The sequence below is a fragment of the Rhinoderma darwinii genome, chromosome 4, assembly GCF_050947455.1.
Source record: "Rhinoderma darwinii isolate aRhiDar2 chromosome 4, aRhiDar2.hap1, whole genome shotgun sequence".
Classification (NCBI taxonomy): Eukaryota; Metazoa; Chordata; class Amphibia; order Anura; family Rhinodermatidae; genus Rhinoderma; species Rhinoderma darwinii.
Window position 1 is genome coordinate 181,394,931 of NC_134690.1, and position 144,179 is coordinate 181,539,109.

The 144,179-nt window shown below is 43.1% G+C and overlaps 1 protein-coding gene across 1 annotated transcript; it reads right to left on the minus strand.

The window, feature by feature from the left end:
- Positions 1 to 31,812: 31,812 nt before the first annotated feature.
- Positions 31,813 to 84,160, minus strand: GCLC (glutamate-cysteine ligase catalytic subunit). The gene is made up of 16 exons (XM_075861957.1): positions 83,802 to 84,160; positions 59,938 to 60,050; positions 49,804 to 49,986; positions 46,342 to 46,455; positions 45,978 to 46,036; positions 45,758 to 45,894; positions 45,204 to 45,278; positions 41,249 to 41,365; positions 40,978 to 41,116; positions 36,789 to 36,901; positions 36,387 to 36,479; positions 35,941 to 36,045; positions 34,823 to 34,904; positions 34,235 to 34,338; positions 34,035 to 34,155; positions 31,813 to 33,084 (listed from the first exon to the last, which is right to left on the minus strand). Exons 1-16 carry the CDS (start codon positions 83,949 to 83,951, stop codon positions 32,879 to 32,881), a joined length of 1,911 nt encoding a protein of 636 aa, XP_075718072.1. The 5' UTR covers positions 83,952 to 84,160; the 3' UTR covers positions 31,813 to 32,878.
- Positions 84,161 to 144,179: the final 60,019 nt, after the last annotated feature.

Sequence of the window (144,179 nt, forward strand, 5' to 3'; positions counted from 1 at the left end):
CTAGGGTAGAATATTGTGCCCTACGGAAGTACTATATGGTGGCACACAGAACTACTGGCCATAGATTGTGGCTTATCTCCAGTAAACCCTGAGAACGCTACAGTTGAGAAACATGTTGGGGGGGGGGGGGCTTCTCAATTTTAATTTCATGCCTGTCTGCTACATACATTGTAGATATACTAGGGAGTGTAGTTACAGCGTTCTGCAGCCACTGGCTTTAGTCTGGACACCAACCACGAGAGGTATTCTAAATCTATGCACTATTTACGCATTGTGCCACATTCCATTCTCTAGCAGCACCATTTTAATTTAATATATGTGGTTCCTCAGTTTGCTTATAATAGCGTAATAAAGTATTCACTTTAATTCAATTATTTCCATATGGTAGTTGGTAAATAGGGCTTTGCCTTAGGGCATTTAGTTGTTAGTTATTACGTTTGCGCCCGCCAACTACCAAGGGTCTCTCTGTATCTCCTAATTATAGTGATTAATCCCTATGTCTGGAGTTCCTGTTTTGAGCCATGATCTTCCGACCTGTAACTTCTGACCCATTTTTTTTTCACCATCTCCTGCTTAACCTTCTGGTATTGCATTTGCCGGACTGTTGCTGATCTTCTGCACAATAACCCAACGTGATTCTTTCAATAATTCCGTACTGTAATGCCTGACATTTTTGTCCTTGGCCACCATTGACTACCACACACTTGGCATTCCTTCAACAAACTTCATGAGATAGCTTTTCCATTATTCTCCAGTACAAATCAGCCCAAACCATCTGCACTTGCTTAAGGTCAGGCAACTGTGTGGACCAGGTAATTTGATGAAACCTTATTTATATCTCACGAATATACAACTCTCACAATTTAGACAACAGGACAAATTTGCACTTGTCTGTAGTTCATTGCCTGTGTTCCTTGTGCCAAGCAAGTCGCCTCTTCTATTTATTTTTCTACTGTGAAGACTGGATTCACACAGTTGATGTTGAAAGGAGCCTGCAGCATTTATTTGCTGTTTAATCTAAGGTGTTGTCAGTCGTACACTGGCCTTTGAGTTTGTTTGACAATAAGGCCTTATTCACACAAACGTGTCCGTTTTGCTCACACAAAAACGCTGCATTTTGCGCGTGCAAAAGTTCATTGTGGCATCTGTATATGGTGCGTGGCTGCGTGATTTTCGCGCAGCCGGCATCATTACACCGCATTCCAAAATTATTATGCAAATTTTATTTTTCGCTGATTTTCCTAAATAGTCGATGCAAATGACAGTCAGTATAATCTTCAAGCCATCAACCGTTGGAGTATAATGCACTGTTTCAAATTATTATGCACAACAGAGATCAAAACATTTTAAAGCTTGTAAAGAGAACTAAAATTATAATTTGTTGAATTTGCAGCATCAGGAGGTCATATTTACAGAAATCAAAAGCTCTTTCAATCAAAAAAAACTTAACAGGCCAAGTTACATGTTAACATAGGACCCCTTCTTTGATATCACCTTCACAATTCTTGCATCCATTAAATTTGTGAGTATTTGGACAGTTTCTGCTTGAATATCTTTGCAGGATGTCAGAATAGCCTCCCAGAGCTTCTGTTTTGATGTGAACTGCCTCCCACCCTCATAGATATTTTGCTTGAGGATGCTCCAAAGGTTCTCAATAGGGTTGAGGTCAGGGGAACATGGGGGCCACACCATGAGTTTCTCTCCTTTTATGCCCATAGCAGCCAATGACACAGAGGTATTCTTTGCAGAATGAGATGGTGCATTGTCATGCATGAAGATAATTTTGCTACGGAAGGCACGGTTCTTCTTTTTGTACCACGGAAGAAAGTGGTCAGTCATAAACTCTATGTACTTTGCAGAGGTCATTTTCACACCGTCAGGGACCCTAAAGGGGCCTACCAGCTCTCTCCCCATGATTCCAGCCCAAAACATGACTCCGCCACTTCCTTGCTGACGTCGCAGCCTTTTTGGGACATGGTGGCCATTCACCAACCATCCACTACTCCATCCATCTGGACCATCCAGGGTTGCACGGCACTCATCAGTAAACAACACGGTTAGAAAATTTGTCTTCATGTATTTCTGAGCCCACTGCAACCGTTTCTGATTGTGAGCATTGTTTAGGGGTGGCCGAATAATAGCTTTATGCACACTTGCAAACCTCTGGAGGATCCTACACCTTGAGGTTCGCGGGACTCCAGAGGCACCAGCGGCTTCAAATACCTGTTTGCTGCTTTTCAATGGCATTTTAGCAGCTGCTCTCCTAATCCTATTAATTTGTCTGGCAGAAACCTTCCTCATTATGCCTTTATCTGAACGAACCCGTCTATGCTCTGAATCAGCCACAAATATTTTCACAGTACGATGATCACGCTTAAGTTTTCTTGAAATATCCAATGTTTTCATACCTTGTCCAAGGTATTGCACTATTTCACGCTTTTCGGCAGCAGAGAGATCCTTTTTCTTTCCCATATTGCTTGAAACCTGTGGCCTGCTTAATAATGTGGAACGTCCTTCTTAAAGGGAATGTGTTGCTAGAAAAAAATGTATTTTTTTTTTTAGTTAAACAATTAGTGTGTAGGTGATTAAACATTGTTCTCATTTTTTTCACGAGTCAGGAAATATTATAAATTAGATTCTAATTTATAATATTTCCCAGTGCTGGCCACTAGATGGAGCAATTCCCAAAATTGCAGCATCGCATGTGGTAAAGCAACCACATTGCTTTATGCTGCAAAATTGAAAAAAAACTCACTCGCTCTAGTGAGCTCTCAGAATCCCCCCCTCCTTTATCCTGGCTAGTGCCGGGAGAAACGAGGGGATTGAACGGTCAAACCTCCTACACTGTGTGTCGCCATTTTTTGAGCTAACACACAGTGTAGTAGGTTTACATACAGTAGTAAACACACACTGAAACACGAACATACATAGAAATAACTTACCTGCTCCTGCCGCCGCCGCTCCCTCCGGTCCGTCCGCTCCGTCTGCTGCCGCTGCTCCAAGTGCACAAGTACGGAAGCCGCGACCGGAAGTAATAATCTTACTGTCCGGCCGCGACTTCCGGTCCACAGGAAAATGGCGCCAGACGGCGCACAGTTCAACTTGGACTGTGTGGGAATTTTTTTTTTGGTGACACTGTTCCTTTAAGCAGTTTTCCTTTGATTGGGCACACCTGGCAAACTAATTATCACAGGTGTCTGAGATTGATTACAATGATCCAAAGAGCCCTAAGACACAATACCATCCATAAGTTTAATTGAAAAACGAATAATTAAATGTTTATGACACTTAAATCCAATGTGCATAATAATTTTAAACAATGTGTGGTTATGTACGATGCTAGGAGTCCCTGCCTCTCTGTGGAACTACTGTCCTGTACTGAAAACATGATTACAGTACGGGACAGTAGTCCTGCAGCGAGGCAGGGACTCCTAGCGTCGTACATAACTATGATGCTAGGAGCCCGGCACCCTGCAGTGTGTTCGGTCCGGAACTTGCGGCCGAAATATGTTCCGTCCTTTACGGACGTAACATGCTCGTGTGAAACCAGCCTTACCCTTTTGCTGCCAGGGTTTTTATACAGTTTGCACCTCTGGTAGCTAGGACAATTTTAACAATTCTATGGATAGGTCATCAGTATGAAAGACCGCCACCTGCCTGGACAACCCCCATAAAACAATAAAAAAATGGTTGTTTAATATGCGGTTTCCATAGCTCTCATAGAAGTTTATAAGACTTACGGAAACAGCGTATGCTCAGTGAGCTCTCTGTTTTCAGAAACCCGTCCTCTTGTGCATAGATTCCCTACCTGGATGCTGCAACCAGCGGCTGCCTCACCATGTGGGTCGGGTTCGGGGGATCACAGTTCAGGAGATCGGTATAGGTCTTTAAAGAGGCTCTGTCACCAGATTTTGCAACCCCTATCTGCTATTGCATGTGATCGGCGCTGCAATGTAGATTACAGTAACGTTTTTATTTTTTTTAAACGAGCATTTTTGGCCAAGTTATGACCATTTTTGTAGTTATACAAATGAGGCTTGCAAAAGTCCAAGTGGGTGTGATTAAAAGTAAAAGTCCAAGTGGGCGTGTATTATGTGCGTACATCGGGGCGTTTTTAATACTTTTACTAGCTGGGCGTTCTGATGAGAAGTATCATCCACTTCTCTTCAGAACGCCCAGCTTCTGGCAGTGCAGATCTGTGACGTCACTCACAGGTCCTGCATCGTGTCGGACACATCGGCACCAGAGGCTACAGTTGATTCTGCAGCAGCATCAGCGTTTGCAGGTAAGTAGCTACATCGACTTACCTGCTAACGCCGATGCTGCTGCAGAATCAACTGAAGCCCAGTTGGACTTTACTTTTAAACACACCCACTTGGACTTTTGCAAGCCTCATTTGCATAACTACAAAAATGGTCATAACTTGGCCAAAAATGCTTGTTTTTTAAAAATAAAAACGTTACTGTAATCTACATTGCAGCGCCTATCTGCTGCAATAGCAGATAGGGGTTGCAAAATCTGGTGACAGAGCCTCTTTAAGCTGAAACCTGCATCTATCAGATATTTATGGCATATCCTGTGGAAGCCATACATTTCTGTCATGATTCAAGCCCTTTAATGCTGTGTAGAACCTCAATTCTTCCACAGAGATTGAGACCATGTCTAAGAATCTTTACCCAAGTCTTTTCAATATAGATACTAAATTACTGCTGCGACCAATCCGTAACGTAAGTATGAACGTACAATAATACATATTATTATGTTTATTATTGAGCTGTATTCATTTATGTTTTTCAATGTAAAAGTATTTGTACTATAACAAACACAAGGTGTATACTATCTAATTTATCTAGTTTTAGGCCTAGTTTACATCGTGTTTTGGCCCTGCGTTTAGCATGTGCATCGGTAAATCTTTCGACCACACGCTAAACATGTCCATAGCTCTCCATTAGCCCGACAGAGACCAAAAGAGAGTCTTAGGTCTCTGCCGGACAGATATACATCAGTATTCCTTTTTTGTTGAAGAATGGAATAGCTTCGTAGACTATACTATTCCATTCTGACGGATCCCACAAAAAAGTATACCGCGCAGTAAGCTTTTTTTTTTTTTTAACACATAGGAGCCTTTGGGTAATGGATGCCCCTGTATGGCCTCTGTCACAGGTATCACAGGTATATGTTAGAGGAATACATTGGGAAGCTCCCAACATCACTATGCATATAGAGACATGAGATATCAGGAGTTTCAAAATGCCAGAGCCCCCGGGTCTTGTGGTTTTGAAGGGAAGAATATCACCTCATGCAGAGGAGTCTCTGACAGAAGTGTGAACTTAGCCTTATAACATGATTCGCTTCTCACGCTCTTATTATACTTTTTACTAAATTGCACTGCCCTCTGGTGGTCAAGATTGGTTATGCAATTAACCAAGCCAGGGTTGTGAGACAATAAAAAAACATTGTGGGTAAAGCTGGACATCACCTTTTCGGGACCTGAACTACCGTGATAGATGCCAACCAAAGACAAATATCTGTGGACAAAATTAACTTCCGAGTTGCATTTTTTTGGTCTTTGCAGGGGGGCTGTTGTTGAAAGGTCGTTAATACTAAACAACAGATCTGGATCCCATCAATAGAGGTTCAGACTAGGCCACAGATTAAGGCATCATTTACATGACCGTGATTTTCGTCCGTGCAGCCCGCGTGCTTTTCACGCGGGTCGCACGGACCTATACAAGTCTATGGGCCAGTGCAGACAGTTCGTGAGTTTTGCGCAGCGTGAGTCCGCTGCGTAAAACTCACGACATGTTCTATATTTCCCCGTTTTTCGCGCATCACGCACCCATTGAAGTCAATGGGTGCGTGAAAACCACGCAGGTCGCACTTCCGTGCGAACTGCGTGGTTCGCGCAACAGCTGTCATTCTCTGAATGTAAACAGAAAAGCACCACGTGCTTTTCTGTTTACAAACATCCAAACGGAGTGTCAAAATGATGGCGGCTGCGAGAAAATCTGGCAGCCGCGCATCATACACTGATGACACACGCAGCTGTTAAGTGCCTTTTGCACACGCAAAACGCAGCGTTTTTTGCGTGCGCAAAACGCACACACTCGTGTAAATCAGGCCTAAGGCACAGATTGATCAGCAATTTGTTGTCTTAGGGTATGTGCACACGTCGTGTTTTCAGGCGTATTTCGGGGCAGAACGTATTTCGGGGCAGAACGCCTACAAACATCTGCCCATTGATTTCAATGGTAAATACGGCGTTCTGTTCCGACGGCACGTTTTTTACACCTCATTTTAAAAAAACGGCGCGTAAAAACACGCCCGCGAAAAAGAAGCGCATGTCACTTCTTGAGCCGTTTTTAGAGCCATTTTTCATTGTTTTATAGAAAACCGCTCCAAAAACGGCCATAAAAAACGCAGCGAAAAACGCGAGTGGCTTAAAAAAGTCTGAAAATCAGGAGCGGTTTTCCCTTGAAAACAGCTCCGTATTTTCAGACGTGTTTGATTTTATGTGTGCACATACCCTTAAATCCACGCCATAGTATATCTACCGAGCGGGCTTTAGCTGGCTGCCGGAGCGATCAGCAGCTGAAAGTCGGGTGCACAGCAACACGAGAGAAGACAGAAGTGTTTCTCACTGCTTCTGCCTTCTCTGGTTTCACATACACAGAGCTCAATGAGCACCGTATATAGAATAGAGGCAGTGGCATAGAGATCGCCAGGATGCCATTAATGAGAGCCTGTTGCTGGGTATAACTAGACCCAGCACAGCCCTATCACTGACAATAGTCACTATAACAAGGCTGGTTTCCAGTGTTAGGGTATGTGCACACGATAGCTGCCTTTTACGTCTGAAATTACAGACTGTTTTCAGGAGAAAACAGCGCCGTCGTTTCAGACGTAATTGCTCCTCCTCGCATTTTGCGAGGCGTCATTGACAGCCGTAATTTTGAGCTGTTCTTCATTGAATTCAATGAAAAACGGCTCAAATTACTTTCAAAGAAATGTCCTGCACTTCTTTGACGAGGCAGTCATTTTACGCGTCGTCGTTTGACAGCTGTCAAACGACGACGCGTAAATGACAGGTCGTCGGCACAATACGCCGGCAAACCCATTCAAATGAATGGGCAGATGTTTGCCGATGTATTGGAGCCCTATTTTCAGACGTAAAACGAGGCATAATACGCCTCGTTTACGTCTGAAAATAGGTCGTGTGAACTCAGCCTTACAGTGCAAAAAAAAATACAGTGTAAAGAACAACTAATGAAGTCCCCCAAAGGTCTTTTCTGATCTTTGAGGGACTGGCCATTATAATACAAAAAAAAAAAAAAGTAAAGAAAAGAAAGAATAAATTAAATAAAAAAATACACACAAAATGAAGTACCCCCCCAAAAAAACAGTTCCCCCCCCGCTAATCGCTATCATAATGCAGGCCCTGACCCAATTACCCTAAAATGGACATGTAATATATAAAAATGTACGGTCACTATACTATGCGGAAACGCAGGATAAATTGACAGGCTGCGTATTTTAAAATACGCACAGCAGGTCAATTTATGTGCAGAAAAATCTGCAACATGTAGATGAGATCTTTTCAAATCTCATTTACTTTGCGGGTACCTTTAGCTACTGATCTGAGGCACGTAATATGCATCGTGAGCATTTGGCCTTACAGGGGTTGCCAGTTTTGAAAACCCATTTTACAGTGGCATAGCTAGGACTTAGCACAGGCGGGGGCGAAACACATCTGAGTGGGCCCCAACCCACACAGTATAATGACCCCTTAGTGGCCCCCACACAGTATAATGCCCTTATTGCTGCCCCCACACAGGAGAATTCCCCTATAGCTGCTCCACACAGGATAATGCCCCTACGGTTTCCCCCACCACAGTATAATGCTCCCATAGCTGCCCCCACACAGTATAATAACCCCTTAGTGCCCCCCACATAGTATGACCCCCCACTGATCCCCACACAGTATGACGACTCCTTAGTGGTCCCCACACAGTTTATTAACCGTATAGAGTCTCCCCACAAAGAATAATGCCCCCATAGCTGCCTCTACATAGTATAATGACCTATTAGTGCCCCCACACAGTATAATACCCCTATAGCTGTCCCCATAGAGTATAATGCCCCTATAGTGCCTCCTACACAGTATAATGCCACTATAGTGCCTCCCACACTGTATAATGCCCCATAGCTGCCCCCATACAGAATATTGCCCCCATAACTGCCCTCCGCACAGTGTAATGCCCTCAAAACTGCCTTTTACAGTATAGAGTGTAATGCCCCCATAGCTGCTCCAATACAGTATAATGCCCCTATAGTTCCTCCCACACAGAATATTGCCCCCATAGCTGCCACCACACAGTATAATGCCCCCATAGCTGCTGCCACACAGTATAATGCCCCCCATAGCTGCCGCCACACAGTATAATGCCCTCATGGCTGCTGCCACACAGTATAATGCCCCCATAGCTGCTCCGACACAGTATAATGCCCCAATAGCTGCCCCTACAGAGTAAAATGTCCCCATAGCTGCCCCTACAGAGTATAATTTCCCCATAGCTGCCCCATACAGTATAACGCCCCATAGCTGCCTACACACCGTATAATGCCCATGGCATTTATTATTATTTTTATTAGGCACTATTGGGCATTATACTGTGTAGTGGCAACTAAGGGGCCATTATAGTAGGTTTGCGGACATTATACTGCATGGGGGCAGCTTTGGGGGCATTATACTGCATGGGGGCAGCTTTGCAGGCATTATACTGTATGGGGGCATCTATGGGGCGTTATACTATATGAGGGTATTTTACTGTATGGGGGCAACTATAAGGCGTTATACTGTATGGGGCAGCTATGGGGCGTTATACTGTATGGGGCAGCTGTGGGGGCATTATACTGTATGGCACAGCTATGGGGGGCTTTATACTGTATGAGGGCAGCTATAGGGAAGCTATCGGGATAACTGCGCCCATAGATGCCCTCATACAGTATAAAGCCCCCCATAGCTGCGCCATACAGTATAATGCCCCCACAGCTGCCCCATACAGTATAACGCCCCATAGCTGCCTACATACAATATAAAGCCCCCCATAGCTGCCCCACACAGTATAATGCCCCCATAGCTGCCCCAAACAGTATAACGCCTTATAGCTGCCCCCATACAGTAAAATACCCTCATATAGTATAATGCCCCATAGCTGCCCCCATACAGTATAATGCCCGCAAACCTACTATAATGGCCCCTTAGTTGCCACTACACAGTATAATGCCCCCAAAGCTGCCCCCATACAGTAAAATACCCTCATATAGTATAATGCCCCATAGCTGCCCCCATACAGTATAATGCCTGCAAAGCTGCTCCCATACAGTATAAAGCCCGCAAACCTACTAAAATGGCCCCATAGTTGCCACTACACAGTATAATGCCCCATAGTGCCTAATAAAAAAAAAAATTACCTATCCCCGTTCCCACGACGAGTGGAGGAGATACGTCTGCTCCTCCGCTCTGTGCAATGCTGTCACTACATCGCACCTGTCTGTCGAGCTGCTCTCCGTAGGAGATGGCATTACACAGTGAATGCTGGAACAAGGAGCTAGCTTCTTGCTCCAGCATTGGATTCAACTGTATCTGTGTCCTGAGGACAAAGATACAATTGAAACCGGAACACGCCACCGCTGGGGGACCACCCCTGGGCCTCGCCATTTCACCACCGCCCCCTCTGCCCCCCGCTAGCTATGCTACTGCAATTTTCATATACCCTATTAGGAAATTCTGATTATCTATACTGTATTATCACCTCTTGGCCAGAGCGTTTCTCGCTCCAGAAAAGGGGTCTCAAACTCGTCCGGGTAAGTGGGCTGCACATAGAAAAAATTTGAATTTGACGGCCCGCATTACTTTCAAATTTGATACAATACAAAATTATTGTTAATCAATTAGTTATTTAACCCCTTCCCGCTCCTTGACGTACTATTACGTCATGGCAGCTGTATCGTTCGCGCTCCATGCCGTAATAGTACGTCTCAGGAGTAACGGCCGTTTCGGCCGTCCTCCCGACACATACAGGAGCTGTGACGCTGCTGTCTTGTTCAGCAGCTGTCACAGCTCCTACAGCGGGGACCGATCGCTGTGTCCCCGCTGATTAACCCCTTAAAAGCCGCGTTCTATAGAGATCGCGGCTTTTTAGGGGTTAAGCTGCCATCGCCGGCCTGCTACGCGACAGCGGCCGGCGATGGTGACTATGGCAACCGGACACCAAACAATGGCGTCCGGCTATGCCATAGACGGAAGCCTAGTGGGTCCTGACAACGTCAGGACCCACTATGCTTGCTGTCAGTGAGTAGCTGACAGTTCTAATACACTGCACTACGCATGTAGTGCAGTGTATTAGAATAGCGATCAGGGCCTCCTGCCCTCATGTCCCCTAGTGGGACAAAGTAATACAGTAAAAAAAAAGTTAAAAAAAGATGTGTAAAAATAAGAAAATAAAAGTTTTAAAAGTAATAAAAGTAAAAGTCCCACTTTTTCCCTTATCAGTCATTTATTATTAATAAAAATATATAAACAAACAAATAAACTATACATAATTGGTATCGCCGCGTCCGTAACGGCCTGAACTACAAAATTATTTTGTTATTTATCCCGCACGGTGAACGCCGTAAAAAAAAATATTAATAAACCGTACCACAATCACAATTGTTTGGTCACTTCACCTCCCAAAAAATGGAATAAAAAGAGATCAAAAAGTCGCATGTACCTAAAAATGGTACTGATGGAAAATACAGTTCGTTACGCAAAAAATAAGTCCTCGCACGGCTTTATTGATTGAAAAATAAAAACGTTCTGGCTCTTAGAATAAGGTAACACAAAAAGTGAATGATTGTTTACAAAACGTATTTTATTGTGCAAACGCCATAAGACATAAAAAAAAACTATAAACATCTGGTATCGCCGTAATCGTATCGCCACGCAGAATAAAGTTAATATATCATTTATAGCGCACGGTGAACGCTGTAAAAAAAAAAGTATACAAAAACAATAGTAGAATTGCTGTTTATTAGTCACCACGCCACCTAAAAATGGAATAAAAACTGATCAAAAAGCCGCATGCACCCCATGAAAACTACAATGGATTCCTCAAGGGGTCTAGTTTCCAAATTGGGGTCACTTTTGGGGGGTTTCCAATGTTTTGGCACCACAAGACCTCTTCAAACCGGACATGGTGCCTAATAAAAAAGAGGGCTCAAAATCCGCTAGGTGCTCCTTTGCTTCGGAGGCCGGTGCTTCAGTCCATTACCGCCCGAGGGCCACATGTGGGATATTTCTCTAAACTGCAGAATCTGGGCAATAAGTATTGAGTTGCGTTTCTCTGATAAATCCTTTTGTGTTATAAAAAAAATGGTATAAAAAGAGTAAATTTCACCTCTACTTTGCTCTAAATTTCTGTGAAACACCTAAAGGGTTCATAAACTTTCTAAATGCTGTTGTGAATACTTTGAGGGGTCTAGTTTCTAAAATGGGGTGTTTGATAGGGGTTTCTAATATATGGGCCCCTCAAAGCAACTTCAGAAATGAACTGGAACCTAAAAAAATAAATAAATGAGCCAATACTTCGCTTCTTACATTATACTGATAATGAGCAGTGCCCACTCCGAGATGACCCCAGTTTTGACCGTTTGTATAAACGGAGACCCCTATTAGACCGTTCCAGTGCCCGGTTTTCCCAAGCATACACCCCCGAGAAGTGTTTTTCTATTGATGAGTCCCTGGTACATTTTAAAGGGAGGGTTCAATTCCGCCAGTACCTGCCAGGTAAGAGGGCAAGGTATGGCGTGAAGATATATAAGCTGCGAGAGTGCATCAGGTTATACCTACAGGTTTAGGATATATGAAGGAAAGGCCACCCCCAAACCAGACTGCATCCTGGACTACAATAGGTACATGGGAGGGATGGACTTGTCAAATCAAGTCCTGAAGCCCTACAGCGCCATGCGGTGTGGTATAAGAAGCTGGCCGGGCACATCATACAGATGGCTTTGTACAATTCGTATGTGCTACGTCGATGTGCAGGCCAGAGGGGAACTTTCCTGGAATTTCAAGATCTAATCTTTAGGGACCAGGAAGGGGGGGCACCCAGTACTTCTGGAAGCGAGGCCACACGCATCGTACCAGGGCAACACTTTCCAGGAGAAGTTCCCCAAACCGGTGGAAAGGGAAAGAGTCAAAAGAGGTGCAGAGTCTGCTATAAGAGGGGGATAAGGAAGAACACAATATACCAATGTGACACGTGTCCCGAAAAACCAGGGCTCTGTATAAAAGATTGTTTTAAAATGTATCATACATCCCTTGATTTTTAATTTACCCTGATGCACTCCGCACAGCTTACCCCCCTCATCTTTCCCTTCTGAGCCCTGCCGTATGCCCAGGCAGCTGATAACAGCCACATGTAGGGTATTGTCGTACCCAGGAGAACCCACATTACAATTTAAGGGGTGTATATCTCCGGTGGCGCATGCTGGGCACACTATATTGGACACTGAAATGGCATATACATATATAAAATTGCAAATCTCACACTGCACCATCTGCTGCGCATTATCTTTTACACAGTAGCTGTGGGGTCAAAATGCTCACTACACCTCTAGATGAATGTCTTAAGGGGTGTAGTTTTTAAAATGGGGTCACTTCTCGGGGGTTTCAACTGTACTGGTACCTCAGGGGCTTCTGCATACATGACTTAGCACCAGAAAAGCTCCAGTAGGCCAAATGGTGGTCCTTTTCTTCTGAGCCCTCCCATGGGCCCAAACGGCAGTTTATCACCACAAATGGGGTATTGCCGCACTAAGGACAAATTGGGCAACAAAATGGGGTATGTTGTTCCTTGTGAAAATAAGAAATTTTGATCAAAAATGACATCTTATTGGAAAAAATATCATTTTTTTCATTTCACAGCCCAATTCAAATAGGTGCTGTGAAAAAACTGTGCGGTCAAAATGATAACAAAAACCATAAATGAATTCCTTGAGGGGTGTAGTTTCCAAAATGGGGTCACTTCTGGTGGGTTTCCATTGCTTTGATACCTCTGGGGCTCTGCAAATGCGACATGGCATCCGAAAACCAATCCAGCAAAATCTGGACTCCAACAAACACATAGCGCTCTTTTCCGTCTGAGCCCTCCCATGGGCCCAAACGGCAGTTTATCACCACAAATGGGGTATTGCCGCACTAAGGACAAATTGGGCAACAAAATGGGGTATGTTGTTCCCTGTGAAAATAAGAAATTTTGATCAAAAATGACATCTTATTGGAAAAAATATAATTTTTTTCATTTCACAGCCCAATTCAAATAGGTGCTGTGAAAAACCTGTGCGGTCAAAATGATAACAAAAACCATAAATGAATTCCTTGAGGGGTGTAGTTTCCAAAATGGGGTCACTTCTGGTGGGTTTCCATTGCTTTGATACCTCTGGGGCTCTGCAAATGCGACATGGCACCCGAAAACCAATCCAGCAAAATCTGGACTCCAACAAACACATAGCGCTCCTTTCCTTCTGAGCCCTCCCATGGGCCCAAACGGCAGTTTATCACCACAAATGGGGTATTGCCGCACTAAGGACAAATTGGGCAACAAAATGGGGTATGTTGTTCCCTGTGAAAATAAGAAAATTTGATCAAAAATGACATTTTATTGGAAAAAATATCATTTTTTTCATTTCACAGCCCAATTCAAATAGGTGCTGTGAAAAAACTGTGTGGTCAAAATGATAACAAAAACCATAAATGAATTCCTTGAGGGGTGTAATTTCCAAAATGGGGTCACTTCTGGTGGGTTTCCATTGTTTTGATACCTCAACGCCTCTTCAAACCTGGCATGCTGCCTAAAATATATTCTAATAAAAAAGAGGCCTCAAAATGCACTAGGTGCTTCTTTGCTTCTAGGGCTTGTGTTTTAGTCCACGAGCGCACTAGAGCCACATGTGGGACATTTCTAAAAACTGCAGAATCTGGACAATACATATTTAGTAGTGTTTCTCTGGTAAAACCTTCTCTGTTACTAAAAAAAAAATTGAATAAAATTGAAATTCAGCAGAAAAAATGAAATTTGCAAATTTCATTTCCACATTGCTTTAATTCCTGTGAAATGCCTGAAGGGTTAAAAAAACTTTCTATATGCTGTTTTGAATACTTTGAGGGGTCTAGTTTTTAAAATGGGGTGTTTTATGGGGGTTTCTAATACATAGGCCCCTCAAATCCACTTCAGAACTGAACTGGCACCTTCAAAAAAAGGCTTTTGAAATTTTCTTAAGAATATGAGAAATTGCTGTTTATGTTCTAAACCTTGTAACGTCCAAGAAAAATAAAATAATATTCAAAAAACGATGCCAATCTAAAGTAGACATATGGGAAATGTGAACTAGTAACTATTTTGGGTGGTATAACCGTCTGTTTTACAAGCAGATGCATTTAAATTCTGAAAAATGCTATTTTTTGTAAATTTTCTCTAAATTTTGCAATTTTTCACAAATAAAGACTGAATATATCGACCAAATTTTACCACGAACATGAAGCCCAAAGTGTCACGAGAAAACAATCTCAGAATCGCTTGGATAGGTTTAAGCATTCCGACGTTATTACCACATAAAGTGAAATATGTCAGATTTGAAAAATGGGCTCTGAGCCTTAAGGCCCAAACTAGGCTGCGTCCTTAAGGGGTTAAACTACTATGACAATACTACATTACTATAATAATACTACATTACTATAATAATACTACATTACTATAACAATAATACATTACTATAATAACAATACTATATTACTATAACAATACTACATTACCAAAATAATACTACACTACTATAACAATACATTACTATAATAACAATAATATATTACTATAATAAACATTACTATAATACTACATTACTATAATAATACTACATTACTATAGCAGTACTACATTACTATAATACTACATTACTATAGCAATACTACATTACCATAATAATACTACATTACTATAATATTACACTACTATAACAATACTACATTACCATAATAATACTACACTACTATAACAGTACTACATTACTATAACAATACTACATTACTATAATAATACTACATTGCTATAACAATACATTACTATAATAAGGGCTTATTCAGACAAACGTATAATAGGTCCGTACAACGCGCATGATTTTCACGCGCGTCGCACGGACCTATGTTAGTCTATGGGGCCGTGCAGACTGTCCGTGAGTTTCACGCAGCGGACAAACTCACGACATGTCCTATATTTGTGCGTTGTTCGCGCATCACGCACCCATTGAAGTAAGTGGGTGCGTGAAAATTACGCGCAGCACACGGAAGCACTTTTGTGTGACGCGCGTGATTCGCGCAACAGCAGTAAAAAGTATGATTGAAAACAGAAAAGCACCACGTGATTTTCTGTTTACAAAACATACAGAGTGTCATAATGATGGCGGCTGCGCAAATACTGCGTTTTTTGTGCGCGCAAAACGCACACGCTCGTGGAAATCCTGCCTAACAATAATATATTACTAGAACAATACTACATTACTATAATACTACATTACTATAATAATACTACACTACTATAACAATACTACACTACTATAACAGTACTACATTACTATAACATTACTACACTACTATAACAGTACTACATTACTTTAACAATACTACATTACTATAATAATACTACATTACTATAACAATACTACATTACTATAATAATACTACATTACTATAACAATACTACAGTACTATAATAATAATACATTACTATAATAATACTACATTACTATAACAATACTACATTACTATAACAATACTACATTACTATAATAATACTACATTACTATAACAGTACTGCATTACTATAATAATACTACATTACTGTAACAATACTACATTACTATAATAATACTACATTACTATAACAGTACTACATTACTATAATAATACTACATTACTATAACAGTACTACATTACTATAATAATACTACATTACTATAACAATACTACATTACTATAATAATACTACACTACTATAACAGTACCATACCGAAGAAAATTGATATATTCTTATATACTCCTGACTATATGCTCTATTCTTTCTTCGGTATGGTTCTATATTTCGGAGCAGTCTATCCGATACATTATGGGGGGAAGTTGGCCTGTTAAACTTTACCTAGCCTGTAACCTATTAATGCTTGGAGTCTATTTATCTACTACTATAACAGTACTACATTACTATAACAATACTACATTACTGTAACAGTGCTACATTACTATAATACTACATTACTATAATAATACTACATTACTATAATAATACACTACTATAACAGTACTACATTACTATAATACTACATTACTGTAACAGAGCTACATTACTATAATACTACATTACTATAACAATACTACATTACTGTAACAGTGCTACATTACTATAATACTACATTACTATAATAATACTACATTACTATAATAATACACTACTATAACAGTACTACATTACTATAATACTACATTACTGTAACAGAGCTACATTACTATAATACTACATTACTATAACAGTACTACATTACTATAGTAATACTACATTACTGTAACAGTGCTACATTACTATAATAATACTACATTACTATAACACTACATTACTATAACAATACTACATTACTATAATAATACTACACTACTATAAGGGCATGACCACACATGGCGGAATTCCTCCGCAACTGTCCGCATCAATGCCGCACAGAATCTGCGTTGCAGATTCTGCAGCGGATCTGCACAAAATGTGCAGAAAATTGATGCGGACTGGCCGCTGCGGACTGCAGGAAAAGTGCTTCTCTTCTCCCTATTCAGTGCAGGATAGAGAGAAGGGACAGCACTTTCCCTAGTGAAAGTCAAAGAAATTCATACTTACCGCCCGTTGTCTTGGTGACGCGTCCCTCTTTCGGCATCCGGCCCGACCTCCCTGGATGACGCTCCAGTCCATGTGACCGCTGCAGCCTGTGCTTGGCCTGTGATTGGCTGCAGCCGTCACTTACACTGAAACGTCATCCTGGGAGGCCGGACTGGAGACAGACGCAGGGAGTTCTCGGTAAGTATGAACTTATATTTTTTTATCAGATACATGTATATTGAGATCGGTAGTCACTGTCCCGGGTGCAGAAACAGTTACTGCCGATCGCGTAACTCTTTCAGCACCCTGGACAGTGACTATTTACAGACGTCTCCTAGCAACGCTCCCGTCATTACGGGAGCCCCATTGACTTCCTCAGTCTGGCTGTAGACCTAGAAATACATAGGTCCAGCCAGAATGAAGAAATGTCATGGTAGTAAAAACAATACGCTCCGCAGCACACATAAGATCTGCGGACTTCATTGCGGAATTTTGACTCTCCATTGAAGTCAATGGAGAAATTCCGCCATGAGTCCGCAACCAGTCCGCCACTGCTCCGCAACAGACAGAGCATGCTGCGGACACCAAATTCCGCTCCGCAGCCTATGCTCCGCAGCGGAATTGTACGCATCGTGTAAACGAACACTGCTAAATTAAAGTGAAAGTCAATGGAGAAACGGCTCCGCTGCGGATTAACGCTGCGGAGTGTCCGCAGCGGAATTTAAGTGAAATTCCGCTATGTGTGAACCTACCCTTACAGTACTAAATTACTATAACAATACTATAACAATTACTATAACAATTACTATAATAATACTACATTACTATAACAGTACTACATTACTATAATACTACATTATTATAACAATACTACATTACTATAACAGTACTACATTACTATAATAATAGCGCTAGGTTCAAACTTTAATGGAAATTTGAGAGTCTAATCCACGTGCTTATTTTAACAATCCAGTTTTCCAGTTTAAAGGGAACCTGTCACCAGTATTTCACCTATTGAACTTTACTTATCCCTCGCTGGCCGCTGCTATCAAAAGTTCATTGCCGTTATCCCCTCTCCTAAACACCTCCTCCGACTGTAAATAACGGTCTGCAAACATTTTTCGCCTTTTATCGTAATAATCTGGTGTCCTTTTGTGTGCACACACCAGAAGAGGACATCAATGCACAAGCGCGGGATTTTGTGTGCTTGGGGAATGCGAGGAGCTGTCAATCAAAAGAAGGAGGCGGGGTTAACTCGGAAAGAACAGTCAATCAACATAAACCGGGCACAATAGAGAGAAGTTGGCACCACTAGTCAATCTTTTTTGTAGGCAGCAGGTATGTAAAGCAAAAAATAGAACAGGAGTTTATCAGCTATAGTTTTGGGCGGTGCTGAGCAAAAAAAGTTGTTAACAGTCTGAAATTGACATGTAATGAGACATATGAAATTACGGCACTCACCCATTTGGCTTGTATTCTTTCTTTTATTTGTGACATCTAGCAAAAATAAAAACGTACAAGGTAGAACATAGCAGATTGCAGGTTACAGGTTACAGCCTGTTTCACACAAAGAACAGCGCTTCTTCTGACCTGCTGATAATATTTTTCATTTTTAAAATGATACAATCAGCCAAAGAACGAGTGTTTGCCCGATAATTGGCCAGTGTAAAAGGGCCTTAATTCTTCCTTCACATTTTACTATGAAGTAACTAAGGGCTCATTCAGACGAGCGTATATGTAGTCCGTGTTACGGCCGTTAAAACAACGGCCATCACACGGACTCATGTACTTCAATAGAGTTGTATCAACGGAGCGTGTGAAGGGTCCATGAAAAAATAGGACATGCCCTATCTTTTTTTGCGCTTCACGCTTCCCACCATAGACTCTAGTCTATGGGGGAAGCGTGATCACGTGTCCCGCATGGGTGCAACTCGGACGTGAAAAACTGCAGTTTTTCACGTCCGAGGTTGGCTACGATTGTCTGAATGTAGCCTAACACAGAAGTAAGGATATCAGCATCTAGATAAAAAGTAATTACAAATCTTGTTAATTATTAACCTAAATATCTCATTTATAGTAAGGTGATAACACAGTTATGCAAAGTTACATATTAGGCTAAAATACATCTGAAAAGAAAACCATTTCGGTCATACTGGCAAGAATGAAAAATGGATTTTCTTTAGTATAGGAAACATCAATGCCACTGTTTGGCCCATTTTACATTGGAGTGACGGTTCATGTTTTTAAAGGATTCACAACAAATATGTTGGATCCATTTTGTAACAAATCTTATTGGCCCACATTTACTAAGACTGGTATTTTTTACACCATTTGCACCAAATTTCTTAAAAAAGTCACAAGACTATAAATTTAGTGCAAATTGACTTCTAAGGCCCCATGCACACGAACGTATTTTTGCGGCCGAAATTCACCTGCACATGGTTTCCACGGTCCTTGCATGGCCCTGGACGGCAAAAAGAACAGACATGTCTTATTACGGCCGTGTTTTGCGGTCCAGGCTCATAGAAATTAATGCACACGGCCATGTGAACGGGCAGCGATTTGCAAGCGGCCAGCGGGTGACACTCCGTGGCTGTCCGACCCCGAAAATCACGGCCGTGCACATGGCTACGGTCATGTGCATGAGGCCTTAGACGGAAAATTAAATCTACATCTGCTATGAACTTTAAGATGGGATTTGTGCCAGAAATTTGCACCTCTTTCAATTAATTCACTTAATAAATTTGACAAGCCTTTGTTAGGCCCCCAGGCAGCCATAGCAACAATCGCCACCCCACGATTGCATTGCGGGGGGCGCGATAAGCTGCTAACAATTTAAATGCCGCGGTCGCTATTGACCGCAGCATTTAACTACTTAAACTAGCAGGATCGCGCTCGATAAAGATCCTGCTCGTTACTGAGAAGTGTCGGCTGTAACATACAGCCGACACCCGCATCATATGGAGCGGGTTCACCCCGTGAGCCCGTTGCATACCCAGCTATGACGTAACCATACGTCAAATGTCGGGAAGGGGTTAATTACTACTGGAAAAACATCTGTGGGGGCAAAGTGCTCACTACATCCCTCAAAATGCCTTAAGGGGTGCAGTTTCCAAAATAGGGGTCACTACTTGGGGGTTTGTTTTACTATTTAACCACAGAGCCCTGCAATTGTGGGCCAATGCTGTGAAAAATCATCAAAATGGACCTCAAATGTGTATATTGCTCTTCACTTCTGAGCTCTGTCATATGTCCAGGCAAATGTTAAATGCCTTGAGGGGTGTAGTTTCCAAAATGGGGTCACGTCTTTGGGGCTTCCACTGTACTCTGGTACCTTAGTGTTTTGCAAATGCGACATGGCACCCAAAAACCAATCCAGCAAAATCTGCATGCCAAATAGCTCTCCTACCTTTCTGAGCCCGGCCATGTGTCCAAACAGCAATTTATGACCACATGTGGGGTGTTTCCGTACTCTGGAGAAATTAATTTACAAATGTTGGGCGTTTTTTTCTACTTTATCCCTTGTGAAAATGAAAAAAAAAAATGCAACATTTTAGTGGGAAAAATTGAGATTCATTTTTACAGCCGAATTCCAATAAAACCTGCAAAAGACCAGTGGGGTCTAAATGCTTACTATACCCCTAGATAGATTCCTTAAAGGGTGTAGTTTCCCCAAAATGGGTCACTTTTGCGGGGTTCTACTGTTTTGGTCCCGCAGGCACTTTGCAAATGTGACATGGCACCCGAAAACCATTCCAGCTAAATTTGAGCTCCAAATGGTGATCCTTCCCTTTTGACCCCTGCCATGTGTCCAAGCAGCAGTTTATGACCACTTATGGGGTATTGCCGTAATCAGGAGAAATTGCTTTTCAAATGTTGGGGTGCTTTTTCACTTTTATGCCTTGTAAAAATTGAACATTTTAACATTTTATTAGAAATTTTTTTTTCATTTTCACTGCCTAATTCCACTAAAGTCAGCAAAAAACCTGTGGGGTCAAAATGCTCACTATACCCCTTGATAAATTCCTTAAATTCCTTGAAGGGTGTAGTTTCACAAATGGGGTCACTTTTGGGGGGTTTCCACTGATTTGGTCCCTCAGGGGCTTTGCTAATGCGACATGGCACCCGAAAATCATTGCAGCAAAACTTGAGCTCAAAAAGCCAAATGGTTCTCCTTCCTTTCGGAGACCTGCCGTGTGACAAAACAGCAGTTTATTACCACATATGGGGTATTGCCGTAATCGGGAGGAATTACTTTGCAAATGTTTTTTCTCCTTTATGCCTTGTAAAAATGTCAAATTTCTACGTTTTATTGGAAAAATTTAATTTTAATTTTCACGCCTTCATTCCTCTAAATTCAGCAAAAAAAACGTGGGGTCAAAATGCCCACTATACACCTTGATAAATTCCTTGAAGGGTGTAGTTTGCCAAATGGTGTTTCCCACGCTTTTCGGACACGGTGCCTAAAATATATTTGAATAAAAAGAAGGCCCCAAAATCCTCTAGGTGCTCCTTTGATTTGGAGGTCTGTGTTTCAGCGAATTACCACACTAGGGCCACATGTGGGATAACCTACTGTGTTACAGGAAAAAAAAAAAAAAAGATTAAAAATGAATTTCTGCGGAAAAAAATTTAATTTGTAAACTTCATCCCTACTTGCTGTAATTCTTGTGAAACGCCTAAAGGGTTAAGAAACGTTCTAAATGCTGTTTTGAATACTTTGAGGAGGATCCGTTTTTAAAATAGGGTGATTTATGGGGGGTTTGCATTGTATGGGCCCCTTAACCGGTTAAGGACTAGGCTGTTTTACAGCTAAATGACCAGAGCAAATTTCACAATTTTGCTATGCGCTTCTTTAGATGACTATAACTCTGCAGGTGAATAAAGTTCATCTTTGAATTTTACACTCTTTTTAAAGGACAGATAGGGCTTTGTTTTAGTGGCATTTGTCAGTATATATAATTTTTATTTTTTTCTCTAAAGTGGTCAAAATTGGAAAAAAATGCAAGAATTTAGCAATTGCGTCAGTTTATGATAGCATTTTTCACACACGGTATAGACCACGGACAAAATTCATCTCCTTTCACATTCTTCCACTTCTCCCGTGCATGGGGATACCAAATATGTGAGCCTTATTCACTGTGCGGGCATGTGCCAGGGCTTGGCATAAAAGGAGGCTTTTTGGCCTTTTCGGTCCAGGAATTCTGGGGGGGCCTAATGCTGCTGAAACATTAGAAACACCCCATAAATGACTTCATTCACACAAGTAGACCCCACAAGGTTTCCTTCAAGGGGTTTATCATATTTTTAGCAAGTCCAGTTTTCTTCTGAAAGTTTCTTGAATAAGATGGAACAAAATAAAATCAGCGCTTTTTTAGCAAATGCGTCAGTTTAGGATAGTATTTTTCACACACGGTATAGACCACGGACAAAATTCATCTCCTTTCACATTCTGCCACTTCTCCTGTGCATGGGGATACCAAATATGTGTGTCTTATTTATCACATAGAGAAGTAGGCGGACGATAGAAGAAGCTTATTTCACAAATCGCTTTTTTTCAAAGCTGTTTTTACAAAACTCAACAGAGTTTCTATAACCCTTCCAAAATATCTGCTCTTGAAGCAGAAATCCCAAAATATTCATCTAGGGGTATAATGGGAATTTATTTTTTTGGGTTTTCTAAAATAAGAAATTGCAGGTTTATGCAAATGGAGCTATCCAGCAGATGAACTTGAGAATATGCAAACATGACATCCACCCCCCACCCATTCCCTCCCTCACCCTTGGAGTAAAATCAGGGGAAAAATAAAAACGTAATGTAGGGCAAATATATTTTCAACTAATTAACTAAAATCTAATAATGCAGAACAGTGTGGCATTTTTTAAAACATGGCTCAATGCACAGGCCTGGTTGTGAGGGACAGAAATATCGGGAATCTTTGCGGTGCCCGTCTTTTCTGCAGACGCGGCACTTTTTCTGGGGGTTGCTTCTGGTTGGTGTTGGGGGAATCCGACTGATGAAGTGTCTTTCAGTCAGTCGCGTGACATCCTCAGACTGGGGGCATTCTCTGGTGTCCTGAACATCAAAAATGAGGCCTTCAATAATTTTCTCCTGGAAATCCAGGTATGTGTCTCTGCCTCTGTTTTTTTTGTAGAGCACAAATGAGTTGTGGATTGCCACCTGTAACAAATAAATGGCCACTTTTTTGTACCAGGTTTTAGTTTTGCGTTTTACTAAATAGGGCTGTAAAACCTGGTCGCTTAAATCCACCCCCCCCCCATGTACTTGTTATATTCGGACACGCTCACTGGTTTGTGCTTGTCCGATGTTGCCCCTCTTTCCCTCACTGCCACTGTTCCTGCGGTATGAATCGTGCTTAGTAGATACACATCTTTGCGATCCCTGAACTTGACCGCCAGCAATTCTTCAGATGCATAAGCACAGGAGACCCCCTTTACCATGCGCTTCCCCACTAATTGCTGTGGAAAACCAATTCTGTTTTTGCGCATGGTACCACATGCCCCAGTCCTTGCAGCATGCAAATGCCTAAACAGGGGCACACTGGAATAAAAATTATCACAGTACAGGTGGTACTCCTTGTGAAGCAGAGGCTGCATTATCTCCCACACGATCTTACTGCTGGTGGAAAGATCAGGGGGGCATCCAGGAACATTTATTTTGCGGTCCCAAACTTCATAAATTCTGAAGGCGGTGGTATATCCTGACCCGCTTTCGCACAGTTTATAAAGCTTAACGCCATATCTTGCCCTTTTGGAAGGTAGATATTGGCGAAAGCTAAGTCTGCCATGAAAGTTGAGGAGGGATTCGTCCACACTTACATTCTGCTCAGGGGTGTAAAGTTGCAGAAATAAATTATTCAGGGAATTTATTAGCGGTCTTATTTTGAACAACCGATCCCGGTTTGCATCGGTACTTGGGGGGGCCTGTGTGTTGTCATTGAAGTGGAGGAACCTCATTATTGTCTCATAACGAGACCTGGGCATTACTGCAGAATACACTGGGGTGTCTTGTTGACCAGTAAGACCTAATGGAGGGCTTTTTGACAATACCCATATTTAGGGTGAGCCCCAAAAATTTTTTTAATTCCTGCAAATTGGTGGGCGTCCAATCTCTGGCATGGGTGGATGAAGGTTTCTGCCTTATATATTGAGTGGCATATAAATTTGTTTCGTGGACAATCTGATTTAGGATGTCGTCCGTTATAAATAAATGGAAGTAATCCATTTGGACAAAATTTGTATTGTCCACAGTTATGCCAGGAGTTGCAGTAAATCCGTGGATTCTAGGCCCAAAAGATGGGGCAGGTGCCCATACAAGAGCCTGGACTGGAGGAACCAGGCTGTCCCGTGCTACAGCGCTACTTGGCCCTGCAATTTCATGTTCTGCAGTTTCAACTGCATCAGGGACAACGTCCCCTGATGAACCTGAAGTGACGCTGTCATCGTCACTACCTAAAACAGGTTCCATCTCGGACGCCATCTCTGATGCGGTCTCCGACTCAGACCACAGCATGGCGTATGCCTCCTCGGCGCTAAACAACTTCCTCGCCATAACGTAACTAACACTAACACTAACTAAACAAATATTATTTTTTTTTAATACAAAACACACAAACTAACTGCTATATATATCTACACTACCGCTAACAAAAAAATAAACCGCTATTGCTATATATATTATATATATGTGGATATATATATATATATATAATTATATACTCCCTACCTGCCTATTCTAATAGAATAAAAGAAAGAAAGGTAGATAGAAAAAAAGATAGATTGTATAGATAGATAGAAATCTATCTATACAGAGTGTTTTATAGTGTAACTGTATTTTTTTTCACTGTTATCTTCTGGCAGCAATTCTCCCGAGTCTCTTCTTCTCCTCAAACTGAAACAATGTTTGAGGAGAAGAAAAGAGGCAGGAGATTTACTGCCAGAAAAGTCAAAATAAAATAAATGTGGTCGCTGTGATAGGTTTTCACAGCGACCACATGTTCAGGGACCATCAGATTGGTCCCTGATACTCTGCCCAGAGCTGTTGGTAACAGCGTGGGCACAGGGCTGTGTGCACGCGATCGCGTGCACTGTATTATACGTAGAAATGCATGTGATCGCTGTGATTGGTTGTCGCAGCGATCACATGTTCAGGGGCCAAAAGATTGGCCCCTGACATTCTGCCCAGTGCCCATGGCCGTTAGCAACAGCCAGGGCATAGAGCTGTGTGCACGCGATCGCGCGTGCACAGTCTCTGAAGTGCCGCCGTAAATAGTCTATACAGCGGACTTCAGAGACCCTGACCGCTAGCCATATAAATACGGCCAGCGGTCGGGAACCTGTTAAAAAAACATCACAACTGAACTTGTCCCTGTAAAAATAGCCTCTTGAAATTTTTGCTTAAGTTCTAAGCCTTGTAACGTCCTAGAAAAATAAAAGGATGTACAATAAACTATGCCAATCTAAAGTAGACATGTGGGAAATGTTTACTAGCATTTATTTTGTGTGGTATTACTATCGGTCTTCGGGTATGTGCACACGATAACTGCAATTACGGAGCGGTTTTCAGACGCAATTGCATGTACTCGCGTTTTGCAGGGTGTCTTTTACAGACGTAATTTGGAGCTGTTCTTCATTGGAGTCAATGAAAACCGGCTCCAATTACGTCCCTATAAGTGTCCTGCACTTCTTTTGATGAGGCTGTAATTTTACGCGCCGTCTTTTGACAGCGACACGTAAAATGACAGGTTGTCGGCACAGTACATCGTAAAGCCCATTGAAAGTAATGGGCAGATGTTTGCCGACCTATTGGAGCCGTTTTTTAAGACGTAATTCGAGGCGTAAAACGCCTCCATTACGTCCGAAAATAGGTCGTGTGAACCCAGCCTTACAAGCAGATACACGTAAATTTCAAAAAATACTAATTTTTGCAGTTTTTCGCTACATTTTGGTGTTTTTCACAATAAAATACTGAATGCATCGATAATTTTCCCACTAACTTAAAGGAACAGTGTCACCAAATTTTTTTTTTTTTATAGCAGTTTTATTAAAAACTTTTATATTTGTGTGTTGGTGTTACTTTTTTCTATTTTTACACTTTTTCTTCCCTATGGGGGCTGCCATTTTTTTTCCCATTTCTGTATGTGTCGATTAACGACACATACAGACATGGAATACGGCAACTCCAGTCCCATAGGGAATGCGAACGGGGCCCGTTCCATCCACTATGGTGTACGCCGTGTGTGTGGGAACGGCGCATGCGCCGCTCCCACACAGTCCAATTTGAAATGCGCACCGTCCGGCGCCATTTTCCTGTGGACCGGAAGTCGCGGCCAGACAGTAAGATTACTACTTCCGGTCGCGGCTTCCGGACTTGTGCACATGGAGCAGCGGCAGCAGACAGAGCCGACGGACCGGAGGGAGCGGCAGCGACTGGAGCAGGTAAGTGATTTCTATGTATGTTCGTGTTTCAGTGTGTGTTTACTAGTGTATGTAAACCTTCTACACTGTGTGTTAGCTCAAAAAATGGCGACACACAGTGTAGGAGGTTAGACCGTTCAAACCCCTCGTTTCTCCCGGCACTAGCCAGAATAAAGGAGGGGGGGATTCTGAGAGCTCACTAGAGCGAGGGATTTTTTTTTCCCCAATTTTGCAGCATAAAGCAATGTGGTTGCTTTACCACATGCAATGCTGCAATTTTGGGAATTGCTCCATCTAGTGACCAGTGCTGGGAAATATTGTAAATTGAATCCAAAAAATAAAAAAAATTAGAACAATGTTTAATCACCTACACACTAATTGTTTAACTAAAAAAAACAAAACATGTTTTGCTGGCAACACATTCCCTTTAAAGTAGAATGTGTCACGAGAACAAAATCTCAGAATCGCTTGGATAGCTAAAAGCATTCCAAAGTTATTACCACATAAAGTGAGGTCAGATTTGAAAAATGGGGCTGCGTCCTGAACGTGCAAACTAGTCCATGTCCTTAAGGGGTTAACTTATAAGTCATGGGCTTTTTAAGAGTTTATATGATATATACGTTAAACGAAAGCCATAATAGTCTATGGGTGAGGATACATTAATGTGGTGCCTAATTGTGGCATTAGTCACCCAGACTAAAAAGGTATCTGATTAGCGGATAGGTCATGAGCTCTAATGACCCTAGTTCATGACGTATTCTTTTAACAGATACCAAAACGTAGGCAAATAAACGTTAACTAGGCCAAAGAAATAAATACATATCTGGCACTGCCAGACCACCATAGAGCTTGGGTGCCTTCAAAGTAGCCAGGCTAAATCTCAGTGTCTTCCCTTGCCAGTAAAATGAACTAGTAGCCCATTAAAAGGAGTCTAAAATAGCTTTTAGGGATGACTGGGGAGACATGGAAAAGTTAGGAATTTTGTTAAGTAAACCATTTTAAATATATGGATGAGACCAGACCCATTAAGGCTATGTTCACACGGAGTATTTTGCCGAGTTTTTTTACGCGGAAACCGCGTCGCAAAACTCTGCAAAAACGGCCCGAGAACGCCTCCCATTGATTTCAAATGGTAGGCGTCTGCGTCCTTTTCCCGCGAGCAGTAAAACTGCCTCGCGGGAAAAAGAAGCGACATGCCCTATTTTCAGGCGCTTCCGCCTCTGACCTCCCATAGACTTCAATGGGAGGCAGAGAAAGCGTATTTCGCGCTGTTTTATGCCCGCGGCGCTCAATGGCCGCGGGCGAAAAATGGCGCGAAAATCGGCGTGCAGGGAGAGGAAAATCTGCCTCAAAGTTCCAAACGGAATTTTGAGGCAGATATTCCTCCCCCAAAATACTCCGTGTGAACATAGCTTTAGAATCAATTTCTCTTTCTGAGATTGAAACACTAACATCTTAGAATATGTTTACACGGACTATTTTCAGCCATTTTACGGGCCATAAACGTCCTGAAAAACAGCTGAAAAATCAGAAGCAGAACACCGACAAACATCTGCCCATTGATTTCAATGGTAAATATGGCGTTCTGTTCTGTTTTTTACGCCTTATTTTAAAAAAAAAAAAATAAATAAAAAATAAGCACGTAATAAGATGCCCCGTAAAAAGAAGAAGTGCACGTCACTTCTTGAGCCGTTTTTCATTGACAATAGAAAAACAGCTCCAAAAATGGCCGTAGAAACCGCTAGTATGATTAAAAACGGCTGAAAATCAGGAGCAGTTTTCCCATGGCTTTTACTGTCACATGCAACAAAGAAAAGGTCAGGAAAATCCTAATAGAACAGCTGAACTTTATATGGGGTTACTCAGATGGCAGCTGTGTACTGACTACTACGTGTATTTAAAATGAGTTTAAATGTGATTGGCTAATTCTGAACACAACCACTTCACCAATTCTAAGAGGGTGTTCACACTTATGCAACCACATTATTGTAGTTTTGTTATTTTTACCCTCTAAATGATTTCAGTTTGTTTTTAAATGGAATTGTACAGATTATGGGTCACATTAAAGGTGGAAAAAGTTCTGAAATTATTCATATTGTACGGATTTTTTTGACATGACAAATACCTGGCATCTTAATGGGGTTGTGTAGACTTTTTATATCCACTGTACATAGAGGCACTAGGCAGGACTGTCCTCTCTCTCCATTGCTATTTGCACTCACCTTAGAGCCTTTGGCATTGTATATTACACAACATCCAGTACATAAAGGAGTGATGCTGGACTAGAGGGAGGACAGAATATGTCTCAACGCCGATGACCTAGTTCTTTTGAAGTCCCAGCCTAGACATTGTTTCTTTGGCCATTGAAGCTTCGGATAAATTTGGGCTCTTCTTCGGCCAGTACATAAATTGTAGCAAGTCTTTCTTATTGCCACTTCAAGGGGTCGGATGTTGCATGTGGGTTGCAGGTAGCTTCGAGTTTCAAATACCAGGGTATCATTATTAATAACAACCATGTCACAGATTTTGGTCTTCCTATGTTTTACCATTACTAGAGTATATCAGAGCAAGATTCAGAGGGCCTTGCTCCGTCAAGCTTAGGCCAAATTTTATTAAAATGGTCATACTTCCTGAATGCCTGTATGTACTTTAACATACTGCGGTACCAGTGCCTATGTTCTTTTTAAACCAGTCCATGCTTTATCCCCCCCCCCCATTTACAGTGAAGGAAATAAGTATTTGATCCCTTGCCGATTTTGTAAGTTTGCCCACTGTCAAAGACATGAACAGTCTAGAATTTTTAGGCTAGGTTAATTTTACCAGTGAGAGATTAGATTGGAAAAAAAAAAAAAAAGAAAAATCACATTGTCAAAATTATATATATTTATTTGCATAGTGCACAGAGAAATAAGTATTTGATCCCTTTGGCAAACAAGACTTAATACTTGGTGGCAAAACCCTTGTTGGCAAGCACAGCAGTCAGACGTTTTTTGGAGTTGATGATGAGGTTTGCACACGTTAGATGGAATTATGGCCCACTCCTCTTTGCAGATCATCTGTAAATCATTAAGATTTCGAGGCTGTCGCTTGGCAACTCGGATCTTCAGCTCCCTCCATAAGTTTTTGATGGGATTAAGGTCTGGAGACTGGCTAGGCCACTCCATGACCTTAATGTGCTTCTTTTTGAGCGACTCCTTTGTTGCCTTGGCTGTATGTTTCAGGTCATTGTCGTGCTGGAAGACCCAGCCACGAGCCATTTTTAATGTCCTGGTGGAGGGAAGGAGGTTGTCACTCAGGATTTGACGGTACATGGCTCCATCCATTCTCCCATTGATGCGGTGAAGTAGTCCTGTGCCCTTAGCAGAGAAACACCCCCAAAACAATGTTTCCACCTCCATGCTTGACAGTGGGGACGGTGTTCTTTGGGTCATAGGCAGCATTTCTCTTCCTCCAAACACGGCGAGTAGAGTTAATGCCAAAGAGCTCAATTTTAGCCTCATCTGACCACAGCACCTTCTCCCAATCACTCTCAGAATCATCCAGATGTTCATTTGCAAACTTCAGATGGGCCTGTACATGTGCCTTCTTGAGCAGGGGGACCTTGCGGGCACTGCAGGATTTTAATCCATTACGGTGTAATGTGTTACCAATGGTTTTCTTGGTGACTGTGGTCCCAGCTGCCTTGAGATCATTAACAAGTTCCCCCCGTGTAGTTTTCAGCTGAGCTCTCACCTTCCTCAGGATCAAGGATACCCCACGAGGTGAGATTTTGCATGGAGCCCCAGATCGATGTCGATTGACAGTCATTTTGTATGTCTTCCATTTTCTTACTATTGCACCAACAGTTGTCTCCTTCTCACCCAGCGTCTTACTTATGGTTTTGTAGCCTATTCCAGCCTTGTGCAGGTCTATGATCTTGTCCCTGACATGCTTAGAAAGCTCTTTGGTCTTGCCCATGTTGTAGAGGTTAGAGTCAGACTGATTAATTGAGTCTGTGGACAGGAGTCTTTTATACAGGTGACCATTTAAGACAGCTGTCTTTAATGCAGGCACCAAGTTGATTTGGAGCGTGTAACTGGTCTGGAGGAGGCTGAACTCTTAATGGTTGGTAGGGGATCAAATACTTATTTCTCTGTGCACAATGCAAATAAATATATATAATTTTGACTATGTGATTTTCAGGTTTTTTAAAAAAATATAATCTATCTCTCACTGGTAAAATGAACCTAGCCTAAAAATTCTAGACTATTCATGTCTTTGACAGTGGGCAAACTTACAAAATCAGCAAGTGATCAAATACTTATCTCCTTCACTGTATATGGGGTTCTAACCACTCTAAACGTGGTCTTTCCACTGTGCAACCTCCTAAGTTCCCAGGTGGGGCAGTGCTACTGGATCAATATTTATATTATCTGGTTGGTCAGCTGCGATACCTGACTGCGTGGGGTAGAGTTAAACCCGCAGACTTTACAGATTTCCCATCTTTGGCCTGTACTGGAGGGCCCCCCCTAGTACCCTTATAAAACATACTGTCTTTACACAAAGTGACACTACAGGTGTGGTCGACCCTCTAAGAGGCTACTTACTGAGACATTCAGAGACATGTTTTTGTGGCATAATCTATTACTTTCACATTTATCAGATGCTTTAGCACCCAATTTTTGGACTCAATATGGGTTGCATACAATAGGCAACCTCTATGATGGGAACACTTTAAAGTCCTTCTCTAAAATGCAAGCTAAATTTAGTTTACCAAGAGAATCATTCTACTGGTTCGTCCAGCTTAGAAAAGCGAGTCAATATCCCTCCTCTGATCTAAGTTTCTCATATTTCCCTTAATCCGGATATACAGCTCCCAAGGGCTCTTGAGGATTAATTTCAGCGATATACACATCCCTTATTCAAGCCCAACTGGCAAGTACACTGTTACCTGTGAAAGACAAGTGGGAAGCCCAAATAGCGGATACTCAACGGTATGCAAAGAGGGGTGTGGCCTAAATAGTTAACTAATCGTAATCGATGTGGCATGTTCAATTAATCAGGATTTTAATTTAAGTCAGATTTACCCAGCCCTAGTGTAGGGGCCTGGTGTAATTCTTCACTTACCCAGTATACTCCACCTAGATCTGTGGATTTGAGGGACTCGCCATTGCTTAACTTAAACAAATGAATACTTATTTTATATAGTGACTATATATGTATTGGCTACGAGATTTATTTATTTTCTCCTTCACGTTCTATGTTCAATGTATGTGCCGGTTTCAGTGTATGATTCAGCCTCTAAAAAAACTGTGGTGTAACTAACTCAAAGTCTACAGTATTGCAGCGTAATCACTTATAGAAGACCTTTCTAGTAATAATTACATGTCTTTTATAATTGACAAACCCCCCAGAAAACATGAACAGAAACAAACACAGAAGGTACAAGCTATGTATTTTTTTTTTAATATACATCAGGATTAAAATAGTGCAGTAGAACATATAACAAGTCTTCTTCAGACGTTATAGCACACCTATAGCAAAGCAAGGGTCATAGGTTCAGCTACTGGAATAAAACTTTAAACATCATATCTGCACTATATATAAACTGCTGAAACCCACTTCATTTTCAGTTATTAAAATAAGCTTGGACTTGCATTAACATTCATATATGATCCATTCACATATATACAGTTGGTTATAAATCTTTGACAACAGACAAGAGCCGTAGAACAAGCAATATTTAAATATTACAAAATCAGGCAAACATTGTCTGTACATAACATGCTCAAGATTTAAGGCCAGTGAGGTTGTCAGTTGGACATGCTCTGGTCAGTACTATCAGTAAACCCTCTCACAGAAGTCACTTAATTAATCAAAACTAGAATCATAAGTGTAAGGGGGGGGGGGGGGGATTAAAAATAAACGCATTTGTCCACATGGCTAGCGGATCTTTACTGTGGAAATGAAATGCTGGGACAAGTCATGGAATGCAGGTCTCCCCGAGGTAACTTCAGTCCACTGGGCAAAATGTGCTGGTTTCAGCACAGAGGCCTTTCAGCTGACGGCTTCTTTATTTTGGGAACCAAGTTAAGTGAACTGCCAGCTTCATGGTCTGACATAAATTGGTTAATCTGTTACTTGCCTAGTACTTGTTCACATAAGACTATGCTGAAACATTGGTTACGAATGGAAATAATTACTCAGAAAAAAAATATAGCTACTGTCTGGTACCTTACTGTATAGAACTAATAAACTGTATTCCCAGAGTATACATAAAAATTGCAAGTTGATTTCACAGTAACTTCATACAATGTGAACCAAATACATTGTTAGTCATAAAAATATTCCACTATTTACATGTACACTGTATAAATGTTAATAGTATTTTCGAAGCTACCACTGCATAAAATCATTGCTCCGTGTTTTTTGTGCAGTGCCAGTTGGTCACCAAACCAACAAAATGAAGTTCAACTGACAGACTTACATTTTATGGGCTATTTGTCACATCATAGAGAGACATTTTTGTTCCCACTTTGCTTTACCCTAGTTGAAAATCCTAGCAGCTCCGGACAGCTCGTCTGCTCATTAGCTATTTGATTGCAGGTCACTATCAGGTCGTAATTCATTTGGTCAGTGATCACACTGTCTTGCTTGTAGTCCGGATGATTGGACACAAATTCTCTCATCCATCGGGCAGCGGTCATCAGTTCTCCTACATAACAAACAACATTTACAGGAGGAGGCACCAAGCTTGGAAAGTAACTTGTGTATGAAGAAGTCTCGATGCATAAGCTGAACAGATGCTTGAAATCAAATTCTGTTTATCATGGATATTTGTACGATTTTCTAAAACGGACACTAATATAGATGTAAACAGGATATAGTATTTGGGTTAAAGGAATTGTCAAGGATCACCAACAAACAGGCCAAGGATTTATATGCGATTAAATAAAAGCAGCATAATTTAGGCCTCATGCACAAGACCGGAGCCGTGTGCAGTCAGTGATTACGGTATGGACGGCCGCGGTAGTGTCATTCTCAGGCCGTCCGCAATACTTGGACCGCGCACACATTGATTTCAATGAGACCGGGCCAGTGCATGGGACCATAGAAATGAGTGCAGGCAGAAAAAAAATGTTAGTGTGCATGAGGCCTTACATGTTAAATCCAGCGCCGCCACTCTAGTGCTCATGCCGTTCTCGGTGTACTGAGCTGCATCGACACAGTACTGCTCAAGCCAATCACTGGCCTCAGAAGTGGCTGCAGCGGTCACGTATGTCGATGTGACATCACTGAAGCACAGTAAACTAATTGATGGCATTTCCCTCCTTGGCTCAGTTATTGAGTAATCCCAGATAACCCCATTAATACAATTTGCAAGACTACACCGCTTAAATGATCTGCAACCCAAATACCTCTTACAGAGGACATATAACTTTTTATGGCTGTGTGAATAGACCCGATTTAGTGCTAAAAACGAGATCATGTATAATCAAGAAAACCTTTCCAAATTTTAGGAAAGGATCTCATTCTTGGCACCAAATATATGGCTTATGCATGGACTAAAACGTCTGTGTGCATGAGCCCTTAGATCAAAACACCTTTACAGTACAAGAATACATCACGGACACGCAGGTTAAAAAGTATTGCATAGAATCATACCAGATGCTCTTTTCTTGATAAGTTTAAGGTAGTTTAAGATGGTGCATCGAGTGTCTACATCAACCTCCATATTTTCAAGGTAGGAATTGAGAATTGGGAGTAAACCTGGAAACACACCGTCCTGTAAAGAGTAACGTAGGGAATTTATCTACTATATATACAGACACTTCGATATGATTTTACTTCTAAATACACATTACCTTTCCATTGATGATTGTATCAATGCTCATGAGAGCATACTCTTCAGTTTCAGCTTCTGTACCATTAAGTGCTGTACAATAGCCATCAACAGCAGCAATACCAGCTATTTGCAAGGATACCAAAAAAAAAAAAAAAAAAGATTCAATAATTTTACTGTAAAAATAGATAAAAACAACCAGCCTATATATCTATTCATGCGAGACCTTGAACGAGGCACCCTTTTGGAGGAAATATTAACCCTGGGCTGGATTTTGCTCTCCATCTTTACATGTGAGAAAGCAGATTTCTATAATTGCTTACACTTCTAAGACAGTTGGCCAAATCTATTCAAACAGGAAATTACACAACTAATCTAAATAAAATATTGTAAAATGAACTAATTTTCTTTGTCATGTCAGTTCCATTTTAAATGCCACTGTAATGAGAGCGTGAATCTTATGCACAGCACCCTAGTTCAGAGTATGGGGTTGAATCTGCTGAAATGTATGGCCAGGCAGCACTTCCTGAGGCGAGGACTGTCAGTTAGCTGATGTCCGACAACATAATGACTAAGCAAATTTGATTGTTACTACATAGGATGCACATACCTTTACAAATATCCTTTTTGAAATAGAACATTCCTTCATTAACTGCATCTCTTTTTTGGGCCACTTTCATATTTTCATCAACCTGTGGGAAAATATATACATTGTTTTGTATACTTAAACCTAAATTTAAAGACCTCTATGGAATTCCAGTGAACTAATGTGTAGTCTCGGACAATAGGACTAAAGTGCATATTTTCAATTTACTAAGGCCTTGCCTGGGGCACTGTAACTCAAAACCCAATTTAATCTACAATGCCATAGGACACTTTTATATAGTGCGCTCTACCTGTGTAACATATGTACTGCACTGCGCTCTACCTGTGTAACATATGTACTGCACTGCGCTCTACCTGTGCCAGGACAAGTGGTTACTTGGGACACCAGATGTGGAGGGCTCCATTTTCATTGTCCATGATTGGTACTGTACAGAACCCAGACAAAGCTCCTCTCCTCAACATAGATTATCTGTATCTTTTTTTTTTCCTTCTTCCTTATTTTGGGTGTAACTTTTGGGGCTCTTGAACCACTAGTTTTCCTATGTTCTAAAATTACAATGTTTTCATGTTACAATGATCGTCCCTAAACTATTCTATATATACTGGAGCTTTAAAAGGGAACCATACATCAGTTTTTACCCCCCTAAAATTGCCCCCACTACGCCCTAGGGCACGTAGAGAGATTTCCAAATGTATGCCGGTTGGTCCCTAGTAGCACAACATACCTTACTAAAAGAAGCCTTAAAATATCCTGTATCGTATGTAAATGAGGCCTGGAGAGTCCGCTGGGAATTTACATCTTTAACATAACTCCTCTTTCCCTGATTGGATAATGCCTCTTGCATCATTCATAGCCTTCTCCTTATAAGGACCGGCGAATGTGCAAAAGGGAATTGAAGCCTATGCCACAACATGGAGTCCCTAATGCATATGCACCAGTTCACTGCAGGAAGTCATCCACGTCAATTAGTGAAAGATGGGTTGGGTTAGAGAGGAAAACGCTGGACACCTCTGTGCCCCTTTGTTCTAGTGGATGGTGCTGGGGAAAGAGGGGCAAAACATCTCTAGCGGATGCAATGGAGATTTTAAAAATAAAAGTAGGATTTCACACATATTACTTACCTTTGACAAAGGAATTAGAAAATCCAACTTGTATGAGAGAATTACTCTAGTCAGTAAAACCACAAAAACTACATATGCAGAGTTTTCAAAATCTGTTAATTGAACCTGAAAAACAGAAAAAACCCATGTACTAAAAAGGATACATTGGTATATATTTTATATCACACATATATACGCTGTCCATATTCATTGTTGCTTTTGTAACATTAAAAGGGAGGAAAAAAAAAAAAAAAAAAGACCTAAATGCCAGGAGACTCAAAAAGTTACCACTGACAGCTGCAGTTACAAATGGAAGTGGGCCCCAGTTTTGGGTGAGGCGCGGTTGCATAGGTACTTTTGACTGAGTGAATATATGCTGCAAATGCATTGGGGGTACAGCTTTAAAAAGAAACCAGTTTGTTAACATGCATAGGTATGTCAGTGCCACTTGTAAAACACAAACTAACCTCCATAGGACGAAATTCTACTCTCCAACCTATATCCGAGTTGGGTGGAGGGGGCTTAAACCTCATCGTCTGCCAATTTGTCGACTGAATGTTCTGTGGAGCAAAGAAAGGCAGCATAAGGCAAATAAATTGAACTCCATATTATTCAGCATATGATAAAGTGTGAGTATAGCAGAGCAGCCCGTCAGTCACTAGACAAGCGTCACCTCGATATTATGACGTGCCTCCTGTAGTTTATCAGACTGCAGGTAAAGGTTTGGGATCACACATACTTTCCTCATATTTTTCATTAACTTGTTAGTCTAATATTCAGAGATTTAAAATTCAATGGGAAAAATATCAAAACAGGGGCTGCTGGCAGTGCCATGTTATTTACCCTTACACCATCCTATGCTGACTAACCTCAAAATGGTCTGATTCATTGGCATCGTCTAGATGGATTTTCTCTTCAAATAAGGTCAGAGGATCTCTGATAAAAAGATGTGCAATGTGTTGAGCCAAGAGATGATCAATTCCTGTTTCACAAAATAAAAGCAAAACAGGATTAAAACCAAAACACAATTATTTAAAATAGTGATGCTAAATCCCTTTGCAGACACAGCAATTTTTTTTTTCTTCCAGCCTTTCAAAAGCCATAACTGTATTTGTCCCAGTCGACACAGCCGTATAAGGGGTTGTTTTTATTTAGACGAGTTGTTTTTAATGTTACCATTCAATGTACCATAGAAGTGTACTGGGAAACTGAAAAACAATTGGGCGTAATTGGAAAAAAAAAAAATGTAAAAAAATTATAACCACCGTTTTTTGGGTTCTTTTTTTTACGGTGTTCACAGGGTGGTAAAAATGATAAAATGTCACTTCTGAAGCCCGCGGGTGCCCTGACAGGTTTCTGAAAGTTTGGAGGTCTTGGATAGCCAACCCTCATACTAGTTCATAACTTGTTACTGTTCAGATTGCTTGGCTCTGGAATTGGCTGACGTCTTTGCGGTCCCCCATTCCTCCGCTAACTACTGCTATTGACTGGTCCTCACCAAATGTTCTCATATTTTCCACCGATAAGGAAAGGCGGTTTAGTTTTTTTATTGTATACACTTACTGATATGTGAAGTAATATATCCATGTGTTTTTGTTTGGAATTTACCTTGTACACTTGGTACTGCTGTACTATTTGCTGTGTGTATTATTCTTCTCCATTTTATACTGCTGTTTGATATGAGGTGTTAATAAAATGACCTTTTAACATTTTTTTTTTTTACAACATGTTAATTTTATTTTGTGGGTCAACACAATTCCGGTTATACATACATAGACACATACAGTACATATATCCACTTTCAAAGAAAAAAAACCTGTTTATTAAAAATTACAATTGTTTGCGGTCACCATATTTTGAGAGCCATTACTTATTTGTTTTTCGGTGGATTCAGCGGTACGAGGACGTGTCCTTTGCTGGGCGAGCTGTAGCTTTAATTGATAAAATTTTGGGGCACACGCAACTTTTTGATTACTTTATTCCAAGTTTTTGGGTCCTAAGGTGGCCAAAACAGCAATTCTGGCAATATATATATATTTTTTTTTTTACAGCGTTCTTTGATCGTGCTGTTCAAATAGCGCTAGAATAGTTCGGGCTTTTGCGGGCACTGATACAAATTCTGAAAATGTTGAAAGAACTTTACATTACATTAGAAGAAAAATGGTAAGAGGGGGGGGCAGTCTTTAATTATTTTTTTTACTTATTTATTCCCCCTAGGGGACTTGAACTAGTGATCGTTTAAATCCCTTGCACAATATACTGCAATACTCATGTATTGCAGTATATTTTGTCTTCGTACCGGCTCCTATTAAGCCCATAATATGAGCACAAAGATCACAGACCTATGGGCCTTTATTAGGCACTCAGGCTGCCATGACATCCTGCTATCACATTGCAAGGTGAGATGGCGGGGCAATGGACTGTCAGAGGGGGCTGCCCTCTCTTCTAAATACCTTTGCTATTGACGAGGGCATCTAAGGCCCTATTCACACGACAGGGATTCTGAGCCGTGTGACAGCCGTTCTTTAAACGGCCATCACACGGCCGCAGTATGAACAATAGACTACAAATGGGGATATTCACACAACCGACTGACAGTCCGGTAAACAGGGCCGTCAAAAAAAAAAATAAAAAAAAAATGGAACATGCCCTATTTTGGGGCGTTCTCCCGGCCGCATGGCTCCCATAGTGGTCTATGGGGCCGAGTAAAGCACGGCTGCCACTTGTATGTGATCCGAGTGACGGCTGTGCTTTCTGCCACACGTTCGCGCTCTTCTCCTCACAGTGCGAAGTGCACGTGAGGCGGATATTTTTTTTTGCTCCCTGCAGGAGCGGAATACCCAATTCCTGGCCACAGCATTGCTGAAGCAGTAGCTGGGAATTCCGCTCCAGAAGTCCCTGACTTCATTGTCCATAAATGGACAGTGACATCAGGTATTTCTCCTGGGGCAGTGTCCATATATGAGACACTAGCCCCCCCCCCCCGTAGGTAGTGGCACACACTAGCCCCCCACCCGTAGGTAGTGGCACACACTAGCCCCCCCCCCCCGTAGGTAGTGCCACACACTAGCCCCCCCCCCCGTAGGTAGTGCCACACACTAGCCCCCCCCCCCCGTAGGTAGTGCCACACACTAGCCCCCCCCCCGTAGGTAGTGCCACACACTAGCCCCCCCCCCCCCCCCGTAGGTAGTGCCACACACTAGCCCCCCCCCGTAGGTAGTGCCAGACGCTAGCCCCCCCCCCGTAGGTAGTGCCAGACGCTAGGACCCCCCCCGTAGGTAGTGCCACACGCTAGCGCCCCCCCCGTAGGTAGTGCCACAGGCTAGCGCCCCCCCACCCCGTAGCTAGTGCCACACGCTAGCGCCCCCCCCCCCGTAGGTAGTGCCACACACTAGCCCCCCCCCCTGTAGGTAGTGCCACACACTAGCCCCCCCCCCTGTAGGTAGTGCCACACACTAGCCCCCCCCGTAGGTAGTGCCACACACTAGCCCCCCCCATAGGTAGTGCCACACACTAGCCCCCCCGTAGGTAGTGCCACACACTAGCCCCCCCCGTAGGTAGTGCCACACACTAGCCCCCCCCGTAGGTAGTGCCACACACTAGCCCCCCCCGTAGGTAGTGCCACACACTAGCCCCCCCCGTAGGTAGTGCCACACACTAGCCCCCCCCGTAGGTAGTGCCACACACTAGCCCCCCCCGTAGGTAGTGCCACACACTAGCCCCCTTGTACATAGCACCCCCGTAGATTGCACACCCCCCTTCCTGTAGATCGCACCACTGTAGGAGACCGCTCCAGGAGAGGTTTCCGACGCTGTGACCGGGGTTTCCGCTTCAGGAGTAGGGGACCTCTCCAGGAGAAGTCCCTGACGTCCCCATCCATATATGGACAGTGAAGTCAGGGACTTCTCCTGGAGCGGAATCCCCGGCCACAGCTTCAGCAATGCTGTGGCCGAGGATTAGAGTGATTGTGCTCCTACAAGGAGCTACAGTGGCGCTATCTACGGACGGGGGTGGGTGGGCCATCTACAAAGGGGGCTGTGGCAGGAAAAAAAAAAAAAATCACCTCCTCCTCCTATGCACTACGCAATGTGAGGAGAGAGAGCAAGCGGCGGTAGACACAGCAGTCACTCGGAGCACATTCAAGTGCTTCTTTGGGAGCTGTGCGGCTGGGAGAATGGCCCAAAATAAGGCCTGTGAATAGCCCCATTTGGGGTCTATTGTTCTTATTTTAGTTTAACCTTAGTTTTTTCCTTGTAAAACAAAACAAAAAAAAATAGGCATCACCGTAATCGTGTAAACACGCAAAATGAAGTCAACATGTCGGACTTACCGCAAAGAGAATGCTGTAAAAATGAAACCCCCCTGCCACAAACAAAAATGGAGGAATCGCTGTTTTTGTCCCCCATTCTACCGCAAATAATTTTTTTCCAGTTTCCTAGTACATTATATAGTACAGTAAATTGTGACCATGAAAAACTCATCCCACAAAAAAATAAAACAAATCAAGCCCTCATACGGTATATCGACGTAAACATTAAAAGTAGTTATGGCTTTTGGAAGGTGGGGAGGAAAAAAAACCTTAAATTTAGAAAATGGCTACGGCGGAAGAGGTTGATATTGTCATGAAGCTTAAAGGCTATGTACACCTTTGAAAGGGATTTTTTTTTTTATAAAATGGTCAGTGTGATTGGTGCAACGATTAGTTCTTATTAAAAAAAAAAATTACTTTTTGAGATACAGCTGCACTTTATTCTGTATACATAGCAGCTGTATCATTCGCCAAGACCGGGTCCTGCGTGTCTCAGATTACAGGTGGATCCTGCGTGTCAGACACGAAGGACCCACTGACGCTGAACCAGTCAGTCCCGCGGACCTGATGGGAGCAGGAGTTAGCGAACGATACAGCTGCTCTGTATACAGGATACAGAGCAGCTGTATCTCAAAAAGTAAAAATAATTTTTAATAAAAACTAATTATAAAGTTGCACCAATCACACCGATTGAAAGTGATTTTTTTAAATAAAAAGATCAAAGGTTAACATAACCTTCAACGTCTTACCTTCTCTTGTTAGCTGGCTATAGATTTCTTTATCTATAGTCAAATCAAGGTCATTGTACTTTTCACCACAAGTAGACAGATAACTGTCTATAGAATCATATCGAGATTTACTGATCCGGTATTTCTCATTTTTCAGTGGCTACAGAGAACAGAACAAAACAGAAAAAATCCACTTCAGTTAAAACATACACAAATGTTAAATTCCCAAAAAAAAAAAAAAAAAGGAACAGAGAAGCAAAGCAGAATAAAATCCTAGTAATATGGAATGTACCTCCAAGCCTCGTTCTTCCTTCGTTCGATCATCTACAGAGGCAGATATAACTCCCCATCGGCAGTCTATATCAGATACATAGCCTCTGTAAAATGGTGCAGCAGCACTTAAAGCCATCTACAAAGCAAATTTTTCATATAAGTCATCATGCTCCAAAAAATTGTTGCTTAGCCACTTTAAAACAAACTGATAACTGTGGTTCTTGTTAGAGCTATGGCCTCTTCATTTTAACACCTTCGCGCACCCGGATGTGCTATTACGTCCAGGTACGGGGGGGGGGGGGGGGGTTTGGAGAGCACTCAATATGCTGCAGCATCTGAGGCGTTGAAAAGAGGGGACGCCCACCTCCGACAGCTCATCGCCTCAGCCCCTCCCCGCACTGAGATTGGGGGGTGACTGCTGCTGTTATGGCAGCCTAATGAAGGCCCCCAGGACTGCCTTCACTCTGCCTGTGATAAGCCCTGCCTGTAAAAATGACGATATACTGCAATACATTAGTATTGCAGTATATTTTACCAGCGATCTAACGATCGCGGGTTCAAGTCCCCTGGGAGGGCTAATAAAAACCCTCACTTGTTTGGTTTTTTTAACACACTTTTGTAGTGGAAAAAATAAAATGAAATATTAAAAGTTAAAAAAAAAACAAAAAACAAAAAAAAAAAAAAAAACACCTTTTCCCATTTCCCCCCTAAAGTAATTAAAAAAAAATGAAAGTAAACAAAATTGGTATCGCTGCGTCCGTAAAAGTCTGAACGCCATCACAAGTAAAACGCCAAAAATTGCTGTTTTTTGGTCAACAGCTCTCCAAAAAAATTTAATAAAAAGTGATCAAAAAGTTCTACGTACCAAAAAATGGTACCGATAAAAAACTATAGCTCATCCTGCAAAAAATAAGCCCTCACACCGCTCAATCGGTGAAAAAATAAAAAAGTTATGGCTCTCAGAATGTGGCGACACATCATTTATTTTTTAACAAAAGTTTATCAATAAAAGTAGTAAAATATATAAAAAAAAACCCTATATAAACTTAGTATCCCTGCAATCGTATTGAGCCACAGAATTAAGTTGCCGTTTTTACCGCACGGTGAAAGCCGTAAAAACGAAACCCAAAAAACAATTGAAGAATCGCAGTTTTTTTCCCAACTTTAGCACGCAAAGAATTTTTTTTTTCAGTTTCCCAGTACATTATATGGAACTATAAATGGTATTAAAAGAAACTACAACACCTCCTGCAAAAAATAAGCCCTAACACCACTTTGATGGAAAAATAAAAAACGTATGGCTCTTGGAATGCGGAGAGTGAAAAACTAAAAATCAAAAAATGGCTTCGTCCCGAAGGGGTTAAGAGGCAAGGATCAGATCTCACGTGAAATCGGGAAAGATATGTCAAAAGAAAGGTCCTTGGCTCAAAACATAAGGCTCACGCAAAGATCTGTGACACTGCCTTATGCATAAACCCCTTAAGCAGATTGGTCAGATGATATTTATGCTGCTCTCCAGTCGCTGGTTGACACTTTCTTTACTCCCTATTACAGCTCATGAACATACTAGGACTCATACTTATGGCGCACTGCAAGTGCTAAACACTCAATTACTACTTAACATTAACGAATAACTGACAGCATGCTGAATTAAGTGTGTCTGTCACGCCTTTATACTGCTGTCAAACAAGGCAGCAAAAATATATGCCATTTAATCTCTTTAGGGTGAACCCCAGTCATTACAATTCTACAAAAGCAAAAAAATTAGGTTACTTCCCTTAAAGCGGATCGGTCAAAGGGAAAAACAAAGGGTTATTCCCACCATAGACATTTAGGTCATATCCTGGGGATTTGCCATACTTGTCTGTTAAATGCAGGTCCCAGCTCTGAGACCCGCACCTATCTCTAGAATGGGGGATCGCCCGATCCCAGTCTGGCAAGGCAGCCACCGATTGCATGGACCAATGAATGGATACGTGGCCGCGCATATACTCTTCATGAATTCCTATGGGAGTTACAGAAATAACCATGCGGATATACCATAAAAGTATAAGGTGGGAAATTTAACAATCTGCTAGTTTTTTATACTTTATAGGCACTGTAAATATATACAGTGGATATAAAAAGTCTACACACCCGTTAAAATTCCAGTTTTTGTCATGTCAAAAAAATCAGTACAAGATGAATAATTTCAGAACTTTTCCCACCATTAATGTGACCCATAATCTGTACAATTTCACTGAAAGACAAACTAAAGTCATTGAGGGGGGAAAAAAAACCAACACCTACAATAAATATGGTTGTATAAGTGTGAACACCCTCTTAAAATTGGGGATCTGGTTGTGTTCAGTATTAGCCAATCACATTTAAACTCATGTTAAATAGTAGTCCGTACACAGCAGCCATTATTTGAAGTGATTCTGAGTAACCTCATATAAAGTTCAGCTGTTCTATTAGGATTTTCCTGACATTTTCTTTGTTACATGCGACATCAAAAGCCATGGTCCGTAAAGAGCTTACAACACATCAAAGGGATCTAATTGTTGAAAGGCATCAGGCAGGAGAAGGGTACCAAAAGAATTTCCAAGGCATTAGATATACCATGGAACAGTGAAGATGGCCATCAAGAAGTGAATTACATTTGGCACAACAGTGACATTACCAAGAACTGGACGTCCCTCAAAACTTAATGAAAAAAGACCAGGAGGTCCGGGAGGCTACCAAGTTGCAGGACTTTCTGGCAGGTACTGGTTGTGTAGTGCATGTGACAACAATATTCCATATTCTTCATATGTCTGGGCTGTGGGGTAGGGTGGCAAGACAGAAGCCTTTTCTAACAATGAAAAACATCCAAGCCTGTCTATGTTTCGCAAAGACCTACATCAATTCTGCCAAAAGCATGTGTGTTATGGTTTGATTAGATGAAGGTTGAACTTTTTGGCCATAATTCCACAATGTATGTTCGGCGCAAAGCCAACACTGCACATAACCAAAAGATCACCATACCCACAGTGAAGCATGGTGGAGGCAGCATTATGCTTTGGGGCGGATTCTCTGCAGCTGGAACTGGGGCTTTAGTCAAGGTAAGGGGGATTATGAACCGTTCCAAATATCAGGCAATGTTGGCACAAAACCTGCGGGCCTCAGCTTAAAAAGCTGAAGATGAAAAGGAATTTCACCTTCCATCACGACAACGACCCAAAGCATACCTCCAAATCACAAAAGAATGACTTTACCAGAAGTTCAAAGTTTTGGAATGGCCCAGCCAGAGCCCAGACCTGAATCCCATTGAAAATCTGTGGCGGACCTGAAGAAGGCTGTACACAGGAGATGCCCTCACAATCTGACAGATTTGGAGCGCTTTTGCAAGGAAGAGTGGACAACAGTTGCCAAGTCAAGATGTGCCATGCTGATCTAGTCTTCTACCCAAAAATACTGAATGCTGTCAAAGTCAAAGGGTAATTAAACAAAGTATTAGATTAAGGGTGTGCATATTTATGCAACCCCATTCTTTTTGTTCTTTAGTTGACTTGAGTTTGTTTTTCATACAGTTGTACAGATTATAGAGGACATTAAAAGGTGGGAAAAAAAAAATCTGAATCGATTCATCTTGGACTGATTTTGTAACATGACAAAAACCTGACATTTTAACAGGGGTGTGTAGACTTTATATCCACTGTATAGTATACATACTATTGAAAGGCAGTTCTAGCTCAATAATAATAATGCTTGCATTATAGTTGCTATTATTAAAATCAGACTTCTATATTGGAATTGCTGCAGTAACCTGCTCACAATTCCAATACTTGGACAAATAATATTATACATATATAGAGCTGTACAATTCTGTTGCAATAGTGGGATAATAAAGCAAATTGACCCTGCTAAAACACCAAGCAGTTTGTGGTCGTTCATATCCAACTTAAAAAGGGAGAAGGAGATATAAAATTCTAAACAAAGAAAACTACACTTACCACAATTGGGCATATTGTTGCGAGCTGGTCATAAAGATACCTGGCTTCTGAAATGCTGCAAGCCTGGAAAGTAACCTAGTGCGAGGAACAGAAAGAACAAAAATAAGGTGGTTGCCTGCAAACATTTGAGGGGGAAGGGGTTAAGTCCAGTTTAGAAAAACATATCCAATGGATTAGGCAGGCACGATAGAAAAGCAAGTAGCATATATTATTGTTAATGTGAGAGAAGTCGGAAACAAAGTTGTGCAACTTTTTTCACTTTTACGCCATAACCACATTTCAAACTAAGGGCCATGGCTTAGCAAAAGGGCATGGGGCCACAGAAACCCAACAAATTTACTACAAACCGCTAGCATCAACTTTAGCGGAAATCTACAGCAGCTCTGAGTGGCCGTGGCTCCCACTTTCAGGCGTACAGACAGCACAACATGTGACTGATCTCTTAATAAATGACTCGCATCTTACTCCTACGGACTTTCAACTAAGGCCTGCGTATGAAGCACCAGTCTCCGTACATCAGGCCCATAGTGTGGAGACCAGAAATAAAGGAATACCTGGAGACAGCAGTTGCCCATCCCAAATCCCATGGCATCCATGTATATATGATCAGCCAATGCTGCTTTTGCATTATCACCAGGATCACTTGAAAATCTTTCAATAAATGGAGAGGGAGTATTTCGGTCTTTAAAAACTGCATGGAGGCAAACAAATGGCACTGTAACAGGTTAGTAATAACTCATGTAATTACATCAAGAGCAAAATAAGTACACTCACTTGGAACGTTAATAGCTACTTTTTCGCCACGCCTGTGTCGAATATTTCTGGTTAAAGTACTGTATCAAAACAGAAAAGTCAAGAATGAGAATGTATCAAAGTGCCATGACAATAGGTATCACATTACAGCATTCTGTAAATTATATTCATTTAAAAACAGGTGCACAATATAGTTTCGTCCAACCTTCAAAGAACACGAACCATTGAGACACTTTCTGCTATAAAACCAGACTTCTTGTTCTTTATATATAAAGCAACAGATACTCCGAACTAAACAGATCTATTACATGTGAGGGCAGTAAAGTCCAATATCGCTCAGCAGTACATAGGGCTATTTCTTGCAACTATTGCAGCTAAAACCTACCTAAACCGAGGATGTTTATTAATCGCTTCATCCGGAAAGAAGAGAGACTTGGAGGCTCCTTGTTCCACTGGAGTTGGTTGAAATTCTGGCAACGTGAATCCAGGACATCCCAGTCTAAAACACATACAAATGCTAGAAAGCTTAGTAACTTGTGAGCTGCTCTCGTGGCCATCCAGGATTGCGTAATTTGAAAGTTTAGTATACATTACTGCATAGTGCACGGGAAAAAAAATATCATGAATGGCATTTAACACCGTACCGACCGCCAATACGCCTTTTCACGGCGGCCGTTAAGGGTACATATGCCAGAGCGCCGCTTTTGACGGCACTCTGACATAAGCCCGACACGTGTGTCCTGTGCCGGCTAGAGCGGGTATCGGCGTTCTGAAGACAGCCGGACACCTGCTCTAACGGGTGGGATCTATTTCAACATCGATCTCACCCATTTAACCCGGGGTGAGATCACAGGGTGCCAATAACTTTTATGGTAGCAGGGACCTAACAAAGGCCCCGAGGTCTGCCTGTAGTGGATGCCTGCTAAGCCATGCCTGAGGCATGACCTAGCAGGTGCCTGTCAGTTTTTGGGTATGTTCACACGCTTAACAAAAAACGTCTGAAAATATGGAGCTGATTTCAGAGAAATCAGCCTCTGATTTTCAGGCGTTTTTGAAGCTGAAAATGAAATTTGGAGCTTCTTTTGAGGCTTCTTTTCAGGCGTTTTTGGAGCGGTTTTCAATAGAGTCAATGAAAAACGGCTCCAATTACGTCCCAAGAGGTGTCCTGCACTTCTTTTGACGAGGCTGTATTTTTACGTGCCGTCTTTTGACAGAGAAGCGTAAAATGACAGGTCGTCGGCACAGTACATCGTAAAGCCCATTGAAAGTAATGGGCAGATGTTTGCCGACGTATTGGAGGCGTTTTTTCAGACGTAATTTGAGGCGTAAAACGCCTCCATTATGTCTGAAAATAGGTTGTGTGGACCCAGCCTTAAACGGACAGGCAATAATACGCTGCAATGCAGAAGTATTGCAGTGTATTATAAGAGCGATCAGAAGATCGCATAGTGACGTCCCCTAGTGGGACTAAAAATAAAGTTATCATAAAGTTAACTTTAAAAAAAAAGTGAAAAACCCACTTTTTCCCTTATATAACACTTTAATATGAAAAAAACATTACACATATTTGGTATCGCCGCGTCCGTAACGACCCCACCTATAAAGCGATTAAGTTATTGAACCCGTACAGTGAACGTCGTAAATAATTAAATAAAAAAAACAATGCCAGAATTGCGGTTTTCGATTTATCCTGCCTTAAAAAAAAAAAAATGTGATAAAAAGTGATCAAAAAGTTGCATGTACTCTAAAATGGTACAAATAAAAACAAGAAGTCGTCCCGCAAAAACAGCTGTATCGGCGTAAAAACTAAAACAATTATGGCTCTTAACCCATTAATGACCAGCCTATTTTAGACCTTAATGACCAGGCTATTTTTTACGTTTTTCCATCGTCGCATTCCAAGAGCTATAACTTTATTTTTGCGTCGACATAGCTGTATAAGGTCTTGTTTTTCGCGGGACAAGTTGTATTTTTTAATAGCACCATTTTGAGGTACATATTATTTATTGATTAACTTTTATTAACTTTTTTTGGGGGGAGGGGATATAAAAAAAAAAAAAAAAAAGAAATTTGGCCACTCTTGTCCTAAATCTACGCCGTTTACCGTGTGGTATAAATAACACAATAAGTTTATTCAGCGGGTTGTTACGATTGCAACAATACCAAATTTGTATAGATTTTGTATGTTTTACTACTTTTACACAGTAAAAACGCTTTTTCTTCAAAATTATTTGTTTTTGTGTCTCCAAATTTGAAGAGCCGTAACGGTTTTATTTTTTCGCTGATGCAGTTGTATGAGTGCTTTTTTTTTTGCGGGAAGACTTGTAGTTTTTATTTGTACCATTTTGGAGTAGATGCGACTTTTTGATCACTTTTTAATCACATTTTTTTTAAAGTCATGATTCACAGAAAACAGCAATTTTTCCGTCGTTTTTTATTACATTTTTTATGGTGTTCACCGTGCGGGTTAAGTAATGGAATAGCTTTATAGTCGGGGTCGTTACGGACGCGGCGATACCAAATATGTGTAACTTTTTATCTTTATTTTGGTTTTTTAATAGCAAAGTAGTTTGTAAGGGGAAAAAGTGGGTTTTTCATTTTTTTTTCAAATTTTTTTTATTAACTTTCAATTTTTTTAAACTTTACTAGTCCCACTAGAGGACTTCACTATGCGATTCTCCGATCGCTATTATAATACACTGCAATACTTTTGTATTGCAGTGTATTATGCCTGTCCGTTTAAAATGGACAGGCATCTGCTAGGTCATGCCTGCGGCATGATCTAGCAGGCATTCGTTACAGGAGACACACTCGGCGATCGTATCGCCGGGTGTCGGTGGGAGAGAGAGGGAGCTTCCTCCTGCTCTCCAAAACCACTCAGATGCGGTGCTCGCTATTGAGCACCGCATCTGAGGGGTTAAACGAGTGAGATCGATACTAATAATCGATCTCACCCGACAGAGCAGAGACGCTCCCAGTCCTCAGCTGCCTCTGGCTCTGTTTACTTATTCTGATGCCGCAACGTAAAAAGTCTATGGCATCGGAATAAGGCCCGTTAGTGACCGATGTAAAAAGACTATGGGCTGGTCACTAACGGGTTAAAACATGGCAACAAAAACAAAATTTCGAAAAAAAAAAAAACGTTTACTGTGTAAATGTAGTAAAACAAAAAAAAAAAAAAAAAAACGATATAAATTTGGTATCGCCACATTTGGAACGACCCACTGGAAAAAGTTATCATGTTATTTATACCACACAGTAAATGGCGTAAATCTAAGACGCAAAAAAGCGTGGCGAAATTTGTGGTTTTTTTCCCATTACCCCCCAAAAAAGTTAATCAATAAATGATACTTACCCCAAAACAGTGCTATTAAAAAATACAACTTGTCCCGCAAAAAACAAGACCTTATACAGATAGGTCGACGCGAAAAAAAAGTTATAGTTCTTGGAATGAGACGATGGAAAAATGCAAAAAAACGCTTGGTCATTAAGGTTTAAAATAGGCTGGACACTAAAGGGATAATGTAGCCATGTATAAAACTTGAAAAAATATATATAGCTGTTCAGTATGATATGCAGCCCTATTCACACAAGAAGGAGCGTCCACGTTAAGTATTGTGGGTTTTATTTGCATGAGAGGCAGATCTGTACATAGGTCTTAAACAGCTGGGGTAAATGGAATGCAGAAATTTCAGTGAACAGAATTTGCTCGGATGTTCCAGGTTATGGATATTAAATAATAGAATATGGAAGATCTTCAATACATGGTTAAAATAGAAAACAAGGGCATAATAAGAAGGCTTATTACAATACTATTTTTAGGAAAAGACAAAAACCACCATGTTACCTTGGAAAGGAAGTTATAGTGCAAATCGAGACATTGTTTGAGAGCAATGAAGAGGCTTCCTGGCGTCGTTTCCTCATATTATCTTCCACGGTATTAAACTCTGCCATTGTTCCCCCATAAGGCTGTCCAGGAGTTCCTTCAATCATGTAGCTGCCATACTCTGGTCTCCAAAGTGTAGGATGGCTTAATATGGGATAAAGCAGAAAATGTTCATATTTTCCTATAGAAAATTTAAGCAATGGATTTGTGTATGTCTGTAGTCTCAGGCCACACTTTCATGGCATTTCCAGTCATTCAGGAAACATCGAAGGACTTCACTATCCACCTTATTACAGCTCAGAAGTAAGTGTGACCCTTTTATTCCCACATACCTCGTTTCAGCTCAATGCCGGCCTCTCTCAAGCATTACATGAGAAAGGATCACACTAATGTCGCATGTGGGAATAAAAGGGTCACTTTTACTTTTGGAGTGCTGTCTGATATCCCATGTTTTGTTCATCAATGGGCCACTTCGTTACTCTGTCTATGGTAGTTACAGCAGAGGAAGCGTGATCTCGCTGTAAATGACAGGTTACAACGAGATCACGCTTCCTCTGCTGTAACTACCATAGAAACAGTAACGAAGTGCAGAGATTGTGAATAGACATCCCGTGGAATGTCTATTCACTGTCTAAACTCTTCAGTATTGTTAATGTGTTAGAAGAAGACCGAACATAAGGATCTAGCAGGATCCCTATGCGCTGTGTAAATGAATGGAGAGGAGTGCATGATGCTGATTGGTCAGCGTCATACACTCCCCTGTACAACGCCCACTTGGTCTAAAGTAAAAATACGTCCACTTGGGCATTAAGCAACTCATTAGCATAAATCTAAAGTCGCTAATCAAGTGGTCAAAATAGATCGTTTTTTAAAATAAAAAGAATTACTGTCATCTCCTTATGTAAGAGATAGGGCACTTATAATGTGGTGACAGAGCCTCTTTAAGTTCCATAGACTCCTTACTAATTGCTAGTTCTTCAAAAAGGGCAGGGCTACATAGACTTTTTGTAGTGAGATTTTCTAATTTTAACGAACGATTAACAGTTGGAGTTCTCAGAAGTGCCCTGACTTGCATGCAACTCTATGTATTCTTCAGGACTGCAGCTATAACTCGATAGATAGAATTGTAAAAAATTCAAAAAGCCTGTGTGTATCCCTGAACTATAGGTTTGAAATAAACATGAATAACCAAACCTGAGCAAGTAAACTGTAAATTGCCACCTCACAGCTGAGATAACAAAAAGGATGAACAGAGCAAATGACAGACAACACAACAGCAAGTGGTACATTTCTTATGTTATTTTGTTATTCTTTAAAGGGAATGTGTTGCTAGAATTATTTTTTTCTTTTTCAGTTAAACAATTAGGGTATGTTCACACAGCCCATTTACGGACGTAATTCGGGCGTTTTTGCCCCGAATTACGTCCGAAAATAGCGCTGACAAACATCTGCCCATTGAAAGCAATGGGCAGACGTTTGTCTGTTCACACGAGGCGTAATTTACGCGCCGCTGTCAAATGACGGCGCGTAAATAGACGCCCGCGTCAAAGAAGTGCCCTGTCACTTCTTTGGCCGTAATTGGAGCCGTTATTCATTGACTTCAATGAATAGCAGCGCCAATTACGTCCGTAATTGACGCGGCGTTCAAGCGCCTGCACATGCCGTTACGGCTGAATTTACGGGGATGTTTTCAGGCTGAAACATCCCCGTAATTTCAGCCGTTACGGACGCCCTCGTGTGAACATACCCTAAGTATTTAAGTGATTACACGGTTTTAATTTTTTCACAAGTCAGGAAATATAAATTAAGATTCTAATTTATAACATTTCCATGTGCTGGCCACTAGAGGGAGCAGTTCCCAAAATTGCAGCATGGTCACTGTGGTAAAGCAACCTCATTGATGTATGCTGCAAATTTGGGGTGGACACACTCTCCTCTAGTCTCCTCACACAATCCCACCTCCCTTCTTCTCGCTAGTGCCAGGAGAAGGAAGGGTTTCAATGTCTTCAAACCTTCTACACTGTGCCGCCATTTTCTGAGCGACTGCACAGTGTAGGAGGATTAGATACAGGGCTCAGCAGACTGTATCACACGAACATACATGAACATAATACACACGAACATACATTACCTGCTCCTGCCGCCGCCTCTGCTGGTCTACGCTCCTATTCCTTGCGCCTTCGCTTCGTTGAACATATGGCCGGAAGCCGCGGCCGGAAGTAGTTATCCGGCAGCGGCTTCGCTTCTTTGAACATATGGCCGGAAGCCGCGGCCGGAAGTAGCTGTCCGGCAGCGGCTTCTGGTCCGCATGAAAATGGCGCCGGATTTCGCTCTACGAACGAGCTTAGATTTGGTCCGTGTGGGAGCGGCGCATGCGCCGTTCCCACACGGACGGCACACGCAACGGAGAATGGAACGGCTCTTGTTTGGATTCTCTATGGGGATGTATGTGCCATATTCCATCTCTGTATGTCTCGACACATACAGAGATAAAAATAGCAGCCCCCGTAGGGAAGTAAAAGTCAGAAAACATTAAAAAGTAAAAACATGAGAACGCAATTAAATAAAATTTTTGAAAATATTATACTAAAAGCAATAGGATAAAAAAATAAAATAAATTCATGACACCTTCCCCTTTAAAAGTGACTTCCACTTGACAAACACTTATACCACTTATGGTATATCAACTGCATATGCTATAATGTCCTATCATTGTAGGCTCAACTGCTTCACTTTAAAGCTCATGTCCAGTGATCGACGTCTTAGGATATGCGACTCCGTGTGTAAATTCACGTTTCTAATCAAGTGTTCCATACAGTTTAGTAGCTTCATTTACTTGCTGGCTGCATCCATTTATTTCAACATAGGAGCAGAGTAAGAAGACATGAATTACATGTCTGTAGAAGGAATTTTCTAGTTAAGAAGTCCTGTGATTACAGCAGCCTCTGCACATACTCAAGCAGGGCGAGAGGAGTGTGAACACGAGTACTAACTGGGGTAGAAGTGGCAAGAGTAATTGAGTTAGCAGGCGTGTAAAAATAGGCTCGACTACATTTGTGACACGGCAGACAATAACAGCTCGGTTAGTAAATTAGGACGAAGGTGATGCCTGTATCACAAATGGTTGATCTTTGAAGTGAAAGTTTCCATTAGGGTACTGCACTTGTTGATCTAAGACCCCAATGAAAGTATACTTTAACAAGACTATGGGCACTTTTGCACCCAACTATTTTTCTATTGTTCATTTGCTTCCTAAATGCAATATTAAGCAACTTTCTAAAAAGTCTTCATTAAAAATGTCCTACCATTTTGCTCCTGTAGATAACTGGCTGGGCTTTTGACATGGCAGGTTTGTGAACACCAGCTGTATAGAGACATGCTAGTTGGTTTAGTGACCGGTTCCCTTTAACTCCAGGTAACCACTAACATATGTAAAAATAATTTTTTCCATGTCAAAAAGGTGTCCATAGCCTTCAGGCTAGATACACAGTGTTTTGCTGTGTTTTTCAGTACGGCTAGAAGTTACATTAAAGTCTATAGTAACATATTAAATGCAATACACACAACTGCGTTTTGGATTGTGGTGTTTGAGGTAATGGCGGTTTTTTTAAAAACACATTATGCTCTGGGTATGTTGGTTTTTTTAGGCGTTTTTCCTGCAGGCTTCTTTATAGGACTTCAAAACCGCATGTACAAAATGACAAAACAAAAAAAGCCACTAAAAACACCATAACAAAAACGCATGTTACATTTTAATACAGCTAGCGTTTTTTAGAAAAGTTTATTGGTGCAGTTTAAAATTCCAGAAAATTGTGTATGTATAGGAGGCCCTAAGACAAAAGCCGACCTATAGGCTGGATTCACACGAGCAGGTTCGGTCCGTAAAGGACGGAACGTATTTCGGCCGCATTTCCCGGACCGAACACACTGCAGGGAGCCGGGCTCCTAGCATCATAGTTATGTACGATTGCTAGGAGTCCCTGCCTCGCAGCAGGACAACTGTCCTGTACTGTAATCATGTTTTCAGTATGGGACAGTAGTTCCACGGAGAGGCAGGGACTCCTAGCGTCGTACATAACTATGATCCTAGGAGCCCGGCTCCCTGCAGTGTGTTCAGTCCGGGACTTGCGGCCGAAATACGAATTTCTTCTGGATATACTACATGGTCCTTGGATCAGGATTACCTGCTGTGCACCCATTACTATAGTGGGATTTGCTATAGAGTGCTGCTGCTTTCTATCGATATCAATATACATTACCTCCAGCTAGGACGTGATGTTTATTCAGAATCCGGATACTTCTGTAGTGCCTCTGTGATATTTACATCAAGGCAAGCGTAATCTCGTTTGAAATGACAGGTTACATCGTAATCTCACGAGATCACGCTTGCCTTGCTGTAAATATCACAGAGACGTTACAGAAGTGACAGGATTCTGAATGTACATCACGTCATGGCTGGAGGTAATGTATATTCATTGTCATGACACATTAGTAGCGTTATAGTGTGTTTATGTGGCTGCACATAGCGATATAGCTATATCGCTATGTGCTGTGTAAATGAATGGAGAGAAGTGTATGACGCTGATTGGTCAGCGTCACACACTCCTCTGTACACTGCCCACTTGGCCAAAAAGTAAAACACGCCCAGTTGTTCATTAAGAAACTCATTAACATAAAGCTAATATAGGTCATAACTCCGTCAAAAATTATCGTTTTTCTAAATAAAAAACACTGCTGTAATCTACATTACAGCGCCGATCACATCATGTACAACATAGGCCACTTATAATGTAGTGACAGAGTCTCTTTAAGCATCCTGCGCTTTTGCTTTTCTTTTGGGAGCCAATAGATCCAGGTAGAATGGACTCATATTTTGTGTTTTTCCAAACTGCATATTTTTAAAAAGATGGAAAAAAAGTAAAAAAAGATTTAGAAACATTTCCTAGAACCGTTTCTTTAACCCCTGCCCGACCACTCCACGTAGATTAACCGGCTGCAGCGCTGGTCCTTGTGCCTGCAGCCCATTAATCTAAGTGTGCCCCAATGGAGCGCACAGGCATTCCCCACAGCCCAGCATCTCCCAGTACAGGCTGCTACTAGTAGCCTTATTACTGGGGGTAAACATCGGGTCGAATCACAGCGGTGATCCCCGCTGGTTAACCCCTTAAACGCAGCGCTCAATAGAATCGGCAACCCGCGGCGCTGTTGCGGGGGTGCTGATGGTTGCTATGGCAACCGGAGGCCTAACAAAAGGTCTCCAGTCAGCCATCTATGAAAGGCGATTAGGTCCTGCCAGAGGCAGGACCTAATAAGCTGCCTGTCAGTGTCAAACTGACAGGTATAATACTCTGCAATACATAACTATTGCAGGGTATTATAACAACGATCCAACAGTCGAATCTGCAAGTCCCTAGTGGGACTAAAAAAAAAAAAAAAAACTAGTAAAAAAAACCAAAAATAAAAATGTACAAAAAGAAAAGTAAAAGCTTGAAGTAATAAAATTAAAAATTGCCCTTTTCCCTTATAAAGTCCTTTCTTATTAGAAAAAATAATGAATAAAATATGCATAATTGTTATCGCTGCGTCTGCAATGGCCTGAACTATAAAAATACAATGTTCTTTATCCCGCAAGATGACCGCCATACAAATTAAAAAAATAAAAATAAAAAAAACAGAATAGTCAATTCTGACAATAGTCAATTCAGCTCCCAAAAGAATAGGGAACAAAAAGTCGCATGTACCCAAAAACAGTACCAATAAAAACGAATTTGTTCCGCAAAAACAAGCCCTCACACAGCTTTCTTGATGGAAAAATAAAAAAAGTTATGGCTCTTAGAACATGGCGACACAAAAACTAAATAATTTCTTTAAAACCGTGATTTTATCGTGCAAACACCGTAAAACATAAAAAAAAAACTATATACATATGGTATCACCGAAATCGCATCCACCCACAGAATTAAATATGCGTAGTGATCGCTGTAGAAAAAAAAAAAGAATAGAAGTTTTCACGGCCTAATTGCACTAAATTCAGCAAAAAACCTGTGGGATCAAAATGCTCACTATACCACTAGATAAATTCTTTTTAGGGCTGTAGTTTCCCAAATGGGGGTCACTTCTGGGGGGTTTCCAGAGTGTTGGTCCCTCAGAGGCGTTGCAAATGCAACATGACATCCGAAAACCAAATAGCGTTCCTTCCCTTCGGCCGTGTATCCAAACAGCAGTTTATTACCACATATAGGGTATTGCCGTAAGCAGGAGAAATTGCTTTACAAATCTTGGGGTGCTTTCTCTTTATGCCTTGATAATTTCTACGTTTCATTGGGAAAAAAAAAAACTTAGATTTCTATTTTTTGTGGGAGATGAGAGGACCCAAAAAAATAGCGAATCTGGTGTTTACGTTTTTTTTTACGATGTACACTGTGCGGGTTAAATAATGATATATTATAATAGTTCAGACCTTTACCGATGCGTCGATACCAAATAGGTTTATTTTTTTTACAATGCGCTAGGGGGAATCAAAAAGAATACAAAAATCAAATAGACATATGGGACATATTAATTAGTAACAATTTTGTGTGGCATTGCCATCTGTTTTACAAGCAGATACATTTAAATTTAGAAAAATGCAAATTTTTGCAAGTTTTCTCTAAAGTGGTGTTTTTCACAAATAAATACTGAATTTATTGATCACATTTTTCCGCTAACTAAGTATAACATGTCCCGAGAAAACAAAAGCATTCCCAAGTTATTACCACATAAACGGACATCAGATTTAAAAAAAACAAAAAAACGGCTGCGTCAACAAGGCGAAAACAGGCTCAGTCCTGAAGGGGTTAAACAAACACCCTAATAATTGCTTCCCTTCGGTTTCTTTCTCCCTAACCGTTATAAAACCTTGGCATTGCTTACAATCTAAGGGCTTATTCAGACGAACGTGGGGAACTTCGGACGTGAAAAACAGCATTTTTTTCACAGATTCCCATAGACAAGTCTATGGGGGGGGGGGGGGGTCTGTGAAAACGGAAGTAAATCGGACATGTTCTGTACTTCAATGGACCCTTCACATGTGTGAACGGCCCCATTGAAATACAAGCGTATGTGTGACGGAAATGGTTTTAACGGACATATGCGATGGGCTGCAGCAGTCACATGAGATGAAACGTCATCCCAGGAGGCCGGACTGCAAGAAGAAGGGGGGCGTTCTGGGCAAGTATCATTTTTTTTTTCCCCCCCGAAGTTATGATTTTGCTACGTCACAAAAGTCGCAACACTTGACTTTCGGTTGTGGGTTTTGCATCCCTATTGAATTCAATAAGGAAAACCCACAACAGAAAGTCAACAAAAATGCAGCATAGATTGACATGCTGCGGCATTAAATGCTGCACCGCAGGTCAATTTACTAACGTTTACACTGGGGGTTTTCCCTGCAGCGTGGGCATGAGATTTTCTAAATCTCATCCACTTTGGTGCTACTGCAAATGCTGCGGAATTTCCGCACAGGATTCCGTTGCGGAAATTCTGCAGCCTTAGTGCGCTTGCATACCCACTATTATCACGTGTGAATGGGAATGAATCAAACTACATTCTAAACGTAAAACAATAGGAGGAGTAGTTTACTCCAACTGCAGCAGTTGCCTATGTTGAATATTAAAGGGAATGTGTCGCGAATTAAACCCCCCTTTTTTTTTTTTTAAGTAAGTTACTTATTTCTATTATATTTTTACGTTTTTTGCTGTATTTTTTTTTTCTTACACATGGTGGAAAGTATTAAATAATTTGACATGTTTTCCTATGTTGGCCACCAGAGGGAGCACTTCCCAGAATTACAGCAAGGTGGATAAGGCAAAGCATCATGACTCACAGCTGCCGTAAATGTGGGAGGGAATCTCACCCCCGCCCCCCTCCTACAAGCCAGGAAAAGGTGTCTTCAAATTGCTAAGCAGTGTCCGGCAGCCATTTTGGGTGTGATTCTGCAGCTGGCAGAAGTTATAGGACACACCAGAGGGCTTAGGGTATGTTCACACGCTTACTAAACAAAGGGAAAACAGCTCCTGATTTCCAGCCATTTTTTAATCAAACTCGCGTTTTTGGCAGGGTTTTTTACGGCCGCTTTTGGAGCAGTTTTTCTATAAAGTCAATGAAAAATTGCTCCAAAAACGTCCCAAGAAGTGATATGCACTTCTTTTTGGCGTGCACCTTTTGGAAAACGGCCGCATAAAAAAACGCCCCTTGCAGAACAGAACGCCGTATTTCCCACAGAAACCAATGGGCAGATGTTTGTAGGCGTTCTGCTTCCGATTTTTCACCGGTTTTTCTGGACATTTACGGCCCGAAAAAGGGCTGAAAACACTGCTTGTGAACATACCCTTAGAATGATGAAAGCGAAGTGAACTACAGACACACACTCAGCTCTACTACACAGACACACACAGTCAGCACTGCTACATACACACACACACACACACACACTCCGCTCTACTACATCTGACAAGCTTAGCTCCGCACACCGTCTACACTGAGAATACAGGAGATATGGGAGGGATCCTCCAGCTCACCTGACACTTGGCATGTGTGTCGTGGACATCGCACAGGAATCTCGTGTCGGCACACGATGGGTGAAGACAGGCAAGGCAAAGGGTTGAATCCAGCGATGTAGAGGTTAAAATGGAAACGTTCCAAGTTTACTGAGTATCAAAGTTAAAATAGGGTCCAGAAGGAAGGAGTCCTGGTGTGCAGATAGGAGAGTGTCTCGGTCCAGTCTTGGGGCCTACGCGTTTCAGACGTTGTGCACGTCCTTAATCATGGCTATTTGGTGTTTGGAAACTGGGGCTCTGTTTTTATGTGTGTGAGTTCCGGTTTTGCAGCTCACATGCTTGATTGCGTTTCACGCTGGGGTGAGTCACTGGAGCGCATGCTAATGTGGTTTGTATATCCAGCCAGGGGTTACTACGTGGTGAACTGCATTCTAGAGGTATTATCACAGGAGAGGGGAAAGAAAACCTGAAAAACGAGAGCAAGCATGTGTTTATCTAATGACTTTAGGTTTTTACTCTCGTCAGTATTGGGGAAATTACACCAGATGAAATTTCCCCAATACTGACGAGAGTAAAAACCTAAAGTCATTAGATAAACACATGCTTGCTCTCGTTTTTCAGGTTTTCTTTCCCCTCTCCTGTGATAATACCTCTAGAATGCAGTTCACCACGTAGTAACCCCTGGCTGGATATACAAACCACATTAGCATGCGCTCCAGTGACTCACCCCAGCGTGAAACGCAATCAAGCATGTGAGCTGCAAAACCGGAACTCACACACATAAAAACAGAGCCCCAGTTTCCAAACACCAAATAGCCATGATTAAGGACGTGCACAACGTCTGAAACGCGTAGGCCCCAAGACTGGACCGAGACACTCTCCTATCTGCACACCAGGATTCCTTCCTTCTGGACCCTATTTTAACTTTGATACTCAGTAAACTTGGAACGTTTCCATTTTAACCTCTACATCGCTGGATTCAACCCTTTGCCTTGCTTGTCTACACTGAGAATACATCTAGCGACGGGGGGGGGGGGGGGGGCGGCCCGTCAGGGGTCACGAGAGCAGGGGTCTGTGAGAGAGAGGGGGACAGAGACACACACCTTACCTGCAGTGGAGCTGGTCTTCATAATGGCGCATGCCAACTCCCTACAAACCGGCTTCTCTGCTGTGTGACTCTGACCTGCATCTGCGCAGTACAGAGCCAGATAGAAGAAGTAATGGACGGCTGCCGTTCATTGTGCCCTATGCATTGAGCTGCCGTATTCCATCTCTGTATGTGTCGTTAATCGACACAGATGAAAAAAAATGGCAGCCCCCATAGAGAAGTAAAAGTATGAATACATTAAAAAGTAGAAAGTGACACAAATAAATAAAATGTTTGTTTTTACATTAAAAGCAATATAATAAAAAATAAAATAAAAAACCATGACACCTTCCCTTTAAAGGATAGCCATCTGTAGCAGAAGGATGTCAAACCAACAATATCGGAATGAACAGCAGAAAAAAAAATAGTTTCAAAAGCTAAAAAAAAGAAAAAAGAAAAAATAAGACATACTTCGGGTTTATTTTTTCACCTCGGCCTTGAAGCGTATCAAGCATTTCTTCTCCTTTAAGTACTAATCGGACCTTGTGATTTTCATGATCAAAGGCAACCAACATGTACTCCACCTGATGAAATAAGGACAAACATTTTTATTATTTATGTATTTCGAGCGGTTAGAATAATACAACTTAAACGGTCACAATTTTTGGAGATACAATCAATGTTATACTAAAATATATTCTCATGAAAGTGTTCAATTAAATGTCCTTTCGTGTCTCGTGGAGTCTTTTTGCAGAAACATTAGCTATGTCTAAGGGAACGCACACACACAAAACATTACAAGTGGCTTTTTTTCTGGCGCAAAAAAAACCAAACAAACGAAAAATCAAACACTACAACCAACAAACTTTTTAGGATGGGAATGCGTGGTGTGGCTCCATTGAAAGTCTATGAGGCTGATGGAAACTGCTTGGCTGTTTTGGTCAGCCACATAGACTTCGAATGGAGTAGTGTCCCCATTCTGGGGATTGTTGGGGTCCCACTGGTTGGACCCCCACCAATCTAGCATTTATCACCTACCTAGTAGATAGGTGAAAAAATGCTGTAGGCTGGAAAACCACTTTGACACAAGTGTGTGAATGGTTAGATGTGCTGCAGCTGAATCCCCCTCCTCCCTGTCCATTTCTCTAGATGGATTTTGTTTTTGGATACAGGAGTCTTCTGAGCAATTTACAGGGAGCCTGCAGACAGGGAAAATGGGACTACATGTTGGAATGAAAGGAAGATGCCACTTTCATCATATTTTAAAGTTTCATGAATTCACATGTACTAAGGAATTATGCAAAAATAAAATATAGGTATACTTAAAGGCAACGTTACTTTGACATTTGTAAACTGGATACTACGATGAACGATACAGGAAGCTAGGACAGAGCAGCTCATATAGACAATTATAGGCACGGTGTACGAAATAAATCTGTTAAAGAGGACCCGTCACCTCTCCTGAAATGTCTATTTTAGTCAAGAATTCATTCCCCGTGAAAAAAATTCCAGAGAATCTTTTCTTAAAACTCTACAGAAATTTATGAATAAATTGCCGACTGGGCGTTACCAGCTGGGGCAGTGTCCCTACACAAACTATCAATGTCCAATCAGTGCTGACAGGGTGAGGGTAAGGCTACATGGAGCAGCATTGGCCCAGCAGAGATGTGGCCAAGAAGTGTGCCAGCATCGCTGTCAAATTGCTAGTTAATGGCTGTACGGTGTTGGGGGTAAGACCACTGGTTACCTTCAAAATCTTGTTGCCATAAGGGTCTATTCATCATCAACACCATTTTACTGGTAACCAGCAGTCTTACAAAACACAGCTTCCAGCCACATTCTGTCCAGGTCAATGTTATTTTGTGGGGCTATACCCAGAGTGTGCGTAGGGGCACGTCCCATTGACAAGGGGAATGGTACCACCCAGTTGTATTTAAGAGGAATAACAGGAACGGCACAATGCAGAGTTTTACGAAAAGATGTTCCAGAATGGTTATTTCCTGGGGAATATAAGTATTTACTAAAATAAACAAGTCAGGAAATCTGACAGGTCCTCGATTAAGTTCTTAGCTTTGCCTCTACTGGGATTCGAGATTATTAAGCAGTTGACTATTAGAAAATTTTTGGTGTCGGATTAAAAAGGATTTAACAAGGGAATCAATTTCAGGTTAACTGAACGTCAAAAGCATTAGCAAAAGACTGCAAAATATCAAGGGAAAAAAAAAAAAAAAAAAAATAAGGATTTGCTTGAAACGATAAGAGGAGGAATATTAAGAAGCATACCATGGTGCAGCTTCCAAGTCATATTGGCTGTCACAATGAACTCTGGCCACTGTCAAAATCCCAGATTAGCTCTAAAATAACATTCCACAAGGCGTGACATGCTATACAAACAATATAGTCCAGCGCGGTGAGAAAGTCTGCCTAAAGTCTATCGATTGCTGAACTTTATTACTGCGTGAACTCATCTACGGTTAAATGAAAACGTGTTTAACCCCAAGAACTAAACTGCCTTCAGTAACTCGCGCATTACAGGACTATGAAGATTTTTATTCATCCAAGCCTTGGCATATCTCGTTGCACCAAGTTAAAGGGAACCTGTCGCCAGCATTTCACCTATTAAACCAGCAATACCTGTTGGTAGTGGGTGAAAAATCATTTCTATATAACCTATAATTATCTTCTTAGTCGGCTCTGTAGCTTTAGTATTCAGTTTAGTGTTCTCTAACCGTATGCTAATGAGCAGAAAAGAGTCACATCTTCATTCCTCAAGTCTTTCCGAGTTTACCCCGTCGCCTTACTTTTGATTGACAGCTCTTTGCCTTACCCCAGCACACAAAATCCTGCGCTTGTGCATTCATGTCCTCTTTTGGTGTGTGCGCACAAAGGGACACCGGATTATTACGATAAAAGGCGCAAAATGTTTGCAGGCCGTTATTTACAGTCGGAGAAGGAGTTTAGGAGAGGGGATAACGGCAATGAACTTTTTATAGCAGCGGCCAGTGAGGGATAAGTAAAGTTCAATAGGTGAAATGCTGGTGACAGGTTCCCTTTAAAGAGGCTCTGTCACCAGATTCTCAAATCCCTATCTCCTATTGCATGTGATCGGCGCTGCAATGTAGATAACAGTAACGTTATGAGCTATTTTATATATATGCAAATGAGTTTTGAAATGGACAACTGGGCGTGGTTTTTTTTCGTATGTCCAACTGGGCGTGTATTGTGTTTTTAACTGGGCGTGTTTACTTGTTTCACTAACTGGGCGTTGTGGAGAGAAGTGTATGATGCTGACAAATCAGTGACCAATCAGCATCATGCACTCCTCTCCATTCATTTACAAGCAGCATCACGTTCTTACTAGAACGATGTGCAGCCACATACACAAGTGTCCTGATAATGAATACACATGAAATCCAGCCTGGACGTCATGTGTACTCAGAATCCTGACACTTCTGAATCCTTTCTGTGAGATTCCAGCAAGGGAAACAAAATCTCGTGAGATTACGAGGTAAACGAGACTTAGTTTCCCTTGCTGGAAATCTCACAGAAAGGATTCAGAAGTGTCAGGATTCTGAGTACACATGACGTCCAGGCTGGATTTCATGTGTATTCATTATCAGGACACTTGTGTATGTGGCTGCACATCGTTCTAGTAAGAACGTGATGCTGCTGTGTAAATGAATGGAGAGGAGTGCATGATGCTGATTGGTCACTGATTTGTCAGCATCATACACTTCTATTCACAACGCCCACAAGTAAACACGCCCAGTTAAAAACACAATACACGCCCAGTTGGGCATACAAAAAAAAAACAAAAAAACACGCCCAGTTGTGTGGCCAAAAATGAACGTTTTTAAAAAAAAAACAAAAAACGTCACTGTTATCTACATTGCAGGGCCGATCACATGCAATAGGCGATAGGGATTTGAGAATCTGGTGACAGAGCCTCTTTAAAACCATGAGAACACCAGTAGAATTGTAAATGCCCTAGCCACGGTAGCCTCTTCAATATTAGAATAAAGAACATAGTGCACATAATAGTCCAGTTACACGGTTTAACACGAGTGCGCGCCCGTCTAATGCGGTCAAGGATCTACACATTTTGCATGGCTCTTCCTAATGTTATATAGAACTATATACCTTTACTCAATATTACACATCTGAACAATGAACCTCACTATAGTAACAGTAAGTTAGCGGGCAGCTACATATTGTGTAAACAGAAACGCTAATGGTTTAGGGTTGTCAAGATAAGTCTGCTCAATAAAGGACAAATTTCAGGAGCAAAAAGGTAAAATATTTCAGTAAGTTGGTGGAGGAGGGAGCCAAGTTCAGCTTCTAGTGTAGAATATCTACAACAAATGAGTCACATTTTCTAAATGTAATTCATACACAAAGTAACAAAAACCCATACACCATGTAAGCCCAAATGGCTGCGGCATCATGCGGCCATTGAAGGGTCAACACATACTACAGGTAAAACATGGGGTATTTAAAGGTTACCCATTATTAGCATTGACGCCCCTAAAGAACCGCCACTGACTTAGGTGTAGTGGAGTAGTTTTCTAAACATGCCCCTATAAGTATTAATAGTAGCTGCATTAGTTAAAAGAAGTTGACTGCTCGGCTGAATAGTCATAGTGAATGATCTCTGAACACATCCAATCTGGCTTACACACACGCGCACGTTTTTTTTAAACCACAGCTCGTCAATTTATGCAGCGGAATATCTGCATCTTTGCTTCGGTTTTTTCCCCATTGCAACTTTTACCCCCCCCCCCCCCCCCAATACACAAAACTTTTGCAGCGAAAAAGGTGCGCTACCGCCACAAAAAAAAACAAAACAGCCACGCTTTTTGTTTGAATTAAAAAAAAGTCTATACTTACACCCCCTAACGTTGTCATAGCAACAGCTCCTTGTTCTCCAGGGTGTTCTCTGTCCAGACCAGCCTGCTAGGATGACGGTTCATCCCATGTGACTGCTGGAGCAAATCACAAGTTGTAGCGGTAATATGGGCTGCAGCTTCATCACAGGAGACTGGGGTGCATGTAGACCAGGGGGGCACGTCACTTTGGCAACACCAGTACGGACTTTTTTTCATGCTATTCTTTCCACATCTGCAATTCCGGACCAAAGTCTTCACCACAATTTGGTGCGGTCTTTTAGATAGAATTTCCTGCAGGCTCTACGCTGTGTACTCTTAGGCCTCATGCACACGAACGTGCTTTTGCGGCCGCAATTCTCCCGAAAACCCACGGGAGAATTTTGCGGCCCCATTCATTCCTATGGAGCCATGCACACGACCATGGTTTCCACGGAACGAGCATGGCCCATAGCAAATAATGGCTGCGGCCACGTGCACGGTACGCGATTTGTGGGCAGCTCGCGGGTGACACTCCGCACCCGGCCGACCAGAAAATCAAAGCCGTGTACATGGCTACGGTCGTGTGCATGAGGCCTTATGTCATTGATGAGTAATTTCTCTGGTATTGGCCAATTTTTGATATACAAAAGGTTTGGAATCTTCTTAAAGGGATTGTCCAGTCCCTAAAAATTGATTGTCTATCCTCATGATATCTGATCGGTAGGAGTCAAACTGCCGGGACCCTCGCTGATCAGCTGTTTTAAACGGGCCAGAGTGCTCATACGAGCGCGGCTTCCTCTTCATTCCGGATATATGTAGCGGCAGTTCATAGTATTACAGCCTTCTCCCATTGAAGTGAATGGGAGAGGGCTGTAATATTGTGAAACGCTGCTACAAGTGCGTTGGTGATTCACAGCGTGAGCAGTAAGGCAAATAAAGGGAAAGCAGCACTCGTGCGAGCGCTGCGGCCCCTTCAAGACAGCTGATGGGCGGGGTCCCAGCAGTCGGACCCGACCGATAAGATATTAATGGCCTATCCTGAGGAACGGCCATCAATTTTTAGGGACTGGACAACCCCTTTAATGGAAACCACGCTCATTCCAAGAATTTATTGTCAACTTACAATTTTGAAGTTGTTTTACGCAATACAACTAGATCTTCAAAACGGTGAGGAACTAAAACTATATTTTACATTAAATAACTTTCCACTACATAATGATTGGTTTACTTTATTATTGTGTGCTGGATACCTAAAATATCTATCAATCAGCCAAGACTGAAGAAAAATAGGTAAGCATCACCCATACATATTAACTTAAGGATATGTCATAAATGTCAGATAGATGCAGATCCCACCTCTGGGACCAGCACCTATCTTTAGAACGGGGCCCCCTAAAGCCCGTTGTACTGCTCTGTGTTGTGGCTGAAGCATGTGATTTCAGACCATGAATTACAAAAACAGCGTAGCTCGCTGAGCTTCGTTGTTTCCGTAACTACCATTTCGTTCTATGGGAGCTCCGGAAACCACATAGCTCAGCGAGTTATGCTGTTTCCGTTACTCCCGACCATGTAAATCAGGAAGTGGCCGGGAGGCAGGGTGAGCACTAAAGGCTAGAACGGGGTTTAGGGGACCCCGTTCTGGGGGTAGGTGCGGGTCCCAGATCTGGAACCCGCATCGAACTGACATGTCCTGTGGATAGGTCATAAATGTCTCTGATGGGAAAGCCCCTTTAACACGTTATAGAACAATTAACATCTGAGGCCTAATATTTTTAACAAATCAGGGGTTGCATTTGTGAACCAGCTTTGGGCCCCAAGTCTGAGAACATAGTATTATCTTGAGGTTAAAGAGGCTCTGTCACCAGATTTTCAAACCCCGATCTACTATTGCAGCAGATCGGCGCTGCAATGTAGATAACAGTAACGTTTTTCTTTTTTTAAAACGAGCATTTTTGTCCAAGTTATGACCATTTTTATATTTATGCAAATGAGGCTTTCTAAAGTACAACTGGGCGTGTTTAAAGTTATGTACAATTGGGCGTGTATTGTGTTAGTTACATCTGGGTGTGTTTACTTGTTTTACTAGCTGGGCGTTGTGAATGGAAGTGTATGATGCTGACGAATCAGCATCATCCACTTCTCTTCGTTAACACCCAGCTTCTGGCAGTTCACAGACACAGCGTCCGACGCGATGAAGTTCCTGTGGGAGGAAGTGAGTGACGTCACAGCGTGATCTCGCGAGATCACGCTGTGTGTCTGTGCACTGCCAGAAGCTGGGTGTTAACGAAGAGAAGTGGATGATGCTGATTCGTCAGCATCATACACTTCCATTCACAACGCCCAGCTAGTAAAGCAAGTAAACACACCCAGATGTGTACACACAATACACGCCCACTTGGACATAACTTTAAACACGCCCCGTTGTACTTAAGAAAGGTTCATTTGCATAAATATAAAAATGGTCATAACTTGGCCAAAAATGCTCGTTTTTGAAAAAAAAAAACAACGTTACTGTTATCTACATTGCAGCGCCGATCTGCTGCAATAGGGGTTTGAAAATCTGGTGACAGAGCCTCTTTAACAGGTGGGGTTATAGAAAAAAATAATAATAATAGGCAGTTGGAAAAGCAGCCAAATTTTTTGGGTGGAACATATTTCTATGCTTGAATTTTTTGTGGTTTGCAAAAAGGCAGTTAGCGGCAATTGCTAGACTAAGTTTGATAAAACTAGGAATGTTGGCGAGTACGATCGCTCAATAGTGACATCATTGTTTTTTCGTCATTAAAATTGTGCTGTAATCCTCTGGTGCGTCTAATAGTCTGAATGCAGGCAGAAACTTCTGTCAAATATGACTGCGCAGTGAGAAAATAACAGACATTTGTACACAGTGTACAGAATCTGTGCAGGTTCTGATCTGCAAGGACCTTCTAGCCACGCCCCCTCCTATCAATGGAGTGGCAAGAACAGCAGATTCATCACCATTAACCCCTGCCTCTCCACACCTCTGCTGTCTGGTGAGTTCAAGGGAGGACGCTATAGCAACCAATACCTTGCATCCGTGGCTGGCATACCACCTGAAATTTACCCATAGGAGAGGTACAGTCTAATACAAATTATGGGTGTGTCTTATGGTCCAGTGCATCCTTTAGTCCGAAAAATACGGTAACTTGTTTCGCCTCTGTGCTCCAGTATAGGAGGCAGCCAAGGACAAGACTACATGAAAGTACTGATAAATCATGGGATTTGTTAACAAATACACTTTTATTGTACACAATGAAAAGATTGTTAAAATCTCTGAAAACAACTCTTTAATTATAATCACATTTGAAGAACTACTGTCTTCAAAGAAGCCAAGAGCGGAAATAATGGAAACCTGGCATCTGCAATAGAGGTCAACTAATACACCGCACTTTATTAGCCACCAATAGTATAAAAAGCCAGATCCTTTTTTAATGAAATAAAATTCCACTGAGTTTTAACCACTGATGCTCAGGCAACATTTTGAATATACAACACATTAAATCCACAGAGCCAAATCCAGATCTTGGAATGGATGGATGTACAGTGAAGGAAATAAGTATTTGATCCCTTGCTGATTTTGTAAGTTTGCCCACTGTCAAAGACATGAACAGTCTAGATTTTTTAGGCTAGGTTAATTTTACCAGTGAGAGATAGATTATATTAAAAAAATAAAGAAAATCACATAGTCAAAATGATATATATTTATTTGCATTGTGCACAGAGAAATAAGTATTTGATCCCCTACCAACCATTAAGAGTTCAGCCTCCTCCAGACCAGTTACACGCTCCAAATCAACTTGATGCCTGCATTAAAGACAGCTGTCTTACATGGTCACCTGTATAAAAGACTCCTGTCCACAGACTCAATTAATCAGTCTGACTCTAACCTCTACAACATGGGCAAGACCAAAGAGCTTTCTAAGGATGTCAGGGACAAGATCATAGACCTGCACAAGGCTGGAATGGCTACAAAACCATAAGACAGACGCTGGGTGAGAAGGAGACAACTGTTGGTGCAATAGTAAGAAAATGGAAGACATACAAAATGACTGTCAATCGACATCGATCTGGGGCTCCATGCAAAATCTCACCTCGTGGGGTATCCTTGATCCTGAGGAAGGTGAGAGCTCAGCCGAAAACTACACGGGGGGAACTTGTTAATGATCTCAAGGCAGCTGGGACCACAGTCACCAAGAAAACCATTGGTAACACATTACGCCGTAATAGATTAAAATTCTGCAGTGCCCGCAAGGTCCCCCTGCTCAAGAAGGCACATGTACAGGCCCGTCTGAAGTTTGCAAATGAACATCTGGATGACTCTGAGAGTGATTGGGAGAAGGTGCTGTGGTCAGATGAGACTAAAATTGAGCTCTTTGGCATTAACTCAACTCGCCGTGTTTGGAGGAAGAGAAATGCTGCCTATGATCCAAAGAACACCGTCCCCACTGTCAAGCATGGAGGTGGAAACATTATGTTTTGGGGGTGTTTCTCTGCTAAGGGCACAGGACTACTTCACCGCATTAATGGGAGAATGGATGGAGCCATGTACCGTCAAATCCTGAGTGACAACCTCCTTCCCTACACCAGGACATTAAAAATGGCTCGTGGCTGGGTCTTCCAGCACGACAATGACCCGAAACATACAGCCAAGGCAACAAAGGAGTGGCCCAAAAAGAAGCACATTAAGGTCATGGAGTGGCCTAGCCAGTCTCCAGATCTTAATCCCATCGAAAACTTATGGAGGGAGCTGAAGATCCGAGTTGTCAAGCGACAGCCTCGAAATCTTAATGATTTACAGTTGATCTGCAAAGAGGAGTGGGCCAAAATCCCATCTAACATGTGTGCAAACCTCATCATCAACTACTAAAAATGTCTGACTGCTGTGCTTGCCAACAAGGGTTTTGCCACCAAGTATTAAGTCTTGTTTGCCAAAGGGATCAAATACTTATTTCTCTGTGCACAATGCAAATAAATATATATAATTTTGACAATGTGATTTTCAGGTTTTTTTTTATATAATCTCTCTCTCACTGGTAAAATTAACCTTGCCTAAAAATTCAAGACTGTTCATGTCTTTGACAGTGGGCAAACTTACAAAATCAGCAAGGGATCAAATACTTATTTCCTTCACTGTATGTATTTATTTGGTACTTGTACAAAGTAGAAGCAATGATACTTCGCAAAGGAATCATAACATTTGTTTATAATGGATGCTATTCATTTCTATGGGGTTCAAACCCATGCCACCCATGCCAAAGTGCTCTAGTTTTGCATTAAAAAAAAAAAAATGGAACACGGGGAACAGCATTAAACTAATTTATTTAAAACTCAACTTAATTTAAGTTATTTAACCCCTTAAAATCCAAGCCATTTGTTTTTCACTCCCTGCCTTCTAAAAGCCATAACTTTCTTATTTGTCCGTCAATAGAGCGGTGTGAAGGCTTATTTTTTGCAGGAGGAGTTGTAGTTTTTATTTTCACCATTCAAAGTACCGTATAATGTACCGGGGAAACAAAAAAAAAAAAAAAAGCTTTGTGGGCTGGAATTGGAAAAAACTGATTCCTCCATGTTTTTTTGGGTTTCGTTTTTATGGCTTTTACAGTGCGGTGAAAATGTCCACTTAACTTTATTCTGTTGGTCAATACAATTACGGCGATACCAAAACTATTTTGGTATCGCCGTAGTAAAATAGTTTTGTCTGAGAGCTGTAACATTTTAATTTTCTAGTCGATTGAACAGCGTGAGGTCTTTTGTTTTGCTGGACGAGCTGTAGTTTTTATTGGTACAATTTTTTGGTACATATGACTTTTTATAAATTTTTTGAAGTGCTAAGGTGACCAAAAAAAAAAAACAGCGATTCCAGGGGTTTAAATTTGAGATATATATATATATATATATATATACACACACACACAATTTATTTTTTCCCTCTACTTAAAACTTCCTTTAACTTTTTACATCAGGATTTGAACCAGCGATCGTCAGATCTCTGGCACAATACACTGGGGTTTTAAATAAAAAACATTAAGGCCGGATTCACGGCCATGAAAAGAAGTCTGTGTATCAGATGACTTTCCCGGCCCGACCACGGCACATGTGAACAGGACTCCAGGCATCAGTCATTTAGGCTACATTCACACGACAGCAGGAAAAAACAAAGGCCATTAAAATCTGATCAACTGTCAGTTTTTCATGGTTGTTTTGAATCAGTGTGTCACCAAATTTTACTCCATTTCCAGTCCATCTGTCCATTTTTTATGGCCATTAAAAAAAAAAAAAAAAAAAAAGAAGGATTTAAATTTGTCAGCGTATTTTTTGTCCCAACCCCTGAAAACACCAGTGCCCACATAGTGCCACAGTGCCCACATAGATATTGCTACATTGTCCATGTAAATAATGTGAAACTCCCCATATAGTGCCACAGTGCCTATCTAGATAGTGCCACACCCCCCTGTAGAGAACACCACCTCTGTAGCTCCCTCTAGGAGCAGAATCCCTGGCCAGAGCGTTGCTGACGCTCTGGCCGGGGATTCCGCTCTTAAAGGGAGTCCCTGATGTCTGTCCATATATGGATACTGACAGCCTGTGTGATCTTTCCTTCATGAACATTTTGAAGCTTTCCCACCCCTGCACATTCTGATCTGCTGTGAGCAGAGGACTGATGAATCTGAGCAAAATGGTTGGGAATATTTTAATGAAGCCTATTCAGAAAATATAAAACAATTCAGTGCAAAGATGTCCATTGCCTTTAAAGGTGCCCACAGACATTAGATAAAGTCAGCAGATGTTGGGGGAAAGGATTGGGCATGTTGGATTAGAATATGCCTCAGAGCAGGGGTCTCAAGCAAGCAGCCCGCATGCGGCCCCTGGGGCTGTCATTTGCGGCCCGCGGGACACAGAGCCGCTAGTATCGGCTCTGCTCAGAGAATCTGGAATTCCCTGACATCGCTGTCCACATATGAACAGCGATGTCTGGGGCTTCCCCAGAGCGGAGTCCTGGGAAGAGCGCTAATACAGGCTCTGCTCCGGGACTCTGTGGAATTCCCTGACATCGCTGTCAACATATGGACAGTGTGTCAGGGTCTTCCCCAGAGCAGAGTCCGGGGCACTGCTGTGGCGGCATCTACGGGGGGGGCACTGCTGTGGCAGCATCTACGGGGGGCACTGTGGCACTATCTAAAAAGGGGCTGCCCAATCTGGACATGTGCGCTAACTGAGCCGCCGGACTGCATTTAGCGACATTTAAACTGGAAAGCTGGATTGTTGAAATAAGCACGTGGAGAAATCTCTCACATTTTAAACCTAGCTGTATGATTATAGTCACATAGTGTTATAGTAGTTCAAATAACTAATTGATTAACAATAATTTTGTATTGCATCAAATTTAAAAGTAATGCGGCCCGACCACTTCACTTTTTTCTATATGCGGCACACTTACCCAGCCGAGTTTGAGACCCCTGCCTTAGGGTATGTTTACACGAGTCATATTGCCTCCGCAGGTTGTTTTTGGCCGTGCAGTTTTTACAGGTGAAAAATGGCAAGTAAATATGTATGACATGTAAAAACCACATAACAAAACCAGGGCAAATCAAGATAAGCCGCTGCCCAATGTGTCTTATAAGCTTCAAGAGGCTCTGTCACCAGATTGTGCAACCCCTATCTGCTATTGCAGCAGATCGGCGCTGCAATGTAGATTACAGTAACGTTTTTATTTTTAAAAAACGAGCATTTTTGGCCAAGTTATGACCATTTTCGTATTTATGCAAATGAGGCTTGCAAAAGTACAACTGGGCGTGTTGAAAAGTAAAAGTACAACTGGGCGTGTATTAGGTGCGTACATCGGGGCGTGTTTACTACTTTTACTAGCTGGGCTTTCTGAAGAGAAGTATCATCCACTTCTCTTCAGAACGCCCAGCTTCTGGCAGTGCAGATCTGTGACGTCACTCACAGGTCCTGCATCGTGTCGGCACCAGAGGCTACAGTTGATTCTGCAGCAGCATCAGCGTTTGCAGGTAAGTAGCTACATCGACTTACCTGCAAACGCTGATGCTGCTGCAGAATCATCTGTAGCCTCTGGTGCCGACACGATGCAGGACCTGTGAGTGACGTCACAGATCTGCACTGCCAGAAGCTGGGCGTTCTGAAGAGAAGAGGATGTTACTTCTCTTCAGAAAGCCCAGCTAGTAAAAGTAGTAAACACGCCCCGATGTACGCACATAATACACGCCCAGTTGTACTTTTACTTTTCAACACGCCCAGTTGTACTTTTGCAAGCCTCATTTGCATAAATACGAAAATGGTCATAACTTGGCCAAAAATGCTCGTTTTTTAAAAATAAAAACGTTACTGTAATCTACATTGCAGCGCCTATCTGCTGCAATAGCAGATAGGGGTTGCACAATCTGGTGACAGAGCCTCTTTAAGATACCTTATTCCTCTCTCCCCATTGAAAACACGTTAAAGCTCAGCCAAAACGAGATTGTGAGGGGGGAAAGGGGGGGGGGGGGGGCTCAGGGATTGTCAGTCTTAAGAAACAAGCATTTGACCAAAACCGATAGCGGACTTTAAAAAAAAAAAACACAAAAAAAGCAAAGTATATGGCTTCGTTCACATCTGCGTTGGGGACCCATTCTGCCGTTCCGTCTGAGCTTTCCATCAGAACGGGACCCTGAACAGACACAAACCAGAGGTTTCAGTTTCCATGACCACTGATTTCAATGGTGACGGATCCGGTGCCCATGGTTTCAGTTTGTCTCTGTTGTGCACCGGATCCGTAGTTTTGCCGGAAGCAATAGCGTAGGCGACCAGGTGCACAACAGAGAAAAACGTAAACCATGGGCACCGGATCCGACACCATTGAAATCAATGGTGATGGAAAACGGAAACCTCTGTTTTCCGTTTGTGTCTGTTAAGGGTCCCGAAGATTTGTTGCGGAACGATTTGCAACTGAAAAACATGTGCTTACAGAGTTGTTCCTGCAGCATGTGCATGGATTTTTACAAACCTCATTCGAATATGGAACAGACCCAGAAATTTCTGCAACAAATCAGTCAAGTGTGAACATACCCTAAGGCCCTATGCACACGAACGTGCTTTTGCGACCGCAATTCCCCCGAAAACCCACGGGAGAATTGCGGCCCCATTAGTTTCTATGGGGCCATGCACACGACCGTGGTTTCCACGGTCCGTGCATGGCCCAGGAGCCTGGACCGCAGAAAGAACGGGCAGGTCTTATTACGGCCGTGTTCTGCGGTACAGGCTCATAGAAAATAATGGACACGGCCATGTGCACGGCTCGCGGGTGACACTCAGCTGCCGGCCGACACGAAAATCACGGCCGTGCACATGGATACGGTCGTGTTCATGAGGCCTAAGGCGATTTTCACACGATTAATTTTCTTGAACAAAAATCGGACGTGGAATTGGCCAAGAAAGGCTGAACTTCGGATTTCTGCCATGGTTTTGCAGTAAAACCAGCCCCACTTGATGGGAATAATCTGTGTGTGGCTACCAGACGCTGCTTTCGCAACAGAATAGACAACTCGTCAAGAAGTGATGTCACTTTTTTTTTTTTTTTCTTCATTGAGGCGGATTACAATAACCCACTGAAAATTCTGCTTGCATTTTTAAACCAAAACCAGGGGTGGGTCCAAAACACCGAAGAGTTTTTATTCTACTTTTCTCTGTTAATTTTCCATTCCTGGTTTCCACTTCAAAGTACTCAAACACAATACATGTTCATTATTGCCGCGGATCCTGCGCTAAAAATCTGCGGATCAGCGCCACTGAGTTACAATAGGGCTAACCTGCGTGAGTTTCTGCTGGCCAGTCTGCGGCATATTTCTGAGGTGCATTTGGTAAAAAAAACAAAAAAAAAAAAAACTATGAACCATGGAAAATCCGTAAAATGTGAACATAGAGTGTGCGTGCGTGCGTTCGTTCGTGTGTATATTTTGGGGCCACTCTTGCTACAGCAACACTCACTTTTTCTTTATGATTAGTCAGAAAAAGAATGGTATCAGAACAATGCATTAGGGGGTACAGTGGTTGGATCCCAAACAGACACTGGTCCGTTGAACCATTTAAGTCCCAAGAGTGGAGTCACATGGGAGAGATTTTGTTGCAGAAATTTCTAGTGCATGCATTTCTGCAAGTTCCATTCAGATGAATGGAATATAAATTTCTACACTAAAGTCTGCCACACGTGACTGCACCCTTAATAAACCAAGTTGAAGGAAGTGTAGTCCTAGAACAACGCAGAAATCCCACACGAAAACTTGAACTACATTTCTGTCGCTGCTGTTTCTGCATCACCCAAACTATAGCGGCAGCTATAAAACTCACCGCACACGTGCCAGCTTGAAGAAGCAAATCTTTTGCTTTGCTAATCTTTTACCACTTTAAAGATCAAATCGGAATTCTGCCGGACTCCAGTAACCACGTAGCATTAATACTGCAGGATTTACATAGCGTATTATAGTAGAAGCAAAGTGGATGAGATTTCAACAAATCTCATCCCCACGCTGCATAAAAATATGCCGAAAAGTGCGGAAATTTACCTGCGGTGAGGATTCTCAATCTGCAGCATGTAAATTTCTCTTGCAAAAACACTGGAATTTCTAAACAGTTTTTCCTGTGCGGAAATTCTGCTAAGTAATTCCGCCACGTGTGAACTTACCTTTGCAGTGTTATTCGGTTATACATAATTATCCTATTTAACTCCTTAACGACCACACACTTGACGGCAGGCGGTGCAGGTGCTTCGTTTACAATGACGTCTTTTGGCGCTCATCATCTAAGCAGGAGATGTAACTTACAGCTCCTGATCTTAGAGCAGCCTGCTAAATACAGCTGGGTCGGAAGTTCCAAACCCAGCTGTTTAACCTTTTGATCGCCGCGGCCCGTGACAAGATCAAAAGGAACTCCCCTCTTTGATCTCGTCATCAGAAACCCGGTGACGTAATGAAAGACAAGGGAATCCCTCTGCAGTCAGCCCTGGGGACCTAGAAAGGACCCCAGGGCTCTCTGTTCAGTTTGCCTGCTTTTAGTGCACGCTATGTGCTGCCCGATCAGCAGCCTGTGTCAAAGTGACACAGTATAATGTATTAGCATACAGGAGTATACTAATACATAAGTAAAAAATAAAGTTGTAAGTAAAGTTATCCCTTAACGGGATTAAAAAATAAATAAAAAATAAAGGCCCCAAAAAAGGTCATTATTTAGTATAAAATATATTTTATTGCCCCTATGTTACATAAAAACACAACACCTACACATATTAGGTATCAACACGACCGTAGTAACCTGAAGAATTAATGTAACAGATTATTTAGTGTGAAACGTTAACGGGCTAAAAAAAAGAAAAACTATACCGAGAATAGCTTTTTTCTATATTCACGCCGTAAACAAAGAATTTTTCTACTCCTAAACTGTGGAAAAAAAAAAAAATAATATCTCCTCCGCATAAAACAAGGCCTTATACAGCCACGGTAATTCAAAAATAAAAGTTATGGCTACGGAAAGGCAGAGGGGCAAAAACTGAAAAATTCAGCTTGTCATTAAGGCCTTTTCAGGCCTGGTCATTAAGGGGTTAAAAGAAAGGGGGCAGTATATATTGCAAGTCTAAAGACTAGGTAACCAAGGTAAGGTTAACTATACTTTACCTTTGGACACCAGATGCAGCTGGGCCTATTTAAAGAGAACCAGTCATTGTCCGGTCTTACCTAGTCACTTATACGTCAGAGACCCCATTGGGAGCCGGTCGCAAATTTGGTGAAAAATGTGAGGGGGGGGGGGTATATTAAGACTGGCATATCAAATGCTAGTCTTAAATGAACTTACAGTGGTGGGAAATGCGGCAAATATAATGAGGTACACAATCCTTAATGTATTTGTCGCATTTTTACATGTCCATGCTTTGAGCAGGTGTAGACTGCGGCATAAACGATGTCTTTCTAGCAGAGGTCCCATCCCCTTTGACTAAACCCTGCCCTGCTTCTCCACCACTTTTGGAAAGTGACTAGAAAATAAAAAAAGTTGCAAATTTTAGCACAACTATGTATTGTGTGCCGAAATTTGCGGCTTTTGTACTCAAAAAAACTGGAGTTAACCTATTAATATCCCCCCCCCCCCCATTTGCTGCTAAGTTAATGAAAACCATGGTATCACGACTGATATCATAGCGTTGGTGTCTGTCATGTGAAGGAGTCTTAACAGCATTGAGTTCGGTTTTACTGTTCCTTTACTGAAACAGAAAAACGGAATTCTTTATGACAGATGTGAATATAGCCGAACAGACTTTTCCTAAAACATTTTTCCTTAACCCCTTCCCATCACAGCCATTTTTCAGATTTTAATTTTCTTCTCCTCACCATCCAAAAGCCATATTTTATTTTTCCGTCGATATAGTCCTAGGAGGGCTTGATTTTTGTGGGACGAGTTGTAATTTTTTATGGCACCATTTATAGTACCATATAATGTACTAGGAAAAGGAAGAAGAAAAAAAATATATATGTGGGGCAGAAAATGAAAAAGCAGCGATTCTTCCATTGTTTTTTTGCGCTTCGATTTTACGGCATTCACCGTGCAAATAAAGCGATAGGTTAACATTCTTCGGGTAAATAAGATTACGGCGTGTAAAGTGTACGGCCATCAGCTCCAACCTTCCCCTGAGCGCCGCCGCCACGAGTCGGCAAGTGCTGGCCCCTGCCTCGTCAGGAGACGACAGCGCTCGCGTCCACTCATCTCAGCCGGATCCCGTAGGGTACGCGCGCACGCTCGTGCCCGCTCCTAAGGAGGCAGCGCACACCAGACATTCTGATGACCCATGAGTACTCTGGACTATAAGAGGGGTCCAGCCCCCTGCTTCTATGCCTGAGCGTTGTTGTTGTTGTTGTTGTTCCCTATAGTTTGTCTATGTGATGGCCTCCTAGTGTGTTCCAGTTCCTGTACCAGTTCCTAGCATTCCATACCTTCCTGGTCGAGCACTGTGTTGTGTCGTGCTGTTCTACGTCTGACCTGCTTCACCTCGCCTGACGTCTACCTGCTGCCTGGTCCAAGCCGAGCCTGCCCTGCTACTGGTACCCTATACGAACTATAGCCATTGTCCTGCACCGTGTTGGCCAGCTGCGGTACGGCCCAATGGGTCCACAGACCCTTCGTGACACGGCGATACCAAATGTATATATATTTTACAAGGAAAAAACTAAACTGTAAATAAAATTTATTTTGTGTTGCCAAACTATGAGAGCCATAACTTATTTTTCCATCAATTGAGCGGCATGAGAGCATATTTTTTGCAGGACAAGCTGTAATTTTTAACCTCTTAAAGTGTAGCTAAACGTTCGACAAACTTCTGACATGTCATAGTGACATGTCAGAAGTTTGGATTGGTGGGGGTCCGAGCTCTGAGACCCCCACCAATAGCTAGAACGAAGCAGCTGAAGTGCTCGTGTGAGCTCTCGGCCGCTTCGAGTCTGTTCGGCTTTTTCCGTAAATCAATGTATCAGTGTACGGACTCAATAGAAAGTCTATGAGCCCGTACACCGATACATAGGCTATCCAGAAAAAGCCGAACAGAAACGTAGCAGCGGAGCGCTCACACGAGCACTTCAGTTGCTTCGTTCTAGCGATTGGTGGGGTTTTGTTTCATTACATTCTAGGCCTCATGCACACGACTGTACCCGTAATTATGTGCACGGCCGGCCGCGGGCAGCCGGCCGTTTTTACGTGCCGTGCTCCCATTATAAAGTATAGTAGCACGGCCCGTAAAATAAAAAAATAGGACATGTTCTATATTTTTCAACGGCACGGGCACTTTCCCGTAAGCAAAATGGGAAGGTACCCGTGGCCAATAGAAATCTATGGGCATGTAATTACGGGCATTTTTATGGTCGTGTGCATGGGTCCTGAGAGCCATGACTTTATTTTTCCATAGATGGAGAGGTCTGAAGGCTTATTTTTTGTGGGACGAACTCTAGTTTTTATTGGTTTCCTTTTTTGGTACATACAATTTTTTGATCACCTTATTACATTTTTTGAGAGCTAAGGTGACCAAAAAAAACTGCGATTTCGGGATTTCAAATGTTTGTTTTTTACAGCGCTCACCGTGCGAGTTAAATAGTGGTATATTGTAATAGTTCAGGCTTTTACGGACATGGAAATACCAATTATCTTTATTTTTTTACAATGCTTTAAGGGGGGAAACGGAGGGTGTTTTTTTATTTGTTTTTTTTAATGTACAAAAAAATAAAAATAAAAATGAACACAACTTTAACTCACATTTTTCTTTTTTTAATTAGCCCCCTAGGGAACATGAAATGGCAATAGTTGGATCGCTTGAACTATATACTGCAATACTAATGTAATGCAGTGTATCGTCTTTCTGACAGGCTTCTATTAAGCCCTGCCAGAGGTAGGGCTTAATACAGGATTCCCCTTTGCAGTTACAGCCTCAAAAAAAATGGCCGCTCAGCAAAACTGTGCATTCATGCAGACTTGGTGACCTTCGGTTCTGCGCTTGTTATAGTACCGCCTGACTTGACCACCCATCCACCTTCAGCTCCTTCGCCTGTTTGGCAACAAGTACAAAACAAAAGAAGATGACCTCCTTCCCTAGGATCCCCTTGCCAACTGCCAGATTAACTCCTCTCAGCAGGAAGTTTTATTTGCCCAAGTGGGGTTAATACCCCTCTCTCTCTGCATACTGCAGGCTCTTAAGCCTCAAGCATACCTGTGTTTTCAACCTTCTACTAAATGCTCCCCTATGTTGTTCATGTTGACTTTTTTTTGGCAAGGATTTCTTTAATTTTGTTTTTCAACTCAAGTAGTATTTTTTCCCTTACCAGGGTAAATTTAAATGGGTTATGAATTGATGTCTCAATTTATTTTTATTCAGTATCCCTGCATTGTTCCTGTGCTGTGTCTTCGATTCCCTTCATATTATTCCCTAGATAACCATTACCTGGAGTAACAATTTTTTTGGCAGTCTTCTTGCACTTCGGCTGATGGTGAATGCGGATATGACTGCCATTATGTGGTGGATCACGCCCCGGTTTCACTGTATCTTAAAATCGATTACACATCAACTTGCTCATGTCACTAGAGACCATTACTAAAAAGATCCTCTATAGCCGGGGTCTCAAGCACACGGCCCGCATGCAGCCCCTGCGGCTGTCATCCGCGGCCTGCAGGACAGAGCCGCTAGTATAGGCTCTGCTCCGAGACTCTGGAATTCCCTGACATCGCGGTCTACATATGAACAGCGGTGTCTGAGGCTTCCCCAGAGCTGGAGTCCCGTGCAGAGCGCTAGTACAGGCTCTGCTCCATGACTCGGTGGAATTCCCTGACATAGCTGCCCATATATGGACAGTGTGTCCGGGTCTTCCCCAGAGCGGAGACCCGGGCAGAGCGCTAGTATCGGCTATGCTCCAGGACTCCGATGTCAGGGAATTCCACAGTGTCCATATTTGGACACACGATGTCTGGGGCTTCCCCAGAGCCTGAGACCCGGGCAGAGCGATAGTATAGGCTCTGCTCTGGGACAGCCTCTGACATCGCTGTCCATACATCGACAATAATGTCAGGGGCTTCCCCAGAGCAGGAGTCCCAGTGATGTCAGAAGCACAGCTGGAGTCCCAGGAAGAGCCTACTAGCGCTCTGCCCAGGACGCCAGCTCTGGGGTTGCCCCTGACATCTCTGTCCATATATGGACAGTGATGTCAGCAGCAGAGCTGGAATCCCAGGCAGAGTGCTAGAAGCGGCTCTGCTCCGGGACTCCAGCTCTGGGCAAGCCCCTGACATCACTGCGGCAGCACCCGCAGAGGGGTGCATTTAGCGACACTTAAACTGGATTGTTGAAATAAGCACGTGGAGAAATATCATTTTAAACCTAGCGGTATTGTTATAGTAATGTAGTATTATTATAGTAATATGGTGTTACAGTAGTTCAAATAACTAATTGATTAACAATCATTTTGTATTGTATCAAATTTGAAAGTAATGCGGCCCATCAACTTCATTTTTTCTATATGCGGCACACTTACCCGGCCGAGTTTGAGACCCCTGGCTTAATAGGAGAACAAAGATGGCAGACCTGGGGGCCTTCATTAGGCCCCCAGTCTGCCATAACCATCGGCAACCCGCGGGTGCGATACAAGGGGTGGGGGCTATGAGCTATTAGGGGTCGCTCCCCCTCTTTCTAACAATTTAAATGCCGCGGTTGTAATGGACCACGGCATTTAATTGATTAAACAAGTGGGTTCCTGCTGCTGTGGGACAGTATGGGGGTCAGTTAATTTGAATGTACAGTTTAACATTTTTAGACGCAGTTTCAAATCATACATTTTCTGCGTTTGAAGAAGGTTTTACTGCAGACTATTCCACACCATTTATAAAATTCACTGCAGTGATATTTACTAAAAAAACAAACAACTTGTATCATCATTGGACAGAAGGAAAAAAGTTAAAGGGGTTGTTACATGACCGTCAAACCCCTTCAATCTGAGAGCCACAATTACGGCTCCCAAGACCCCAAGCAAATAACGTATTTCACTGGGGACGAAACATGGACTGCGACCGCCCTCTAGGACATCCATATGGCCTAATAGAGCTTTCCCTAGTATGGAAAAGGGTTGCCTTGATGGGACAACCTCTTTAACTGGAGCATAGACTGGCGCAGCAGGCACCATATTTTTAAACTGGTGTCTGACAAAACAGGCGCAGAATTTTTGTAAATATTGTGTTCCACCGAACATAAATACTTGATAAATGCGCCGCATTCTTTAAAGGGAACCTGTCGCCAGCATTTCACCTATTGAGCTTTACTTATCCCTCGCTGGCCGCTGCTATCAAAAGTTCATTGCCGTTATCCCCTCTCCTAAACTCCTCCACTAACTGTAAATAACGGTCTGCAAACATATCGCGCCTTTCATCGTAATTATCCGGTGTCCCTTTGTGCGCACACATCAGAATAGGACATCCATGCACAAACGCTGGATTTTGTGTGCTGGGGGAATGGCATGGAGCTGTCAATCAAAAGTAAGGAGGCGGGGTAAACTCGGAAAGACTTGAGGAATGAAGATGTGACTCTTTTCTGCTCATTAGCATACGGTGTGGGAACACTAAAAAAAAAAAAACTGAATACTAAAGCTACAGAGCCGACTAAGAAGATAATTATAGGTTATATAGAAATGATTTTTCACCCACTACCAACAGGTATTGCTGGTTTAATAGGTGAAATGCTGGCGACAGGTTCGCTTTAAAGAATCCAGCCTATAAAGACCTGTGCACTTACCTACAAGATCATGCAGGAATAGGGCACCTGTCCCCAAGATCAAGGTTTAGACACCTACAGTAGATGTGCCGATACCTGGCTACTTGCAGGCACGATAGAAGAATTCACAAAGAATGGTGGTTATGCCATTAGGTGACTGCCAAGCTTGTATGGCTCAGGATATTATCAATGGACATAGATGATACATGAGACAGAGAGGGAATGCAGATACAGTGGCTGCTAGTTACAGCGTGTGATCACAGTGCAGCAGCACCTCAGACCTGTGCCGTGAGGACAGCGCAGCAGCGGCGCCTCTGACCTGTGCCGTGAGGACAGCGCAGCAGCGGCGCCTCTGACCTGTGCCGCGAGGACAGCGCAGCAGCGGCGCCTCTGACCTGTGCCGCGAGGACAGCGCAGCAGCGGCGCCTCTGACCTGGGCAGAGGACAGCGCAGCAGCGGCGCCTCTGACCTGGGCAGAGAGGACAGCGCAGCAGCGGCGCCTCAGACGTGCGCAGAGAGGACAGCGCAGCAGCGGCGCCTCAGACGTGCGCAGAGAGGACAGCGCAGCAGCGGCGCCTCAGACGTGCGCCGAGAGGACAGCGCAGCAGCGGCGCCTCAGACCTGCGCCGAGAGGACAGCGCAGCAGCGGCGCCTCAGACCTGCGCCGAGAGGACAGCGCAGCAGCGGCGCCTCAGACCTGCGCCGAGAGGACAGCGCAGCAGCGGCGCCTCAGACCTGCGCCGAGAGGACAGCGCAGCAGCGGCGCCTCAGACCTGCGCCGTGAGGACAGCGCAGCAGCGGCGCCTCAGACCTGCGCCGTGAGGACAGCGCAGCAGCGGCGCCTCAGACCTGCGCCGTGAGGACAGCGCAGCAGCGGCGCCTCAGACCTGCGCCGTGAGGACAGCGCAGCAGCGGCGCCTCAGACCTGCGCCGTGAGGACAGCGCAGCAGCAGCGCCTCAGACCTGCGCCGTGAGGACAGCGCAGCAGCAGCGCCTCAGACCTGCGCCGTGAGGACAGCGCAGCAGCAGCGCCTCAGACCTGCGCCGTGAGGACAGCGCAGCAGCAGCGCCTCAGACCTGCGCCGTGAGGACAGCGCAGCAGCAGCGCCTCAGACCTGCGCCGTGAGGACAGCGCAGCAGCAGCGCCTCAGACCTGCGCCGTGAGGACAGCGCAGCAGCAGCGCCTCAGACCTGCGCCGTGAGGACAGCGCAGCAGCAGCGCCTCAGACCTGCGCCGTGAGGACAGCGCAGCAGCAGCGCCTCAGACCTGCGCCGTGAGGACAGCGCAGCAGCAGCGCCTCAGACCTGCGCCGTGAGGACAGCGCAGCAGCAGCGCCTCAGACCTGCGCCGTGAGGACAGCGCAGCAGCAGCGCCTCAGACCTGCGCCGTGAGGACAGCGCAGCAGCAGCGCCTCAGACCTGCGCCGTGAGGACAGCGCAGCAGCAGCGCCTCAGACCTGCGCCGTGAGGACAGCGCAGCAGCAGCGCCTCAGACCTGCGCCGTGAGGACAGCGCAGCAGCAGCGCCTCAGACCTGCGCCGTGAGGACAGCGCAGCAGCAGCGCCTCAGACCTGCGCCGTGAGGACAGCGCAGCAGCAGCGCCTCAGACCTGCGCCGTGAGGACAGCGCAGCAGCAGCGCCTCAGACCTGCGCAGTGAGGACAGCGCAGCAGCAGCGCCTCTGACCTGGGCAGTGAGGACAGCGCAGCAGCAGCGCCTCTGACCTGGGCAGTGAGGACAGCGCAGCAGCAGCGCCTCTGACCTGGGCAGCGAGGACAGCGCAGCAGCAGCGCTTCAGACCTGTGCAGCGAGGACAGCGCAGCAGCAGCGCCTCTGACCTGTGCAGCGAGGACAGCGCAGCAGCAGCGCCTCTGACCTGTGCAGCGAGGACAGCGCAGCAGCAGCGCCTCAGACCTGTGCAGCGAGGACAGCGCAGCAGCAGCGCCTCAGACCTGTGCAGCGAGGACAGCGCAGCAGCAGCGCCTCAGACCTGTGCAGTGAGGACAGCGCAGCAGCAGCGCCTCAGTCCTGTGCAGTGAGGACAGCGCAGCAGCACGCCGCTCTCCTGCAGCCATGACTACTACACTGTGGAGATTCCCTTCCGGGAGTCACATGACTGAAGGCGCCTCTATCAGGTGCTAACCGGGATGTTGGCTATACAAGCGCCGGCAGTCTCACCTCATCGCCCCACTTGAGCACGTCCTTCTGTCGTTCCTTCACTTTATGGTAAATGTTAAGAAATTGGGTGATGCCGTGCTGCCGCACATAGTCCGCGTATTTCTTGGTCTCTTCCCAGGTGAGCGGGGAGCCGTGAGACAATAGACCCATAACTGCGACCCGATATGTGACACTGGAGAAGCACGGGACTGTGCGCAGATCAAGCGTTGTGTCAGAAAAGTCTTCTCCGCACTCTCTCACGCCGGTCTGTCACACGGCTCCTCCCACCATAGTCTTGTTATTAGGAGGCGGCCGACAAACCACGTGACTCGCGCTACCACGCTCCAGAGCCTGCGGACTCGCGTTCTCGGGCAGCGCCTCGTCATGTGGGCGGGGCTTTTTGCGTCACTCCGTCGTGACTTGGCAGTTTTTTTTACAGTCTAGCGATAGAACGTTAACTCTGTCGCTGCCGTCCTTACGTCATGTCACAGATTGGGTTGTTTTTTGTTATAAGTATGCCGGTCAGTGCCATGATGACTGTGCAGTTTCCTCTATATTCTATAATTTTTACAATAAAAAACGGAAATTGTAGCGATATTTCACAAATTTATCATTTACATTTAATAATACTCCTGGTCTAGAGTGTACAATTTTCCTCAAAGGCGCACCCAGAGATTGAGAAGCGATGCGTACAATGTAATGTATCCAGCCACTCTTTCATGGTGATTTGGAACATAATGCCAACTTTTGAAAAGGGACTTCGGGGACACTGCGTAGGACGGTAGCGCCAGTTGCGGCGCAGGGATCTGTGCACAGTAAAAATAGAACCAAAAAATCCAGTACATCTTGGGGGTGGGGGGCTGTACAGACTTTTGGGACCCCAACCATGTGTGCGCCCCTGCTCAACACAGTACACACCAGTTGAGAAAACTGACGTAAACGTTAAAGGTATATTTACAAAAGTCGTTTTTGTTGCGCTTTTTACAAAGTCTTGCAAAAATTGTGAAAAAAATAACCACTCATGTAAATACACCTTTAGGCTGAGTTCACAAGGGGCGGGTACGTTGCGTAAAAGCACGCAGCGTATCCGCCATGTGCGCCGCAGGGAATTCTGTCCGAAAATCCACACCAGACTGGTGCAGTTTTCCGCCTGCAATGCCCGCTACAGAAACTGCAGCACTTGGCTCGTCTGCTAGAAGGCCGGCCTCCTAGGATGACGTTTCATTCATCCCAGGAGATCGATGCAGCCTGTGATTGGCTACAGCGGCAGTCACATGGGATGAAGCGTCATCTCAGGAGGCCGTCCCTCTGACGTCATCCAGGTCGGACTCCTGGGATGATGTTTCATCCCATGTGACCGCTGCCACAGCCTGTGATTGGCTGCAGCGGTCACATGGGATGAAACGTCATCCCAGGAGGCCTGGAGGGAGAAACACAGACTCCTGGGTAACTATAAGATTTTTTTTTTCTGAGTTGCGTTTCTTGCGACGGAATCGCTACGAACCCGCCACAAAAAATGCAACAACTGCTATTTGTTGCGGGCTTTACCTCTCCATTGAATTCAATGGAGAAAACCTGCATCAAATAAGCAGCGTTTACAGAGATACAATTGACATGCTGCGGAATAAAATTCTGCACCGCAGGTCAATTTCTGAGCGTTTTTTCCGCTCAGTCTTTACGCAGCTTGTGGATGAGATTTGTTTTATCGCATTTACTTTCTTGCTACCGTTTTTGCTGTGGATTTTCCGCAACGAGTTTAGTTGCAGAAAATCCGCAGTATTTACGCAACATGCGAACTGACCCTTAAGGAGATGTCTTACCAAGATAAACCTTTTCAAAATTAAAAGGCCCAGTGACCGGGTTACCCCCTCAGGAAAGTTGCGGCTGGCCAGACATTTCCTCGACAGCAGTCAATGCACTTTTGAAGGCGGTTATCCACTTTGACTGAAAAATGGGAGTGATGTCCAAATGCCCGTTCTCTCTTATTGTGACAACGCCTTTAATAAATTAGTCACATTTGGTTACACCTCCTTTTTAGACAAAAATAATTCAAATTGTAGTTGACCGAAAAAGTGAAAGGGGGTTGGTGGAGTTCACCAATATAGTGTACATTCTACGTGTTTGTTTTTTTAATACAAGTATGGAAGAAAACGGAACCTCCCCAATATGTGAGAATATTTTCCTTCTGGCAGGAAATATACAGCTCTAACTTGGACATGAAATATGGCTACGTGTGTGCAGGTGGATGACTTATCTAACCCCGGACCAAACATGGCTGGTGACATAGTTGCTTTGACACATCTACTAATATGGTGATTTTACACCACAATATATCCCAGTATTGTAGTGATAGAACAAAGATTACAAGTACTGATAGGGTGGTTGAAATTGCATTTTGGCATGTGCTATTTTGCTAACTTTGGCACAAATTACCAAACTTTTTTTTAGCCTATTCTTATTTTTCCAACACTTTTTGTTAAATCTCCCTTAATAGGTTCATAACACAAGCAATGAGTGACTGTATATATCGTATTTTTACAACCTCAATAAGCTTTCCAGTCATGTTGGGGATCAATAAAGCCTGGAGCTTGAGAATGGAAAACAAGTACATCATAGTACCGCATAAATATTTTCTTTGTCCCATTCACAATGCATTCATTGGAGGACAAGCATAGAACTTTATCATCCTGTGTGATGTCCGTGAGATCTTCCAGGGTGTCTTCTGTCGCCTGTAGATTTAGTATAGTAAGGCTGGATTGACACGAGCGTGGCGTTTTTGCGGACGCAAAAACACGGCGTTTTGCGTGCGTAAAAACCACTAGACAGCTCCGTGTGTCATCAGTGTATGATGCGCGGCTGCGTGATTTTCGCGCAGCCGCCATCATAGAGATGAGGCTAGTTGACGTCAGTAAATAGTCACTGTCCAGGGTGCTGAAAGAGTTAACTGATCGGCAGTAACTCTTTCAGCACCCTCGAAAGTGAATTCCGATCACAATATCGAGCAACCTGTTAAAAAAAATAAAAGACGTTCGTACTTACCGAGAACTTCCCTCCCGGCCGTTGCCTTGGTGACGCGTCCCTCTCTTGACATCCGGCCCCACCTCCCTGGATGACACGGCCGTCCATGTGACCGCTGCAGCCTGTGCTTGGCCTGTGATTGGCTGGAGCTGTCACTTGGACTGAAATGTCATCCCGGGAGGTCAGACTGGAGGAAGAAGCAGGGAGTTATCGGTAAGTCAGAACTTCTTTTTTTTTTTACACGTTCATGTATATTGTGATCGGAAGTCACTGTCCAGGGTGCTGAAACAGTTTAACTCTTTCAGCACCCTGGACAGTGACTATCTCCTGACGTCGCGTACCGGAAATTTTTTTGCCGGGTTCGGTCAAAACGAGTTCAGCCGAGCCCGGTGAAGTTCGGTTCGGTTGTCCGGGTTCGCTCATCTCAAAGACACTCCGTTTGGATGTTTGTAAACAGAAAAGCACGTGGTGCTTTTCTGTTTACATTCAGAGTTTGACAGCTCTTGCACGAATCACACAGTTCGCACGGAAGTGCTTCCGTGCGGCATGTGTGGTTTTCACGCACCCATTGACTTCAATGGGTGCGTGATGCGTGAAAAACGCCGAAAGAACGGACATGTCGTGACTTTTTTTCAGCGGACTCACGCTGAGTAAAAATTACGCACATGTCCGCACGGCCCCATAGACTAATATAGGTCCGTGCAACGCGCGTGCAAATCACGCGCGTTGCACGGACGTGATTCCCGTTCGTCTGAATAAAGCCTAATGGCCATACAGTGGTCCTTGTAGAGAAGCTCTCTTCCCTCAGAGCTGTGGCTGGGTGTTAAAGAGGCTCTGTCACCACATTATAAGTGCCCTATCTCCTACATAATGTGATCGGCGCTGTAATGTAGATAGCAACAGTGGTTTTTATTTTGAAAAACGATAATTTTTGAGCAATTATGAGCAATTTTAGATTTATGCTAATTAGTTTCTTAATAGACAACTGGGCGTGTTATACCTTTTGACCAAGTGGGCGTTGTAAAGAGAAGTGTATGACGCTGACCAATTAGCATCATACACTTCTCTCCATTCATGTCCATTGGTACTCAGCACAGCGTGATCTCGCGAGAATGAATGGACATCATCGGTAAAGTTTGTGTGGGACTTAATCACAACACAACGTGATCTCGTGAGATCACGCTGTGCTGTGTGAGTAAGTCCCACAAAAACTTTACCGAAGTGTCGGGAGTGTGAATAGACATCGCATCCTGGCTGGAGATGATGTCTATTCACTCTCAAGACACTTCAGTAAAGTTACTGTGGGTGTATGTGAAGCACAGCGTGATTTGCGGGATCACACTGTGCTGTGTACAAATAGACATGAATGGAGAGAAGTGTATGATGCTGATTGGTCAGCATCATACACTTCTCTTTACAACGCCCGGTTGGTAAAAAAAAGGTAAAAAAACCGCCCAGTTGTCTATTAAGAAACAAATTAGCATAAATCTAAAATTGCTCATAACTTGCTCAAAAAATGATAGTTTTTCAAAATAAAAACCACTTTTGTTATCTACATTACAGCGCCGATCACATTATGTAGGAGATAGGGAACTTATAATGTGGTGACAGAGCCTCTTTAAGTAATGTATTTTCTGTAATGTAGTAAGTTTTTTATTTTTAGGTTTTTAGTAGGTTTTCAGAATTTCATAGATAGCTTTTTTAAAGGGGTAGTGTCATGAAGACAACACATTTCCAGATTAGTCAGCTGATCGCTGCAGGCCCAGCTTCAGAAACCCATTGGTGATCAGCTATTATCACAAGAAGAAGCTGTGGCCAGCCATTCGATTCCTGTGCAGTAACCGTAGTAATACATGCAGGATGCATATGCCTGAGCCAATGGTTATAGGCTATATTCACACTTGCGTTGGAGGCTTAATTTGGAGCCTCTGCAATTCCACCAGATTTGACAGCAAGAATAACAATGCATGCAGTACTAATTCTTGCTAACAAAGCAATGGGACCCCAACAGAACTCATTGTAGGTCAATGGGTTTCATTGCACACTGTTGGGACGCAGTCATATGACAGATCCGGCAGAGTTTCGTGGCTTCCGTTAAGAGCAGAAGGCACAACGCATATCTGAACAGCGCCTCGATGGCTCTCCATTGTGGCTCATAGTGGCGGGTCCCAAGCGAATGCCCATATGTCCTAATAGGGCATATAGAATGGAATTGTCACGATAAAATGAAACATTTTAAAGCAGTTGGGAGGTAAAGAAGAGGAGTGTCAGTTCTCTGACAAAATGAGGTAGAAACTATAATAATATACTGTGAAAATGATAGTATCGTTTCAGCTCAAAAGATGCAAATACAAAATGACACAGCAAAATCCAAGCCATACCTTCTATTGTTTGTCATAGCTCTCCAGATGTCATGCGTGTCACATATTACTGTGTTAACTTATAGTAACTAAACTTTCAGAAAACTTCTGACGTCATAGTGACATGTTAGGAGTTTTGATCGGTGGGGGTCCGAGTACTGAGAGCCGCACCGATTGCTAAAACTAAGTGGCAGAAGCAATCGGATGAGCGCTGAGCCTCTTGGTTTCTGATTGTTTTTTTCTCGGAAAGCTGAGGTAGCGGTGTAAGGACTCAATAGAAAGTCCGTGCACCAGCTGCTCGGCTTTCCGAAAAAAGCTGATCAGAAGCAAAGCAGCTCAGCGCTCATCCGAGTGCTTCTGCCGATTTGTTTCAGCAAACGGTGGTAGTCCCAGTGCTCAGACCCCCACCGATCAAAACTTCTGACACGTCACAATGACATTTCAGAAGTTTTCTGAAAGTTTAGTTACCCTTTAAAGCATTCCCCTAGTGCAGTGGTTCCCAACTTTTGGCCGAGACTTTTGTTTGGGACCCCCCACTAACGAACTTAAAAATAGAAAAATAAGTCCCTGCGATAATTGTATTCAAAACCCGAGAATACCATCGAAAGAATTACTAAGATAGAAGTATATTGTGCGACAATGACACAAATTATTCCATCTGGCGTATCTCAACATCATTTGTAGCTAGATGGCACTGGAATCTTCTGGAAATAATTTAATAATACAATTTAAAAAAGTGATTGTGAACTATGTGCCTGTTTTTCAGAAACTAGCTCCTGCTCTTCAGCTGTATTCAGCCTCTATCCTCCTGTATTCTCCCTCTACTCCGCTTTTCAGCTGTATTTGTCCTCCATCTATTCTGCTTTTTAGCTTTATTCTGCCTCTATCCTCCCGTATTTTGCCTCTATTCTGCTTTTCAACTGTATTCAGTCTCTATCCTCCTGTATTCTGCCTTTAGCTGTATTTCATCTCTTTTTTGCTTTTTAGCTCTATTCTGCGCCTATTTTCCTGACCTCCTGTATACTGCCTCTATACTCCCGTCCTCCGGCTCCTATATACTGCCTCTATACTCCTTTCCTCCTGTATACTGCCTCTATACTCCTGTCCTCCTGTATATTGCCTCTATACTCCTGTCCTCTTATTTACTGCCTTAATACTCCTGTCCTTCTATATACCGTCTCTATACTCTTATCCTGCATACTGGCTCTATTTTCGGTCCGCTGTGTCCCATGGGGTGCACGCGCGCATGCTCGTGCCCGACCTTAAAGGGCCAGCATGCGCACATTGGAATTATCACTAATTAGCCCATGATCACCCTGGACTATAAGAATATATGAGCTTGGTTGTTATGATGTATATAACAACAGAACCAAGCTCAGTACATATATACAGCTCCAGAACAAATCTCGGTACATTTATACAGCACCAGAACAAAGCTCAGTGCATATATACAGCTCCAGAACAAAGCTCAGTACATGCTAGTAATTACAGCACCAGAACAAAGCTCAGTACATATATACAGGCACAAGCGCAAATACTGCTCAGTACAGAGATCATTTGCAAATTCAGTTTAACCCCTGCCGTATAAGTTTGTATGGCATAAAACTACAGCTCCGAGTATATTTCGAACAATGGTAAGGATATGCTGGGAGTCGCTGTTTCACAAAAAAAAACAATACACCCATCATTTAGCTGCAGATCATACAGTGACTACAGTACTGATCAGCCGCAGGGAGAATCAACATTTACATTTAGCAGCTCACAGGTGACATCTCAGATTGGAGTCTTTTTCTCTTTTCTTTTCCATTCGGTCCAGACCTCTATGATGACGTCTCCAGGCCACGACCCATTTCTGCAGAGTTTGCCGCTCAGATGTCTGCGGAAGCTCACTTTTCCAACATTTCCGCACCTATAAACGAAGATAAAATTCTCATGGTGCCACACTCTGTGCCCCTAAATATAATACTATCATACACTTTGCCCCTGAATATAATAGTGCTACACACAGTGCCCCCTGTAGATAGTGACACTCACAATGCCCCCTGTAGCTAGTGGCCCTCAAAGAGCCCCCTGTAGATAGTGGCCCTCATACAACCCACTGTAGATAGTGCCCCTCATAGAGCCCTCTGTAGATAGTGATTCCGAATGAGCCCTCTGTAGATAGTGCTCCTCATAGAGTTCCATGTAGATAGTGCCTTCCATAGAGTCCCCTGTAACTAGTGTCCCCTGTAGATATTGGCCCCTGTTGATAGTGCCCCCTGTAAAGTCTCCTGTAAATAGTGCCCCCTGCAGATGGTGCCCCCTGTAGATAGGGTCTTCTATAGATAGGGCCCCCGTAGAGTCCCCTGTAGATAGGGCCCCCGAGGAGTGCCCTGTAGATAGGGCCCCCTTAGTCCTCTGTAGATAGGGCACCCCTTAGTTCCCTGTAGATAGGGCCCCCTATAGAGTCCCCTATAAATAGCACCCTCTGTAGCATCCCCTGTAGAGTCAGGGCCCCTATAGGGTCCCCTGTACATAAGGCCCCCTTTAGCATCTCCTGTAGATAGGGCTCCCTATAGAGTCCCCTGTAGTTAGTCCCCCTGTAGCATCCACCGGTAGATAGTGCCCCCTATAGAGAGTGCCCCCTGTAGTGTCCCCTGTAGATAGAGCCACCTGTAGCGCCCCATGTAGATAGAGCCCCCTGTAGATAGGGCCCCATGTAAATAGCGTCCCCTGTAGTGTTCCCTGTAGATAGTGCCCACTATAGACAGGGCCCCCTGTAGTGTCCCCTGTAGATAAGGCCCCCTGTAGCGTCCCCAGAGATAGGGCCCCATGTAGCATCCCCTGTAGACAGTGCCCTCTGTAGCTTTCCCTGTAGATACGGCCCCCTGTGGCGTTCCCTGTAGAAAGGGCTCCCTGTAGCGTTCCCTGTAGTTAGGGTCCCTATATAGTGCCCTGTAGATACGGCCCCTATATAGTCCCCCTGTAGCTAGGGCCCCCTATAGAGTCCCCTGTAGCTAGTTCCCACGGTAGCTAGTGCCCCCTGTAGCTAGGGCCGACAACACTTGCAGTATATGCTTACCTTTCCCCGTTCCCGCACCGTCCTCCAGCGACGCCAGGCCTCCTTCAGCGGAATGACGCATCAGTGTGATGATGTCATTGCGCCAACTCCATCATCGCTGAAGCGCCGAATGGGGAGGCATCCTATCTCTGGCCAGGCAGCGCTGGGCAAATAGATTGTATCCGTGACCTGAGGACGCAGATACAATTGAGTACAGGGGACCGGTTACGGTTACCCGCTTCACCCTGGATCTGCGAGCCGGCTGCAATTTTAACAACAGTTTGGGAGAACCGGGGTGAACTGGCCGGATCCCAGCCCTGCTCTGATGTCTTCTAGGACTGTATCCAACTTGGATAACATCACTTAGAAAACCTTCTTTATCCACAATAGAGTTTAAACCTACAGGTCTATAGTTCCGGGCTCACTTTTTGACCCCTCTTTGAATATTGGCACCACAGTTGCTCTGCGCCAGTCATGTGGAACAGACCCTGTCATTATAAAATCCTTAAATATTAGCAATAAGGGGCAGTCTATTACATTACTTAAAGTGTAGCTAAACGTTCGACAAACTTTTGACATGTCATAGAGACATGTCAGAAGTTTGGATTGGTGGGGGTCCGAGCACTGAGACCCCCACCAATCTCTAGAACGAAGCAGCTGAAGCACTCGTGTGAACGCTCAGCTGCTTTGTTTCTGTTCGGCTTTTTCCGTAAAGCCGATGTATCGGTGTACGGGCTCATAGACTTTCTATTGAGCCCGTACACGATACATTTATTTCCGGAAATAGCCGAACAGACACGAAGCAGATGAGCGCTCACACGAGCGCTTCAGCTGCTTCGATCTAGAGATTGGTAGGGGTCTCAGTGCTCGGACCCCCACCAATCCAAACTTCTGACATGTCACTATGATATGTCAGAAGTTTGTCGAACGTTTAGCTACACTTTAATTCCTGCAGAATGGTTGTATACCATCCGGACCCGGTGATTGGTCTATTTTATTGTTTATAAGACGGCGCTGCACTTCTTGCTTGGTTAACCCCTTAATGGCCAGCCTATTTTAGACCTTAATGACCAAGCCGTTTTTTACGTTTTTCCATTGTCTCATTCAAAGAGCTATAAATTTTTTATTTTTGCGTCGACATAGCTGTCTAAAGTTTTTTGCGGGACAAGTTGTAACTTTTAATAGCACCATTTTGGGGTACATAGAATTTATTGATTAACTTTTATTAACTTTTTTTTTGGGGGGGGAGATAGAAAAAAACCTGCAATTTCAGCACACTTTTTTGCATCCTAAATTTGCGCCGTTTACAGTGTGGTATAAATAACACAATAACTTTATTAGGGTTGTTGCAATTGCAACAATACCAAATTTATATAGATTTTGTGTGTTTTACTACTTTTACACAGTGAAAACATTTTTTTTTTTAAATTATTTGTTTTTGTGTCTCCATATTTGAAGAGCCATAACTTTTTTATTTTTTTGCCGATGTACCATTTTGGAGTAGAAGCGACTTTTTGATAACTTTTTATCACATTTTTTTAAGGCTGAATTCAAAGAAAACATTAATTTTTCCATGCTGTTTAATTTTATTTTTTACGACGTTCACCGTGCGGGTTAAATGATGGGATAAGTTTATAGTTGGGGTCGTTACGGACGCGGTGATACCAAATATGTGTAATTTTTTTACTTTATTTTATTTTTTAATAATAAAGCAGTTTGTTAAGGGAAAAAGTGGCTTTTTCATTTTTTTTTTTCCACTTTTTTTTTTTTGACCTAGCAGGCATTTACTACAGGCAGACCTGGGGGCATTTATTAGGCCCCCGGCTGCCATTGGAGACACAGACACTCGGCGATCTTATCGCCGGGTGTCAGTGGAATGAGAGGGAGCTCCCTCCCTCTCTCCAAAACCACTCAGATGCGGCGCTCGCGACCTCTGGTAGCTGAGAGCAGGGAGATTTAATGGCTCCCTGCTCTGTTTATTTATTCCGATGCAGCGCCATAAAAAGGCCTATGCATCGGAATAAAGCCTGTTAGTGGCCGCTGTAAAAACACTATGGGGCTGTCACTAACGGGTTAAGCAGGTGACATTTAATTGAAATATTATGTAATCCCAAATCATGTCATCTGTTATTGGATATTTCTGTTTAAATATAATAGAGAAAAGGGCATTTAATAGATTGGACTTTTCCTCATCCTACTCCACTATTACACCAAAATTATTTCTAAATGGGCCAACACTTCAAGTTTAAGTTCTGTTATTTTTTTTGTATTTGAAAAATATTTATGGGTTATTTTTACTTTAATTGGCGATTGATTCTCTCTGTTTTAACTCGTTAGTGACCGCCAATACGGCTTTTCACGGCGGCCACTAATGGGCTTTATTCTGACGCATACGCCTTTTCACAGCACTGCATCGGAGGAAATAAACAGAGCAGGGAGGTAGCTGAGGGCTGGGAGCAACACTGCTCGAATGGGCGAGATCGATATCAGTATCGATCTCGCCAGTTTAACCTCTCAGATACGGCGTTCAATAGCGAGTGCCGCATCTGAGTGGTTTAAGAGAGAGAGAGGGAGCTCCCTCTCTCACCCCACTGGCACTCTGCGTGAGATTGCAAGGTGTCAGTAGTTTCTATGGCAGCCGGGTGGCCTAACAAAGACCCCCATTTCTGCCACTAGTTATGCCTGCTACGCCATGCCAGAGGCATGGCCTAGCAGATGCCTGTCTGTTTTACATGGACAGGCAGTGATACACTGCAGTACAAAAGTATTGCAGTGTATTATAAAAGCGATCGGAGGATCGCGTAGTGAAGTCCCCTAGTGGGACTGGTAAAGAAGTAAAAACAAATGTGTGAAAAAAATGAATTACCCACTTTTTCCCCTTACAAAATGCTTTATTATTAAAAAAACAAAAAAAAGTTGCATATATTTGGTATCGCCGCGTCCGTAACGACCCCAACTATAAAGTTACTACATTATTTAACCCACACGGTGGACACCGTAAAAAAATAAACTATAAAACAATGCAACAATTGCTGTTTTCTGTGAATCCTGCCTTAAAACAAAATGTGATAAAAAGTGATCAAAAAGTCGCTTCTACTCCAAAATGGTACCAATAAAAACTACAAGTAGTCCCGCAAAAAAAAAAAAAGCCCTCCTACAACTGCATCGGCGGAGAAATAAAAAAGTTATGGCTCTTCAAATATGGAGACACAAAAACAAATAATTTTGAAAAAAAAGTTTTTTTACCGTGTAAAAGTAGTAAAACATACAAAATCTATATAAATTTGGTATCGTTGCAATCGGTACAACCTGCTGTGTTATTTATAAACGCACGGTAAACGGCGTCAATTTAGGACACAAAAAATGTTGGCAAAATTGCTGGGTTTTTTTCTATTCCCCCCGCCAAAAAAAGTAAATAAAAGTTAATCGATAAATTACATGAACCCCAAAATAGTGCTAATAAAAAATACAACTTGTCCAACAAGAAACAAGAACTTATACAGCTATGTCGACGCAAAAACAAAAAACGTATGGCTCTTCAAATAATGGGACATGGAGACACAAAAACAAATAATTTGAAAAAAAAAGTGTTTTTACTGTGTAAAAGTAGTAAAACATTAAAAAATCTATATAAATTTGGTATCGTTGCAATCGTAGCAACCCGCTGAATAAAGTTATTGTGTTATTTATACCACACGGTAAACGCCATCAATTTAGGATGCAAAATTGCTGTTTTTTTTAAATTCCCCTCCAAAAATATTTTTATAAAAGTTAATCAATAAATTCTATGTACCCCATGATGGGGCTAAACTTACAAGACCTTATATAGCTATGTCGACGCAAAAATAAAAAAAGTTATAGCTAATTGAATGAGATGATGGAAAAACGTAAAAGATAGCCTGGTCATTAAGGCCTAAAATAGGCTGGTCATTAACACCTTCCCGACATTTTTTGTATGGATACGTCATGGAAAGCCAGTGCATCCCGCATTTTGCCGTATGCATAAGACAAATGGTGGACACGGGCTCAGAAGCGGAGTCGGTACAACCATCCCCGGTTGTCGACTGTATGTTACAGCTGACACTCTGGAGTAATGGCGGGGACCGAAAATAGCTCCGATCCCCGCCATTAACCCCTTAAATGCAGTGGTCAAAAGCAATCGCTGCATTTAACTGGTTTGCAGCTCATCGACACCCAAGCAATGAAATTGCCAGGGGGCCGGTGCCTGCAAAGGCAACCGGAGGCCTAACACGCTGTGTGTCTGAACTGCCAGAAGCTGGGTGGTAACGAAGAGAAGTGGATGATGCTGATTCGTCAGCATCATACACTTCTATTCACAACGCCCAGCTAGTAAAACAAGTAAAAACGCCCAAATGTACACACACAATACACGCCCACTTGGACATAACTTTAAACACGCCCAGTTGTACATAAGAAAGGCTCATTTGCATAAATATAAAAATGGTCATAACTTGGCCAAAAATGCTCGTTTTTGAAAAAAACAAAAACGTTACTGTTATCTACATTGCAGCGCCAATCTGCCGCAATAGGAGATAGGGGTTTGAAAATCTGGTGACAGAGCCTCTTTAACTCGTTAGTGACCGCCAATATGCTTTTTCACGGCGGCCACTAATGGGCCACTAATAGGTAGTCAATATGTATTAGAAAAATAAATCTGACAGTTGGACCTTCAAGTCCCTTAGTGGGGCTAAAGAAAAGTGTAAAAGAAGAAAAAAAAGTGACAAAAAAATAGTAAAAAAGTCCTTTATTATTGCGAAAAATAAATAAACCATACATATTTGGTATCGCCGCGTCCGTAACGGCCTGAACTATAAAAATATTATGTTATTTATTTCACGCGGTGAATGGTGTAAAAAAAAACAACAAAATAAAAAACAATGCCAGGATGTCTGGTTTTTGGTCAATTTTCCCTATAAAAATATGAATAAAAAGTGATAAAAAAGTTGCATGTATCCAAAAATGGTACTTTTAAACACTATAGCTCGTCTTGCAAAAAACAAGCCCTCATACAGCTCCGTCGACGAAAAAATTAAAACGTTATAGTTCTCAAAACATGGCGACAGATAAATTACATTCTTTTTTACAAAGGTAGTTTTATTGTGTAAAAAGTTGTAAAACATAAAAAAGTGCTATAAATCCGGTATCGCCGGAATCGTATTGACCTGCAGGTTAAAGTTAATATATAATTTATAACACATGGTGAACACTGTACAAAAAAAACTATACAAGAGTTGCTGTTTTTTGGTCACCTTGCCTCCCAAAAAACAGGATAAAAAGTGATCAAAAAGTCGCATGTACCCCAAAATGGTACCAATAATAACTACAGATCGTTCCGCAAAAAAACAGCACTCATGCTTCTATGTCTATGAAAAGATAAAATTAGTTAAGGCTCCAATAAGTCAGGCGATTTATCGAGACCCTAAAATTGGGGAACTAAGAATGGTAGGGCCCAAACATATCTGCTGGAAGCGACGGTGCCCATAATATACCAGGACAACACTTCCAAGCAAAATTCCCCAAACTGCAAAGGTGCAGATTGTGTACCAAAAGGGGGATAAGAAAGGACATTAATCAGTGCGAGACTGGCCTGTGCAGAAAGGATTGCTTCACAGCGTAACACACAACTATGGATTATTTTATTTTTTATTTTTTACCCCATTATTATACCACCTGACTATGCCCCTTATGTACTCTGCCTGGTTGACATTTACCCCCACATTATAAACTAAAATACCAGTAAAACTCCAAACAAAACTACTACCAAGAAAAATCCATGCTCCAAAAGCCAAATAGCGCTTCCTCCCTTCTGAACCCTACAGCGTGCCCAAACAGCTGTTTACTTCCATATATATGGCATCACCATACCCGGGAGAACCCTTTTAACAATTTTTGGAGTGTTGGTCTCCAGTGGCACAAGCTGGGAACAACATATTTGCCACTGAAATGGCATATCTAGGGAAAAATTGAAATTTTGACTTTGTACCATCCGCAGCGCAATCATTTATGGAACAGACCTATGGGGTGAAAATGCTCACTAAACCACTTAATAAATGCCTTGATGGGTGCAGTTTCGAAAATGGGGTCACTTCTCATGGGTTTCTTTTATTATTTCACATCAGAGCCTCTGCAATTGTGAACCAATACTTTGTAAGAGGCCAAATTAGGCCTCAACTTCACATGGTACTCTTTCATTCCTGAGCCTGGTCGAATGTCCAGGCAAAAGATTAGGGCCAGATGTAGGGTGATTCTAAAACCGGGAAACACAGCGTAATAATTAGAGAACTGTCTTGTTATTGTGGCACAAGCTGGGCACCACATATTGGCATATCTATGGAAAAAAATCCCATTTTCACTCTGCAACATCAAGTGCACACTAATTTCTACAAAACACCTGCGGGTTTAACATGCTCACTACACCCCTAGGTGAATACCTTGAGGGGTGTAGTTTCTAAAGTGGGGTCACTTCTGAGGGGTTTCCACTGTTTTGGTCCCACAGGGGCTTTGCAAATGCGACATAGCGCCCGGAAACCAATCCAGCAAAATCTGTCACTCCAAATGCCAAGTGGCGCTCCTTCCCTTCTGAGCTATACTGTGTGACCAAACAGCAGTTTATTACCACAAATGGGGTATTGCCGTACTCCGGAGAAATTGCTTTACAAATGTTAGCGTTCTTTTATACTTTATTTGTTGAAAAAATTTAAAATTTTGAGCTAAATCTACGTCTTATTGAAGAAAAAGATTTGTTTTTATTTTCACTGCCCAATTTTAACAAAATCTATGAAACACCTGTGGGTCAAAATGCACACTACACCCCTAGCTGAATTCTTCAAGGGTGTAGTATCGTGAATGGAGTCAATTTGGGGTAGTTTCCACTGTACTGGTACCTTAGGGGCTTTGCAAAAGCGACATGGTGTCAAGAAACCAATCCAGAAAATCTGTGCCCCAAAAGCCAAATGGCGCTCCTTCTCTTCTGATCCTTGCCGTGTGCCCAAACAGCAGTTTATGACCACATATGGGGTATTTCCATACTCCAGAGAAGCTTTACAAATGTTGGGGTTCTTTTTTCCTTTATTTGTTGAGAAAATGAAAAATGTTGAGCTAAAGCTACGTCTTATTGAAGAAAAAGGATTGTTTTTATTTTCACTGCCCTGTGGGGTCAAAATGCTCACTACACCCGTAGATTAATTGCTCAAGGGGTGTCCTTTCCTAAATGGGTGTTTCACTGTTTTGGTCCCTCAGGGTCTTTGCAACTGCGACATGGCCTCCGCAAACCATTCCTGCTAAATTGCAGCTCCAAAAGCCAAATGGCGCTCTTTCCCTTCTTAGCCCTGCTGTGTGTCCAAACAGCCGTTTATTACCACATGTGGGGTATTGTTTTACTCGGGAGGAATTGCTTTACAAATTTTGTGGTGCTTTTTCTTCTTTAGTCCTTGTGGAAATGAAAAAAATTATCTAAACCTACATTTTCTTTGAAAAAATTTAGATTCTCATTTTCACTGCCTAATTCCGATTAATTTCTACAAAAAATCTTTGTTGTCAAAATGGTCACTATACCCCTAGATAATTTCCTCAAGAGTTGTAGTTTCCGAAATGGTGTCACTTGTGGGGGGTTTTCACTGTTTTGTCCCCTCAGGGGCTTTGCAAATGCAACATGGCCTCAGCAAACCATTCCTGCTAAATCTGAGCTCCTAAAGCCAAATGTTGCTCTTTCCCTTCTAAGCCCTGCCGTGTATCCAACCAGCTGTTTATAATGACATGTGGTGTATTGTTTTACTCGGGAGAAATTGCTTTACAAATTTTGTGTTTTTTCTCCTATAGTCCTTGTGGAAATGAGAAAAAATTAGCTCAACCCACATTTTCTTTGAAAAAAAGATTTGAATTTTTACGGCCTACTTCCAATAATTTTTTTAATAAACCTGTGGGGTCAAAATGCTCACTATACCCCGAGATAATTTCCTTGAGGGGTGTAGTTCCCCAAATGGGGTCACTTTTGGGGGATTTCCACTGTTTTGGCACCACAAGAGCCCTTCAAACCTGACATGGTGCCTAAAATATATTCTAATAAAAAGGAGGCCAAAAATTGTCCAGGTGCCCTAATCCTTCTGAGGCCTGTGCTTTAGTCCATAAGAGCACACTAGGGCCACATGTGGGATATTTTCTAAAACTGCAGAACCTCAAAATATTGAGTTGCGTATCTCTGGTAAAACTTTCTGTGTTACAAAAAAATGATTACAAATGAATTTCTGCAAAAAAACAGAAAATGAAATTTGTAAATTTCACCTCTGCTTTGCTTTAATTCCTGTGAAACGTCTAAAGGGCTAAGAAACTTTCTAAATGCTGTTTTGAATACTTTGAGGGTTGAAGTTTTTTTAAATGGTGTGACTTATTGGGGGTTGTTAATATATAAGGCCCTCAAAGCCACCTCACAACTAAACTGGCTCCTGTAAAAATATCCTTTTGAAATATTCTTGAAAATGTGAGAAATGGCTGCTAAAGTTCTAAGCCTTGTAACGTCCTAGAAAAATAAAAGGTTGTTCCAAAAACTATGCCAATCTAAAGTAGACATATGGGGAATGTTAATTAGCAAAGATTTTGTGTGGTATAACTGCCTGTCTTAAAAGCAGATACATTTAAATTTAGAAAAATGCTAATTTTGGAAAAATTTTCCCAAATATTGGTGTTTTTCACAATTAAATATTAAATGTATCGAGCAAATTTTGCCAGTAACATAAAGTCCAATGTGTCATGAGAAAACCATCTCAGAATCGCTTGGCTAGGTAAAAGCATTCCGAAGTTATTACCACATAAAGTGAAACTGTCAGATTTGAAAAATTAGGCTCTGTCAGGAGTTAATCTTTGCTGCCATTATTTGTTTTTTACACAATTAATTTTGTTTCTGTATAATTTAATTCCTCATCGCTACCATCTTGCTTTAGTAGTTTAAAAGCTTTCTTTTTATCAATTTTAATGCCGTTTTTTAAAGGATGACTAAACCTTTACAAAACTTTTGACATGTCATAGTTACATGTCAGAAGTTTTGATTGGTGGGACTCAGAAAGCCTAAGGAGCGGTGTACGGGCTCAATAGAAAGTCTATGAGTCTATACATCGCTCGCTCAGTTTTCCGAGGAAAGCCTATCAGAAACGAAGCGGCACAGTGCTCACCCGAGCTCTTCTGCCGCTTAGTTTTAGTGATTGGTAGGGGTCTCAGTGCTCGGACCCCCACAGATCAAAACTATTGACATGTTACTGTGATGTAAAAAGTTTGTTTAAAGTTTAGTCACCCTTTAAAGAGGCTCTGTCACCAGATTTTGCAGCCCCTATCTGCTATTGCAGCAGATAGGCGCTGCAATGTAGATTACAGTAACGTTTTTATTTTTAAAAAACGAGCATTTTTGGCCAAGTTATGACCATTTTTGTAGTTATGCAAATGAGGCTTGCAAAAGTCCAAGTGGGTGTGTTTAAAAGTAAAAGTCCAAGTGGGCGTGTATTATGTGCGTACATCGGGGCGTTTTTAATACTTTTATTAGCTGGGCGCTCTGAAGAGAAGTATCATCCACTTCTCTTCAGAACGCCCAGCTTCTGGCAGTGCAGACACAGCGTGTTCTCGAGAGATCACGCTGTGACGTCACTCACAGGTCCTGCATCGTGTCAGACGAGCGAGGACACCGGCACCAGAGGCTTCAGTTGATTCTGCAGCAGCATCGGCGTTAGCAGGTAAGTAGCTACATCGACTTACCTGCTAACGCCGATGCTGCTGCAGAATCAACTGAAGCCTCTGGTGCCGATGTGTCCTCGCTCGTCTGACACGATGCAGGACCTGTGAGTGACGACACAGCGTGATCTCTCGAGAACACGGCTGTGTCTGCACTGCCAGAAGCTGGGCGTTCTGAAGAGAAGTGGATGATACTTCTCTTCAGAGGGCCCAGCTAATAAAAGTATTAAAAACGCCCCGATGTACGCACATAATACACGCCCACTTGGACTTTTACTTTTAAACACACCCACTTGGACTTTTGCAAGCCTCATTTGCATAACTACAAAAATGGTCATAACTTGGCCAAAAATGCTCGTTTGTTAAAAATAAAAACGTTACTGTAATCTACATTGCAGCGTCTATCTGCTGCAATAGCAGATAGGGGCTGCAAAATCTGGTGACAGAGCCTCTTTAAGCCAAAGCCAGGAGTGGATACAAAAGGAACGAAAAGCATAGAGGAAATACTGATATATATATAATCTATTTTGTAACTTTAGCTTAAAAAAAAAACTGCACTAAAAACTGCTTCATAACTAAATGCCTTACAGTTTTATTTTAACCACATTGGTGTCCTGCTGTTTCTAACTCATTTATTCCCATAAAGTATATATCTCTTACAGGACCTACTTAAAGAGGTTTTCCCATCTCGGACATTTATGGCTTATCCACAGGATATTCCATAAATGTCCGATAGATGAGGTTCCCACACCTGAGAACTATCTCTATCTCTGTAGCTTTCGAGTTCCGGAAACAGCATAGCTTGCCATGCTAAGCTGTTTTCGCAACTTTACAACGTTGTTTCTGTAACTCGAAAGAGAACGAGAAGTGAATGAGAGTTACGGAAACAGCGAAGCTCAGCGAGCTCGGCTGTTTCCGTATTCCTGACAACCACGTCAGACAGTGGCCAGGGAGCAGTGGGTGCCTGACAAGATAGGACAGGGGTCAGGGGGCCCGTTCTAGAGATAGGTGCAGGTCCCAGAGATGAGACCCACATTTATCGGACATTTATGGCATATCCTGTGTATATGCCATAAATGTCCAAGATGGGGAAAACCCCTTTAAGGTGCTTTTAAAAATGTCCTATTTTTTGTGTTTTCGTCAATGCATTCCTTGACCAATAACTTTTTTGTTTTTCTGTCAATGTATTTGTACGAGGGCTTTTTATTTGCTAGATGAGTTGTAATTTTTAATGACACTATTTTGGGGTAAAATAAAACTGATGGCCTATGCTCAGGATAAGCCATCAATATCTAATCGATAGGGGTCCGACCATCGCCACTGCCACCGATCCACTGTTTAACTGGTTCCCGACCGCTGGCTGTGTTTTTACGGCCAGCGGTCAGGGTCCTTAAAACCCGAGCCATAGACTTTTTACGGCTCGGGTTGTAACTTGCTGCCCGCGCGATCGGGCAGCTGAATGTCTGGTCTCCGGCTGTCAGTGACTGCCGAGGACCCTGAGGAGAGGATAGACGCAGCTTTCGCTGCTTCTGTCTTCTCTGATCACTTGTACACAGCGCTCAACGAACGCTGTGTATAGGAATAGAGACAGCGGCTGCGCCGCTGTCTCTATTCCTCCCGGTATTCATGTGACTGGTCACATGATCGCCGCGTGCCGTCACTGACAGACTGCTGCTGGGTCTAACTAGACCCAGCACAGCCCTATTAGTGACAATCGTCACTATGAGAGGGCTGATTTCCCCTGTAACTGTGCAGTTACAGTGGAAAATATGGTGTAAAAGAAAGAAAATATATATATAAAGTTCCCCAAAGGTCTTTTTTGACCATAGTAATAAAAAAATAGTAAAGTCAAGTGCAAAAAAAAAAGAATAATAAATACACATAAAATACCCATGCCAAAAAAAAACATCGTCCCCCCGCCAATCAATGTTGTAACGCTAGCGCTGACCCAATTACCCTAATATAGACATGTAATATAGACAATGACGATCACAAATAAAAGGTCTATTTTAGGGTAAAACTATGTTATTACCCAAAAAAATAGCTGAAACGTAAAAAAGCTTCTTTTTTTACTATTATTTTCAAACTTTATGAATAAAAATTCTAAAATAGCAAAAAGGATGTGTATAAAAACGATAAAAAAAGAAACCTGCATTGTCTACGGAAAAATCATCGCAGAAATCACGTCATTAGCCAAACAAATAAAAAAGTTATAGCTATTTAACTAACACGTGCTAAAAAGGGCTAAACGGTGTCTGGTCCTGAAGGCTCAAAATAGCCCGGTCCTGAACTGGTTAAAGGGGCTTTGTTGTATCCACAGCAAAATCCACAAGTCCAGGGAAAAAAAATCTATTTTAAATATTTAAAAAAAATATACTTACCTCCCCTGGCACTCCTGTAGCAACGCATCCTTGTTCCCCCATCTGGTCTCTTTACGCTTGGCCTCCAGTGAAGATGATTTGGTTCAGATTTTCTGGTGGATTTCACTGCAGATTCTGGTTAGGATTTGCTGTGGAATTTTCCACAGCAAATCCGACCCGTGTGCACCTACCCCTAAATTCACACACAGAGGTTATAACAATGTTGTTACTGCCACTTGAATGGCTAAAAAAAAAAGCACCAAGCAAGATTAAACACAAAAATGCATACAACCAGCCTGTTCCCCAACCTCACAGGTTCATACAAGTGCAACCACCCCCGCTGCAAATGTTGTGACACAATACACCAGTGAAGAAAACAATTAATGTTCAACAAAATGAAGGAATTCTTTGCAACAAAGACATTACTCACTTGTTTCTCAGATTGAGAAATTCAATTCCTTCAATTGAATGGGGAGGCCAAAAATAAATATATATATGGCCTATTGTAAAAGAAACAAACATTTTGGGGGGAATTTATCAACTTTTCTATGCCAGATAACCAGTCATAACGGCTCAAAAGTCCCAAAAATTGGGACTTTTGGGACATTTCCGATTCTCTGTGGGCGCTTCTAGAAAGTGGGCGGAGTTTAGTGGATTGGGGCAGGGTCTACATGGCCCAAAACGTTTACTATTATTACGTGACAAACTGGTGTAAATTGTTGCTGAAATCTGCGGACAGCCGAAGATGCGACAATTTTATTAAATGATGTGCGCCTCTTAATAAATTTGTTGCAAATTACTCCAGTTTGTTTATTATTAAGAATAAATTCCCCCATTGGGTTTTGGAGGGACATTCATCAGTGTACCTTCTGTCCCAGCCTATACTGAGAGTAGAGGCTAAGCCACTGATATTTCTACCATAGCAGCCCATAGATCAACTGTTACTTCACTTTGTAATAATGTTTTTTTTTGTAAAATGTGGAAATCAAATTTCCAAGAGAGTGGGGCCATTGTATTGTTCTATTGTATTTATTTGGTACTTTGTCTTTAAAGGCTATGTAAACCTTTAATGGGCATTTTTGTTGTATATGGACAGCGACGTCAGAGGCGCCTCCAGGAGTAGAATCCCCAGCCAGAGTGTTGCCGACGCACTTGCCGGGGATTCTACTACTAGAGGGAGCTTCTGCGTAGGAGCAGAAACCCCCAGAGCGTTGCCGACGCTCTAACCGAAAATTCCGCTCCTAGAGGGAGCCCCTGACATTCCTGTCCATATATGTCTATTTTTCTATCACTAATAGACCTATTAGTGTCTATTAGTGATAGAAAAACAGCAAGAAAGCAAGACAATACTGCTGCGACTGTAATACGCTGCGGATTATCCACAATAAAATGTGTTGCATAAAATCCGCAGTGTTCATGCCTAGTGTGTTCCTACCGTAAGGCTGGATTTACACAAGCGTGTGCTTTTTGCGTGCGCAAAAACGTGGCGTTTTGCGCATGCAAAAGGTCCATAATAGCTCCGTGTGGCAGCAGCGTATGATGAGCGGTTGCGTGATTTTCGCGCAGCCGCCATCATTATGACACTCTGTTTGTATGTTTGTAGCGCGTGGTGCTTTTCTGTTTTCATTCATAGTTTATACGGCTGCGGAAGCGCTGGGCGTGATTTTCACGCACCCATTGACTTCAATGGGTGCGTAATGTGCGAACAATGCACAAATATAGGACATGTCGTGAGTTTTACGCAGCGGACACACGCTGCATGAAAATCACTGACAGTCTGCACGGCCCCATAGAGTAACATAGGTCCGTGCGAGGTGCGTGAAAATCACGCACGTTGCATGGACGTATTACACGTTCGTCTGAATAAGCCCTAACAATAAGGTCCAGTTCACAGAGTTTTTGGGCCTTGATATTGACTCGGACACTGCGTCAGAATCAGCACCAAACAACTTCCAAAACCGCCTCCCATTGATTTAATCTGAAATCAATGGGAGCCAGTCGCGGAAAAAAGAAAAAGCAGCACGTCCTTTCTTGCCGCGGTTCCGCCACTGACCTCCCATCGAAATCAATGGGAGGCAGAAAATGCATTTTTCGCTGCGTTTTTTGTCTGCTGTCCTCAATCGCAGCGGGCAAAAAACGCGGCAAGATAGTGTGGGCAGGTCAAAATCTGCCTCAAAATTCTTTAAGGAATTTTGAGGCAGATTTTTTTGGCCTGCAAAATACTGTGTGAATAGGGCCATACATAAACAGCACTTTCAGACACTTTACTCACCGTGTCAGAAGAGCTGCTCCCACTCCAGTCCTCTTCAGGCGATGTCTTCGGTCCAGACGTCCAGTCCTTCACCTCCAGGCTCCAGAAAATGGCGGGGATCGTAGAACTCCTGCCGCCGCGCAACAACTAGACTCCTCCCCCTCTCCTTACGCAGCTACGCTCTGGAGGAGGAGGAGGAGGCGGAGTCGGACGAGGAGGACGACGAGGAGGACGAGGAGGCGGAGTCGTAGGCAGAGTCGGACGAGGAGGCGGAGGAGGAGGCGGAGGTGGAGGACGAGGAGGCGGAGTCGGAGGCGGGCCAGCAGGTAAGTAAACTGTGCGCCGCTGTCCCTGTGTGGCTGTCCTTCCCCGTAGATCGGACTTGTGTTGCGGGCGCACCGCCTCCCTCTCGGCGGCGCGCCTGGTCGTTCGCGCGTGGGCGCGCGCTTGCGGTCATGCGCGCGCGGGTGCGCGCTTGCGGTCGTTCGCGCGCGCAAGCGGTGTTTCGCCGCGGTGATGAGAGGGGGGCCCGCAGCTCACGCCGGTGTTTGACGGGAGGGGGGCCCGCAGCTCACGACATTGTTTTGGTGAAAAGAACAGGCCCCATTGCAGGGGCCTGTTTTTTTCTACCAAAGGCAAGTCGCGGCAGTTGCCGGGCCCCCCTTTCAATTAAGTTTGGCCGGGCCCCCTACACTAGTACCCCTAATACCCCCCTGATGGCGGCCCTGCCCTCCGGTATCAGCGTGCTGCTGTGGAAGGGAATAGCCCACGATATAATTGTAGAAAATCCTAGCACACACTATAGCTTTTTCTTTTGTTTTTTATTTGAAGACATATTTCGGCTCACATGGTCTAACGAAATATTAGATCTCACTCTGAGTATGTGTCATGACACTTCCAGCAATAATTAAACCTCAATATTTGGCTCTCTTACGGACGGAATATATCCTATTTATTTGCTCGACCTCAAAGTCTACAAAAAAGTAGAAAAAGTAGATATGTATTTATCAAATATGATTTCAATTTATTAACTTCTTGTCATAAAGATTATTTACAAAATACTTGTAATCTTATATTCTCTATTTAACCCTCGTGGCTAACGTACGTAGGGTATGAATCCAATATGCCTCACGGCGTCGTAATATCTTTTTGATATCCCCTCCCCATCTGGGTTGTAGCACTCATACTATATTTTGAAACCTAAGCTGGGTAATATTGTTTTTTCTAAAAAAAAAATGGTGCATTATTGGAAATAATAAACTTTCTCATCTAATTGTAGACTTTTGTTTACTTATGCTGTCTTTTATCTGTTGCATGGTTTCGCCCACGTATAAAACTCTGCATGGATATTTTATTAAATAAATTACATTGGTGGAATCACATGTATAATATCATTGGATATTATATGAATGTCCTGAATGAGGATGAAAGAAATGTGATCCTCTTATCACGTTGGAACTGTAACGTCCGTGGTCGCTGACCACGAACTCCTTCCATTCAGTCGACGCCCTTCTCTCCAGAGATGTCTGCACATACGGCCGTCATGTTCCACAGTGACCACCAGGGTGCGCTCGCGAGCTCTGTCCAGACTTAAAGAGGCTCTTTCACCAGATTTTCATACCCCTATCTCGTATTGCAGCAGATCGGCACTGCAATGTAGATTACAGTAACATTCATTTTATTCAAAAACTAGCATTTTTGGCCAAGTTATGACCATTTTTAAATTTATGCAAATGAGCCTTTCTTAAGTACAACTGGGCGTGTTTAAAGTTATGTCCAAGTGGGCGTGTATTGTGTGTGTAACATCTGGGCGTTTTTACTTATTTTACTAGCTGGGCGTTGTGAATAGAAGTGTATGATGCTGACGAATCAGCATCATCCACTTCTCTTCGTTAACACCCAGCTTCTGGCAGTGCACAGACACACAGCGTCGTGTCGGACGTGTCGGACGAGCGGGGACACATCGGCACTAGGCGACAGAGGCTAGAGTTGATTCTGCAGCAGCATCGGCGTTTGCAGGTAAGTCGATGTAGCCTCTGTCGCCTGGTGCCGATGTGTCCTCGCTCGTCCGACACGATGCAGGACCTGGGGCAGGAAGTGACGTCACAGCATGATCTCTCGAGAACACGCTGTGTGTCTATGCACTGCCAGAAGCTGGGTGTTAACGAAGAGAAGTGGATGATGCTGATTCGTCAGCATCATACACTTCTATTCACAATGCCCAGCTAAAGTAAAAACGCCCAGATGTTACACACACAATACACGCCCACTTGTACATAACTTTAAACACGCCCAGTTGTACTTAAGAAAGGCTCATGTGCATAAATATAAAAATGGTCATAACTTGGCCAAAAATGCTCGTCTTTGAAAAAAAAAACCTTACTATAATCTACATTGCAGCGCCGATCTGCTGCAATAGGAGATAGGGGTTTGAAAATCTGGTGACAGAGCCTCTTTAAGAAGCCAAAGCGCATGCAGGTGGGAGATTGAGCTGATTGCTCCCAGAGCAACCTTGGCTATAAGAAGGGCTGTGCCCCTCCCTGCAATACCTGAGCGTTGTTTGTTGTATCCAAAGTTTGTCTATGCAAATGGTCTCCTAGTGTTTTTCAGTTCCCAGTGTTCCCCGTACCTGTATCCTGTATCCTGTATCCCATGCTATCCTGGTCAAGGGCCGTGTTGAGCTGTAGTCATGCTGTGCTGTATTCCACGCCTGTCCTGCTACTCCACGCCTGAAGTCTACCTGCTGCCTAGTCCCAGCCGAGCCTGCCTTTCTACTGTCCGAACTGCCACAGGTACACTATACGAACTATAGACTGTGACCTACGCCCTGTTGGCCAGCTGCCATACCGCCAAGGCGGTACAGCCCAGTGGGTCCACGAACCCAACGTGACAGGAACATTGGTTACAACTCAAACAAGGAAAAGTTCCCACTTTAGTTTTACTCAAGAAAGTTTGTTTTAAAGACTGTTTGCCACTTCCTAAATCAGCTCTTACCAATTTATCTCGTAGATTACCCGCTTTTTGTAATGCAACAAAGTGGAGGTCAATGTTTTTTTATTATGGCATCAATTTTGATGTTAAAAGGATGATATTTATAAACAAAAGCAATTCGTTGTTCAGTGATGCGATACTGTGCTGTGTGTAATGTCATCCAAGACATGTGATGGATATCCCCTCTGGATGAAGTTATGTCTCATGTCCATTAGTCTTTCTGATAGTGTATCCTTGTTTGTCACTATACGTTTGATCCTCGCAAATTGTGATTTGGGCATAGATTTTTTGACCGAATAGGGATGTGAGGTCTCAAAATGCAATATACTATTACTATCAGTGGGCTTCCTATATAGTTCTGTACTCAAATCTCCATCACTATTTTTGATCACTAACATATCCAGGAAGCTCACTTTATTTTGGTCTATAGTAATGGTAAATGGAGAATATGAGATTACAAGTATTTTGTAAATAATCTTTATGACAAGAAGTTAATAAATTGCAATGATATTTGATAAATACATATCTTCTTTTTCTTCTTTTTAGACTACGAGGTCGAGCAAATAAATAGGATATTTTCCGTCCGTAAGAGAGACAAATATTGAGGTTTAATTATTGCTGGAAGTGTCATGACCCATACTCCCAGTGAGATCTAATATTTCGTTAGACGATGTGAGCCGAAACGCTTCTTTAAATAAAAAACGAAAGAAAAAGCTTTAGTGTGTACTGGGATATACTACAATTATATCGTGGGTTATTCCCTTTCATGGCACCATGCTGATACCGGAATGCCGACCAACCTTTGGATTATAACATATTATCAGGTACGAGCACCCAAGAACCGATGTCCGCAATCACGATCTCATATGATGAGGATGAGATGAACCGGACGGATCCTCTCACAAGTGATAGCTTTGACAGAGTTCTTGAGAACCTCTACGAGTGAATTCAAACGGAGAGATTTGGAACATGGGAATAAAAGGCTAATCTCGTATGAACTACATGCTACTACCCTAGCGGAGTATCATAGGGTCCAGCGAATTCCAAGAGGATTAAGGGTAAGATTACGCCCTACACTCTTTTCGAAAGATACCTCTTATTGCAATGACTTTGAAAAAAGAATCAACAAATGTTCATATGTTCAAATGTTGCTTACCATCGATCATCTGCAGAAAGAGATTGAAGAAGTACGTAAGAAGGTAATATCAATTGAACAACAGTTAAAAGATACAGTTAAAGACGAGTTTGCAGCTCTGAAAGAGTCTCTCGTTACAATTTTGTTATCATATCGGAAAGATATTGAAGAAAAGGAATATGTTATTGCGGGACAGTGAGGATTACTAATTAAAACGTGTGTATAGATGGCAAGATACTTCTATGCAAATGAGGTACAATCCAATAAAGAAGCAAGGAGGAGGTTTCCAATCTTCAAGTTCAGGAAGCGAGTACTCAGGTCCCAAATTGGAGCGCCGTCCTTTTTTTAACCCTTTCCCGCTTCAGCCATTTTTCAGATTTTCATTTTCGTTTTTTCCACCCCACCTTCCAAAAGCCATAACTTTTTTATTTTTCCTTCGATACAGTCCTATGAGGGCTTTATTTTTGCGGGACAAATTGTAGTTTTTAGTAACACCTTTTATTGTGCCATATACAGTAATGTACTAGGAAACTGGAAAAAAATTATTTATGGGGTAGAAAAAGAAAAAAACAGCGATTCCTCCATTGTTTTTTGCGCTTCCTTTTTAAGGAATTCACTTTGCAATTAAAACAACATGTTAACTTTATTCTGTGGGTTAATACGATTACGGCGATACCAAATATATATAGTTTTTTCTATATTTTACTACTTTTATAAGTAAAAACCCAAGTGTAAAAAACAAAAGTTATAATTTTCGAAGATGGCCCACTTCGTTCCTCTGACCGGTCTTCCGTCTGCTCTTCAACTGGCCAAACTTTTCATCCAACACATCTTCCGCCTGCACGGCTTGCCGCGGCATATTATGTCTGATCAGGGGGTTCAGTTCACCTCGAAGTTCTGGAGAGCCCTCTGCAGACTCCTCGGTGTGAAGTTGGACTTTTCCTCAGCCTACCATCCTCAGTCCAATGGTCAGGTCGAGAGGATCAATCAGATCTTGGGGAACTACCTATGCCACTTCATCTCCAAGCAGCATGATGACTGGGTGCAGCTGCTTCCGTGGGCTGAGTTCTCATATAATAATCACACCAGCGAGTCCACAAGGAATACACCGTTCTTCATTGTCTACGGCCAACACCCACTAATTTCTCTCCCAGGCCCGATACGTCCGAGATACCAGCTGCTGACTCTGCTTTTAGAGACTTCCTGCAGATCTGGCAGCAGACTCGATCCTCCATCCTACTGGCAGTCGACCGCATGAAACGGAAGACTGACACAAGGAGAAGAGAACCTCCCCTAGAGTGCCCCCATTAGTACTAAAGTTCTCCCAGAGTGCCCTTATTAGTAATAGTTCTTCCCTAGTGTAATGTCTATGGCCACGGTCTATCCTTCTAACTTATCCCTTGATGACCGCGGCCATGAACATCCTGCTGCTGTGCTGCGTCGTCCCCCTGTGAGGCGCCGGCACTCACTTCTAGGTATTGAGGCTGTCTCCCGGAGGGCTCCTAAAGGGCCAGCGCGAGCGCACCTGAAAATCCTCATCATGAACTCCTGGACTATAAGAGGGTCACTGCCCTTCTTATCCCCGCCTGAGCGTTGTTGTTGTTTCCCTTAGTCTGTCTTGCTAATGGTCTCCTAAGTGTCTTTCAGCTTCCCAGTGTTACCCGTTCCTGTACCCTGTTTCTTGTGCTATATGTACCATCCTGGTCTACTTCCATGCTGAGCTGTTGTCGTGTTGTGCTTAATCTCCACGCCTGTTCTACTACTCCACGCCTAACGTCTACCTGCTGCCTGGTCCCAGCCGAGCCTGCCTTGCTACTGTCTACACTACCTCAGGTACCCTTTCTGGACTATAAGACTCTATACCATACCTGTTTGGCCAGCTGCCATCCCACTTCGTGGTACAGCCCAGTGGGTCCACGTGACAGTACGCTCAGACCGTGGACCCCGCTGGTCAATTTAAGGGCTTGTCACCCTCCCAAGCCATGCAGGCGGACCTGCAGGATCTCTGAACAAGACAGGATCAACTTCTTGTAGCATTGGACTCCATGGCACAGCAGCTAGGGGCGCTAACTGCTTCCATTTCTTCTATAAAAGCTCCTCCGACCGACCCGCCTTCTACTTCGACTGGCGGTTCCGGTTCGGATTCCCTGTTCTCGCTGCCATTACCTTCTCGGTTCCATGGAGACACAAGTACATGCAGGGGATTTTTGAACCAATGCTATATCCATTTTTCCCTGCACGCCCAAGCATTTCCGTCGGACGGAACCAAGATCGCCTTCATCGTGTCCCTACTTGCTGGCAAGGCCCTGGTATGGGCGAATCCAATCTGGGAACGACAGGGGCTCGAGACTTCCCGGGGCTCGTGCGGTTGTTCAATACAGTTTTTGAGGAGCCAGGACGTGTTTCGTCAGCAGCCACGGATATCTTTAACCTTCACCAAGAGGACACCTCCGTGTGCGAATACACCATCCAGTTCCGGACCCTGGCGGGAGAGCTGTCCTGGAACTATGAGACCTTGGTGGCATCCTTCTGTGCTGCCAGAGACCTACCACCTGCCTTGGAAGACCTGATTCTGCTGGCTACTCGGGTAGATATAAGGCTCAGGGAGAGGTCTCATGAGATGTAACAGGAGAGACAGCTTCCTAGATTGGCGCCAAACTTTCAACAACCCCTCTTGGCTTCATCTACTTCTACGCCCGAGGTGCCGATGCAGGTGGATCGCCTAAAATTGTCTATACAAGAGAAACAGCGCAGGCGCACCTCTGGTCTCTGTCTGTATTGTGGCCTCGCTGGCCACGTCGTGCGTCTATGTCCACAGAAACCAATAAAACCCCAACGCCTAGGTTTGGTTGGAGAGACAACCCTGGGCGCTACTGTATTTAATCGTGAACTCTCTTCCAAACTGTTTATTGCCGTGACCATCGTCGCAAGAGGCTCCATCCGGTTTCTGCCTACCTGGACTCTGGCTCTGCAGCTAATTTCAACCGTCAAGACATTGTGAATCTTCTCCAGTTGCCCACTGTCCGCCTGGAGAGGCCGTTGATCATTGCCTCGGTAGATGGACGGCCTTTGCCTGATCCAGTTTTTTCCGTTACCAATCAATTGAGACTTCAAGCGGGAGCTCTTCACACTGAGCTCATCTCCCTGTTTGTTCTGCCCAAGGTCGTCAACCCCATGCTGCTGGGTTTGCCTTGGCTCCGTTTGCACGCCCCAGTCCTGGATTGGAATTCCGGAGAGGTTCCCCAGTGGGGTCCCAAGTGTCTTGACCGCTGTCTGGGTCATATCCATACACGCAACCTTCTCCGCATCAGTCATTGGCAGGGTTGCCTCCGTGTTTCTCTCCGTTCGCTGATGTCTTCGACAAGAAGGAAGCAGAGACCTTGCCGCCTCATCGTGCCTATGATTGTCCGATCGACTTGGTTCCTGATTCATCCCCTCCTCGCGGTAGAGTATACCCTCTCTCCCTACCAGAGACTCAGTCTATGTCGACCTATATTAAGGAGAATCTGGAGAGGGGCTTCATTCATAAATCCTCATCCCCGACCGGAGCCGGGTTCTTCTTTGTCAAGAAGAACGATGGATCCCTCCGTCCCTGCATTGACTACCGAGGCCTCAATCTGATCACGGTGAAGAACAGGTACCCTTTGCCTTTAATTTCGGAACTGTTCGATCGCATACGAGGGGAAACATTTTTTTCTAAACTGGACTTGCGTGGGGCCTACAACCTGATTCAGATTTTTCAGGGTGACGAGTGGAAGACCGCATTTAATACTCGTGACGGGCACTATGAATACCTAGTGATGCCCTTCGGCCTGTGTAACGCCCCCACGGTTTTTCAAGAATTTGTCAATGACATTTTTCGTGATCTCCTCTATATCTGTGTTGTGGTGTATCTCGATGACATTTTGATTTTTTCTCCAGATCCAGTAACTCATCAGAGTCATGTCCGCCAGGTGTTGCTTAGTTTAAGGGAGAATCATCTTTACGCCAAGCTGGAGAAGTGCATGTTTGAAAAAAGATCTCTTCCCTTCCTGGATTACATCATCTCCGATCAGGGCCTCAAAATGGACACGGAGAAGGTAAAGGCTCTCCTGGAGTGGCCACGCCCCCAAGGCTTAAGGGCCATACAATGCTTCCTGGGATTCACCAACTTTTACCGGCTGTTCACACCCAACTTCTCGTCATTGACAGCCCCCATCTCTTCCCTCACAAAGAAGGGTATGAATGCCAAAATCTGGACTCTGAAGGCTGAAGCCGCATTTGAGACCCTGAAAAAAGCCTTTACGTCAACCTCTATACGTCACCACCCTGATGTGTCCCTACAGTTTTCTTTAGAGGTGGACGCTTCCTCTGTTGGTGCAGGTGCACTGTTGTTCCAGAGAGGTTCTATGTGGCTACTATTCCAAACTGTTTTCTTCCGCAGTGCGCAACTACTCGATTGGGGATCGAGATTTACTGGCCATCAAGCTAGTGGAGACACCTACTGGACGGCGCAGTCCACCCTATACTGGTCTTCACGAATCACAAGAATCTGACCTATTTACAGATGGCTCAACGGTTGAATCCTCGTCAAGCCAGGTGGTCGTTATTCTTTGCTCGATTCCGGTTCGAACGCCACTACTGACCTGCCGACAAGAATGTGAGGGCCGAAGCCTTGTCTAGGTCATTTGAAACAGTGGACACTGTGGAGTCTCCACAGAATATTATTGATCCTTCCTGCATCTTCTCTGTGAACCCTCTGCAGGTTAGAGACATTCCTCCAGAAAGAACTTTTGTACGTCTGGCAGAGAGTGGAAGAATCCTTCACTGGGGTCACAGCTCCAAGCTGGCAGGTCACGCAGGGACTCGTAACACCCAAGACCTAATCGCCCGTCAGTTCTGGTGGCCTACGCTGCCCAAAGACATCAGGGACTTCATCTCCTCATGCACGGTATGTGCAGCTAATAAAGTTGGCCAGCTGGTCTTCTCCAACCACTGCCTGTGCCCGATGCCCACTGGCAGCATGTTGCAATGGACTTTATGACGGATCTCCCTCTCTCTGCGGGTTGCAGTGTGATCTGGGTGGTGGTGGATCGATTCTCTAAAATGGCTCATTTTGTTCCCCTGACTGGCCTGCCTTCTGCTGCTTGACTGGCTGACCTCTTCATACAACACCTCTTCCGTCTGCACAGCTTGCCCCTGCATATTGTTTCGGATCGAGGGGTCCAGTTCACTTCGAAGTTTTGGAGTGCACTCTGCGGTGTCCTTGGTGTAAAATTGGACTTCTCTTCGGCCTATGATCCCCAGTCCAATGGGCAAGTCGAGAGGATTAACCAAATTATGGAGAAGTTATGTTTATTATGCAGCACTTTGTTTCCATATGACATGATGACTGGATGCAGCTGATCCCGTGGGCAGCATTCTCTTATAACAACCACACTAGTGAGTCCACCACCTCCAGCCCGTTCCTCATAGTCTACGGCCAACATCCTCGAATACCTCTTACTGTCTCTACTATGTCCCAGGTGCCTGCAGCTGACTCGACCTTCAGGGACTTTCTACAAATATGGCAACAGACCCGATCTTCTATTCTTCTGGTGGTGGATCGCATGAAGAGAAAAGCAGATACTAGAAGACGGGATCCTCCTCAGTTTCTTCCAGGTATGAGAGTCTGGTTGTCCTCAAAGAATATCTGGCTGAGGGTGCCGTCCTTCAAATTTGCTCCCAGGTTCCTCGGACCCTTTGAGATCCTGCTACAAATGAACCCAGTGTTGTACAAGCTGTGGCTGCCTCCTACACTCAAGATCCCTAATTCCTTCCATGTCTCCTTGCTGAAGCCCGTGGTCCTGAACTGCTACTCTAAGACTCCTAGTTCCGCAGTGGCTCCTGGGGGTTCGTCAGGGACTTTAGAGGTAAGGGAGATTCTAGCCACCAAGAACGTGGGAGGAAGAACATTTTATTTGGTGGATTAGAGGGGATTCGGCCCAGAAGAGAGGTCTTGGGAGCTAAAGGAGAACATCGATGCCCCTGTCCTCATAAGGAAGTTTCTCTCCCGTTCTGGTCCCAAGAAGAGGGGGCATAAGAGGGGGGATACTGTGACGTCTATGGCCACGGTCTGTCCTTCTAACTTACCCCTTGATGACCGTGGCCATGGACGTCCTGCTGCTGTGCTGCGTCATTCCCCTGTGAGGCGCCGGCACTCACTTCTGGGTATCGAGCCCGTCTCGCAGAGGGTGCACCTGAAAATCATCATCATCAACTCATGAACTCGTTGTTGTTTCCCTTAGTCTGTCTTGCAAATGGTCTCCTAAGTGTCTTCCAGCTTCCCAGTGTTTCCCATTCCTGTATCCTGTTTCCCATGCTATCTGTACCATCCTGGTCTACTGCCGTGCTGAGCTGTTGTCATGTTGTGCTGCATCTGCACGCCTGTTCTACTACTCCACGTCTGACGTCTACCTGCTGCCTGGTCCCAGCCGAGGCTGCCTGGTCCCAGCCGAGCCTGCCTTGCTACTGTCTACACTACCTCAGGTACCCTTTCTGGACTATAAGACTCTGTACCATACCTGTTTGGCCAGCTGCCATCCCGGTTCGCGGTACGGCCCAGTGGGTCCACACCACGCCTCGTGACACCTAGCGTACCCCCATTCATAATAAAGCTCCAACAGAGTGCCCCCATTAGTAATAAAGTTCCTCCAGTGTATCCCCAATAGTAATAAAACTCCCCCAGAGTGCCCCCATTGGTAATAAAGTTCATTCAGAGTGTCCATTACGAATACATTTTCATTAGAGTGCCCCCGTTAGTAATAAAGCTTCCTCAGATTAACCCCTTCACAACTGCCATACGGCTGTATACGTTCCAACTGCCGTTGCCCCGTGCTTAATGGAACGGGCTTAATGAGTGCAGTGCTGCTTCAGTGTGAGCAGCGCTGCACTCTCATGTCTGCCGGGGCTTTGAGAGCCCCGGAATACACCCGCACTGTAGATAGCTCCACACACAACCCCCTGTAGGTAGCGCACAACCCTCTGTACATAGCACCACATAAGCTCACTTCAGCATCGGAATCCCAGACCAGCGTTTTGGCCAAGGATTCTCCATCCCCGCTGTAGATAGTGCCACCCCCCCATGCAGATAGCAACCCCCCTGCTGTAGATAGCATCGCTCCCCCCACTGTAGATAGCCCCACCTGAACTCCTTCTAGGAGCGGAATCCCCGTTGTCAGATCGCACTGGCCCCTTCTAGAGAGATCCCCTGACGTCACTGTCCATTTGGACAGTGACGTTGGTGGCTCTCTCTTGGAGCGGAATCCCCGGCCGACACTCTAGCCCGGGATTCCGCTACTGGAGAAGCCCCTGGTGTCACTATCCATATATGGACAGTCACGTCAGGGGCTACACCTGGTGCGGAATCCCCGCTCTGGCAGGGGATTCCGCTTTTAGAGTTAAGACCCGACGTCCCGGTCCATACAGAGACATCAGAGGCTCCCTGTAGAAGCGGAAACCCCGGCTAGAGGAATTCCGCTCCTACAGGGAGCTACAGTGGTGCTATTTTCAGGATACAGCGGTGCAGGGGTGCTATTTATGGGGATGGTGGTGCAATCTGCAGGTGGGATGTTGCTATCTACAGGGGGGCCTCGCTATGTACAGGGGGTGGCACTATTTTCATGGGGTGGCACCATATGCAGGGGGTGTGGTGCTATCTCCAGGGGGGTGCTATATACAGGTGATGTGGCACTATCTACATTGGCACTGTGGCACTATATTGGTACTACATACATTGGACACGGTGACGCTATCTACATGGGCACTGTGTGGCACTATGTGGGCACTATCTTCAGGGAGAACTTTGGCACTATGTGGGCACTGTGGTACTATTTACAGTGGGCACTATCTATGTGGGCCAAGCGTCACTTTCTACATGGGCACTGTGGTGTTTTCAGGGGTTGGGACAAAAAACTCTAACAATTAAAATTCATTCATTTTTTTAACATCCATGAAAAACGCATGGCAAGTGGCGGTTAAAACGGTCAGATGGCCGGGAAATGGATTCAGATTTTGAGACACATTGATGCAAAACAGTCGTTGACTGCCATTTTTTTCACTGTTGTGTGTGTATATAACCCTCTTCGCTCTCCCCTCCAGGGTGAGGGGGAGAGATGAAGACTAATTGTTACAGAGCTTTACAGTATGTATATATATATATATATATATATATATATATATATATATATATATATATATATATATATATATATATATATATGAATCAATATAACAAAAATTACAAGAAAGTTATTTTTTTCACATTTTTATTGATTTGTCTGCTCAGAATAAAACCTAAAAACACGGAATTAATTAAACTAATCTAGAAAATGAAAGCCTCATAAGTCTTGTAAAAAAACAAAGTAAAAATGGTTGTGATATTCAAAGCTATTGCAAAGATATTATCATTTAAATAAGTTCATATAAAAAATATCAATGAACCTTGGTCATGAAAGGGTTAATAATAAAGCTCCCTCAGCATGCCCCCATTACTAATAAAGCTCCCCAGAGTGCCCCCATTAGTAATAAAGCTCCCTGAGAGGGCCCTATTAGTAATAAAGCTCCCCAAGAAAGTTCCTATTAGTAATAGAGTTCCCTCAGAGTGCTTCCATTAGTGATAAAGCTCACCTAGAGTGCCCCATTAGTAATAAAGCTTGTCTAGTGTGCCCCATTAGTATCAAAGCTCTCCCAGATACCCCTATTAGTAATAATGCTTCCACAGAGTGCCCCATTAGTAATTAAGCTCTCCCAGAAGGCCCTAATTCCTAATAAAGCTTGCCCAAGGGCTCCAATTAGTAAAAAAAAAAAAAGCTCCCCCAGAGTGTCCCCATTAGTAATAGTGCTTCAGCAGAGTTACCCCATTAGTAATAGTGCTTCCCCAAAGTGCCCACATTTTTATTTTAAAAAAGTATGGTGGGGGAATTTAAAAAAAACTGCAATTCCACTATTGTTTTTTGGGATTTGATTTATTGTGTTTACCATGCATTATAGATAACATGATAACTTTATTCTGTGGGTCACAGGGGCACCGATGGGCTTAAAATGGTTCAATACGATTATAGTGATTCCAAATTCATACAGTTTTTTTTATGTTTTCTATTAACATTTGTCTGAAGATCTAAAGAAAGAGTGACAACTATGTAAAAAAACAAACAAAAAAAACAAAACTTTTTTGTGGCCCTGCATATAGATTTTACATATAGTTAAGTTATTGCACACAACAGCAGGATACTGTTAGGTGGTGGGTGCGGGCACACCAGGGCCCAGTACCTTCAAACTATGCATGTGGCATCTAACTGTCTACTAGTATGACTATTCACTTAGTACAAAGAATAAAAATGATGCATGTTTGCCAGGGCTTGATTACTTTTCCTATTCAAACAAGCTTTTACAGTCAAGCTTGTATATAAAGGTTAAATGAGGACTCTCATAGCTTGTTCAAAAGATGTTATCATAGCTATGGAAACGAAAATAAACATTTGCAAGTTTTCATCAATAGGAGGCTTTACATTTCATAGCAATGATATTTTAAACAAGAATAAAACATTTCTGCACCCTTGCTATTATAAGCATTGCTAACCTTTTTATTTTTTAATTTCCCTCTTGTCTAAATATTTAGAGGTGTATGTATAAAATCATTTGTGTAAGGCCTCATGCACACGACCGTATTTTTTCCCACCCGTAAATACTGGCGTAAATACGGGTCCGGTGTCACACGTATTCGACCCGTTTTGCACCAGTATTTACGAACCCGTGCCCGTAAATATGGGTCCGGTGTCACCCGTATTCCACCCGTATTTACGGGCACGTTTTTGGCGGCAAAATAGCACTGCACTAATCGGCAGCCCCTTCTCTCTATCAGTGCAGGATAGAGAGAAGGGACAGCCCTTTCTGTAATAAAAGTTAAAGAAATTCATACTTACCCGGCCATTGCCTTGGTGACACGTCCCTCTCTTCACATCCAGCCCGACATCCCTGGATGACGCGGCAGTCCATGTGACCGCTGCAGCCTGTGATTGACCTGTGATTGGCTGCAGCGGTCACATGGCCTGAAACGTCATCCAGGACGTCGGGCCGGATGTCGAGAGGGACGCGTCACCAAGGCAACGGGCGGGAGACCGGACTGGAGGAAGCAGGAAGTTCTCGGTAAGTATGAACGTCTTTTATTTTTATTTTTTACAGGTTTATACTGATCGGTAGTCACTGTCCAGGGTGCTGAAAGAGTTACTGCCGATCAGTTAACTCTTTCAGCTCCCTGGACAGTGACTATTTACTGACGTCGCTTAGCAACGCTGCCGTAATGACGGGTGCACACATGTAGCCACCCGTCATTACGAGAGCTCCATAGACTTCTATGGACTGTCCGTGCCGTTATTACGGCCTGAAATAGGACATGTTCTATCTTTTTCAACGGCACGGGCACCTTCCCGTGAGAAAACGGGAAGGCACCCGTCGCCAATAGAAGTCTATGAGCCCGTTATTACGGGTCGTAATTACCACCCGTAATAACGGGAGTTTTTACGGTCGTGTGCATGAGGCCTAAGGGGGAGTTCACACAGAGTTTTTTGATGAGTTTTTTTACGCGGAGACCGCGTCAGAAAACGCGACAAAAACCGGCCGACAATGCCTCCCATTGATTTCAATGGGAAGCAGAGACGTTTTTTTCCCGCTAGTGGAAAAACCGTCTCCTGGGAAAAAGAAGGAACATGCCCTATCTACGGGCGTTTACGCCTCTGACCTCCCATTGACATCAATGGGAGGTAGAGAATGCGTATTTCGCTGTGTTTTTTTGCCAATTCCCAAACAGAATTTTAAGGCAGATTTTTCGCCTGCAAAAAACTCAGTGTGAACCCAGCCTAATAAGACTTAGGGCCTGTTCACATCACCTAATGTTCCATTGTTTTGGTGGAAACAATAGCCTAGTCGACTGCGCTATTGATTCTGCAAAAAAACAAACGGAAACCTTACGGAATGGAGACAGACAGAATCCATTTGCAACGGAAGTATTACCATTGAAATCAATGGTAATGCAAATGGAAGCTATGGTTTCCGTTTGCCTTTCCGTTGATGGGTTCCTCGGACGGAAAGGTCTGACGGAACCCATCAATCGAACCCGGACGCTGATGTGAACATACCTTTATTTAATCATTGTGTTTAACAAAGCTGCTCTATGTCTGTATACAGAGCACGCCTTAGGTTAGTTTGTGCTATGTGCGGTGCTTTTTATGGACGTCCTCCTTATTGTGTACCTTAGGCCAGGATAACACACACAGCTTTGTCTCACAAATCTGTGCCAAAAACTGCAATAAAAACGGCATTAAAACTGTGTGTTTGTGATCCTGACATTAGGTCAAGGTACCCACGTAGCGTAAATGCTGTGGAATTTTCGCAATGGAATTCTGTGCGGAATTTCCGCAGCATTTACAGTATCTAAGAGGAAGACATTCAGAAAATCTCATGCCCACACTGCGGAAAAAAAACCGCAGAGTAAACGTTAATAAATTGGCCTGCAGTGCAGAATTGAATTCAATTAGCATGTCAATTTATGCTGCGTTTTTGTTGATTTCCTATTGTTGGTTTTACCCATTGAAGTCAATGGGGATGTATATTCGCAGCGATTACGCTGCAAAAACGCAACTACGGAAAAAAGTGGGTTTGTAATTATTTTTTACTTGGATTTTTTTTTATTATAAACTTTGTTAAACTTTTTTTTAGTCCCACTTGGGGACTTTACTATGCGATCATTTGATCACTTTTATTATACACTGCAATACTTCTGTATTGCAGTGTATTATTGCCTGTCAGTGTAAAACTGACAGGTATCTATTAGAAACCATTGGCACCCGCCATCTCATGGGGTGAGAGAAGGTGATCCCTCCCTCTAAACTCAATCAGATGCGGAGGTCGCTATTTACCGCCGCATCTGAGGGATTAAATGGACAGGATTGATGTTGATTTTGATCCCGCCTGCTCGAGCAGGTCTGCTCTCAGCCTCAGCTACCTCCAATAGCCGAGAACAGGGAGCATTTACTGCTCCCGGCCGCACACATTTATTCTGATGCAGTGCCGTAAGGTACATGCATCAGAATATAGCCCGTTAGTGACCGCCGTAAAAACACCTATAGGCGGTCACTAACGAGTCAACCTAACTGACTGTCCTGCAAATTCTGCCGTAAATCCAACAGCATTTATGTCAGTTTTGCTCCTGTCGGGGGATGACGTCATCTGCTCTCTCAGCTCTCCCCCTCTTTTCTCTCAGTGTTAGGCCTCATTTACACGAGCGTGATATACGTGCGTGCGACGCGCGTGCTTTTCACACGTGTCGTACGCACCCATATTAATCTATGGGGCAGTGCAGACAGTGCGTGAATTTTGCGCAGCGCGAGTGAGTTGCGTAAAACTCACGACATGTCCTATATTCGTGCGTTGTTCGCGCATCACGCACCCATTGAAGTAAATGGGTGCGTGAAAATCACGCATGCCACACGGAAGCACCTGCGTTGGATGCGCGTTTTTCACGCATCACTTGTTATGTCCATGCAAATGACTTTATAAAGCTGGTCCAAACAAGCACAAACCAGGAAGTGCTTGAGTTTCCTCTGCGAGTTTGCCACAGTGAAAACTCCACCCAGACAAGTGCAGGCATGCCGCGTGGGATGGACGTCGAGAGGCTTATCAGCCTGGTGCAGGAGAGGGCCGAAATATGGGAAACCCATGCGGAGTCCTACCATGACCGCACGGCCAAGTAGGACGCATGGGAGCATATAGCCCAGGCGCTGTTTAGCACGGAATGGGAGAGAAGCAGGACCCGCGACCGCACTAGAATGGGTGAGTACATGTCTTTATAAACTATGCAATGTCAACCCTACTGAAGTAGTGTGTCCCTGTCTGTGTCTTTTGCTAAATGCCCAACTTTCGTTTTGTGTTGCTGCCGCATCACCGTATGGAATGTACTTTGCTGTTTAGGGCCCCTCATGTATTTGAGGGCCGATTTGTTTGTGCGTTACCACAATGTGTGACCATGTTTTTGTTGTTCATCCTACAGTCCAGTATATAAAAACACGCTGGCGGGGGCCAGTTCCGGCATGAGATGGGCGACAGAGGCCGAAGTGGGGATGGGGCTTCCCAAAAGCGGCCCTATATGTACACTAAGCACCTTATGTTCCTCAAGGACATCATGGAGATGCGATCGTAAGTAAATCTGCTATTGCATGCGTAAATGTTTGTTTGCACATGTCATGGTCGCCATACAGCATTCAGCAGCCAGCCGCCGGGGCCCAGGTTGATTCTCGGGTCCTGGACTACCTACGTCGAGCGGCCGACGAGGACGGGCAGGATTTCTTTGCGAGGGGAATCGTGCCACTGCTGCGGAAGATACCAGTGGATAGGGTGGCACACCTCCACTCTGCCATAATTTCCCTCAAAGATAGCGCCACACCCCCCCCCACAAACCGCACCACTGCTTCACAGCTATCGAGCAGTGGCGAGGATTCGCCATGGCTACCACCACATCAAATTTCCCTGCCCCATACCACCCACCCACCCCCAGCGCACGGCCTCACCCTTATCGACCTGGGCCTTCCCGTTTTTTTCCCCATGTCCTCTGCCTGCCCGCGAGCTGCATTTGCTGCAATACAGCAGAGGTCCAGAACCCTTCGCTCCCCCTTTCCTTGGACCCAGTTACCAGGCCCATCATCAGCACCACTATGCTGGAGAGGAACATCCTCAGCAGCTCCATGGCCAGCATAGTGGTGCTGAAATGCCCGCATACTCTTCCCCGGGCCACCAATACCACCACTTATAAAAGAGACTGTGGGCTGAGCGGACCAACGCTCATTTTTGAAGGGCTGCATAGTCTGCCCACATCTGTTTTGCACCATGTTGGTGTGCTGTTTAATTTTTTTTGTTGTTTTCTTTTGCACCCCTTGTTTGTTGTGCATTATAAACATTAAAATGAAGGTGTTGACAGATGCAATTGCGTAGTGTTATTTTTTCAACCCCCTCCCCAAAATGATTACTTAAAATGTATTTTACTGTACACTCACACACTGCTGGGCTTGTTCCAAAATAATTGCACACGTTCAATGAGGTATTAGTTCATCTTTAGGGGTTTGCCATTGTTTGTAAGAGATGTGAATGTTGGCGTGCTATCATGTGACAATAGCCACAGAAAGAACAGTCGCTATTGGAGGAGAATTAAATTTGGGCGAACATAATTCATTCTCATGCAAACAGTTTCAGGACTGGCAAATGGCAAGTACAAACCCCAACAGATGTAAGCTCGCAACCCACATCAAGGGTCCTCATGTATTGCGAGTCCCTAACACTACAAGCCCCTAGCCTAAAACAACAAACACTGGCCACTTGGGACCTGTGGACAGAAAAAACAAAGAAATATGTGACCCTTTAAATGACATCAAGCCCCCAATTTTGCGGCTCCTGATGGGCTCTCAAAATATGCCGCCAAACTTTCCCGCACTCGGAGTCCGGATGTGAGAGATCTCCCTAGTGGAATTGCCGGGACAGTGTTGCTGGTGGGTGCATGTGTTAGTATATATTCTACATCAAACGTAGCATCATAAATGCGGCAGAAGTTATGCAGAACTACACACGCTTGTATGACACGTATCACATTCTGCGGTGACAATTGCATTGTAGACAGAAACACCCGCCACCTGTTCGACATAATGCCAAAGGCACATTCCACACATCTTCGAGCTCGGCATAGGCGGAAATTGAACATGTGTCGACGCTCATCCAAGCACCTTCTTGCAAAAGGCCGCATTACTTGCCTTGTCAGGGCAAACCCCTCATCTGCAACTATGACATATGGGATTGGTGGGCCACTGGAGGCAGGGAGGATGGAAGGTTCCGGCCCTGCCAGTTGATTATTCGTCGTTTACCCATTCTGGATGAACGGAATATGCGGGCATCAGCAGAGCTTCCATACGAGCCTATGTCTACAATCGTGAAACAATAATTAGTGTCCGCCAAGACTAACAATACGATGGAAAAAAACTGTTTGTAGTTATAGTATCGAGAGCCACTACGTGGTGGCTTCTTCACATGAATGTGCTTGCCGTCTAGGGCACCAATACAATTCGGAAATTAAGTTGCTCGAAGAAATCCGTCCGAAATTCAAAGCCACTGTTCTGTCGTGGGCTGAGGCATAACCGTGGTCTTTAAGCTCTGCCACAGCACAACACAGGGGGATGTCACAATGAAGGAAATGGTGGTCACTCCCAAAAGAAATTCAAAATGTAACGAATGGTAACTATTGCCTGTGGCCAGAAATCTAAAGGCAAGATAATACTGAAACAATAAACAACACATGTTATGGCGGACTTGTAAAACATACAGCGTCCTCGAAGAACTAATTGCAACTGCACACATACCTCAAGGTCACAAGCAGGCGTTCCTCAGGGGAAATGCAGCGTCACATGTTGGTATTCTGGTAGGTGATTCCAGGGCGAATCTCCGCAAGCAGAAGATCAAAGGTGGACACAGACATGCGGCAGAACGCTCTAAATTTTTCGGGGTGACGACGTAAGTCCTCATAGAGAGTATGAAAGTGCCCTTTGGAGGTTCGTTGGGCCACAAGTGGATGAACCCAAATCCGACTTCTTCTACGCGGCTGGTGCTGCAGCATGGGTCACCGTTCGGCAAAACGACGCAAAATCATCCACGCAAGCAGCACACGTGCCAGCGACTGAGAAGGCATAAATGTGGCTTGCAAGTCAAAACACGTGTCAACTGTTTAAACACACACTGGGGTTTCTGCAGAGGCTGCAATAAGGCGCACAACCTGTTCACCCAGCAAGCAGGGGTTGGGCCAGCCTTCCTATTTGTAGGCTGGCCTCGCATTAACTACCCCTGCGTTTTTTACGCGCGTTTTAAACGCAGGTCGCGCGCGCGTTAAAAACGCAACAACGCAGCGTATACGCATGCCAAACGCAATGGCAACGCGCGCAATACGCTGTGTGTTTTACGCGCGCAAAACGCACACGCTCGTGTAAACCAGGCCTTAGAGATAGCAGCAGGGAGTGGGAGGAGGTTGTACATTGCAGACTAGAGTGTGGAAAGGGGAGAAAGCATCCAAGTGTTCAGGGAGGGCAGATCACACCAAATATAGATAGGGAGTGAGGGGGAATCACACAAGTCACCGATGTAGAGACAAAAACATGAGCCCACAGACACTCTGCAGGAGGAGGGTTAGGGAAAAATCACACACTTCTCAGAATCAGTGTCTGTCAGGGCAAGGGTGAAGGAGACAGCAGTACAGGAATAAAAGTCTGCTAATGCATGAAAGTTAGGGTATGTTCACATGGCAACGCAAAATACGTCTGAAATTACGGAGCTGTTTTCAGGCGAAAACAGCTCCTGAAGTTCAGATGTTTTTACAAGTGCACGCGTTTTTCGTGGCGTCAATTACGGACATAATTGGAGGTGTTTTTCAATGGAGTCAATGAAAAATGGCTCCAATTACGTCCCAAGAAGTGTCCTGCAGTTTGACGCGGGCGTAATTTTACGTGCCGTTTTTTGACAGCGACGCGTAAAATGACACCTCGTATGCACAGAACATCGTAAGACCCATTGCAAGCAATGGGCAGATGTTTGCAGATGTATTGGAGCCGTCTTTTCAGGCGTAATTCGAGGAGTCAAACGCCTCCATTACGTCTGGAAGTAGGTCATGTGCACATACCCTTAGTGAAGACAGCAGCATCCTAGACACACAGAACTCACATATTCTAGCTTGTGTTAAAATGGGGCAGTAGTTGTCACGAAGGGTATGTGGACCCACTGGGCCGTACTGTCTTGGTGGTAAGGCAGCTGGACAACAGGGAGCAGGTGAGGTCTATAGTTCTATAGGTACCTGTGGCAGCTCAGACAGCAGCAGGGCAGGCTCGGCTGGGATTAGATAGCAGGTAGATGTCAGGTGAGGTGAAGCAGGTCAGACGTGGATGCAGCACGGCACGACTTTGGCACAGCTCAGTGCTAGACCAGGATGGTATGGAATGTTAGGAACAGGAACAGGGACTGGAACAGGGAACACACTAGGAGGCCATCACAAAGACAAACTAGGGAACACAACAATGCTCAGGCACCGAACTAGGGGGCTGGACCCCTCTTATAGTCCAGGGTACTCACGGGTCAAAGTTCGTCCACAATATCCGGTGCGTGCGCTGCCTCTTTAAGAGCGGGCATGAGCGTGCGCACGCACCCTACGGGATCCGGCTGAGGTGAGTGGACGCGAGCGCTGGCGTGTGCTGAGGAGGAGGCTAGGGCCAGAGCTTCCCGACTCGTGGCTGCGGCTGTCAGGAGGGTAACGGAGCTGACAACCCGCAGCCACGGACATTACAGTAGTATCTGGACAAAGAGAAGGGGATGAGGGAGGTTTTCTTAAAGAGGCACTGTCACCACATTATAAGTGGTCTATCTTCTACATAATGTGATCGGTGCTGTAATGTAGAGTACAGCAGTGTTTTTTATTTAGAGAAATTATCAATTTTGACGGAGTTATGACCTATTTTAGATTTATGCTAATTACTTTCTTAATAGACAACTGGGCGTGTTATTCACGAGATCACGCTTGCTGTCATTAAGTCCCACACAAACATTACCGAAGTGTCGGGATTGTGAATAGACATCGCGTCCTGGCTGGAAGCAATGTCTATTCACTCTCAAGACACTTCAGTAACGTTAATGTGTGAGTAAGTGACAGCACATCATTATTTCGCAAGATCACTATGTGCTGATTACCTGAATGGAGATAATCGTATGACGCTGATTGGTCAGCGTCATACACTTCTCTCCACCACGCCCACTTGGTCAAAAAGTAAAAACACGCCCAGTTGTCTATTAAGAAAGTCACGAGCATAAATCTAAAATAGGCAATAACTCCGTCAAAATTGATAGTTTTTCTAAATAAAAAACACTGCTGTAATCTACATTACAGCGCCGATCACATTATGTAGAAGATAGGGCACTTATAATGTTGTGACAGAGCCTCTTTAAGGATGGGTATGATGGTTGCATGTTTAAAATGAAGAAGTGAAGATGCCAGTGGTTAGTGATAGATTGTAGAGATGAGACGGCTGGGATAAGCACAGTAGTAAAGTTGGGGATGAGGTGGGATGTAATTGGGTCAAGTGCACAGGTTGTAAAGTGGGTGATTTGGAGAGTAGGGTGGAAAACTTTTCATCAGTAATGATGGAGAAGCAGGCTATAGGGGAAGAGCAGTGACCAGTTGTGTAGAGGGGTAGTAGGGCCTGTAGTTTGAAGCTTTCTCTAATATTGTTGATCTTGAGTTTGAAATATGTGGCCTCAGCTGAGATGAGGGATGTGGGAGAGGTCACTGGGGGATGGAGTAGGCAGTTAAAAGTGTTAAATAATTGTTTGGAGTTTTGGCATAGAGAAGATATGACAATAGAGAAGTAGTCTTGTTTAGCAGAAGTAAATACAGATTTAAAGCACAGCAGAAAGGGCCAGTTTATCTTCAAAAGACTCATGTCTTAACCCAACCACCCCAGTATGAGAATGTATAATAGCGGCTAGAGTCTATGGCCAGGGTGAAAACGAGTGGGGATAAAGAACATCTATGTCTTGTTCCCCTGTCCAGGGCAAAAGTTGGGGGAAGGCAACCATTGACACTTATCATCACATTAGTTGTCACATAAAGTAATTTTATCCAAGAGATAAATATGGAACCGAACCCCATTCTTTCAAAAGGAGCCAATAAAGACTCCCATTTAACGCTGTTAAAAGCTTTGACAGCGTCCAATGAGCATATTACCTGAGTAAACTAATTACCAGTGGGAAGTTGTGGTACAATTGTCTTACGTTAATGGCCGTCGATTTTGCTATAATTTTAATATTAACCTGTTAAAGGGAAATAGTGTGCTGCCCTTTCTTTCATGTGGTTCACCCCATGGCTCCCAGAACTTTATTTTTTGGTGGGCTTTGTTGATTGAAAAAGTAAAGGGCTTAGACGTCTAATCACTAAGGCATTCTCCCTCTATGTAGCATTTTGGCTCGTCTGCATTCTGCTGGGAACTGGTGTTTGAACCTGCCCTTGTATCAATAAGTATAGCCTTTTTCAGTGATTTGTTTGTAAGATGAGTGTAGGACTCGCAAGACAATGAGGACCCTTGACAAGGGTTGCAAGCTTGTGTATTTTTCGGAATACGGTCTGGCCTTGTGATGCTGGGGTAGAGTGGGGTGTCAGCGAGGTACACTTTAAAGGTGCTGGGCAGCGTGCTTGATCTAATAGTATGGGCTTAATTAATAGGCTGTAAGCCAGCATGGTGCACTACACGTAACCATGTGACTGGCACACTTATAGAAGCCTTATCTGTGTGCAATGATAATACTAAGCAGCCACCCCACTCATAAATGGTAGATGTGAGAGTGGCTGTTCATCAGTATTTTGCAGCTGAGCAATCTCCCTCTCCCTCTGTGTAGCATTGTGGCTTGTCTACATCCAGCTGGGAACTGGTTTCTGTACCAACTCTTGTATAAATTAGTATGGCCTTTTTCAGTGATTTTAAGTAAATATAATTCTTTTTTTCAGTGATTTGGCTTAGACGTGTAGCTCAACTATAATCGGGAACTGATATTAAGAGTTCAAACGCAGTGTTTTCAGGGGTATTTCACACCACAAAATACGCCTTGAAAAACGCTAGTGAAAAGCAGATAAACGTTTAAAATGAATTTATGAATGAAATTTTAAAACCTAGGCACTAACACCCAAATAGATCTGACAACAGGCATTGGCAGACAGATCCAATGGCTGATACAATGTGTCCAGAGCTTCTTTTGGACACAGCCGGGTCTTTGATGCTGGGAGAGGATGGTGTGTTGTGGTTGGCATAGCAAGCAGGGTAACCCGCTCCATGAACTATCAAGGCGTCACAAATCGGCTTTTACCTGGCTATACAAGCTGCGCCTCATGACTTACACACTATCCCTCCATGTTTCACACACTTGCACCCCATTAGTCATTTATTTGTATTTAGGCACATTACTCATTACTGCCCCCTATATTTCACTTATAATTTTATCACTTGCACATACACTATTCATTTATTATTTTTTACTACACATCCCATGCACCACACACCACTCCCCTCAAGACTAGTGGGAGTGGCTATTATTATTTAATGCACCTGCTCACTCTCCTTCATCAGCGTTTCTGACCTGTCTGTGTCCATTTGTAAGTATGGCCTTTTTCTGTGTTTTTGTGTATATATGTCCCCTTGTTTTTATCGGTTTGGTTTGTATATCAGGAACAATAAGTTCCAGTTAGGGAGTTAGGGACTCGCAAGTCTGGGGATCCTTGTCGTGGATTGCGAGCTTGCATCCTTTTGGCCAAAATGATTACTAATACCCCAGGTATTTTTCATTCTTACTTTTATTTGCTTCTTTTGGACACAGCCGGGTCTTTGATGCTGGGAGAGTATGGTGTGTTGTTGTTTGGCATAGCAAGCAGGGTAGCCCGCTCTATGAATTATCAAGGCGTCAGAAATAGGCTTCTACCTGGCTATACACGCTGCGCCTCATGACTTACACACTATCCCTCCATGTTTCACACACTTGCATCCCATTATTCATTTATTTGTATTTAGGCACTTTACTCATTACTGCCCCCTATATTTCACTTATAATATTATCACTTGCACATACACTATTCATTTATTATTTTTTACTACACATCCCATGCACCACACGCCACTCCCCTCAAGACTAGTGGGAGTGGCTATTATTATTTAATGCACCTGCTCACTCTCCTTTATCAGCGTTTCTGACCTGTCTGTGTCCATTTGTAAGTATGGCCTTTTTCTGTGTTTTTGTGTAAATGTGTCCAGAGCGTTTGCTCTATGTTGCTATTTTAATTGTTAATGTGAACACTTGTATCAGCATTAGCAAATTCTAGTCTGGTCTGTTTGCCACTGTAGTGTATTTTTCCCTACGCGTTTCTGCACCCCGATAACTTAGGGGAATCTCCTCAGGGGTAACAGAAATATTTATTGATATTGGCAGTCAGCACCAGTTACCAGTGTCGTATACGCGCCGGGAGACCGGCAATATCAATCAATATTTGTGTTACCCCTGAGGACGCTCGAGTTTTCGTTGTTGAATTCATTGTTGAATTAAAAAAAAATAAAAAGCTTATACTTACAACCCGGGCGTTGTCATAACGACGCTTTCTTCTTTTCTTTTTTCAGGCCGGCCTCCTGGTAGGACGTTTCATCCCATGAGACTGCTGCAGACAATCACAGGCTGCAGCGATTTTATGGGCTGCAGCGTTATCCCAGGAGGCCGAACTGCACGAAAATGGAGGGACATATCACCATGACTATGGCCGGGATAAGTATGAAAGTTTTTTTTTCTAGTGCTGCTTTCCACAGTGGAAATTTTTGGACGGAATGTACTGCGGGTTCGAGGTTGGATACGCTGCGCAGTTTTACGCAGCGTATCTGAACCGTGGGAATCCGGCCTTAGATACAGATTTTACCTGCTGAATTACCTGTATTTACCTGCGGAGTTCTTAGATGCAAATTTTCTTCATTAAAATAAAGCAACGTGTGCATACAGCCTTAGTTCAACTCTTCTTCTCTATCAGAAGTCCAAAGGAAATTTATTGCAGATACTATTTCAGACTTATTTTTTAAATGGTCAAATGAATCAATGATCAATGAATTTGCAGCTTCTAAAAGTTCTATATTACTACTTCCGGTCGCGGCTTCCGGACTTGTGCACATGGAACAGCGGCAGCAAAGGGAGCGGACGGGCCGGAGGGAGCCGCGGCGGCAGGAGCAGGTAAGAGATTTCAATGTATGTTAGTGTTTGTGTGTGTTTACTACTGTATGTAAACCTACTACACTGTGGGTTACCTCAAAAAATGGCGACACACAGTGTAGGAGGTTAAACCTTTCAAACCCCTCGTTTATCCCGGCACTAGCCAGGATAAAGGAGGGGGGAATGCTGAGAGCTCACTAGAGCGAGAGCTTTTAACCCAATGTTGCAATGCTGCAATTTTGGGAACTAGCTCCATCTAGTGACCAAAAATGGGTAGTATTATAAATTAGAAAAAATTAGAAAAAATTTATAATATTTCCTGACTCGCGAAAAAAATAAAAAAAATTTGAACAATGTTTAATCACCCACACACTAAATGTTTAAATTTAAAAAAACAAACATGTTTTTCGGGCAACAACATGCCTTTAAAGGGGTTGCCCAGGTTGGGGGTCTGTTTTTTTTTATACTTGAGACCTATCCACAGGTATGGGGTCTGTTTTTTTTATACTGATAACCTACCCAGCATTTCGACCCCACAGGTATGTTGCTGAATTTATTTGACCTGGACCGTGAAAATAAATATCTACATTTTTCTAATAAAACATAGAGTCTTTTCATTTCCACAAGGACTAAAGGATAAAAAACATCCCAACATTTGTAAAGCAATTTCTTCTGAGTACGGTAATACCCCACATGTGGTCATAAACTGTTGTTTGGACAAGGCAGGGCTCAGAAGGGAAGGAGCGCTATTTGGAGCTCAAATTTAGTTGGAATAGTTTGTGGATGCCACGTAGCATTTGAAAAAAGCCCCTGAAGGACCAAAACAGTGGAAACCCCCCAAAAGTGACCCAATATGGAAAACTATACCCCTCAAGGAATTTATCTATGGGTATTGTGAGCATTTTGAGCCCACAGTTTTTTTGCAGAACTTATTGTAATTAGACCGTTAAAATTAACATCTACATTTTTTTTTCCGATAAAATGGAGGTTTTGATACATTTTTTAATTTCCACAAGGACTAAAGCTAAAAAAGCACCTGACCTTTCTAAAGCAATTTTTACGAAGTACGGTAATAGCCCATATGAGGTCATAAACTGCTGTTTGGACACATGGCAGGGCTCAAAAGGGAAGGAGTGCCATTTGGGTTTTTAAGCTCAAATGTATCTGAAATGGTTTGCAGAGGCCATGTTGCATTTTCAAAGCCCCTGAGGGACCAAAACAGTGGATACTTCCAAAAAGTGATCCAATTTTGTAAACCTTACCGCTCAAAGAATGTGTTCTTACCCTATACGTGTACATTACCCACTGCTTGGGCATTTATCTTTGCCTCGAGGGGAAAGTGACATTTTGGCTTTCAGCATGCATTTGGCAATACCTTATTTTTTCAAAAAGGCACCCAATGTATTTAATGAGGGGTGTATTGTAGATTTGTATTTTTTTCTAATTATTTTTGAAGATGGTGCCCAAATAATCAAAGGTGTCGTCCAACAAAAAGAAAAGTAATTTATTACTTTGCTTTTGTAGAAACTTTGTAATATACTTTCTTTTTAAAGCCTTCACTGACACAGACTAAAGTAAAATAAAGTATATTAGAAGGTTTCTTTATTTAACAAAAGCAAAGCAATAAAAATATTTTTTTCTTTTCGTCAGACTACCGCTTTAGGTACATTTTTAGTTTTGGGTATACTTTGGCTATGGTTCATTTACGTAGATGTGTTTTTGACAAGAATGACAAGAATATCCAAGAAAATGTTTGCACGCTAAATAAGAACTAGATCATATACTTGAATGTCTTAAATGTGACAATTTAATGTTTAAAAACATAGCTCTGTGTTGAAGAATTTAAAGCAGTCAATGAGACACAAGGCTGGGAGTGATGGGCAATCTGGGCAATAATAACGGGTATTATGCCTCATTTCTCTCTTGGTACAAACACAACATCTTCTCTGGGGGTAATTAATTGACTCTGTTGAGGAAATTAGTGCAATCAAATGTCACTCAGTGAGTTTTTTTACATTTTCATATTCTAATGGTTGAGAGGGGCTAACATTTGCAAAAACAAGATCTTCAATTACCTTCTCCTAGGAATCAAGAAAAGTATCTGAACTTCCTGCCTTTTTGTATAGCAAAGATAAATTATATATGGCAACCTGAAATATGTAAATAACTATTTTTTTGTACCAGATATAGGATTTGTACCAGGTATAGCATTTTGATACCTGGTATGGCTATAAAACCTGGTCAGAAAGGTCTACTCCTCCCATGTATTTGTTGGAATCAATGATTGACACAGGTTTTAGCTTTGGGGTAGTAGAACCTAGTTCTACAACAGCCATTGTTGCATTGGTGTGGATTGAGCTGAGGATAAAAATATCAATTTTATCTTTTTACTTTAGGGCAAGCAGCTCTCCGCTGCGAACACTGCCTGACTGCCCCTTTCTGAACTTTGCATTGACCAATGATTTTAGAAACCCCTGTCGGTTTTTCTGTATGGTCCTACAAGCTCCTTTGTTATGTTCGAACAAACATTGAAAAAGTGGTATGCAGATATAGTCGTTGTCTACATACAGGTTATGGCCTTTTCTAGAAATGGGCTAATTAGCGCCAAAACAATTTTTCCACTTGTCCCTAGAAAGGGAGGGCATCCTGGTAGATTTAGTTGCTAAAGGGACTCATCGATAGAAATGATTTGTTTGTGGGTGTAAAACCTTAAAAACTTGTCTGTCAGCGCTTTGATGATGGGCCTGGTTTTGTATAGTCGGTCATAATCTGGGGGATTTTTAGGTAGGCACTAGCAATTATCATTGAAATGCCAAAATCTCATGAGCATTTAATAACGGGTTCTAGGAAAAATGGCAGAAAAAGCAGGGATGGTTTGAACAGGGATGGTTTGAACAGGGCTGGTGGACCAGTAATACTGAATGCTTAGTTTTTTAAAGAGGCTCTGTCACCAGATTATAAGTGCCCTATCTCCTACATAATCTGATTGGCGCTGTAATGTAGATAACAGCAGTGGTTTTTATTTTGAAAAACGATCATTTTTGAGCAAGTTATGAGCTAGTTTAGATTTATGCTAATGAGTTTCTCAATGGACAACTGGGCGTGGTTTTACTTTTTACCAACTGGGTGTTGTACAGAGGAGTGTATGAGGCTGACAAATCAGTGACTAATCAGTGACTAATCAGTGTCCTACACTTCTCATTGTTCCTACCCAGCATGATCCACAGCACAGTGTGATTGTGCAGTGAAAGAAGTAAACACGCCCAGTTGCTAAAAACACAATACACGCCCAGTTGCTAAAAACACAATAAGAGAAAACACGCCCAGTTGTCCATTAGAAAGGCTCATTTGCATAAATATAAAATTGCTCATAACTTAGCCAAAAATGATCGTTTTAAAAAAAAACAAAACTTTACTGTTATCTACATTGCAGCGCCGATCACATGCAATAGGAGATAGGGATTTGATAATCTGGTGACAGAGCCTCTTTAACAAGTCCCATGGCAAATGTAAGACCTATACATTTTTTTATTTAATTAATATCTGTTGGCCTCCATAAATTTTGGCTGGTATAATAGCATTGTGGATTCTGAGAGATAAATTGGGAATCGTATATATTAGTTTGGAAAATAATATGTTGTAGTAAATCATTTATCATAAACAAGTTAAAAAAAAATTAATATAAGTCAGGAATGAATGGAGTAGCAGAATTTCAAGCCATCTAGTAAATGCTACATCTAGTGGCAAACTCCATTGTAGGTTGGCATGCGCCTCTTCACTATAACTAGGCCATCTTGCCCTGATTTAGAGATATTTCTCCAATAGCCCTTTCTACCTCTCCTGTACTGGTCCTTGTCATTTTTGGGGCTGGACCAGAATGACTGCTAATTTCTGAGCAGTCACTTTCGCTGAGAGCAAAACTCTCAAAATTGTCATCGCCATCTGACAAGACACGTTCTTCGCTGTCAGAATATTAAAGGGCATAAGCCTCTTCTGCAGAATAAAATTGACGTGTCATTTTATTTATTACGTTTTATATTTTATTATTCGTAAATTAATATAAACGGAGATGATTGATTAATTGCTGAACTAAAAATTTATATTAAACAAATTAATTCATTTAATTAATTAGAACAAATTAATTGCCATGACGAATCGTTTGATTAACTGGCACAGCATTTCCTATCAAATTATGTATATAGTACTGAAATGAACTAATATAACCGGTTTTAGGGCTAGTTGTAAATTTATAAATGAATGAATTCATTTAATGAAATTAATTTAACCAAACACAATTAAATCGCACAATTAATTGATTAACTGGTACAGCACTTAGTATTAAATTAACCGATATAAATGGTTATCTTGTAAAAAATAAAATAAATGATTGTACACTGTACAATCAAAAAATGCACTCTAGTAGCATTAGTATTGCGGGCTAGGCACGGTTCAGAACAGAAGCGTCCCCCCATAAATTACCACATAGGCAGCTCCATAGTATTATAACAACCACAAAGAAAAAAAGAGCTTGTAGCCAATATTATATATAAAAAATATAATTTTTATTAACATATATAACAAACAAGGTTTAAAAATAGATGAAAGGACAAGACCCTAGTATAAAAATAGGAGTGATTGCTGACACTTGTAATACAAAATAATAAGGTATCTGTGTTACCAAATATCTAACCATATACACATTCACGTCAGAGAGGCTCCCCTGTTTAGTAAATTAAAGAACCATTGAACAGTATAGACAGTCAATAGTAAGGTAAAGAGGCAAAGGGAAGCCTGAGGTTTTAGTAAAGTGCAAATGCATACGTATAGTATATGGAAGAGATGGCAACAGCTTACCCATAGATGCAAAATAATGATGGTCAGTGCTCGCTCCAGCACATAAGCCCCAACGCGCGTTTCGCTGACAAGGTGCTTCCTCAGGGGGGGGGGATGTGTCACTGTACAGCCTATTAATTAAGAATACTTGAATGAAACGATACCTACTCTCCACTATACATACAGGGCCCAAGTTTATGTGAGCCCTTGGGCGACACAGACTTAGTGGGTCCCTTTGCAGGGGAACTCATGGCAGTAGTAAAGTGCCCCACAGCCCCCATTCCCAGGTAGTGCCACACAGCCCCCTCCCAGGTAGTGCCACACAGCCCCCCTCCCAGGTAGTGCCACATAGCCCCCCTGCCAGGTAGTGTCCCACAGCCCCCCCAAGTAGTGTCACACAGCTCCCCTTCCCAGGTAGTGCCACACAGCCCCCCCCAGGTAGTGCCACACAGTCCCCCTCCCAGGTAGTGCCACACAGCCCCCCTCCCAGGTAGTGCCACATAGCCCCCCTGCCAGGTAGTGTCCCACAGCCCCCCCAAGTAGTGTCACACAGCTCCCCTTCCCAGGTAGTGCCACACAGCCCCCCCCCAGGTAGTGCCACACAGTCCCCCTCCCAGGTAGTGGCACACAGTCCCCCTCCCAGGTAGTGCCACACAGTCCCCCTCCCAGGTAGTGCCACACAGCCCCCTCCCAGGTAGTGCCGCACAGTCCCCCTCCCAGGTAGTGCCACACAGACCCCCTCGCAGATAGTGCCACATAGCCCCCTCCCTGGTAGTGACACGCAGCCCCCCTCCCAGGTAGTGCCACACAGCCCCCCAACAAAGTAGTGCCACACAGCCCTCCTCCTAGGTAGTCCCACCCAGCCCTCTTCCCTGGTAGTGCCACACAGCCCTCCTACCTGGTAGTGCCCCACAGCCCTCTCCCTGGTAGTGCCACGCAGCCCTCCCTCCCAGGTAGTGCCACACAGCCCCCTCCTAGGTAGTGCCACACAGCCTCCCCTCCCAGGTAGTGCCACACAGCCTCCCCTCACAAGTAGTACCACACAGCCCCCCACCCAAATAGTGCCACAAAGCCCCATCCCTGGTAATGCCACATAACCCACTCCCTGGTAGTGCCACGCAGCCCTCCCTCCAAGGTAGTGCTGAGCTTTCTGTCAGGGGAACCCGTTAACGTAATCCAAATGGAAACAAACGGAAACCATAGGTTTCCATTTGCATCACCATTGATTTCAATGGTGATGGATCCGGTGCAAATGGTTTCCGTTTGTCACAATTTTTTATGGGCTTTGTAATTTTGACAGAATCAATACCATAGTCGACTGCGCTATTCACTCCGTCAAAACGACGTAACCCTTAAACAACGGTGACAAACGGAAACCATTTGCACCGGATTTATCCCCATTGAAATCAATGGTGATGCAAATGGAAACCTATGGTTTCGGTTTGTTTCCGTTTGGATTACGTTCATGGGTTCCCAGGATGGAAAGCTCCGACGGAACCCATGAACGGAGTCCCAGCGCAGATGTGAATGAAGCCTAAGCAAAGTTGGAGAATTTATAAATCTCTGAACCAAAAATATGTCCATGAATATTGTTTTTCTTTGAAATGAAAAGCAAACAAATATTGACAATATTCTGTGATTGGTACAGTGAAGAATGCACCACACAAAGAAGAGAGAAAATTATGTAGCATTAGAAGGTAATGAAGAGGGCGTTTTGTCTCAAGAGACCCCAAAGATACTGATAAAGGGACAGAAATGCTCCAGTGCTAAGCTCTGTACAACACTTCAACAACTCCCAAAGTCCCCTCATTTGTGTATATTTTTCTTTAATAACCAATTCACGACTGCAATACGGCTATGTACGTTCTAACTGCCGATGCCCCGTGCAGTTAGCACGTATATAGACATTTGCACCGAGCATCAGCGTTTAATGAGTGCAGAAGCTGCTTCAGCGTGAGCCGCTCTGAACTAATCTATGTGTCGACTCTCTTTACAATTGCCGACACCTCTTTGACTTCGTTTCATAAAACAAACATGTGTTTTTTTTATGGAACTAAACTTACAAATGCAGTTCGGCTCACAATGAAGCAGTCTGCATTTATCTCTCTCCCCTGCACTCTCCCCGTGTGTCGACACCTCCCCCCTCCTTCTAATTTCCTCGCTTCTGCCCAGAGATAACGGAGCCAGAGTGTTCGTTATCTGGGTTGAATGTTTTGTTTTAACTCTTTAGTCGTCTTCTCTCTCCTGGATCCCCTATGTTGGGAGAGCGAAAAGGCTAACTGTTGCAGGTCTGCAACAGTGTGTATGTATGTATATATTGTAAAACGGGATCTTCCAGTCAGTCTTGTAACCAAACAATCAGGCAGACACTGGCAGATTTACATGTACAGTTGTCCAGAGTTTATTGTGCACAGTCACAAACAGCAATTAAAACAGGCTTACTTTAGCAGGAAATGTAGAAAATAAAATGTCCTTAGTTTTAGGATAACATACAACTCAAATTCAGTGCTTCTCACCAAGATTTGTATGTTCAGTCCAAATGTGCTTGCTCTTTGCACCCTGGTAAATTCAGGCTTTGCACTCCCAGTCTGGTCTTTCTGCAACACCTCACACACCACACTGCTCTCTGGCAGTCTTCTTTATTAGTCTCTCTGTACACACCTGGACTCCAGGTTCAGGTAGATAACACTGGGCATGGAGTATGGAGTGACCTTCTTACATATTCAGTCACCCATAAAACCGGGACCCAAACTCCAGTTACTTACTTTACTGAGACAAGAATCCTCAATGACACATATCTGCCATCAACTACTTTACCCACTGATTTTTTTTCAAATTTTTTGTTATTTGTCTGCTGATAATAAAATTTGAAAACATGGAATTAATTAAACTAATCTAGAAAATTAAAGCCCTATAAGTCTTGTAAAAAACCAAAGTAAAAATAGTTAGGATATTCAAAGCGGTTGCAAAGATGTTAGTGTTTAAAGAAGTGTGACAATAAATAGCATTATAAGTGACAGCCAGCACGGTTTTACTAAGGACAGAAGTTGTCAAACTAACCTAATCTGTTTTTATGAAGAGGTGAGCAGAAGTCTAGACAGAGGGGCCCCTGTGGATTTAGTGTTTTTGGACTTTGCAAAGGCATTTGACACTGTCCCCCATAGACGCCTAATGGGTAAATTAAGGACTATAGGTTTAGAAAATATAGTTTGTAATTGGATTGAGAATTGGCTCAAGGACCGTATCCAGAGAGTTGTGGTCAATGATTCCTTCTCTGAATGGTCACCGGTTATAAGTGGTGTACCCCAGGGTTCAGTGCTGGGACCACTATTATTCAACTTATTTATTAATGATATAGAGGATGGGATTAATAGCACTATTTCTATTTTTGCAGATGACACCAAGCTATGTAATATAGTTCAGCCTATGGAAGATGTTCATGAATTACAGGCAGATTTAAACAAACTAAGTGTTTGGGCATCCACTTGGCAGATGAAGTTTAATGTAGATAAATGTAAAGTTATGCATCTGGGTACCAACAACCTGCATGCATCATATGTCCTAGGGGGAGCTACACTGGCGGATTCACTTGTTGAGAAGGATCTGGGTGTACTTGTAAATCATAAACTCAATAACAGCATGCAGTGTCAATCAGCTGCTTCAAAGGCCAGCAGGATATTGTCGTGTATTAAAAGAGGCATGGACTCGCGGGACAGGGATGTAATATTACCACTTTACAAAGCATTAGTGAGGCCTCATCTAGAATATGCAGTTCAGTTCTGGGCTCCAGTTCATAGAAAGGATGCCCTGGAGTTGGAAAAAATACAAAGAAGAGCAACGAAGCTAATTAGGGGCATGGAGAATTTAAGTTATGAGGAAAGATTGAAAGAATTAAACCTATTTAGCCTTGAAAAAAGACGACTAAGGGGGGACATGATTAACTTATATAAATGTATTAATGGCACATACAAAAAATATATTGTGAAATCCTGTTCCTTGTAAAACCCCCTCAAAAAACAAGGGGGCCCTCCCTCCGTCTGGGGAAAAAAAGGTTCAAGCTGCAGAGGCGACAAGGCTTCTTTACAGTGAGAACTGTGAATCTATGGAATAGCCTACCGCAGGAGCTGGTCACAGCAGGGACAGTAGATGGCTTTAAAAAAGGGTTAGATAATTTCCTAGAACAAAAAAATATTAGCTCCTATGTGTAGAAATTTTTCCTTCCCTTTTCCCTTCCCTTGGTTGAACTTGATGGACATGTGTCTTTTTTCAGCCGTACTAACTATGTAACTATGTAACTATGTAACTATGTAAGTGCATATCAGAAATGGAAAATTTGACCTGGACACAGGGGTATCAATGACTCTTGGTCATGAAAAAATGTATGATGTTTACCTTCAATACCAAGATTTCTCTTCCTATCCACATAAACCTTCCGTAGAGCTATCCCTCTTTTCAAGGTCACCAATAGTGAAGAAAGCCCTAAAGAGTTGCGCTATGACCTTGCCTGTAGGTTTTAAGACACAGAAAAATCCTCTGGAGACTTTCTATATCTGGGATGCTGTCTATTTCTTGTTAGTCTGAGCTATTTCCCTCAGTTCTTGTTATCGCTAGTGCAGTTACTGCTGTTTGATTCATTTGCTCTTGTTCAGTATCACATGACTCTAGAAATACATGTCACAAACGTCTAATATACATATCACAAGCATCACAATCCCCTGTGACTACAGACATACTTTACGCCACAGGTGGTGCATTCGAGTAGGAGGAATAATCTAGTAAGGCACTGAGAGATATTGGTCCTATGGGTGGTGGTGAATAATTTTGCTCTGCCACCTCCTCCTGCCATAGTAAAGACATTTTATACTTTTCTATTTTTGGACTTAAAACATACCTACATTTTGAGAATAAGATCTCATGTGTGTGTACATAAGCAATAACACTTTTTCTGGCCATTATATGATTTGTATATGGCATTTTTTAGCAGTTTCCCCCTCTGCAGGCTTTAGCTCTAATTCTCAGTTTTTCCCTGAGCTAGTGAGTGGAGCATAAATTCTATCATGTCTGCCATATCCAGCACAGAGAGAAGGGAACATCCTGCTCCCCAATCTCTTAATAGCTCACTCTCAGAAACAGCAGCAACACGGAGGAGATCACACAGCAGAATTAGCACTGTAGCTGTGAGTCAAGCACTGGGATGACATAGAAAACTTACTAGAAGCTGCAGAAGCATCCCTGTGTGTGTCTCTCTATCTCTCTTTCTCTCTACTCTTGCATCCCCCCACCCCTCTCCTCAGACTTCTATTGGCAGCTGTAACGTAATCCCTCAGTGAGCTGATATTCCATCTTGTTTTGAGGAGACAGATTTAGAAGTACATTTAGAGTGAGTAAACAGTTAGGAGGGGGGCGGAGTAAAGGAGCCTGATAAATGAAAAAGAGGCATTTTTCTCTAATAAGATAAATTACAAAGTTTCTTGTATTTGCTTGATCTATTGATTTATTCACAGCTTGTTGAAACCTTTAAATCAAAAGATCCTCCACCCGGAATACCAGGATCTCTATTTTTCCCAGTATTCCACACCTTCACTGGTCCTAAACCATGTTGTCACCCATGAAAGTCAGTGGGCTATCCACTGGTACCAATATGACCCCAACAGACCGCCTTATCCTTTGCTGATTTTACTCACAGTGCCTATCACTGATATTACCCACAATTACCAGTGGTCCTGCTATTACCCATGAGACCAGTCCCGATATTACTTACGGGACCATTTATTTGACCCACCCAGGGAAAATGGACTCGCAAAGGTCATATTGTTAAGAGCATACTGTGTCATATTGTTATGAGAGTTTTGAGTCCATTGTATTGGTCAAAAAACCCTCAGTAGTTAAAGTGTAAGCACATATCACAATTAATTGAAAGTACAAAATTCTCGATTACCCCAAATTATGTGAGACAAACATATCAATTCTTAGTGCAGACTCAAAAAATATTTTTGGCCATATGCCGTTCAGTGAATAACCTCAGACTAACGTGTTCGCTTCTTGAGTCTGCGATATGCCAAAGAGACATGTACTTCCCTTCATTCACACAGTATAAGCACAAAACAATACAACAATAGGTAACAAAATACTAAATGTGAAGACAGGAACTTATCAGAAAGTGACATACACCATACCAAACCTTGAGTAATCAGGAAGAGGGTAAGATAAAGTATAGGTCTAAATGCTACCACATAAAGTGGCCCCAATATCTCCTGTTTTTTCCGCTTTCAGTTTGTAAGCTGGTGATCGCACTTAGTCATACTTCTCAGGTATATTCCGCAAGTCTTGTGTACAGAAGAGACCAGACACCGCAGTCCAGGCTCTGATCAGCTATAATTCAAACTTACTATTACATTTATAACAATTCTTTAATTGACAATATGGTGTGTAGCATTTCAAATATATTGATTTAAACTTTTAATATGCATATTAGTGTGTGTTTATAAAAGCTATTGGCGAATTGCATGAAAGTGGTGTTTATTTTAGAAAATTCTAAAGAGAGTCTGTAATGTCAATTTTCTTCATTTTCCAATGGATAATATCAAGGTAAATGTCTTGGAAAATACAAATACACAAATAAATGATGTGGTTACAGTAAACTATTGGAAAGTAAAGACGAAATGAATGGACCAGGATACACAAAAATCTGTATTCATTTTCTGGGACATGAAGCCAGCAACATATCACTTTCCATGTTTTCTACTCAAAGAAAAGCATTCTTCATTAGTAAAGGCAGGTCTAGCTAAACCCAACATCTAACGGTTGTGTACAACTCAAAAGACAGTCTTATCTGACGCCAAAACCTTGAATCATTTATT

Coding starts and splice junctions, on each gene's coding strand:
- GCLC (XM_075861957.1), bottom strand. CDS start 83,951: ATGGGTCTATTGTCTCACGGCTCCCCGCTCACCTGGGAAGAGACCAAG. Junction 46,456..49,803: donor ACTATAACTTCCTTTCCAAG/GTAACATGGTGG, acceptor TATGTGTTTTAG/ACTGGGATGTCCTGGATTCA. Junction 34,339..34,822: donor CAAAAAGGATATTTGTAAAG/GTATGTGCATCC, acceptor CCTTGCAAATAG/CTGGTATTGCTGCTGTTGAT.